This window comes from Microtus pennsylvanicus, chromosome 12 (genome assembly GCF_037038515.1).
Source record: "Microtus pennsylvanicus isolate mMicPen1 chromosome 12, mMicPen1.hap1, whole genome shotgun sequence".
In the NCBI taxonomy this organism is placed as follows: domain Eukaryota; kingdom Metazoa; phylum Chordata; class Mammalia; order Rodentia; family Cricetidae; genus Microtus; species Microtus pennsylvanicus.
This window is the reverse complement of record NC_134590.1, coordinates 7,939,107-8,071,740: the sequence shown is the minus strand read 5'-3', so window position 1 is coordinate 8,071,740 and position 132,634 is coordinate 7,939,107. Positions and strand designations below refer to the sequence as shown.

General features: G+C 42.2%; 2 protein-coding genes across 7 annotated transcripts; one reads left to right on the top strand and one right to left on the bottom strand.

Moving 5' to 3' along the window:
- Positions 1-16,195: 16,195 nt before the first annotated feature.
- On the bottom strand, positions 16,196-77,933 carry Lin54 (lin-54 DREAM MuvB core complex component). 4 transcript variants are annotated; one of them, XM_075943001.1, is made up of 13 exons: positions 75,671-76,022; positions 57,710-58,425; positions 52,754-52,877; positions 45,717-45,859; positions 37,583-37,799; positions 29,703-29,776; positions 29,224-29,421; positions 25,902-25,993; positions 25,241-25,312; positions 23,892-23,994; positions 23,597-23,734; positions 21,705-21,907; positions 16,196-18,428 (listed from the first exon to the last, which is right to left on the bottom strand). In XM_075943001.1, the coding sequence occupies exons 2-13, from the start codon at positions 58,391-58,393 to the stop codon at positions 18,227-18,229; spliced, it is 2,250 nt and encodes a 749-aa protein (XP_075799116.1). In that variant the 5' UTR covers positions 58,394-58,425; positions 75,671-76,022; the 3' UTR covers positions 16,196-18,226. The 4 variants fall into 4 exon arrangements, with proteins under 4 accessions (XP_075799116.1, XP_075799118.1, XP_075799115.1 ...); XM_075943003.1 differs by having other exon boundaries at positions 58,373-58,425; XM_075943000.1 differs by lacking the exon at positions 75,671-76,022 and adding an exon at positions 77,794-77,933 and having other exon boundaries at positions 18,088-18,428.
- Positions 77,934-98,922: 20,989 nt separating this feature from the next.
- On the top strand, positions 98,923-127,803 carry Cops4 (COP9 signalosome subunit 4). Of its 3 annotated transcripts, XM_075943042.1 has the most exons (10): positions 98,923-99,169; positions 107,812-107,891; positions 108,572-108,723; positions 109,982-110,085; positions 113,596-113,749; positions 114,310-114,460; positions 119,204-119,374; positions 121,569-121,684; positions 124,434-124,518; positions 127,306-127,803. In XM_075943042.1, the coding sequence occupies exons 1-10, from the start codon at positions 99,096-99,098 to the stop codon at positions 127,437-127,439; spliced, it is 1,221 nt and encodes a 406-aa protein (XP_075799157.1). In that variant the 5' UTR covers positions 98,923-99,095; the 3' UTR covers positions 127,440-127,803. The 3 variants fall into 3 exon arrangements, with proteins under 3 accessions (XP_075799157.1, XP_075799159.1, XP_075799158.1); XM_075943044.1 differs by lacking the exon at positions 124,434-124,518 and having other exon boundaries at positions 99,027-99,169; positions 127,306-127,513; XM_075943043.1 differs by lacking the exon at positions 107,812-107,891 and having other exon boundaries at positions 99,063-99,169.
- The last annotated feature ends 4,831 nt before the right edge of the window (positions 127,804-132,634 follow it).

The window sequence follows — 132,634 nt, the reverse complement described above, 5'->3', positions numbered from 1 at the left end:
ATGGTAGCCCCCTTCCACCTCCCCACCCCAGCATGAGGACAGGACCTGCGTAACAGGGCAGCAGCCAGCATCTGTAACTCCAGCTTAGAGGGACAGTGATAGGTTCATAGACACTGACTTCCAGGGTGAGTTAAAGGGCAGGCCCACCCGGCGTGGGTGGCACAATCAAACAGGGTGGGATGAAAAGGAGAAACAAGGCACAAACTTGTCTGCAACTCTCCATTTTTATTGAGACAGATTTTCGCTAAGCTGTCACAGCTGGCCATGAAGTTGATAACCTGTCTTAGTTTCCCCAGTAGCCAGCATTACAGTCCTATACTGGCATTGAAGTGATTCTCATGCAGAATCAGAGCTCACAAAGGAGCACCTGCACCTATGAAACTTGCATCATTCACAAGTCTACTTTTAGTGAACTACTTATCAAGCCTTATTCTGGATCAAATGAAAATGAAGCTTTCTGAAAGAAAGTTCATTCCCAGACTCTTTGAGCTGAAAGAATAGAGGTAACCAAACACATGCGCTATGTGGAGTCATAGGCAGTAAAACTCACCCAGGGAGCCATGGCAGAAACGCCTGTTGCACACAGCTCTTTTGGGATCCTGGGATGCAAATAGAGCAAGTCTGACTGGTTCATGTTCCCTGGACAAGGGCTGGACTCTGTGGCATTGCTGTCACATCCTACACACCTAGGCCTGTTCTAGGCCAGTGGTGGCAGTTTAGGAGGTCTCTTCTGGAGCTCCAACCAGCATGAAATCTTTTTTATTTCTTTTCAAATATTTATTTTTAATTACGTATATATGGGGGGGTGCAAAGATTTATTTTTAATTACGTGTATATGGGGGGGTGGACATTGAATATAGGCACCCGTAGAGGCCAGTGCTGTCCTTGTGGGTGCTGGGAACCGAAAGAACTTTGTTAGTTCTTAGCCCTCGGGCCATACCTCCAGCCCTGCATGAAATCTTAATGCTGCCTTCCTGTTGAAGTGTCAGGGGGTGACAGAGCAGTCATGAAGGGGCAGGTAAGAATGGTTGTCAAGAGAACCTAGACAACAGTGAGGATCCCAAGAGAGACATACATAGATCTAATCTACATGGGAAGTAGAAAAAGACAAGATCTCCTGAGTAAATTGGGAGCATGGGGACCATGGGAGGGCTGAAGGGGAAGGGGAGCAGAGAAAAATGTAGAGCTCAATAAAAATTAATTTAAAAAGATAATAACATTAGGGCAAAGTAAAAAAAAAAAGAATGGCTGTCAAGAAGTCCTGGTGTCCTCTTCTAAAGGGCCTACTGGTTATCTATTCTTTGAGGATATTGGCTGGAATCCATATTGAAAATCAGCTGAACCTAAAATTGCTGAATTGAAGAGATGAATAAGAACCTGAAAACACCAAAATAAAACCTATTATTTTATATGCTAACTTAAAGATAAAAATAGATAAGGACCAAATCTAAGATGTCAACAGCCATAAGTGGTCCTGGACAGAAAGGAACCTAGGACGGCCTTGGCCAGACACTTTAAAGCCCACTGAGCATTTCTCTGAAATTCCAAAACATCAAATGTATTCATCAAGATTGGCTGATAAATGAGCAATATCCTTCCTCTATCGGGGTAGGGCCCCGGCAGTTAAGTTGTGAAATTTAACTGTTGCTTTCAAGTGAATTCACTATATCGCTAAAAGTTCTTGGGGTAGAGTATTTCTAAGTCCTAGGGACATTTGGGGCAGTAATAGTGGCGTTCACAAGCCCCCTTCTGTGCCTACATTAAGGTTGAGGTCCCAACAATAAAATAGGTTCAGCTTCCACTCAGATGGGTACCCAAGGGTGCCAGGAAGGATAGGTGCCCGGCCACATGTGTCCTGTGGGTAAAGATGGGTGCCATGCCTATCAAAGGAAGCAGATGGGGTCCTCAGGATTTCAACACAGTGAAGACTGTCTGAGGAATGCTTCCAGTATGTCTGCTCACAGCGGCTAAAGGGAGAATATACAAGGTTTGAGCCCAGATGAGGTTGAGTGGGGTCCTAACCTAGATCCCCACTGAACATGTGGTCTGCATGTTTTTAGGATTGAGCCCGTTTAATTAGTGGGGTTTGGACAAGCTAGGATGCCAGTGAAGACTGCCTGGTTTTCAGGTTTGGAGATTTTCACTGGCCATTCCTGATGTTGACAGCAGGAATCTCAGTGTAGGTCCACGGACAAGATGTGGAGTTAAGAGGGTTTGCCTACAGTTAGTACTCTTTCCAGGTTTAACTGGATTGTCCATAGCTGTCCTGGTCCTGAAAGAAAATCCCTCAGACTTTTGGTTTCTATCTAACTGGCAAGACTGGGGCAGGGTTCATTATGCACCTTTCTGTCAAGCGACCAAGTGTGACCAAAAAGATGACACCTTTGGAAGCTTCCTGCAGTTACTTTAGCACAAATTCTAAAACTGGTTTTGTTGAACTCTAGGGTTTCACAGTTTTGCAAAATAAGGAGTAATTCAGGGGTGCAATGAAGGGAAAACAGGAGTCTTAATGTAAGAGATGGGCATGGTGGCACATGCCTGTATGCCAGCCCATGGGAGGAAGGGGCACAAAAGACCAGTTTGAGGCCAGCCTGGGCTGAGATTCTCTCAAGAAAACAGAAGACAATTTTTATAGCACCCTCCGTGAGTTAAGGAACACACGTAAGCAGCCTATTAATAAAATAATCAGAGACCTAAGACTTAAGTTTGTACTGTGGCATTTTAAGGAAGCTCCAGAAACTAACATCCCAATGAGTCTACAGCAATAGACTGACCCCTGGTGTTAAAAGGGGAAACGTGACCCTAATATCTCCAAACCATATCCATGGTACAACTCTCTAAAGGAGAGGTACATCTTACTGAAGATTCCTGACAAGGGCCAACAGCTAAATGGCAAGAAACCTACAATTTCCCAGCTATTGGATCAGATGTCATGAAATCGTCAGGAAATCACTCTCAGAATGCAGGCTGGAAGGGAAGACATAAAAGATATGACAAGAAGTGACAGGTTTGGAGAGTGTTAGGCACAGCCTCAGTAGGGTAAACAGATCCTGCTTCTCAGTGGCTGCCAAGTCCAGAAAAGCCTAAAAAAGAGGAGCCAATGTGCAGATTTGCCCTGCATGAGCTGCCTGCCAAAGGGTATCAGGAATAACTCTCCCCAGAGACTACTAGTGATGGTAATTGAACAGCTGGGGAACCTTTCAACACCATCAAGGTTGCCCTGACCACAGGCGATGAACTGTTTCCATGACTGAAGGAGAGTCCTAACTCAGAGACAGTAAGTCTGAGTTCCCTTTTTTGGGCCACCCAATGTTGTGGTTTGGAGTAGCAGGCAGTAAAAGAACTCACCAAGTCAGAACAGTTAAAACAATGTTTATTGTATACTACAAATGAAACACAGGCCAGACAGCGGCACAATCGGATCTGCAAGAACAAGCTGGCTTTTATTGCAGCTACCCTCATTTGGCACGACTTCTGAAATGTTTAAACAAGGACACTTCTGACTAGTGACTAGCCCTCTATCGGGAAGCAACAATTCATTTTGATTGGCAGCCATAATATTCCAACATGGCACATCTTACTCTTGGTTTTTCTCTAGAATGCAAAAGATTTCACATTCATAGCCACAAAAAGTTGGGTGGGAGAGATGACTCAGTACTCGCTCTTCCAGAGAGTTCAGCTTACAGCACCCACCCCAGGCAGCTCACCACTCCAACTCCAGCTCTATCTGATCTGAGGGCACTGCAAAATACCATTCCAAATAACTTTCTTTGCAAAAGAAAAAAATTTACAGAGTTCAATTCCTTTGACAATTTTAATTCCTTTCTCATTTCGGAAAAGGGTAAAGTTTTGTACAAAACTATACAAAGCATCCAGATGTTCCATAATCACTTGCATCACGTTTACATTTCACTAAAACAGCATTCTAATGTTCTGATTACTATTTTGATTTTTAAAATTTACATTTTCTTATTGTGTATATGTGATCTGAAGATAACTTTCAGGAGTCCGCTCTCTTCCACCACGTGGGCTCCAGGAATTAGTTCAGGCCATCAGGCTTGTGTGAAGAGCACTTTCTTAGAGCAGGAGAAACGCCCCTTTCTGAACAGGCCCTGCAGAATGAGCGAATAAAGTATTCAACAGGGTCTACAGGCTTTGTCCTGCAACATTTACAGGCTGTTTAGCACAGGTCTTTTTACTTTTCCATCACCAGCAGAAACAAAGGTTTTTTTTTATTTCAAACCAGCTGTTTCACAGATTTTATAGTTTTGGTTTTCTCACCCCCCCCCCCCCTTGTGCCCTCTGAACTCTTCTAAGAGAAGCAATTTTCTTACATATGGAGACAGGAGTGGGACCGGGGAAGGGTTCTTAGTGGAAGGAGCCAGAGCATCAAACACCAAATAGTTTTGCTCTTTCTTGTCCCCCCTTTGCAATTTGTCCCTTTAACTACTAGGCCATGTCTCTGACTACTCCTGACTTGTTTCCATAGAAGTGGCATTCTTCATTTAGGAAGAGACAGAGTTTCCCTTCAACAGTTAGCAGATCTAGCTACTCCCCTCACCCATTTTGTAAAACACCAGCCCATCTGGTCCTGCATGGCCATTAGCAAACTGTCGCTAAGAGATCAAAGAGGACAGTCCCTCTACTACCATCCCAGCAGTGGTTCCTAATCCGATCCCAAAGCTGTGGCCTGGAACTAGTTTTCTTCCACATATAAAGTGTCCAGGTATGGATGACAGGACAGGACAGTTACTAGCCCTTACACAACCCCAGGTTTGCTTACACTGATCACCAGTCAGATGTCCTACCTGCTGGTTGTGTCCCCTCAGTTATTTCTACATATCAGAGAGTCTAGGGAAATCCCAGGTAGCTGAAAGGCTGAGGCAGAATTAGAGATGAAAGCAACCTAATAACATCTTAAAATCCCTTACCTTATATAAATCTTCAAATTATTGAATAAATTTGCAAATGGCACTCTTAAGCAAAACATCCTTTTCTTTCCTACAAAAAAAAACCCACATCAACAGACAAATCAATGCAGAAGTTACACTGTTATTTAAATCATGACTTTGCAAGGTCCTCATATACATTAATCACACAAGTTAGGATGTGAACAGCAGCGGAGAAACCTAATCACTATCTTCTGTGTCTGCCTTTTTCTTAAGCTCTACTTAGAAATGTTTTGTTCTTGTTGCCTGAGCCCTTTAAAATGTAAATACATGGTTTTATAAATAAGTACCAATTATCTAATATAAACATGTCAGAAAAAATTCATAGAATTTCAAATATATTATATTTATTTGGTTCAGACAATCTCCTGTCTCCTAAGTGGTGTTTTCGCATCACCAAGCAAGCCTTATATGGGAAAACACACCTTATCATACCACTTACGCTGTGTTTTAAGTGTGATACATTTTCTTAAGTCTATTTATTATAGGTAAGAGTGGCTTGCATGTGTACCATGTGCATGCCCGGTGCCTGAAGAGATGGCTTTAGATCCCCTGGGATTAGAGTTGCACACAGATGGTTGTAAACTGCCATGTCAGTGCCAAGAGCTGAAACCAGGTCTCCCAAAGAGCAGCTGGTCCATCTCTTCAACCCCTTTAAATGTGTGCAATATTTTTCCACACCGTCGAGAACTAAGATCTTCCTAGCAGATGGGGCCTACCCTGCAGCCCCCATGCGGCTGAGGATAGCTATGAATATAATCCAACTTACTTAAACCGTTAAGAATCACGTGTTTCTTTCGTTTTTAGCAACTCAAGCATCAACCTTGAAGGTGACAACATTATGCCTCAACTTCAAAGTCAAGTCTTATCCATAAGTAAATCACTTCTGTGTCCAAGAGTAGTGTACTTGTGACAGCTGTCTTGGGTTGCAGCCTGACTAGGCCAGGAACAACTAAAACCCAGCAGCTGGGCACACCTGAGCTCTTCTGGGTGGGAAGGCCACACAGAAGCCTTTGCTCCCACCAGCTTGCCCCACCTCTTGCTGGTATCAGAACCTACTTCCAAAGTTTCCCCGCCACACTGGAGCTGCCGAGACACCCAGATTCCTCTCCACTGTTTGCTAGCTAGACCACAGTCCCTGACGTCCTCCAGAACCAACCCTCTTTGATAAATGTCATCACTTCTGTTCCTCGAAGAACCCTGACCGACACAGCGTTCTACAGATGAGGAATATTCTGATTCCCTGACCGTCCACCTTGCTCAGAGCTCACAAAGGGACAAATAAGCCACAAGAAGAACAAGTACCACACTGCACACAGCAGCTTTGAGGGAAAGGTGAACATACTTCAGTAACGTTAAATATTTGTATAACTGAGCCAGGCAGTGGAGGCGCAAGCCTTCAATCCCAGCACTCGGGAGGCAGAGACAGGAGGATCTGAGTTTGAAGCTAACCTGGTCTACAGAGCAAGTTCCAGGACAAGCTCCAGAGTTACAAAGAAACCCTGTCTCTAAAACTAAACAAAAACAACAAACTGTCAGTACTTCAGACAATCAACAGGCCAGTGAGAATACCTACCCTGGGTACCTGACAGAGAATATAATGTCTGTCACTTTAAACCACCGATTTTAACTAAATGGCTCAATTCATATTCAAAAAGGGAAATATAACCTCAGAAGACTTGGGACTATCTAAAATTGGTAACCAGAAACCCCTGATGATCTAATACTTTCTAGAGAAAGATGAGAAGCAGAACACATTGTGACTATCTAAGTTTCAGAACACAGAGCACGGAAGGCGCTAGTGGAACTAGCCAGGAATCCGAAGGACCACAGAGCAGAGGCTCAGCAGGCACAGCACTAAAATCCTCCAAAGTTGGTGGTGCCCCATAGGGCCACTGTGGGAAAAACAGTGCTGTATGAAAGCACAAGCCGCAGCAATGGAAGCACAGAGCTAGCTCAAGTCTCAGCCGGGCTTGCCGGAGATAGTCAAGAGGAGGGGGCTTCCGCTCCTGCCACCCACATAGCAGCTCCACAACTGTTTGCAGCTCAGGGGATCTGATGTCCTCTTAGCCTCCGCAGGCATGCATGCACGCACACAGCACAGCAAGGACATACACGCAGGTGAAACACCTGTCACTAGACAGGTGACCTGAGACCAAGGTCACAGAAGGAAACAAACTCCAGCTGTTCTCTAACCTCCACACATCAGCATGTACTCAGTAAATAAATGGAATAATTTTTACCATTTCAAAAATAGGAAAGTAAGATTTCGCCAAAGCCTCTAGAATTCCAGTTTTACTTCATAATCCATTTCAGGTCAGGGTATATCTCCCAGAATATTTAATACAGAAAACAGATTATTATACCTTTCCTGTGTATTTCATATCACCTTCCAACGCCACACATCTCTTCCAGACACCACCCTTAACACGATCCCTGAAAAAGAGATTTTCTTTTAAATCACTGGACAAAGGGCAATGCCTGTTTCAAGAGCACCTTTAGCAGAGCTTACATATCCTCATTAATTCCTTGGTAATCACAGCGGCTCATTATGTGAACAGCAGTGAAAGGTTTAATCATCGGATATGAAGCTACTAGAGGAAAACAGTAGAGACCAAAACCCTTGATAGAAATCTGCAAGTGCTCTAATAGCTGGAGCAGACACCTCTGAGCCTATGACATAATTACATGTGTTTTGCAATTCCTCATTTGTAATTAGTAATTACAAAAACACAGTCAAAATTCAGATAAGATAAGGAACAGTAGCAGTGTGTCAGGCTATCAGGAACCCCTCACCTGTACTAGAAAATCCACAGCAGCAGGCGTCCAGTTAAGCATTGTAGATGCTAACCTGGCTTTCTGCTCAGCTGAACCACCTCCCTTTTTCGGCATGACTATCCTAGGTTATAATCCTTTGTGGTGATTAGCCCCCACACGCTCATCTATCTGCATGCCTTGCCCTCAGCTGAGCTGTGAGGGAAGATTAAAAGGTTATGTAGCCTTGCTGGAAGAGGTAAGGCAGCAAACTTAGGCTTTTCAAAAGGTCTGTTGGCACATCAGGATGTAAAGCTCTCAGCAATCGCTCAGCACCATGCCTTCCTGCCTGGCTCCCCGAGCTCCAATTAAATGGCTTCTTTCCTAAGAGCTGCAGTGATGGTGGTGTCTCTTCACGACAATGGAAACCCTCTGCTATGGTAGTGTCAGAGTGCTCATCAGTACCTCACGTTCTCTTAATACTTATAACGAATGTATTCAAGTACTAACCATTTCACATAGCTTTCTTCAATTTTAATCTGTGTATTTTATGTTTATGTATAGTCATTTTATCTGTGTGTGTCTATGTACCACCTGCATGCCTGATGCCCAGAGGCCAGCTGTTGGGTCCCCTGGAACCAAAGTTAGAGCTACACGGATGCTGGAAACAAACCTGGGCCCTTTACAAGACCAGCAACTGCTCTTAACCACCGAGCTGTCTCGCCGGTAACATAAGCAGTTATGTCTTATTTTTGAGACAAAGTTTAATTGTGTAGCCCAGACTAGCCTGAAATTCTGCATGTTCTGAAGTCCACTCCAACCTCACCACCACTGGGAAGGGCGGAGTCTCAAGGAGACAACAAGACTCAGAGGAAGCAACACAGGCGGTGTAAAGGTAATAAAGCTATGAGACAGAAAGTAGATTAATAGAAATGGGTTAATTTAAGTTATAAGAGCTAACTAAAAACAAGCCTAAGCCATCACCCGAGATTTCATAATTACTAAGTCTCCTTGTTATTCGTTATCTGTGAGCTGCAGTCCAGCTGGTCCTCCCCTCCCTCCTTTACATGGGTTCTGGAACTGATTCGTGCCACCAGGCCTCCTGTGCCCATGCTCTGACCAGAGCCGTCTTGCTCACCCTGGCTTTTGTTCACTGAGCTACAAATTGAAGCCAAAGTTTTGTGCAGTGCCAGGTGGCCAAAGCTTTCCCTCCGACTACATGAAGATTTCCCCGGCAACAAACATTACGATAGAAGCGCGTGTGCCAAGAAAAGAAACTCATCCTAGTGTGCCTGTGAGACAGGGCCTGTCTGGCTGTGCGCTGCTGGCTGGCCTCAACTTGATTCACCTGCCTCTGCCTCTTCCCATAGGTTTCTTTCTCACAAGCTTCAGGGAAGGAGGCTCACTACTAATGGTAGCCTGGGCTACACAAGGCCCTGCCTTAAAAGGAATAAAGGTGTCTTTAGAGGAAACATAAAACTTTTAAAACTGACCCGAACCTTTATTCCCAGCCTTTTGGGGGACACATTCAGAATATTATCAGAGAACTGTAAAAGTTCTAAAAACAAGTGCAGGTTGGTGGAACAGCCGAAAGCACGCACAAGACCAGGGATTGAATCTCAGACGTGCTGGAAGCTGCTTCTTTGAGGCTATACTTCTGCACTGAACTGTAGATTTAACTGTGAGGTGAAATAACTCACTCAAGAAAACTGACACAAAGCCCTGATCTTAGCTATCAAGTAAATGATACACCACGTCCTCCCCCAGCAGCCGGTGTCCCCAAAGTTCATGGGCTTTCTTTTAAAATTAAAAGAGCCGGGCAATGGTGGCGCTCACCTTTAGTCCCAGCAATTGGAAGGTTGAGGCAGGCGGATCTCTATGAGTTCGAGGCCAGTGTGGCTGGGTGAACAATGCCTCGATGATTTGCTGACTTCAATCAAGAGTAAGTCGGCCGGGAGGAGGGGTTCCAGTTTGACTTGAAAATTAGTATCATTTGAAGGATATAAAGAAATGAAACCTTTACATGCTTCTATAGCTGGCCTACACCATTATTCAGAAAAGAGGTAAAGAATACGCTACAGATCTTGAAAATATAAAACTACACCTTCAGCTGGCCGGTTTTTTCGTTCTGTAAAGTGTAAATAAGAGGAACTTGACTTGTTTTCTTCTACGATCTTCTCAACCCTGAAAGCTATCCACGATGCCCCATTCCCAAACCCGAACAATGCTCTGCCTGCCCCTTCTCTCATGTCTCCGCTGCTGGGCAGCTGCCATCGCACTGAAGGACTCAAGGGCCCACGAGACCTTACCTTCTTTCATGAATTAACTCCCTCATCGAGGCAAAACGTTTTCAGAAAAAGATTCGCTAAATTAAGATTCCGGGACATCCTCGATCAAGCTCCTGTCATGCATTGAGCCAAGTCACACCAAAAGCTCCTGTGTCACCTCCGAATCAGTGAGCTACAAAAGAAGGTACGAGGCAAGGGTTTAAATCTTTTGTCCCAGCTTGGTTTGCAACATTCAGCCGATATCGCGCCCTGTCCCTACCTGTCTCCTGGTGTCGTTCTCCAATCGGTCCTCCGGAGCGCGCACCACCATCGCCAAAGCCAGCTCGGCGTCGGGGCTATTCCCGCCTCTCTACTATCCATTACAGCGCTCGGCGAAAAGGCGATGGCGCCGGATTGCACGGAGCAAGCGAACCCGCCACAGGAACCACAGAGGTCTAACAAAAGAACTTCGGAGCAGGGAGAAGCATGGCCCACCACACGTCTGAGAGGCTCCGGGCCTCTCCGATTGGCTGCTGCGACACGATGTGGCCTGCGATTGGCTAGATGGTCGAGCGCGGCGCCTACGGGAGACAGGATTGGAGGCCCGCGCATCCAAAGGCCGCCCTTCCGGTCCTCCAGCCAAGCACTCGGGCAGAACCGAGTTTACCCCAGCGCGAGGTCTCGCGGGAGCTCCACAGGGCAGGGTGGCCGGAAGTTGCACTGCGGAGGACCAGGGCCCCGGCGAGTCCGCGTGGAACTTCGCGACCGGTCCTCGGGCCTCCGAAGGAAGCGCAGCCACCGAACCACTGCACGGCTGCGGGACTGAAAGGGTGGGGCGGTGGCACTGAGCGTGGCACCGGTGGCTGTGCACAACCGGAAGTGGGGCGGGGCGCGGCAGCATCTAGAGACCTGTCTAGGGCGCAGTGTTGACCGGTCTGAGTGAGGTTCCTCCAAAGACTTTCGTTTGCCGTTTTTTAATTTAAAGTGAGGCTGTAGGCGGCTGGCGTGGATGTGAGCGCCAGTAATCCCAGCCTTTCAGAGGTGTGGTAGGAAATTCCCGAGTTGGGGTCCATAATGTGAACCCCGGTTTCTGAAAGTCATTCATACCTTGTTGAAGGCATACCGAGGAGAAAAGTAGGACCTTTTGTGTTTCTGGATGATGTCCCCCTGTGTAGATCAAGCAGACCCGAAAATATACATGCAGCCCAAGCTGGCCTTAAACATTCCTGCATTGGCTCTCGCAGGCCGAGACCCTACACCGTGTCCCAAACGTGTTGTTTTTTTTTTCTTAAGTCACTGAAGATGACGAATTAGGCAGCCAGAGAGCCCTCAAGTTCCACCTTTACCTACCTCCCAGCATTGGGTGTATGCACAGCACGTTTTTAATATGATCAGCTTACGGTTTCAGTGTCCACGTTTATACTATTCAGGATTCCCTTCCCACAGTAGACGAGTCTTGCCGGTCACTGTAATCCTTCACAGACATACTCAGGCCCATCCCTGGATAATTCTAGATGTGTCAATGTGACAACACAAATGACCATCAAGTCCCAAATGTTATCTTTCTTCTGAACATTTCCCACTTGAATCTGCTTCTGACTCCCCATTTCCCTGGTCCACCCCCCCCCCACACACACACACACACAATCTCAAGCTTCTCCATGCTTGCTAGGAGATATGTGTGTTAGACCAGATCTGTGTGCTGCTTTGGGAAGCAACTTTCTTGGCTCTTACTAAAAATAGCACAAGATAATTTGGCTCTGGACCTATGACATTCCATCCCTCAACAATCTTGGAAATTCAGTCAGCCTTATGGAATGTCTAAGACAGGTGAGGTTCCCCCTACCCCACCACTGCGACTTCAGTTTGTTTGGTTTTGGTGTTTGTTGCTGTTACTGTTGACGTTAAGCTCCCAATATAGCTAAGGATGACCTAGATCTCTTGATCGACGTTTCAGCCTCCTGAGTGCTGGAATTAGATGCTTGGTACCATTATATGCAGGAGCAGAGCATTTCTAACTACCTTGAAATTTCTTGAAAAACCAGATATATTCATTTCCTTACATGCGATCAACTGGCTATTTCCTAGCTTTTATATAAAATCAACACTAGCTTCAACTTATCAAGATCCAAAATAGCCCAGGAGAGTTATACAAATTATGTTATCGTATCCTCCAACCAACTTTGTGTCATTTGGATCTCCTTCTGAGCTCAACTGTTTATTTCTTGTAATTGCCAATTTAGGAATTCAGATGAGACTCGAGAGCAAACTGCTGAGGATAAAGGGGTTCAACAGTGTATAATGAAGTACATACTCAAAGGAGAGTAAACCATGGACCAAGGGACCACTGGCATAAAAGCTCACTCAAGGGGTGAGAATAGACACTGGTGGGAGATTATTTTACCAGCCTACATTTTTAGGAACACTTTTATAAAAAGTCTCTACAACAGATGGTTTATTTTTGTTCCTCCTCAGGTGATTGACAGGCCCACTTCGAGTAACTTTTAAAAGGGGTGGGGACGATGCGTATACCAGGCATAGTGGTGTATGCCTTTTGTCCCAGCATTTAGAAGACAGGCAGGTGGATCTTAAGTTCAAGGCCAGCCTGGTCTACATAGTGAGTTCCAGGATAGCCAGGGCTATGTAGATAGACCCTACTAAATGCTGGTTATGTCAACTTGACACAAAATAGGATCATCAGAGAGGAGGGAGCCTCAACAGAAAAAAATGCCTCCAGAAGACTGTGCTATAGGCAAGCCTGTAGGACATTCTCTTAATTAGTGATTGACATGAGGTTCCAGTCTGTAGTAGGTGGGTTATCCCGTGACTAGTGGACCTAGGTTCCATAGAAAGCAGGCTGAGCAAGCCAATAAACAGCAGTCCTCCATGGCCTCTATATCAGTGCCTGCCTCCAGTTCCTACTCTGCTTGAGTTCCTGTCCTGACTTCCTCCAATGATGAACCACCATGTGCAAGTGTAAGCCAAATAAACCCTTTCCTCCCAACTTTCCCTGGGTCATGGTGTTTCATCAGAGCCTGCAGTTTCGATTCAGTTGTACACGTTGCTAACTGTGAGGGAGAGGTCCATCCTCTGTGACCTCCAGGCCTATGAATTTCTGACCAGCTACAAAACATTTATTATTTATTTTTTATAGGTAAAGACATAAATGATTGTAGAGCTCAAAGGACAGCTAAGAAGTGATGACTCAATTGAGAGATAGCTCAGTGGCCCTGCAAACAATGTCTGGAGTTTGGGTCCCCAAAACTTAAGTAAAACTGGGCAGAGGCTCCCACCCATCTGTAACTCCAGCCGGGGGAGCTGATGAGCTCTTTGGCCCTGTTTTGGGCACTGTTTTTTTCCTTTCCAACTACATGCTAATAACTACATAAATCCTACAGGGACTTGATCATAGTTCTACTCAATCTATAGATAAATTTGAGAACTGGTTTAACACTAAATTGTATAAGACATGACAAACCTTTCCTTTGTTAAATCAATGTTTTCTAATTTTCAGCATATAGACTGTATTGCACACACATATTTCATATTTTTGAAGCTATTATGATAATTTTAAAACTTCCATTTCTTTCTCTTTTTTATTATTTTCTTTTTTCAAGATAGGGTTTCTCTGTGTACCTCTGGTTGTCCTAAAACTCGAGCTGTAGATCAGGCTGGCCTTGAACTCAAAGAGATGCACCTGCCTCTGCCTCCCGAGTGCTGGGATTAAAGTCATGTGCCACCATACCTGTTTAAAACTCCCATTTCATAATGCTTATTTCCAGTTTATAGAAATACAATTGTCTCTTGTATACTTGCTAAATTCAGTAGTAGCTTTCATTAAAGTCGTTGATTGTTCTGTGCAAGCAAGCCCATAATCTAACCACAGGCTTCTTATTCATTTTGTCTGTGGGCCTGCTTCTACCCCTGCCTTATTAAAGAAAGGACCTTCAGGAAGTAATGAATAGTAATGTCTTGTTCCCAGTAGTAACCTTGACTTCGCCATGAGTGTGGGTCACTGTGGCATTCTGTAAATACTCTTTATTTGGTTATTCTTAGTTTGCTTAAGAGTTGTTTTTTGTTATATATGGGTACTCATTTTTCTACATTTTTGGCAAAAAATTTTATGAAATATAATAATTCACGTGCTGTAACACCCATTTGGATTTTTTCCGTATTCACTCACCATCACTTCCTGCGACTTTTAGGATGCATATGTATTAACCCAGTGAACTACACTGATTAAAAAAATACTGGCTCACTCTTAATCTTGGTATGATGTTTTCTTTTTATATACAGTCAGCTTTTATTTCCTTATAGAATTGCAACTTGCAGTGATCTTATAATAACACCCTGAATATACTTAATATTTAGCAATTAAGAATGTCTTAAATGTTACCACAAAGCTTTATCATTTAAGAAGTATTAAAAGCCTTTGCAAGCATTGTTAGTCCTCAAAGTTGCAGGGCAGAGGCAGGCAAAGGTCTGGGGGTCTGAGGCCAGTCGAGTCTACACAGTTGAGCTGCATGTAGGAAAGTGATACCATGTCTCAAAAAAAAAAAAATTCAAATGGTAGATCTTGGAGCCTACCTCAGAGGGTAACATGCTTGCTTAGCATGTAGAAGGCTCTGGTCAATCAAGGCTTTAAAAACCACTTGAAAACAAAAACAAACCAAAGAACCACACACAGCTAGAGCCAGAGAGAGCACTCAGTGATTAGGAGCGCCTACTGCTCTGACGGAAGACTTGAGTTTTGGTGCCACCCCAACTCCAGCTTCAGGGAACCTGACAACGCTGCTCTGGGGCACTCGTACTCATTCACATATTTCACCCCACATTCCCCAGCCACATACACACAAAAATAAATCTTTGAAAACAAAACAAACAAAAAAGCAACCCATACAACACACTGAGTGTGGTGGCACACATGTCACAGACTGGGAGGTGGGAGAGAGGAGGACCAGGGGTTCAGCATAACCCTTACTTGCTGGAGCCTGCCTGAGCTACAATGAGACAATGCCTCAAAATTACCAAATCTACCAAACAAAAAAGCCAGGTGAATGACTCACATCAATAATTTCTCCCAGAATCCTGGAAAGTTGAGGCAGAAAGACTGTCATGAATTTGAGGCCAGCCTAGAATAAATAGGGAGACAGAAGGAAGGAGGGAGGGAGAAGGGAGAAAGGGAGGGAGAGTAAGAGGGAGGGTAGGAGGAAGGGAGGGAGGGAGGAAGGGAGGAAGGAAGGAAGGAAGGGAGGGAGGGAGGGAGGGAGGGAGGGAGGGAGGGAGGGAGGGAGGGAGGGAGGGAGGGAGGGATGATAGGATGGAGGAAGGGAAGAAGGAGGAAGAGGAAGGAGAAGGGAGGAAGGGAGGGAGGGTAGGAGGGAGAGAACCAAAAACCCTCACATATGACCTACAGATAAAGAATTACACAGAAACTAAAGAACTAGAAGGTAAATAGCTTCACAACTGGGGGATGTAGTTCAGTAGCAGAACACTTGACCAACATGCATGAGATCTTAAATTCAATCCCTGACAGAAGCAAGCTAATGAATAAATAATAACAACACTACATACGGTGCTTAGGATAGGGCCGTGGCTGCAGCCCAGGGACAGAGTGCTAGCTTGGCCTACCAAGGCCCAGACTTCATCTCCCACAGTACAGCAACAAACCAGAATGCTTAAGATTTGCCCCAGGTGCAGCTGAAGAGCCTAAGTAGGCTTCAATGATGTGGTGAGTATTCCTTTTCTAATCTGCATTACAGAAAAAAAAAAACTGGAAAACTTCCTGAAGCTATTTTTTATTCACATTTTACGTAAGATTGCAAAATGTCTATTATGAAGTACCAAAAACTGGGGCCGCTAAGCCAACCCATCCTCCTCCCTCAGCCAGGGCTCTGGCTTCAGTGCCTATAATACCAAGCTTCCATCTCCAGGACAATATCTACATGCTGCTTCTACGACCTCAGAGCCACAGAACTAAGGAAGGTGGTGGTGACAGCATCCTGCACCTAACAGAGCAGACGCATTTCTGCCATAGACGTGGGAAATCACAGGCATATTCTCATTTCAGTGCAATTCATGCTAGTGAACTGTGCAAAGATGAGAGCCTTCAAGTTTTTTCACAAGTAATGTCAAATGTACTTGAAAATCAGGTAACTAAAAAGGCTTATTGCATGGTAAATGGTTAAAATTGGTATTATTGAACTGAAGAAAAAATGCAAAACCTTTTTTTCTTACAGAATAGTATAAATGTTTATTTTCTGTATGATTTATTCTTCTGCCCTGTTTTTACAATATAGAAAAGTGTACTTTTTGAATAGCTCTAGTAAATATAATCTTTCTACTTTGGGATGTAATAGGGCTTAAAAATTATATACCGAACCCTCCCCAAGTAATCTTTTAAAATTGGTAAATTAATGTGGCTATTAATTTTGTTCAGGATTTGATGCAAATACCTAATACAAAAGGTTGCTTAGTGAGGACCAGACAGAAAGAAAGGGCTCAATACTTTAGAGAGCTTCTGAAAAGTCAGACTAGTAGCATTTGATTGCACCTTCAAAGTTTTACAAGCAAAACATTCTTAAGCAATGCCATCATACATAATCTACAATCATAATCAAAAATTCACAAACATTTTGTGCACACTGTATATAAATACACATCACAATGGTGCAATTAAAATTAACACACAATATATACAAAATGAACAAAGTTTAGGTTTAAACCAAAAACTTATTGCAGTCTTTTGAAAAATAACTTGATTAGATATTATTTTGTCCTTTTAGACTAATTTACATTTATACAAAGTTTACTTCGACACACTAGACTGAGGTGCTAAGAATGTCTGCATTATCTACATTTAAAGTTACTGCACTATAATTTATAAATCCACAATTTAATGAATAACGGAATCCTCTTTGTATTAATTTCTACTGCCTATATCTTTCATGTTCATATGAACATATATACACACTACATACAACTATAGAGTCCTTGTAGGCAGGGTGATAAGCATATGCTAATAGTGACCGAGGATTAAGGTACCATACAAAATGCCTCAATTCCAACACAGTTTTTCCCATTGTCAAACACTCAAGAGTCCTATTACATTAGGCTCTTAAGATTATACAGTTTTTAATTACTAAAAATTATTTAGGTTATTTTTGCAATTATGAGAACACACACACCTCAGCTTACCAAATCACTGGCTAAAAACAAAGCTGTATTAAACTACCTTTATAAAAAGACAGCTCACTTCAATCGTGAAAGCTGCTAGCAGGCCCACTCCAGTAAATCAGGTAACACACACTGATTCAAACTGAGTTCCAGAGTCTACAGAGAACTGTGTGCATAAAAACTTCATCGTACATAATCTCACAGCTTTGTACCCTTGCTTCCCCATCCAAGTCCATTCTCTACTTGATACTTATTAGTCCTATATTATCTTGACATAAAATGTTTACTTCAATTCACACAATCTCTCATTTTAGTAGTTATCCATAAAGACTTTGACAATTATTACAAAACAAACCACCCCCTTCAAAGGAATGAAGACATCCCAGAACACGTTAGCCACTCCTTATCATAAAGACACTGCCCATCCTCTGAAAATTACTGTCCCTTGATATTTTGTTTTCTTTAAAGAAAATATAAACTTCATAACTGGAAAGTATGATTGGGGTTGTTTCCCCTTCTAATTTCCCAAAGACAAAAGATAGCATGACAGAACCCACCCAAAAAGGCTCATTTTTCCTTAAAAGGATGGTGTTTTTCTAGACAAAATGTTATATGTTTCATTAAGAATCTGGTTATGTGGACAATCTACCTGTGAAGATTCTGGATCTGGAGCCAAAGAATGGAAAATACCCATGCTGCCTTGGCTCTTTCTACTGAACAAAGTCATACAACACCATACATCATAAATGGTATTACAATAATTTATGAATGTACTTTGTCAATAGAATCAGGACAGAACATCTAATTCTTAAGAAACCCAAGCAAATTAAATATATATATATAATACAATAAAGGAAAAAATTTTAAAGAAAAAATTTAGAAGGGACATAGGCAGAATTAACTAAGATTTAAAATGTACCAATTTCTTCATTTAAAATTTCTTCTCATTCAATAGTATAGTTTCTGGTCTCTTAAAACAAAGGCTGAATTAAAACACAGCAATTGTTATCTTCTAGAAAATCAAGTGTCCTGGCACCTTAAATTTTCTGTACAGTTCCATGTCCGTCTTTTGTGCAAGAGTCAGCAGTGCATGGCACAAGGGTCACTTTTTGCTTTTCCTGCAGAGTTGATGACGCTCATCAAACACCGTCCAAATTCCTCAAGTATCATCCGTTCTGCCGCTGCCTTTGATTTCCCCTTCTTGTCTGCCTGCTCTGCCTGGGCAAGAAGGCAATTACACGTGGCTTCAGCTACTTCCTTAGTTACAAACGTAAATGGCAATCTGAAATGATTTTTGAGAGAGAAACACAGATGATCATGAAGTTGATCTTGGTTTCTACTGGCATCTTCATGCTGCACTAGCATAAGGGACATCGGTTTGTGAGTCAAACACAGTCTCAAGAAATTAAGATACACGTTTGGTCTCAGCAAGCACATCTAACAATATTTAGCAGGAAACACGTTTAACCTAAAACATATGATTGACTTCCCAGACGTGTCATCTGGCTAAGTAAATGATGCAGTGTGCACCTACACTGGGTGTCTCACCACTCACATCTTCCCAGAGTGCAAACCCTCCGCAAGAGCTGTTCTGATTTCTGTCCTCTTTCCTGACACACAAAGGGATTCCACAGCCATACCTAGGAACTCAAAGAACTGCTAAAACAAAGTTCTACTACACTCTCTTATGTTAGCTGTTAAAAACAAGGAGCAAAAATGTGTGGCACAGCCGGGCGATGGTGGCGCACGCCTTTAATCCCAGCACTCGGGAGGCAGAGGCAGGTGGATCTCTGTGAGTTCGAGACCAGCCTGGTCTACAGAGCTAGTTCCAGGACAGGCTCCAAAGCCATGGAGAAACCCTGTCTCGAAAAAGCAAAAAAAAAAAAAAAAAAAAAAAAAATGTGTGGCACACACATTACTACCAGCACTTGGGAGACAGAGGCAGGCAGATCTCTTCAAGTTTGAGGCCAGCTTGGTCTACAGAGTGAGTTCCAGGACAGCCAGGACTACTATTATACAGAGAAACTCTGTCTCAAAAAAAACAAAACAAAACAAACTCAGGTATGACATCAACTGAGCATACTGGTGTGAGTTTTCAGTCTCACCTTTCTCTTAGTGTATGTCCATGTGCACTGAGTGTGTGGATGCATGTATGAATGCATGTGCACACAGAGTCGAGAGGAGACAACCTGCATTATTCCTTGGGTAGTCTACCTAGGGTCTTTTGAGGACTCAACTGGCCTGAAACTCACCAAGTAGGTTATGCTTGTTGGTCAATGAGCCGGAGGGATTCTCCTACCTACTTGTTTGTCAGAGTACTGGGTTAGCAGTATACATCACCACGCCAGCCTTGTTTTGTTTTTAGTTTTTCAAAAACAGGGTTTCTCTGTGTAACTCTGGCTGACTTGTAATTCACTCTGTAGACCAGGTTGGCCTGAAACTCAGAAATCCATCTGCCTCTACCTCCGAGTGCTAGGCTTTTAAGGTGTGTGCTACCACCACCCAATAAAATGTCCAGTTTTTTGTTTAAATGTGGGTTCTGGTGATCTAATTCAGGTACATCTTTACTGAGCTATCTTCCCCGCCTTAAGCAATTGTTTTAAAAACATAGCTTTAATTACATGTGCAGTGTGTGTGTGTGTTTGTTTGTTTGTTTGTTTCAGGGGGTTAAACCCAAGACCTCCTCACACATACAAATGCTCTACCACTGAGCTGTATCCCCCCAGCCCTACAGTGTATAACCTTGTGTTTACACTTACATTATGAACATGGGGGGTTTACTGTAGTAATATCTTTAATATCCAGAGATTAGATTTAGTAATCTTTAAGAATCATTAAAATATTATACAGAATCTGTATCATAATCCTAACTAAGGTATCTGTCCCTTTTTAACACACTTAAGTCAAGAAAATTTTGTAAATGCTATTTTCGTTCTAAGAGGCTATCGTGATGGCCAGTGTGACAACCAGAGTTCCGTCCCTGGCACAAGACAGGCATGAAGAGAGAACCCACACCACACAGCTTCCTTTGACCTCCTCAATATCACACTCACACACTGAGTTGTATAAACGCAGAGGTGAGTTGGGTGTGTCAGCACAGTTGTGTAACCCTGGCTGAGCTGGAAGGAGTGTGAATTCAAGGCCAGTACAGGCTGCATAGTAAGATCCTGTCTCTAAAAATTAAAACAAAAGGGGGAAAAAAAACCTAATAACCAAACTACTTTATACCAAAAAAGTTACAAATATTGTACCTTTCTTCAACATAATTCAGCATCTAATAGATATTCTCAATCTTCCTAATGCTAAGACTCTCTAACACAGTTCCACATGTTGTAGAGATTCTCCAACCATAAAATTATTTTCATTGTTACTTCATAATGTAATTTTGCTTCTGTCATAAATTATAATGTAACTATCTAATATTTAGGGTGGTCTTAGGTGAGCCCTGTGAAAAGGCCATTCAAACCTCAAAGAGGTCATGACCTACATGCTGATTGCTACAATAAATCATTTGCAAGGTTCATCCTCTTAATTTCTCAAATTAATCTCTCATACACTGTCTAATATAAGTCTAAGTCCAAATTACTGTGTTAAAAGCAGACCTTGAAAAATACTGCCAACAGAAATTCTTCTTGCAGTTACCAGGAAGCTGAGACCAGAGACACAGGTGTTTTTTTCCACAGACTAATAAGTAACTCAGATAAAAAATACAGGTCTACCTATTTTTATCCTTTATTTTTAAACACTTTGGCATATATTCTTTTCAGGTAATTATGTTATGTACTTTATATACAATACCTTTATTTTTATTTTATTAATAAATTTAATTTTACTTATTTATTGGTTTTTCAAGAAAGGGTTTCTTTGTGTAGCCCTGGCTGTCTTGGAACTTGTTCTGTAGACCAGGCTGAAATCCACCTGTCTCTGCTTCCTGAGTGCTGGGATTAAAAGTTTGTGCCACCATGCTCAGCTGTTTATTTTTTATTTTGTTTTGAGATGGGGTCTTGCTCTACTGCACAGGCTTCCCTGGAACTCTAAATGATTCCTGCCTCAGCTCCTGAGCAGTAAAAGCAGCCAAGATTGTACCTACTGTCTGACTTGGGACAAGCTGCTCTACAACCGAGCTCAGCAGTCCAGAAAAGAAGAAATAAGGGAGTGGACTAGAGAGGGTAATTCAGAGTCCACCAGAGGAGGAAAAGTCAGAACATAGTCTCCCAGTCTAGCCAAGAGCACAAGGAAATGAGGAGCAACACTGGAAAAATGAAACCCTGCTTTCTCAAGAGTTTCTCATATTGCATACTTACCTCAAGTTGGTAGGGAGAAATCCGGTTACTATTCATAGCAAACCAAAGAACTTGTGTGTGTTGTAGAAAGCACAGAATCTGAGAGTGGTTTTCCTTCGACTAACTTAAAAGGTAGGTAAGGTGGAGGGAAAATGGAAAATTCAGATTGGCAAGAGTGTAGAGTCTGAATTTAACCCTGTCTCCCTAAAAAGAAACCTTACTAAAAGCGAACATCTGAGAAAGAGATAAAAAGGCTTTGAGAAGTATTGACTCACTTTCCTCCTCCACTGTTCAGAGCGGGGGTTGGCCTGGTCAGCAAGTCTGAGATTTGAGAGGATAGCTTGGTCTTGGCTGCTGTCTGTTGCTGGACCCTTACTTCAGCTGCATCTGCTAAGTGCATCAAGGTCTTCCGTTCTGGGCTTTCTTCAAAATTCTTACAGCCAATGCATTTACAGATTGAAGAACACATTATTTTTGCCTGAAAGATTTACAAAAGTTTCCAAATCAAAAGCAGAAAATATTATTTGTAAGTAAGTCCGCAGCAGAAAAGTAATAGCATTGTCTTGTCAACTGAGGTGAGCTTAGATGGAGCATGTCTGCTAACAAAGGCTGCGCCTGCAGATAGATCAGGATTAATTGACGACAGTGCTTGTCTCAAGGCCTTGCAGCTCTTTGAGTCTGACTACAGAGTCTCACCCAGATAGGACTAACACTTTCTTCAGAATGAATATAAATAAGATATGAAAGTATTTTTAAAAGGTTGCTAAGAATCCAACCTCAATCGGATACCATTAACACACCAGTGACCTCACAGTTATGCAGAGAAACTCACGGTTTCACATTAAAGGAATTTCATGCCTAAGCTTGATCAGATGAGGCAAAAAAATTGTCATGAATTTGAGGCCAGGCTAGGTTACAAGTGTGATATCTCATCTCCAAAGGAGAAAGGGAGAAAGGAGGCCACACGCAGTTTCTTCTACTGAATCAGATTCCCAAGCCCTTCAATAATCTAAATCCATAAACTAGTATGCTCTCCTGTGTAAAAATATAAAGTATATTTACATGAAAACACAGACTGAAGCTAAGTGTGAAGGCCCACAACTATAATCCTAGCACTTGGAAAACGGGAGCAGGAGGATTAGTAATTCAAGGCCAACCTAGGCCACGTGAGACCCTGTCTCCAACACAAACACACACACTAAATAACTAACCCAGAAAATCCAGACCTTCAGTACACACAGCAACAGGAGCACAGGAGAGGGGACCCATTAGCAGTACTGTTTGCCAAGTGAAAGGATGGGCTTTCTGTCAAAACTGGGGGTGGGGGAAGTTCCTCTCTGAAAATGGCATTTGAAAGAATGAAAATATAGACAATCTAACTATAGGAATGAATCAACACAAAGGGTTAATATCAGGCATGGGGAGATTGTTACATTTAAGCTTTGAAAATAAAAAAAAAAAATAGTAAGTTTATGACCTTGTCTGAAGCAAGAAGCAGGTGATTTTACATGTGATTCTCCAGAACAGCAGGTCCAGGAACAAACCCAGCTGGCCGAGTGTCAAGAAGCAGTGGGAGAGGATCTGGTGACTCAGCAGTGCCTCAACTAGAGCAGTGGTCGGGGCTCCTCCTGCAGAGCAGCCCTCCTAGGGGACTACTGCCAGGCTAGGAGAGACAACCTTTTCCTTCAGGCTTACTCCAGGATCATGTCTAAAGAGCCCATGGAGCTAGGTGGGTAGTATTGTGCCGTGGCCTAGCAGCTCTGCTGTTGTTATTCTGTGGCTATGTTACTATTTTAAGGGAAAAATTAGCACACTAGTATTCTGATTTACACAAGTCCAAGGAATGACCTTTGAGTCATAGACTTGTAGCCCAGCTAATGAAAGTGACCCATATAGAATGATGAGTCTAAGGAATGGTTCTTCTCTCTCTTTCTCTCTCTCTTTTCTGGTTTTTTGAGAGGAGGTTTCTTTGTGTAACAGCCTTGGCTGTCCTTGAACTCTCAGAGATTTGGCTGCCTCTGCCCCCCAGTGCTGGGATTAAAGGCGTGCACCACCACCGCCTAGTAGGAACAGCTTTCTCAAACCCGGCTTGAAAGGTCCCCCTGCACTAACTGTGTCTTTTCAATTGAAGCGGCACGGTGAAATCCTGTCCACAGCCGCGGCTTACCTCGTAGCACTCACAGTAGTTCTTAAGACATCCTGACCGTTTGCAGTTACACCCTTTGCTGTGCCGCCGATCCGACTCCCCCTCTTTGCCTTTTCCTATCTTCGGCTTAAAGGCTTCTGGATTTCTATCAAGGCATGCCTTTTGGAGCAAATCAAACACCAACTGAGATTAAATCATAGATTCAATTTAAATACTTCAAAGGTACAGAATTAATATTTATCTTTATAAATCAACAAAGATCTTTAGAAATGGCACAAAGAGATTTTTCCAAGTTAAATGAGAAAAAAAAAATCACCTTTATTGCTTTTTGTCTTTCATTTTCATGTTCCAAATTGTTGTAACAATTGGTACAATTGCAGTTGTTGCAAAACTCACCATTCGCAAAACAATCACAGTATCTGAAGATAAAAATCAGGTAAGATTAAAAAGTTATTTAAATAAAATAGCAATGATCTGATTATATATGCATACACCTCTCCACCTGTGATAAATGTAGTACATTTTAGGAACATGCTCGGAGCTCCAGAAACAGAGTTAACTAACAGCAGCGCATTCAGACTGCCAATCATGCATCAGAGCTCAAAATCTAAGCAAGTCACCAACTCTGGAATTTTATCCTAAAAACTCAGTCAAACTAACAGATGCCAACACAAGAGCTATGTAATTTGATGTGCCCTGAAGTGAGTTATTTCAAAATCCTGAGAAAAAGGGCCAGCCTTCATTCTTACTACAGACCCCAGAGGCTGGAACAGTGCTGCTTGGAATCCCAATCTCCAAAAGGACTGAGCTTTTCCATGTCAAATATTTTAGTTTAATCCTAATGAGAAAATTAATCATCCAATTAACTTTTTCTAATTGGTTTTTTATGTGTATGAGTGTTTTTGCTGCATGTATGTATGTGCCTGGAGCCCATGGAGGTCAGAAGAGGGCATTGGATGCCCCAGGATGGAAGTTACAGGTGACTGTGAGCAACCACTGGGTGTTGGGAATTGAACCCCAAGTGGTTGTTCTCTGCAAGAACAACTAGTGCTCTTAACTCCTGAGCCAGGTCTCCAGCCCTGCATTCAAGGACTCGCTTGGAGGACCATATTAAGGTCATAAACAAGGTCAAACTTGTTAATAAGACGTAACCTATGTCTCATAATGTTGGGTCCCCAAGCCCTACTGGTGTATAGAGGACTAAAATTAGTTTCTTCTGTTTTTGTTTGTTGTTTTTACAGACAGGGTCTTACACTGTGGTCTAGGCTGTCCTAAACCCACTACCATAGATAGTCCATGATGACCTCAGTGACAGGATTACAGGCATAGGCTACCACGCCTGGATTAATTTCTTCTACACCAACGGAAGGACGGTTTTTAAGGTACAATGTATGTTCAACCATTCACATTTAAGTTTATTTAAATTGTTAAGATTTAATAAAATTTGTCTGTTAGGAATTTTTAACTAGATCTCTCTATCTATCTATCATCTAGCTACCTGTAGGTTCAGGCTGGCCTCAAGCTCACTCTTGTAGCTGAGGACTCTTCTGACTCCATTTCCAAGTGCTAGATTATGTGCTTGTACTAGCATGCCCAATTAGCGGCATTTAATTCTAACAACATTCTTAGGTGTATCAAATAAGCAAAGAGCAACAAACTACTCACAATTTCAGGCACAGGGACTTTGTACAGTTACAGGGTTTTCTGGGCCGACTGGCAGACTCTGATGGTATTATGCTATCCAGACACACACAAAAAAATAATTTCAATTAATTAAAATAATTGCTAAAACTAGAAACAATTTCAATCTATAAATTCCTTCTAAAGTAAAACTAATAGATGCATCCATTTCTGGCACAATTTATATTTTAAAAAATATTATCAGAAGCTGTTGAAGACTACATCATACAAACTGTTCCCTTTAAAAGAACAGAAGTAGAAAACAGCTTCAAAAACTCTTAGGGTTTACTTGTAAAGGCAGGCAGGAAGGAGAGGTTGGTGTGTGGAAGGACGGGCAGCAGGGACAGACTGGCACCCTCTAACTCACTCCACACTGCTCACAAGCTGGTAGAGCAAAGGCAGCAACCAACAGCTAAGCAATGACAGTGAAAAACAACAGTTAACATCATTTTACAATGTTCAGAGGGAGCGGCAGTCCCTCACTGATGGTCTCCAAACTTGTCCATTTGAAGTATTTCAGAACACAGCACTTTAGACAAATACACAGCTTTAAAGGGAAAACCAAATGCAATGTATTTGGAATAAATCTATTTAATGCTGTACTTAAACTGACCTAATTTGATTTATTTATTTTAAAAATACTCACCCATTGAATGGAAGTCTTGCCTGTGTCTGGATACCAGATGTTCCAGTAAAATTAGAGCTGCTTGCTATAGACACATACGAAGACTGCTGTAACTATAAGAAATAAATTCATATAATATTTGCAAAAATGGATAGCACTCTCAGACATAATGAGTAAGAAGCACAGGACAAACAGTGGGCAATTTCATATAAACCTCCTAGTGTGTTTCCAAAGCCCTCAGTCAACACCAGTGAAACAGCATGACTGCTTCTCAGCGCTGGCTGTTACAGAGTGACTGTTTCACAGCACTGACTGTTACAGCGTGACTGCTTCTCAGCGCTGACTGTTACAGAGTGACTGTTCCACAATGCTGACTGTTAACAGCGTGACTGTTTCATGGCGCTGACTGTTACAGAGTGACTGTTTCACAGCGCTGACTGTTACAGAGTGACTGCTTCTCAGCACTGACTGTTACAGAGTGACTGTTTCACAGCGCTGACTGTTACAGAGTGACTGCTTCTCAGCACTGACTGTTACAGAGTGACTGCTTCTCAGCGCTGACTGTTACAGTGTGAATGTTTCACAGCGCTGACTGTTACAGAGTGACTGTTTCACAGCGCTGACTGTTACAGAGTGACTGCTTCTCAGCGCTGACTGTTACAGAGTGACTGTTTCACAGCGCTGACTGTTACAGAGTGACTGTTTCACAGCGCTGACTGTTACAGAATGACTGCTTCTCAGCACTGACTGTTACAGAGTGACTGCTTCTCAGCACTGACTGTTACAGTGTGAATGTTTCACAGCGCTGACTGTTACAGAGTGACTGTTTCACAGCGCTGACTGTTACAGAGTGACTGTTTCACAGCGCTGACTGTTACAGAGTGACTGTTTCACAGCGCTGACTGCTACAGCGTGACTGTTTCACAGCGCTGACTGTTACAGAGTGACTGTTTCACAGCGCTGACTGTTACAGAGTGACTGTTTCACAGCGCTGACTGTTACAGAGTGACTGTTTCACAGCGCTGACTGTTACAGAGTGACTGTTTCACAGCGCTGTTACAGAGTGACTGTTTCACGGCGCTGACTGTTACAGAGTGACTGTTTCACAGCGCTGACTGTTACAGAGTGACTGTTTCACAGCGCTGACTGTTACAGCGTGACTGTTTCACAGCGCTGACTGTTACAGAGTGACTGTTTCACAGCGCTGGCTGTTACAGCGTGACTGTTTCACAGCACTGACTGTTACAGCGTGACTGTTTCACAGCGCTGACTGTTACAGCGTGACTGTTTCACGGCGCTGACTGTTACAGCGTGACTGTTCCACAATGCTGACTGTTAACAGTGTGACTGTTTCACAGCACTGACTGTTACAGCGTGACTGTTTCACAGCGCTGACTGTTACAGCGTGACTGTTTCACGGCGCTGACTGCTACAGCGTGATTGTTTCACAGCGTTGTTACAGTGTGCCCACCTGTAAGAGAGGTGCTGTGTTATTTACCACATTACAAATAGTAAAAAAGGGATTTGCCATACAACAGAGAAGATCAAGCCAGGCAATGGTGGTGCTCACTTTTAATCCCAATACTTGGGACGCAGAGGCAGGAGGATCTCTGTTGAATTCCAGGCCAGCCTGGTCTACAAGAACAAATTCCAGGTCAGCCAGGGCTACACTAAAAAATTCTGTGGTAGTCTAAATATAATTTGTCCACATAAACTCGTAGGGAGTGGTATTATTAGGAGGTATGGCTTTGTTAGAGAAAGTGTGTCACAAAGAGGGTGGGATTTGTTTGTTTGTTTTGTTTTTTGAGACAAGATTTCTCCTTTTAACAGCCTTGCCTGTCCTGGAACTTGCTCTGTGGATCAGGCCAGCCACAAACGCAGATCTACTTCTACTTCCCCAGTGCTGGGATCTGCCACCATTGCCCAGCAGGGGTGGAATTTGAGGTCTTTTTTGCTCAAGCTTCCCTCAGTGTACTTCTTGTTGCCTCTGGATCAAGATGTAGGAATTTCAGTTCTGTCTCCAGCACAGCTGACTGTATGCTACCATGTCCCACCATGACAATAATGGACCGAATCTCTGAACTGTGAGCCACCCAATTAAATGTTTTCCTTTACAAGAGTTGCCATGGTCCTGATGTCTCTTCACAGCAATAGAAACCCTAACAAAGACAAACTCTGTCTCAAAAACAAAATAAACAAAGAAAAGTGTGAGGTATTAAATAGCCAGTTGCTGAGTTCATCTGCTGCCACCAATGCAATAAACCAAATCAAACCAAATTAATAAATCCAGATTTAATAAACAGGGCAATGCAAAGTAGAGCACCCCCAGGAGATTCTCAGGAAGGCAGGAAAAGAGAACACATGGCAGAACTAAGAGCCAGGTTATAAATAGCCGGTAGGCGTGGTCCCATGCATCTCCAGGGGAGGAGCCACCAAAGGCAGACTTCTCTGAGGGGCGGAGTCTGGAATGAGGCACCTTCAGGAAGCTGCTGCTAGGTGTACTGAAGGTGGGGTCTGGAACGTGCCCCACCCCCAGTTCGAGATTCCAAACAAAGAGAGTATGGGAGTTTGGATCCCCAGCACTCACGTAAATGCCCAGCAGCTGTGGTGGCCCAAGTGAGCACACTCATGTGAAGTGCATACTCACCTGCAGACATGTGCCCCTCATACATGCACATGCATACCATATGCACACACAACTCCCGTGTGTGTGTGTGTGTGTGTTAGCTCATGCCCATCCTCCCAGCACTCGGAAGGTGGAGGCATGGTGAATTCCAAGCCAACCTAAGCTGCCTGTCTCAAAGAGTCCCCAAGTAGTGTAACTCACAGCTATTTTAAGCACAAGCCAATGGTGTCGTATTAGTGCATACAGATAAACATTCATGTGGGCACAGGTTCTCCTAAAATTCACTGATTCTGATTTTTAATGTCAACTTTGTTTGTTTTTGTTTTCTCAGACAGGGTTTTTCTGTTAGCAGCTCTAGCTGTACAGGGACTTGCTGTAGAGACCAGGCTGGCCTTGAACTCAAAGAGATTCACCGGACTTAAGGTGTGTGCCACCACCTTCCCAGGGCAACCTTTTAAAAGCCCTTATCTATAGTCTTGTCCTTTTACCAATCTATTCCAAATTACCCAGCTTTTAAATCTTTTATTTATTTTTTTTTTTTGCTTTTACATCTTATTTGTGCTGTATTTCTAAATTCTAAACAAAGAAATAAACTTAAATGTTGGTTACTATTTCATGCTTTGGAGAGAGCTGCTTCTATTAACCTTAGAACACAGTAGAGCTAGACACTGTAATGCCACAGCAGCTCCGAAGCATCGGTCCGTCATGCCCACGTACCTGAGTAACGTACTGAGCTGGAAGCACTGCATAGCCCACGTTCCCTGTCCCTGGAGCAGGGGCCAGCACAGTTCCTGGTGGCAGGTTAGTGAGGTTGGGCTGGATCTGAGGCAGGGGTGTGGCAGGCATGATAAGCCGTTGCTGTGGCTGGCTAGTAGTTACAATTTGTGAAGTTGAATTGATTGGTTTTGGAACCACCTAAACAATAAAAAAGAAAGTTTAAAAATTTGTGACTAGGTGCTTAATTCAGTATAAATCTCTTATACATAATTTTTTGTCTCTGTGTAGCCTGGCTGTCCTGGAACTCATTCTGTAGATCAGGTTAGCATTGAACAGGCAGAGATCCTCCTACCTCTGCCTCCCAAGTGCTGGGATTAAAAGTATGGGCCATTATGTCCAGCTGCTTATAACTCAATCCTAACTTTGAACTTAAAAAGCAAATTGCCCTTTGGGAAACAGAGAAACTGTGTAATACTCACTTGTTTAACGGCCTGAGTTGGGACAAATGGAACCGACATCCGTACGGGGGTTGTATTAACAACCACTGGCTTTGCTTTTTAAAGGGGAAGAGAAAAAGAACAATTTATTTACAGAAAGCACTTAAGAACATTAACCCTTCAAGACATGCTGAAGAAACAGTGTAAAGCGTTTTACTTCAATTCTCATTTTGAGCAATCTTTAATCAAGATAGCTACCTTTCTTTGGAGGCAGAGGCAGGTGGATCTCTGTGAGTTGGAGGCTAGCCTAGTCTATATCATGAGTTATACACCAGCCAGGGTTACACAGAGTGACCTGGTCTCAAACAAAAACAAAACAAACCTTTCAAAATTGCTTACCCTGCCCTACAAATTTAAATCTAAGGAGAGTAATGACCCAGCTAAGGGACCCTCTGCAGGTTCAAAGCGGCTGGAATCCATTCCTTCAGCCTGTGCTCAGAAGGCGCATGCACAAACAAATGATCTGCCATTTCAGCTGAGGACACCATTCTGCACTACTATTCCTCATGTCTGAGTCCAAGCTACAGAAAAGATCATCTTGTACAACTCAATATTTAAAATCGACAGGGCAAAAGGATTAAGAATCTGAGTTCTTGAGCTGACAAGATGGCTCAGCAGGCAAAGACTGAATTCAATCCCTGGGACCCATATGATAGAGCGAAAGAACCAACTACTACAACTCTGACACATATACATGTGCACACAGCACGCACTCATGAACACAAACATACATGCCATGTACACACATGCACACACACACCTATGCACGCATAAGCATATAAGCACACATAACATACAGCAACACTCATATATACACATATGCACACTCATGCATATACACATGCATACATGAGCATACATACACAAATACACTCAAATACATGCACACACACTCGCATGAATGCATACACACACACTAATAATTTTAAAAAGACTAAGTTTTAAAGTCAGAGAACCCAGTGGTTCTGCCACTTTTAACTACATAGTCTCTTTGCCTGCAATTTGAATAGTGAATATCCAGACAGGATATAAGGATCATTAAAGTGGACTAAATTAGTTCCCACCAAATAGCAAGTGCCCAATAAATGTCCATTACCATTGCTATTGCTATTACTATAACCACTGATAAATATAAATGATATTCTGGTCAGTGCTCCCCAGAAACTAAAATATAAAGCATTTGTTCTTAAGATTATATTGTTGAACTGATTAGGTAAGTACCCAAATAAAAGAAAAACTATTATTGTTTTAGATTTATTTTATGTGCATCAGCATTTTATGTCTGTGTAGCACATACATGTCTGGTGTCTGTGGGGATCCAAGTAGTTTGTCAAATTCCATGAAAATGGAGTTACAGACGATTGCTGGAAACTGAACCCAGGTCCTCTGGAAGAGCAGCGTGCACTGCCTTTTCTGTTGAGTCATCTCAGGCCCACAGAAAAGCTGAAATCATGACCATACTTTATAGGAACTAAGCAGGTTATAGCCGAGACTCTGTGTGTGTGTGTGTGTGTGTGTGTGTGTGTGTGTGTGTGTGTGTGCGCGCGCGCGCGTGCGTATAATAACATTTAAAGAAACAGAGCCAATGAATTTGAGAGACAGCAAGGGGGGATGCATGGGAAGGGATGGAGGGAGGAAAAGAAAGCAATAAAATGATGCAATTATATTCAAATTTTAAGAACTAGCTGGGCAGTGGTGGCGCACCCCTTTAATCCCAGCACTCAGGAAGCAGAGGCAGGCAGGCGGATCTCTGTGAGTTGGAGGCCAGCCTGGTCTACAAGAGCTAGTTCCAGGACAGGCACAAGAAAGAAAAAAAAGAAAAGAAAAGAAAGAGGGAGGGAGGGAGGGAGGGAGGGAGGGAGGGAGGGAGGAAAGAAAAAGAAAGAAAGAAAGAAAGAAAGAAAGAAAGAAAGAAAGAAAGAAAGAAAGAGAAAATAAATAAAAAATACTACTAAGAAGATAAACTGATTTGAGATTTCAAAGAAAAGGAAATATCCATTTGTTGGCAGAAAAATGAGAATGCAGACAGAGTGTGAGGAGGACACCATGAGAGCCCAGCCATGAGGCAAGGGTGGAGGAAACACCGGGATGTGTCAGCTGCAAAGCACAGGCAAGCGGTCAGGAAATACAACAGTCTAAGCAGACATTAGGCTTGAAGTAAGACAAACAGAACAGGTTCCTGAGGAACCTTGAACATTAAGGTATTAGGTGTATATTTATCCTGTTTTTTTTTTCTTTTTTGTTTTGTTTGTTTGTTTGTTTTTGAGAGAAGGTTTCTCTACGTAGTTATGGCTATCCTAGACCTTGTTATGTAGACCAGACTGGTATCGAACTCACAAAGATCCTCAAGCCTCTACTTCCCTAGTGCTGGGATTAAAGGCGTGCACTACTATTACCCGAAAAGGGCTCATTTTCTTAAATTTAATTTAATTTAAATGTTTGAGACAGGATCTCACTATACCACTCTGGCTGGCCTGGAACTTGCTATATAGACAAGGCTATATACAAGGCCTTGAACTCACAGAGATCTGCCTACCTCTGCCTACCCCAGTGCTGGGAATTAGAGACATAAGCCATCATGCCCACTCTTAGTCTATATTTTTAATTCTAAAGCCAATGAGAAGCTTCTAGGGAGTACAAGGTACCTAAATATTATTAAAACAGCACAAAGAAAATTTTATTTGGTAGCAGTGTATAAAAAAAAACAATCCAACTCAAATTGCAAGAAACAAGACAAAGCAGGAGAGTGCATTCATGAAGATGTGGTTGGGTACCAGCTCAGGGGAGGGTGACAGAGTGCATGCATGAAGGAGTGGTTGGGTACCAGCTCAGGGGAGGGTGACAGAGTGCATTCATGAAGATGTGGTTGGGTACCAGCTCAGGGGAGGGTGACAGAGTGCATGCATGAAGGAGTGGGTGCCAGCTCAGGGGAGGGTGACAGAGTGCATGCATGAAGGCGTGGTTGGGTACCAGCTCAGGGGAGGGTGACAGAGTGCATGCATGAAGGAGTGGTTGGGTACCAGCTCAGGGGAGGGTGACAGAGTGCATGCCAGAAACCTGGTAGGGGTGAAAGGAAATCACAATCTCCACCCCCAGCACTACGAACAGTAGGTATAAGGGAAGAGAAGGCCAGTCATTGCCAGGATATCTGTTAGAACTAAAACCTTAAGGTGAACTGTCTTGCAGAGGATAAAAACCTGATGTGGAGACGATGGATAAACTCAGGAAACAGGCTGGCAACAGACTAAAGAACTTGGCCCAGAGCCAACTAGGTGTACCGATGAAAACTGCTTACTGCCATTTCCATAGCCTTCAAGGGGGTGGGAGCAGGAAGAGAGGAAGGGTATCTATCACCTGCGGTTTCATTTATGCAAGAGTAAGGCTCAGAGCCTGGTCTCAAGCAAGGACAGTATTGGGAAAACACTGTTCTAAACAAAAAATGAAAAAGCCTTCTTTGTATAAAAAGGCCATCACGATATCAATGCAATTCTTCTTAAATTGTTGGTGGAGACTGGCAGGCTAATAGCTAAAAGGCAGAGACACTAATGGCCCTAAACGACAGCTCTAGAGAGGACACTGATTAGGGAGGACAAACTAGTGGAAGCACAGATGTGCCATCAGTGGGATGAGCGCACAGCTCCGTCTGGGCTGGGAGATGCTGACTCAGTGGGGCTAAGAACTTGCCTCTTAAATATGAACAGCGCAGACCCACAGAAAGCCAGATGCTGTAGAAGGCCCTAATTCCAGCACTCCTGTAGTGAGATGGGAGGTGAGACGGGAATCCCAGAAGCTCAAGGAGCCAGCCAGCCTATTGTACCGAGCAATAAACAACAGAGCTCTCATCAGGTGAGAAATGAAACCAAGGCTGTCTTCTGACCTCCAGATGTGCACTATGACAAACACATGCCTGAACTTACACGTGCGGGCATGCACAAAGATAAAATAAAAGTGAATTTGAAGATGTATGTAAAATATTTCAATAAAGTTATAATACAAAAAGTGCATAGCAGTACATAGTGGTTTGAATAAGAATGACCCCATAGCTCATATATTTGAATGCTTAGCCACCAGAAGGTGGAACTCTTTGAAATAATATAGTCCTTAACTACTTCTCCAACACCATGCCTGCCCTACCTGCTATCATGCTCCCCACCCTGATGATAATGGACTAGCCCTCTCAAACTATAAGCCAGCCCCAATTACATATTTTCCTTTATAACAGTCACCATGGTCATGGTGTCTTGTCACAGTATTTTAGAACAGTGACTAAAACACAGTGCAGTGACATTGGATTTGAAATTTTTTCTGAGTCTGATTCTCTCACTTACACCAAAAGATGAATAAGTTAGAAAGCCATTACAGACTAACACTAGCAACACTGATTGAAAAAGAAGGTCCAAATATACACCTGATCCCTAGTTCCTGCTCTTTGGAGAGAGGAGACGATGGTCACCCTCCTGGGAGCATGGACAGGGGAATTCCCTGGTGCTCAGAAAAATAATACTGAAAGTTTGCAACCTGCCCAGTCACATCAGCATGGGTTGTCCTCACCTCCTTCCCTGCACAAGTATGTGTTATACACATCCCCCTGGGAAACTCTGGCACCCACATTACAGTAATTATCTAATGAACTAGAGCACCTTCTTAGCTCATCTAATAGAACTGGAGCTTCAGCTTGCTATTCCTACAAAAGAATACATAACACAAATATGTAGATCTTTTATGGAAAGGACAAACAGAAAAGAAAACTATAGGTGCACATGAGAGAAACTATATACACATTACATGCATGTGAATGGGCTGGAAGAGGGCGGAGTAAGGTGGAGGAGGCAAAGAAGTTTAGAAGCAGGAGTCAGAGCAGAGACTGTAAGGACAAAAGGACAAGAAATGGAATACAGAAATGCAAAAGACTTGTGGGATGTCCAAGTTCACTCCTCTCCCTTCCTGCACCTTCAGGTCACCAGTTTTACTCTACCAATGAACAGATCACTGCATATGTGTTACACTGGGAATGGAGTCATGCACACTACACACATTGAAACACCCATGAAACACAACTGAGAGTAGCTAGCAAGTGCTTTATATCACCGTGGGATACATGGAGATTGGATCTGTCCCTATGAAGTTTATGTACTGAGAATACAAAATTTGACTCCTTTAGCTCATAATATGGAAGTTTCGTTTTCCTTTCATTAAGAATGTTATGATAGGAGCTGGAGAGATGGCTCGGCAGTGTTGTAGAATATTATTTTAAGGTGCATTACCTTTGTTTACGCTCTGGAACACATGTTTAATAATGCAAAGATGTATTTGATTAAATAAAATTCACCACGGTCAGGAGGCTGAGTCAGCAACTAAATGAAAGGAAGTTGTGGGGAGGAGCCAGATGAAGGATTTTTAAGGAGGGGTGAGGCCAAGTGTGAGTTGAGTTCTTTAGAGGGACAGAGACTTAGGTAAGTTCCCTTGGTAACTTTGAAAGAGTTGGTGCCTGAGGGAACAGAATTTACTCGCTGCAGCTAAGGAACAGCTGCCAGCAGCGGCAGAACTGCAGTTGCTCATTACGATAGCTATAGCTTAATAGTAGGCGTGAGAACATGAGCAAAGAGGTCAAGACCATGATGGGGACACCCACTGAGACAGTCAACCTGAGCTAATGGGAGCTCACCAACTTCAGCTGGACAGAAAGCAAAAAGTATATAGATCCAAACTAGCCCCTCTGAATGTGGGTGACAGTTGTGTGGCTGGGGCAGACTGTGGGGCCACTAGCAGTGGCACCAGGATTTATCCCTATTGCTTGTACTGGCTTTATGGAACATATTCTCTTTGGATGGATTCCTTGCTCAGCTTAGATACAGTAGAGAGGGCCTTGGTCCTTCCTCAAAGCAATGTGCCTTACCTTCTCTGAGGAGTGGATAGGGGGTGGAATGGGGGGTGAAGGAATGAGAGAACGCGACGGAATGGGAACTGGATTGGTATGTAAAATGAAAAAAAAATAGTTTGATTTCTATTTAAAAACAGATAAATAAGAAAACAATTGGCTCCAACGTGGGACACAAAAATGTTACGTGTTTTCTCTTTTGTCGTTTTGGGGGGCCCACCACCCAACTCCCAAATAAATCACACATGGAGACTTATTCTTGCTTATGAATGCCCAGCTTTAGCTTAGCTTGTTTCTTGCCAGCTTTTCTTAAATTATCCCAATCACCTTTTGCCTCTGGGCTTTTTCCTTTCTTACTTCTGTATACATTCCTTCTTACTCCATGACTGGCTGTGTAGCTGGGTGACTCGATGTCCTCTTGTTCTCTTGCCCCTCTTCTTCCTATTTACACTCTCTGCCTGCCAGCCTATCCTGCCTTGCTATCAGCCATTCAGCGCTTTGTTAGACCATCAGGTGTTTTAGACAGGCAAAGAATCACAGCTTCACAGAGTTAAACAAATGCAGCATAAACAAAAGTTAACACACCTTAAAGTAATATTGCCAACACAGTGGTTAAGAGCACTAGCTGCTCTTCCAGAGGTCCTGAGTTCAACTGGTGGCTCACAGCCACCTGTACAGGATTTGATGCCCCTTTCCAGTATGCAGGCATACATATAGCAGAGCACTCATACACAAAAAGTAAAAGAAGAAAAAAGAGGAAGGCTAGATGGGGCCAGTGAGATGGCTTAATGGATAAAGGTGCTTCCTACCAAGCTTGAAGACCCGAGTTTGATCCCTGGGAACCAAAAACCAGAAGGAGAGAACCAGCTTCCACAAGAGAACCTCCACACAAGTGCATGACACTTGACCCACCCCCCTCAAAGGGAACTAAAAACAACTATCTGGTATGTGATTCTTCCATTTATTCCTGCACTTGGTTTTGTGATATTGGGGATCAAGCTAAAAGCCTTCCTTACACAGTAGTTGAGCAATCCACCACTTAACCACTTCATTTTCACATTGTTGAAACATAAAGCAGTTTTCCAAAGAAAAACAGGCTCTAAGCTATAAGCTACACTGAACCTTTCATTCTGCTCAACTTTTTTTTTTTATTTATTTATTATGTATACAATAGTCTATCTGTATGTATGTCTGCAGGCCAGAAGATGGCACCAGACCTCATTATAGATGGTTGTGAGCCACCATGTGGTTGCTGGGAATTGAACTCAGAACCTTTGGAAGAGCAGGCAATGCTCTTAACCACTGAGCCATCTCTCCAGCCCTCTGCTCAACTTTTAAAAAGCAGCCAAATTTTTTGAGAACAGTTACATGTGTATGCATATATATCAGGTTTGTTGGCAGAGTCTTACTGCAGGCTGGCCTTGTAATTGCCTATAAATGAGGACCTTGACCTTCTGCTCCTTCTGCACCCACTCCCAAGCACTGGGTTCACAAGGCGTGCACAGACACACCCAGTCTGTGGTACTGAGGAGCAAACCTATGGCTCTGTGCAAGGAACGCAAGCACCCTACCAACTGATTGGTAGAGTACCAATTATAACCTTAAAGTAAGTACAATTCAAAAAAGATTAAACTGTTACATTCTTATTTATACACTGACTGCTAGTCATTTCAACTGACCCAAGCTTTAGCAAAGAGCTGTATTGTTTAGAAACTAAATAAAGCTATCCCATTGACATAATAGGGGTTTAAGCTGGCAGTAAGATAGCTGATTAAGTAATACTCATGGATCTCTGGTATTACAGCAGCTAACTTCTCAGAGAATGAAGTAGCAGTTACATACAATCATACTCTGACTTTGTTGTCTTCTGTAATCACTGCTCATTCACACTCTCAGAGGAAATGCCAGACTTAAAAAACAGAAGCAATGTTCTTTAATGATGTTAAAAGCATTCATTGCTGTTAAAAGAAACATGGTCACAAACCTTGCTGAAGAGGCTGAGTGTTTACACTGGGATTCTGACTAGCTGGCTGGGCTGAGCTACTGGCTGTTGTGGCTGTAACAAGCCGGACATAATGAAACTTGCTTCCAGGCACTTGGATCTGCTGGACATTGGGCGCAGTTGCCAGAGGAATGATGGTCTTAAACTGTGATGTGCTCATCCCTCCAACAGTGATGGTCTGCACAGCCGACTTCACTGCCTGTCAAATAAGACAGAACAACATGCCTACCATTAATCTGTTAACTTATATAGAATGTGCTCATAAGCTGCAACTACAACTTGTTCAGAAAGAAATGAAAAAAATATTCAGCTGGAGCTGGAGAGAATATGGCTCAGGGATCAGCACTCTCCAGAGAACCAGAGTTTGGTCCCCAGCATCAACTGCAACTCAGTTTCCAGGGATCCGATGCACTCTTCTAGACCCCATGGGCACCTGCACTCATACACACAAAACCACACACACATACACAACTTAAAGTTTTTTTTTAATCTTTAAAAACAGGAGAATAACAAAAGTAGGGAGGAGGTATGGAAGGGAATGGGGAGGGAGAAAGGGAGAAAAAATTATAATCTCAAAAATAAAAGATTTTAAAATAAAAAATGTAAGAATGCACACAATTTTGTTGATATTAGATAAAATTTATGAGAAAGATTTAATTTTTTACTCTCAGAATTAAAAAGGAAATACAGATGTTTTTACCAAATAAACTAACTATATTGTTTTTCATTGAACATATTCTAAAGAAGGACCATTCTGTCCCCATATCAAGTTTAGTTGATTCTGAAAGACTACAACTCCCACCACCCGGCCACACAAACCTATAGTGCCAAATACTGTTCAAAATTATTCCAGTTAATGGTTATCTAGACTCTAGACAAACTAACTGATTTAGGTATAACAAATCTGACTAAAATTTTACAAATCATTTCAATAATTTTCTCTTCCAGACAGTAAGCTGACACTTCCCAGGATGTTAACAAAACTTTGGAAGCAGTCCATTAAAGCAACTAATCTCATGAGATGCCCTGAGTTTACGTGACTCATGTTTAACACGCACTGTCAACACAAGCAAAGGTGAGCTGGTGTACAGGACGGACACTTGGCAATCTCAGCAATGCAGAGGCTGAGGCCAGAGGCGAGTTTGTCAAAGCTGCTGTGGGTGACACAGTCAAACCCTACTAGAAACAATAGATAAATAAAATAAAGATAATTTGATCTCTTGTAATCTATTATTTCCTAAGGTATTACATATCCCAACTTAGTCTACAGAAGTGCTCACCCAGACAACACCATATGGTAAAGAATCTAATTCACTTATTACACTTTTTCTGTCTCGTAGGGACTCAGGGTAGAGCTCGGAAGTAGAATGCTTATTTAGCAATGGAGAGGCTTAAAAACGAGGTGGGGTAACTGAAGAGATGGTTCGGTAGTTATAAGCACTTGCTCTCCTTGCAGAGAAGCTAGCTCACGACCTTCCTTTATAGGGCCAGTTCCAGGGAATCTGCGGGCCTCTTCTGGCTTCTATAGCTACCAGGAATACACACAGTGCACAGACATACAGGAAGGCAAAGCTCTCAGACACATAAAATCTTAAAGACAAAAATTTAGAATTTTTAAATATTAAACTTTTCTTTATCTTAAGCTTGAAGCTACCACTCTTACAAGTCATACATAACTGGTTTTAAACTGAATTCTGACTACATTTTACACCAGTACACAAATCTGTCTACATTTTAAAAATATTATTTTTATTATATTTATTATTATTATATATGTGTGGGTATGATGTGTATGTCTAAGTCCACACAGACACACGTGGATGTGGAAGTCAGAGGTCAGGGGGTACAAGTCAGTTCTCTCCCTGGTGATCAACTCAGGTTGCAGTGCCTGTACAGCCAGCACTTTAACCCATGAAGTCATCTTGCTGGCCCACGTCTGTTTACATTCTGTACGTGCACACATATTTAAAAGTCACTGTAATCTCGAATCAGATCATTTAACCTTTTTTTGTTTTTCTCTCTCCTTTGCCTTCTTTGAGGCTACATATTTTATGAGCTTTGGGAAAGTTGCTCAGTGGTACAGTTCTTACTTGCCTAGCATGCACAGGACCTAGACTTGATCCTGACATGCTTACACATAAACATTAATATGTTAATTTTGCCACATCTACAAACTTACTTTTATTGTCCTATTTTCTCCATGTTTCTTTACCTTTTGCCTCAAGAATTTACTGTCTGTTGGATTTTCTTAAATGTGGGTCTAATGACAGGAAATTCAGGAAGGAAGGATCCTTGTTCTTTTTTTCTTTTTTTTCTTTTTGGTTTTTCGAGACAGGGTTTCTCTGTAGCTTTGGAGCCTGTCCTGGAACTCCCTTTGTAGACCAGGCTGACCTCGAACTCACAGAGACCCGCCTGCCTCTGCCTCCCGAGTGCTGGGATTAAAGGCGTGTGCCACCACCGTTCGGCCTCCTTGTTCTTTTTTTTTTTTTTTTAAAGATTTATTTATTTATTATGTATACAGTATTCTCAGTATTCTGCCTACAGGCCAGAAGAGGGTGCCAGAACTCATTACAGATGGTTGTGAGCCACCATGTGGTTGCTGGGAATTGAACTCAGGACCTTTGGAAGAGCAGGCAGTGCTCTTAACCACTGAGCCATCTCTCCAGCCCGGCCTCCTTGTTCTTAATGTGCATCTAAACTGCTGAATTTTTTTTAAAGATTTATTTATTTATTATGTATACAGCATTCTATCTGGATGTTTGCCTACGGGCCAGAAGAGGGAGCCAGATCTCATTATAGATGGTTGTGAACCATCATGTGGTTGCTGAGAATTGAACTCAGGACCTCTGGAAGAGCAGCCTGCACTCTTAACCACTGAGCCATCTCTCCAGCCCTAAACTGCTGAATTCTTAATCTCAATTTAAAAATTTTTGTTTCAAGATCGTCATATCAGGTCTAGGGACATAGTTCAATGGTCAAAAACTTGCTGAACATATGTGAAGCTCCCAGCAAACTGTCCTCTGACTTCCATGCACACTCCGACACACACATAAGTGCACACACTAAATACACTGCAATAAATATTAAAACGCCAGCCGGGCGGTGGTGGCGCACGCCTTTAATCCCAGCACTAGGGAGGCAGAGGCAGGAAGATCTCTGGGAGTTCGAGGCCAGCCTGGTCTACAAGAGCTAGTGCCAGGACAGGCACCAAAGCTACAGAGAAACCCTGTCTTGAAAAACCAAAAAAAAAAAAAAAAAAGCCGGGCAGTGGTGGCACACGCCTTTAATCCCACACTCAGGATGCAGAGGTAGACGGACCTCTGTGAGTTCGAAGCCAACCTGGCCTCGTCTACTCTTACTAGTTTACTAGTCTCAGAGCAGTTTATCAGGAAAACAACATCAAGGCAAGAGAACTGCCAACTCCACGTTAACCTGGCTGTTAGAGAAAACATGAGGCCAGCCTGGGTTACTTAATAAGATACCATCTAAAAAAAAAAATCATAGTAAAAAGGGAGAGATTACAACTATCATCTAAGGAATACAGGGATCATTAGGAATGACCATGTACAACTCCACAAAAACTGTCAATCAACACAGAATCCTGAATACAAGTAAATTACTATGCTTGGATCCTGAAAAAACAGAAAACCTGAAGAGACCAATAACAAACAAGGAAACTAAATCAGTTTCTCCATCAGTACCAAATCCTTTCTTCCCTGCTCCCGAAGTTAAGGCAGGGTCAGATAGCTTCCCTATAAAATTCAACTAAAACATTTACAGCACAGACCAATTTTGCTTAAATTAGTACAAAAAATAATATAGGAATAATAATGGAATAATAAATATAATAATTATAAAAATAATAAAGGAATTCTTCCAAAGGTATTCTATGTGGCCAGTATTATTCCAACACCAAAAGCAAGTAAGAATACAAATAAAAAAAAACACCTATGGGCAAGTATCTTTGACAAACATAGATGCAAAAATCCTCAACAAAACTACTGAGCAAGGGGTATAGGTCATTAACACAGTGTTTGCCTAGCAAGTGTGAAGCCCTAAGGTAGGTCCCCAGGACAACGAAACAGTAACTACAACACTAACTACAAAACTCCCTAGAAGTATTATCTACAGCACTCAGGCAAAGAAGAGGACTGCCATGGGTTGAATGCTAATCTGGGCAACACAGAGAACTCCAGAACAGCCTGAACCTCAAAGTAAAACAGAAACTACAAAAACATACAAATCAGTAACTGTATTGCAACCAACCATGTTATCATCTCAACAGACACACAAAAAAAGAATGTTATAAACTTAGTAACCCTTTGGAATAGAGATTTCAAGGAATAGAAGGAACGTACTTAAACATATAGGGCCATGTCCAAATTCCAAGAGCTAGATCTGCTATTGATAAGGAAGAACTGGGAACTTTCTTTCTAAGAATCTCAAACAAGAAAATGTTCACTGCCACTATTTTACTCAATGAAGTGCCAAGTAGAACGACAGGGAAGAGAAACACTATACACACTGGAAAAGAGGAAGTCAAATTGTCACTATGGGTAGATGACATGCTCTTTGGCTCACCTAACTAACACTCAGTAACAAATGAAGGGTTTCAGGACACACTGCCAACAGTAGCGACTGTCCGAGACTCAAGTCAGGAAAGCCATCGCATTTACGCTGGCCACTCAAACAACAAACCCCACAATACTGATGCATATATTTAGCCTGAAAAGTGAGAGCGTTCTACAATAAAAACTATAAAGCATTGGTTATATGAAGCTGGAGCATAGTGGTCAGTGATATAACGTGGGCTCAGAACATGTGTGCCTTTGGTTTAATTTCCAGTACCAAAGTATATGTAATGAGCTCACGTTGGGGAGGGGTGTGTGCAGGCACACACAAACTTTTCTTTTTAAAGACATGATCCCAAGCTGGTATCAAACTGAGGCTTGGGTTGACCTCCAGCTTCTAGGCCAGCAGCCTCCACTAAGATTACAGGTGTGTCACCATGCCCCGTTTTATTCTCTACTGCAGACTGAACCCAGGGTTCAAGTACGCTAGGCAAGCACCGCATCCACTGAACACATTCTAAGTCCTGAAAGAAACAGCACACACTGGTCATCTTGCTAAACTGTAATTGCATATGGTTGTAAATGAGAGAACTGTGATATGTTTATTCATCTTAATCCCTTATTTCGTTTTCTTGCTGGGCATTAACTCAGATATGCAGAATTGATCAAGTATCAAAAGTATGTATTACCATTCAACACTGTGCTGGTACATTGAATCTAAGATTTTTCTTCCTTTTCAAATTATGAGTATCGTATTTATGCAGTTTCAAATTTCTTTTTTTTTGTTGTTATCTTTTTTTCAAGACAGGATTTATCTGTGTAGCCTTGATTGCCCTGGAACTCACTTTGTAGATCAGGCTGGCCTCAAACTCACACAGATCCACCTGCCTCTGCATCCCAGTGCTGGGATTAAAGACGTGCACCACCACCGCCTGGCTCAAATTTCTTTTTGCCAAAGTAGAAGATGGGTATCATCAGGGATTTTATGCATCAACTGGAACTGAGACAATTACTCTCTGCTGCTGTTTCTAATTAGTTTTGTGTGTTAAAACACTGGGTTTAGGAAATTGAAATATAACGTATCAAATAACTCTAAAAGAAATACTATGATTTTAGAACAAAAGATACACTACAGGACAGAAAACAGGATGAAATTAGTAAAACTTGTCTACAAAATGAGTTCTAGGACAGCCAGGATGGTTACACAGAGAAACCCTGCCTTGAAAAACAACAACAACAACAACAACAACAAAAAGTAAAACGTAAAAAAGTAGTGGTTCTCAACCTTGGCAATGCTTTGGCCCTTTAATACAGTTCCTCCCGTGGTGAAAACTCCACAAAAGTATTTCATTGCTATTTCACAACTGGAATCATACGACAAATATCTGATATGCAAGATATCTGATGTACAAAACCTGTAGGGGGGTCAAGACCTACAGGTTGAGATTCAATGACTTAAAGCCAGGAGAAATAAATAAAACACAACATTTCATTAACTCAATGTTTGCATGTCTAATAAATACGAAATTTCACGATTACTGAAAAAAACACAACAGAAGAAATTTCTCCTGCAGTGAGAAACAGCTGCAGTTTTCAAGGGAGTTGAGAAAGTACTGGCATCTCGATTTCTACAGTGAGAGCAGTAATTTAGTCTCAGAGACGGAGAAGAGCGTGAGATCTGTCTGAAATGTCTCCCTCTGGCACGCACCACCAGGCTGGACGGGAAGCAGCGGCAGATAAGGACGGCAACTGCCGGAAGCCAGTGAGCTACTTTTCATAATTCCACTCAGTGATCCTCTACTCCCACCCACAACGTGGAATGAAAATATCTAACCTAGCCTACAGATTCTAATCTAAACAGGATATGGAAGGAAGTCAGACATTAGTTTTGGGTTGTTTTATTTTGTTTTTCAAGAGGACCCTTAGGTGCTTCTGAAGCACAGACAAACCCGACTCTGACTGATCTCCCTCAGGATCTACATCTTCTACCGAACTGTCTACTACAACTCAGCAGGTCCCCTTTATAAATACGCAACCTCTTATTATTCAGAACAGTGGTCCTCAGTCTAAGTGCCCATTTGAATCACTCAGGGACAGCTTCAAAATCTTGATATCAAACCAAACTCCAGAGAGAATAAATCAGACACTCTGGGATGAGAATTTCCCGTGATTCTAATGTGCAGACAAGGTGAGGCGCATTGCAAACAGCAGAAGTCCCTGAAGACAGTAATTCTTCCAGCAGAGCTTTCAAAGCCAGGTGTGGTAGCACATGCCAGTAATCCCAGCACGCAGAAGGCTGAGGCAGAAGGAGTACCTTGAGTTCGAGGCCATCCTAGGCTATATAGAAAAACTCTGAAGACAAAATAAAACAAGAATAGCCTACTCTGTATAAATCTTAGTCATACACACACACACACACACACACACACACACACACACCAGTCTGCCTGCAATCATTAAGATTCTGAACACAACTTTCACTGTTTCCATCTAAAGTTCTTTCTTCCTCCACTCCTTAAAATTAAACTCTTACTTGTATTTTAGCCCCAGTGTTCATCATTATGCATGAATAAGCTGATTTCATTTGCACGTGGATGCCTACTTAAATAAGTTGTATGAGGTATCATATTTACATATTATATAGAGCAAACATTCAATTTTTTTTAATTTATGAATAATTGCAAATCAAGGAAGAAGCCAGGGACAAAAGATAATGTCTTTTCAGAGTCATAGGGTGGCATCTCACAGCAAAAAAAAGTTTTCTACCCAAGTGACTTTTAAAATAAACCTGTTTTGTATGTTTTTCTACACTGGTATAATGACATTAATATGTCTTAGCAAAGTTAGATACTTACCACCTTAGAATGAAAACAAATTATGAAAAGCTTTCAAATATTTTGCATAAAATGTAGTTTAGCTTCAAGTATATAGACAATATGCTTGGCAACATCTAATATTCTTTTCTAGTGCAGAACGGTAGCCAGCAACAACTCACGTCTCCATCAAGAAATGGCTGCTCAGCATTTTATAACTGCAAACCCACTACATGTGTTTATTATTATCCAAGAGTAAGTGTGTTAAATACGAACTGAAGAATAACTAAGTGCATCAATACTTCACTAAAAAAACTGTATCTATATTCATATGGGCCATAAAAATCACCAATGATTACTCTGTAACCAAGTGTTTAAAATAAAATCTTTACTAGCAAAAACATATTGCTTGTGGTTGAGGATGATGCTCAGAGAGACACAGAGAGGGGGAATATGAATCCTTCATCACAATGCTTATAATCACACTATGGAGACAGAAGCATGAGGATTTTGAGTCCTAGGCCAGTCACCCAGCACTACAGAGTAGATCCAGTATTAAACAAACAAGCAATAAAAGAAAGAAAACAATTTGATTACTAAATTAATTGTGTATTCACTGAGCGCCTTTTATCTGCTTGGAAATATATGAAAACTAAAGTATTTGGAGTTACTTGAAGACAACAAATGCAGCAACCACAGTATTTGGCATTTGTGGCTGATTTCCTTTTTTACCTTATTTGGTGACTTCAAAGGTGAGATGGCTATCTTATTTGGTGTCTGTGTTGTAGAATTTAAAGTTGATCCAATAACACCACTTTCCGATATAGTTATGGTCTTTGATGGAGTTCCAGGAGTAGACTGTGAAAGAACCCTACCTGCAAATGAGAGGCAGCACACGGGTGACTGTTAGTAACAGGTGAAAACCTTACACAATGATAACCTACATAGACAAGGATTTTAGAGACATTAGTTAGACCCTAAGGGGTATAGTGAACCTAAGAATTTTCAAGAATATGCTCTGAAACATAGCTAAGCTATTTCTATCAGAGTAAGCTTGGGACAATTCAGGACTTTTGCCCCCAGTCTGCTTCAGCTTCTGTACTTCCTTGTTCCACGGCTGTCTTCCTAGCTGTGCTTCCCTGTTCCACGGCTGTCTTCCTAGCTGTGCTTCCCTGTTCCACGGCTGTCTTCCTAGCTGTACTTCCCTGTTCCACGGATGTCTTCCTAGCTGTGCTTCCCTGTTCCACGGATGTCTTCCTAGCTGTACTTCCTTGTTCCACGGCTGTCTTCCTAGCTGTGCTTCCCTGTTCCACGGCTGTCTTCCTAGCTGTGCTTCCCTGTTCCACGGCTGTCTTCCTAGCTGTACTTCCCTGTTCCACGGATGTCTTCCTAGCTGTGCTTCCCTGTTCCACGGCTGTCTTCCTAGTTGTACTTTTCGTGTACTACAGCTGACTTCCTATTTGAACAATTTTTCAGGGAAAATTGAAATCCACAATTTTACTGGGACACAGCTTTGTTGGTAGAGGGCTTGGTTAGCATGTAGGAAGCCATGGATCTCTCCCTAGAACCTGATCAACCAGGAAAGATGGGACACCACTTGGAAGGTAGAGACCTGAAGATCCAGGTTCATTCTCAGCTACACAGCAATAGGCTAACCAGGAATACATCACACTTTGACTCAAAAAACAAAAACAAAACTCATACACACACTTATAAAAACAGCTACCAGGGGCCAGAGAGATGGCTCAGTGATTAAGAGTACTTGCTACTCTTCCAGAGAACCAAAGCCAGAGCCCAACACCCACATCAGGTGGCTCTGGGCTTGGCGGCAAGTGTCTTTACCTTCTCAGCCATCTCGCTGGGCCCTTACTGAGAAAACTTTTTAAAATAAAGTAATCCTTAAAGAACTAAATGGTAAAGGAACAAAAAATTACTATCTCCCGGCAGTAGTTGTATACATCTTTAATCCTAGCACTTGTAAGACAGAAGCAGATGGATCTCTATGAATTCAAGCCCAGCATGGTCTATAGAGCTAGTTCTAATACAGACATGGTTACACAAAGAAACCCTGTCTCAAAAAAAGAAAAGGAAGAAAAAAGAAAATAGCCGGGCAGTGGTGGCGCACGCCTTTAATCCCAGCACTCGGGAGGCAGAGGCAGGCGGATCTCTGTGAGTTCGAGACCAGCCTGGTCTACAGAGCTAGTTCCAGGACAGGCTCCAAAGCCACAGAGAAACCCTGTCTCGAAAAACCAAAAAAAAAAAAAAAAAAAAAAAAAAAGGAAGAAAAAAGAAAAGGAAGAAAAGAGAAAAGGAAGGAAGGAAGGAAGGAAGGAAGGAAGGAAGGAAGGAAGGAAGGAAGGAAGGAGAAAAATACTATTAAGAAAAACCCTAACTGTATTAGGGGAGACCAGTAAAAACCCAGGTATAAAAATAGAGTATAACTAGTGGGCAAGTTATAAGTCAATGTAAAAAAACTAAAACAAAAAAATTTAACTAAAGTTAAGTATATGTCTCCCAGACAGAAATTTAACAGAGAAATAAGAGAACTAACAGATGTTAAGACTCAAATGGACTTAACAGAAATCTACAGAACATTCCATCCAAATATAAAAGGATATTCCTTCTCAGCACCTCACAAAACCTGCTCAAAAACTGACCGCATACTAGATAACAAAGCAAACATCAAGAGATAAAAAAAAAATTGGAATAACCCTCTGTATCTTATTGAATCACCATGGCTTAAAATTAGAATTCAATAGGAACACTAATTCCAGAAAGCCCACAAACGCATGAAAATTAAACAGTGCTCATCAGAATCACCAATGGGTCAAAGAAGAAATAAAGAAATTAAAAACTTCCTAAAATTCAATGAAAATGACCACACAGCATACACAAATTTAGGGATACAATGAAAGCAGTGTTAAGAAAAAAGTTCATAGCACTAAATGCCTACATAAATAAGCTGGAGAAATCCCACACCAATGACTTAACAGAACAAAAAGAATCAAACTCACCCAGAAGGACCAGATGGCAGGAAATAATCAAATTGAGAGCTGTAATCAACAAAACAGAAACAAAGAAAACAATACAAAGAATCAATGAGACAAAGAGTTGATTCTTTGAGAAATATCAATGAAATAGACAAACCTTTATCCAAACAGACCAAAAGGAACAGAAGAGAATATTCAAACTAATAAAATCAGAATGCAAAGGGGGATGTAAGAACAGACTCAAGAGAACCCAGAGAATCATGAGGTCATATTTTGAAAACCTGTACTGCACAAAGTTGGAAAATGGAAATGGACAACTTTCTGGATGAGTATCACTTACCAAAATTAAATCAAGATCAGATAAGCAAATTAAATAGACCTATAACCTCTAAAGAAAGAGAAACAGTCAACAAAAGTCTCCCAACCAAAAAAGCCCAGTACCAGATGGTTTCAGCGCAGAATTCTACAAGATTTTCAAAGAACTAATACCAATACTCCTCAAATTATTCCACACAAAAGAAACAGAAGGAACAATACCAAACTCCTTTTACAAGGCTACAATTACACTGATACCCAAAACAAGAAAGAAAACTACAGATCAATCTCACTCATGAACTTTGACACAAAAATACTCTGTAAAGTACTGGCAAACCATTTCCAAGAACACATCAGAAAAATCATCATCATGACCAAGAAGACTTCATCCCAGAGATGCAGGAATGGTTTAACATACGAAAATCTATCAATGCAATCGACCATATAAACAACTAACTGGGAAAAAAAATCCACATGCTCATCTCATTAGATGCTGAAAAAGCCTTCAATAAAATACAACATACCTTCATGACAAAGGTCTTGGAAAGAGCAGAGGGATATAAGGAACATACCTAAACATAATAAAGTTAACATACAACAAGCCAACCGCCAACATCAAACTAAATGGAGAGAAACTCCCAGCGATCCCATTGAAATCAGGAACAAGACAAGACTGTTCACTCTCTCCATATCTATTCAATATAGTTCTTGAAGTTCTAGCTATAACAATAAGACACTAAAAGGAGATCAAGGGGATACAAACTGGAAAAGAAGTCAAACTCTCACTATTTGCTGATGATAGTTTACATAAGCGAACCCAATAATTCTACGAAGGAACTCCTACAACTCATAAACACCTTCAGTAACGAAGCAGGATACAAGAGTAACTCAAAAAAAAAAGCAGTAGCCCTCATTTATACAGATGATAAATAGGCTAAGAAAGTAATTATAGAAACATCACCCTTCACAATAGCCACAAATAACATAAAATATCTTAGAGTAACTCTAACCAAACAAGTGGAAGACCTGTATGACAAGAACTTTAAATCTTTGAAGAAAGAGACTGATAAAGATATTAGAAAATGGAAAGATCTCACATACTCTTGGGTAGGTAGAATTAACATAGTAAAAATGGCAATCTTACCAAAAGCAACCTACAGATTCAATGCAATGACCATCAAAATCCAGCAAAATTTCTTCAAAGACCTCAAAAGAATGGTACTCAACTTCATATGGAAAAGCAAAATAACCCAGGATAGCCAAAACAATCCTGCACAATAAAAGAACTTTTGGAGGCGTCACAATCCCTGAGTTCAAACTCTACTACAGAGCTACAGTACTGAAAACAGCCTGGTACTGGCATAAAAACAGACAAGAGACTCAATGGAACCAAATAGAAGACCCAGATATCAATTCACACACCTATGAACTCCTAATTTTTACAAAAAAACAAAAAATATCAAATGGAAAAAAGAAAGCATATTTAACAAATGGTGCTGGCATAACTGGATATTATCATGTAGAATGAAAATAGATCCATATCTATCACCAGGCACAAAACTCAAGTTCAAATGGATCAAAACCAACCAAACTGAACCTCACAGAAGAGAAATACACTTGAACGCTTTGGTACAGGAGACCACTTCCTAAATATAACCCCGGCAGCACAGACACCGAGCAACAATTAATAAATGGGACCTCCTGGAACTGAGAAGCTTCTGTAAAGCAAAGAACATGGTCAACAAGACAAAATGGCAGCCTACAGAATGGGAAAAGATCTTCACCAATCCCACATCAGACAGAAAGCTGGTCTCTAAAATATATGAAGAACTCAAGAAACTAGTCATCAAAAAAATATATAATCCAACTTAAAAAAATGGGGTACAGACCTAAACAGACAACTCTCAACAGAGGAATCTAAAATGGCTGAAAGACACTTAGGGAAATGCTCAACATCCTTAGTCATCAGAGAAATACAAATCAAAACAACTCTGAGATTCCATCTTACATCTGTAAGAACAGATAAGATCAATAACTCTAATGACAACTTATGCTGGAGAGGATGTGGGATAAAGGGAACATTCCTGCATTGCTGGTGGGAATGTAAACTGGTACAGCCGCTTTGAACATCAGTATAACAATTTCTCAGAAAATTAAAAAACAACCTTCCTCAAGACCCAGCAATACCACTTTTGAGTATACATCCAAAAGATGCTCAATTGTACCACAAGGACATGTGCTCAACTATGTTCATAGCATCATTATGTTATTATAACCAGGACCTGGAAACAACCTAAATGTCCCTTGACCAAAGAATGGATAAAGAAAATGTGTTACATTTATACAATGGATTACTACACAATGATTAAAAAAAAATGACATCTTGAAATTTGGATCTGTATGGATCTAGAAAACACTGAGTGAGGTAACCAGACCCAGAAAGACAAATATAATATATACTCACTCATAAGTGGCTTTTAGACATAGAAAAAAAAAAACAACCTACAATTCACAATCCCAGAGAACAGAGACAACAAAGAGGACCGTCAGAGAGACATACACAGATCTAATTTACATGGGAAGCAGAAAAAGACAAGATCTCCTGAGTAAATTGGAAGCATGGGGATCATGGGAGAGGGTAGAAGAAGAGGGAGAGGAAAGGAGGGGAGCAGAGAAAAATGTATAGCTCAATAAAAACAGTAAAAAAAAAATAGTTAAGCATATGCCAGGTGTGGTGGTGCACGCCTTTAATCCCTGCACTTGGGAGGTGAGTCTGAGGCCAGCCTGCTCTACATAGTGAGTTCCAGGCCAGCCAGGGCTATATGGTGAGGCCCTCAAATACAAATAAACTGCAATGTAAGGTAAATACACGACAGAAATAATCCATCCTGATGGGAACACATATAAAAACAATTACATGAAGACACCTCATTAAACTTCAATAACGTCTAAGAGTGGCCAAGAGGTGAGAGGAGCAAGGCAGTCACGAGGGTGGCAAAGAAAGCCACTCCAGGCAAGAGAAACATTGCTAAGACCCTCAGTTCCAAGAGAGCATAACCTAGTTGCTATCTCTTAAGATAAGTTAAATAGGTTTGGGCTGATAGGAGGCAAAATAAAAAGGATATAAATAGATCCTAATGGCTAAGAGAAGACTGCATTTAAATAAGTCAAAGCCAAAAATAAATATTTTAAGCATGGATGTGACAAGATCAATTTTTTTTTGAGAAACCAACTATACATAGGTAAATCAATTCAATAAGGACCTCCTCATTTAAAAAGAATCTTTAACATTTTGAAACAACATTAGCTACAATAAAAAATGGTGTAACCTACTACTTATAATACAGGACAACTACTTTTGTAGCTTAAAATGTGATATATAAAAAATGTAGGCACTATATAAAAGAAGGAACTAAGCTGGGCATGGTGTGAATGAATACTCACAACCTCAGTCCTTGAGAGAAAAACTACTGTGAATTCAGAAGCCAGCCTGGGCTACAGAGTTAGCCAGGCTAGCCAGGGCTAAAGAGCAAGATCCTACCCCTTCCTCCACAAAAGACAAAATTATCTCTGCAAACTGAACTTAGCACTAACAGTTCCAGCAACACAACGAGTATCTATCTCTATGCTTTTGTCAGCAATTGCAAGGCAAACCGTGATTAGCTTGTGACATATGATAAATGACCCAAGGACCGAACAATGGCATCCATGGCACTAATTCATGCTGATCAGGGAAAGCTGCACTGTTGGGGATTTTGTCGCTGTCTTGTATTAGTTCTGTATCTCATGAATTGATACCACAAGGTCTTTAGGTATAGCCAACCTTTCTACTAACCGAACCACAATTCCTAACAGAATACTTGAAGGTTAAATAACAAAACTGATATAGTTACTTATGATGACACATTTTAAAGTATATAATATAAAGAATTGGGTCACATTAGAAAGTATTGGTAGATGTAATACAGCTTAAATTCTATTATTATTTAAGTAACTATCATTTGGTAACATGACAATTTTCTGCTCACAAAGAATTGTATGTGGGGGCTGGGTAGGGGGTTCAGCCAGAGGCAGTGGGTTACAATTTCCCATCTTGTGTGTTTATAGATTTTGTCTTGTGTGTATGTATCTGTGTATGTGTTTCTTGTGCTTTCTGTTGTTCTGTTTTTCATTCTGGTTTATTTGCTTTTTGTTAGCCTACTTTTCTAAAGAGAGAGAAAGAAAACTGGAATGAGGAAGAGGGGAACATCTGGGAGGAATTGGGAGGGTTGAGGATTCAGGAGGATTTGGGGAGAACTGTAATCAGAATACAGTGTATGAAAAAATTATTTTTAATAAGAGTATAAAATACTAATAAATAAGCTGATTGCTACACTGAAAACGTTTTAAAGTGGCAGAATGAGCTTCTCTAAATCTAAAAGAAAGACATACACATAGTTTGATAAGACTATAAAGAAATATAACCTGCGATGACTGGTGGTGACACTTGAGTTGTCTGTCCTGTGACCGCTTTACTATTAATTGGTTTTGCAAAGATCAGCTTCGTGATCACTGGACCAGAGGTTGGTGTTCGAGGCTTCTTAGCAATCTGAAACATATAGATAACTATGAAGACATCTGTTTCCATAAAAATCTACGAAGGAAAGTTAGACAAGATTCATACACAGTAGTATATAAAGTCAGGTTATTTACCAAATTTATCTGTGTATTAATGTATAAAACATTTAAAACAAATCAATTCACCAAAGTATTAATATGATCATATCTATAAGCTCATATGTCCTAATTCCTCTAATTTCATGATAAATCCCTAGTCTCTCTGAAACATGCAGATGGTGAACGAAATAGTAAAGTTTAATAATAAAAGTGTTTAATAGTGAAACACTATGCACAATGTTAGTTTCCAAAAAAGCTATTCAATAACAAAAAGATGGAGTTCAAAAAGTACAATACAAACAATGAGGTACCACTGCACACATATGCATGACCACATTCATCTATGATCCAAAATGTAAATTATTACGTATTACAGATTTTCAACTACATTTTCTTTCTTTTCATTTTCTCTTTTTTGCTCATTTTGTTTTTGAGATAGGCATCAGTTCAGGCTGGCCTGGAGCCCACTATGTAGCCCAGGCAGACCTTGAACTCATGGCACTCTCCCTGCCTCAGCCTCCCAAGTACTGAGATTACAGGCATAAACCACCACGTTTAGCAGAGTTTCCGTAGGAGTGAAAGAAGAACTGAACCAGTTCAAGTCAATTACAAAGACAGTTTTGTAGAAGATTTGTAAAAGGCTCTGAAACATAGTTACTAAAATAGTATTTATTGTACTTTAAACTACTGGAAGGGACTATCCATACATTATTTAATTCATCTCCAATATGAAGTTAAAATATGGGCACACTGTTGACCTGAACTAAAATTTGCCACAAGTCAAAAAAGAGAGAGGTACATTTTTTGAGACAGGGAGGGTCATTCTTGTGAAGCTAACTAATGAGACCAGGCTGGCCTCGGACTCCCAGGAGAGATCACAGGTGTGAGGCACTGTGCTCAAGACCAATGTTTTTATACTGAAATTGTCAGGAAAGGCAAAGGCATAGCTGGTAAAAGAAAAGAGCGAAAACTTACCTGGCATCAACTCAAAGTTTAGTGTGTGAGGAACAGTAACTATTTTACCTTTGACAGGCCCTAACGTACTATTTATTACTGGAGGTGACAAAGTGAGTACGCATGACCAACAATAGCAATCCATCAGAAACAATATTGATCACAGTCAGGCATCAGTTCTACGTGTTCAAACTACAAACAGCATGCTATCTTACACTCACAATGTAACTTTCTTGCACTCAGAACTTATTAGTGACACAAATACCTCTGAGAGAAAATCGTATTTTCACAAAAGGAAGTCCATCCATTAGTGTGTAACAATACATCCAGCTTGCAAGCCATGACACAGCTGCGTAAATTCACTGTGCTCTGGGAAGCTGATGTAGTCTTGAGACATGAAGGGAAGCACTCCCCAAGAGCTTACTAAAGCTCTGAAGCAAAGTGGAATCTCACATATATATAGTATCAGTAACCACAGAGGTAGACTGTCTTACAAACACCTAACCTTAGCTATTAAAAGTAAGACTTGAAAGTATCTCCCCGTTTCCTGATTTTCACCATTATATATTATATGCTTACCAAACAGGAAAAAAATCCAAACACTGGAAGCAAATTACATTAATTATTCAAATGAACGATCTCATCTTGCTCTCATGGTTGTATTCTTTTAGTTGTATTCTTTTAGTGGAGCACTGTTCAAAATAACAATTTCCAGATCCATTAAGGAACCATAATTAGTTTTCAAAAAAAGCCCTCACATTGCCTAGGCTGGCCTTGAAGTCCTTATCCTGCCTCTACCCCCAAGCTCAGGGATTACAGACATGCACCACCACACCTGGCTTTATGTTCTGGATATGGAATGCAGGACTTTGTGCATGCTCCTGAAAATGATTCTTGATTTATTAATTATGTATACAGTGTTCTGTCTACATGTATGCCTGTACACCAGAAGAGGGCACCAGATCTCATTACGGATGGTTGTCAGTTACCATGTTGTTGCTGGGAATTGAACTTAGGACCTCTGAAAAAGCAGCCAGTGCTCTTAACTGCTAAGCCATCTCTCCAGGCCCTTGAAAATGATGCTTTATGCTTATTTTACTTACACTTTTGTTCTAAGGTAGCTTAGGAATCAAAGCGAAAGGGGATGCTGCCTGGCCTGGGTTCATTTGCGGGAGTGCTTGCCTGGCATACACAAAGCTCACCAGTGGTTTAGAGCATGTGTTACTCTTGCAGAGGACCTAGCTTCCATTCCCAGCACCCTAAGAAAGGCTCAAAACTATCTGCAACTTCAGTTTCAAAAGATCTGAAGCCTTTTGGGATTTGCAGGAACAAGGTACACACATGGTATATATACATACATACATACATACATACATACATACATTTAAGCAAAACATTCATTCACATAAATAAAAAATTTAAACAAAAGAAAACCTTAAAAATTTTAAGAAATCTTCAATGAATTTATGAAACTAGAAGATTAATACAAAATGAAAAAGGAAGAAAATTTACAAATAAGGTAGAAAAGTAAGCCAAATAACTCATACAAATAGCTCTCAGCATCATGCCGTCCCAGACCTGCTAGCTGCTTACTGTTCTCAAACACGGGGCACTGCAAACACGGGCCAATGGTTAGCTATCTGGAATTGGGTATGTCTACACACCCATCATCATCATGCTACAGGCAATACCGTCACTACTTCTGAACATGAGTCTTCACTCTCACCTGCTGTCCATGCTCAACCACCTCAGTACTCTAACTAAACTCAAAACAATGCTGCAGACTACATGGGGGAAATCAGATTTCTATGCATATAGGCCTTGAAATATACGTATCATGGGGACTAATGTAGAAAACTCTGAGTTTGTAGTTACTTTTTTTTTTTTAAGTGTTTTAGGGTCTCAGAAGTTGCTTCTGAGTTAGAAACATTTGAGTTACCTGAAATTAGCTGGATACTTAGAAAATATTCTAGTATGTTTCCTTGGTTTTCTGCTGTTTATTTCAATTATTTAATTAATTAATTTACTCATCTATTGGTTTTTTGTTTTTGAGTCAGGGTCTCACTTTATCGTCCTTCTCGCTGTCCTGGAACTCATTATGCCGACCAGGCGGTTCTCAGACTCAGAGATCCGCCTGTTTCTACTTCCTGAATGCGGGGATTAAGACATGTTCCTCCACGCCCAGCTCTGTTATACATTCTTTTAAGAAACATAACTTCTAAAACAAATGGAATCAGTCTTTATAAAACCAACAACAATAAAAAGAAGTGAGTGTTAGGCCAGAGTCTTTTACTATCAATACTTAGAAAATTAGAGTAGGAAATTAATGGATAGAAATAAATTACTTATTGAAACCGTACACCGCTCTCATGAACGAAAAAAAATCACTTTGATTTCTATCATTAGTTCTTTGAGACCATGATAGTGATCCACACTGCCAAGGCCAATCAAAACAGGCTTCAATACTAAGGACAGGATACTTAACAGTGATAGGCTAGGCTATCTCATTCAAGAGCGCCTCAGCAAAATAAATAAATAAACTAATTAAAGCATGAGGTAACAAAGATGGAGAACATGAACTATTAAATAACAGCAGAAAGGATACAGCAAATTACAAGACTTGAAAAAGTTTAAGCTTCTTAATGCAAAGTTCCTGAGAATTAACGTCTCTAATTCTTTTCCAACACAGTAACCAAAACTTGAATGTAAATATCAGCTAAGAGGAAACACCTCTCCCAAATTCCTTACACTCCTTCCTTTGCTACTTTGGCTCATACCTTCTTGTCTTTCTTTCTTTTTTCTTTTTTTTTGGTTTTTCAAGACAGGGCTTCCCTGTGTACTCCTGGCTGCCTTGGAACTCACAGAGATCTGCCTGCCTCTACCTCCCAAGTGTAGCCACAGCTGACTACCTCCTGGTTTCTTTTAAAAGACAACCTTCCAAACATGGAATGTACTGTGTTTTCCTTCTCGTAAGTGAATCACTATATTTCTAAATATTTCTAAGCATTCTGCTATCCTAAAGAGGCTTTTCTGGACATTAGAAGAAAAAAAAACCAAAAAACATTTCATGTATGCCCTGGTAATCCGCTATTTGAGGTATTTGAGGGTATTTTTCATACTATTAAGTGCTATTCTGAAGGATCTTCAATGTTTTAAGAACTGTGCAATTCTATATTGCTTTGTTTTGTCTTGTTATATGATCAAGTAGCCATCTTAAGCTAAGGTAAAACTTCAGAGAGGAAGTTACCCCCAGTTCCACAGTCAGCAGGACAGCACGGGGGAGACAAGCCCAGTGCTCTGCTCCATCCTATTCATCCTGTCTTCCTCACACTGAAAACATGACAATGGACAAAAAAGCTCCAAGTAAGATAAACGCTGGTGAGCATCAGCTATTGCTGCACCCAACGGTTCTCAGAGCAGCAAAGTTTAGCCTTTAGTCGTTAATTAACTAATAAAAAAGAAAGGTTGATTACTTGATGGCTCTGCAGTAAGTAAGTAGGGCATCTTTATGCCAGCAAAACAATACTCTTGTAGGCAAACTATCACTATGCATAAAATCTTTAAAAAGCTACAAATAAACCATTCAGAAATTTAACCAAAATTTAGTTTGCTATGAAGTTTTCTGGTAAAAAGTTTCATGAGCATTAGACATACCAAATTTAAAAACAAAACAAATTCATACAATTACTTTAAAACATTCAAAAGAATTCATTAGAAGTTATGCAATTAACAACCCTATAAACACAACTTTGAGTCAGTTTAATTTTTTAACATGCACTTTAAGTAATATGCCCCCTTTGTTGCTTTTACCTGTACTGTTTTTAACTGTTGGGTCTGTAACACAGAGGGCTGAGTTGCAGTATTAATCAGTTGACTTCCTGGGGTCAATGCTGAGACACCAATGACAGGTTTCACCTCTGGCCCCCCTCCAATGGTAACTACTTTAATTTGCTGTGGTGGCAACTTAGCATCTCCTGGCTGGGCCTGAGCTGTAACTTTCTGAGCCTGGGGTAGTTGGCTATGGGGTAGTGCTAAAACAATTGGTGAACCAGATTTGCCCAAAGTTGTTAAAATTAACTTCTGTCCATCTGGTTTAAGGGTCTGATTGCCAAGTTTAAGATCAGATGTCTGTGATACTTTGTTTAGAATAATCTGATTGGCTGATATAGTCACAGGAGTCTGAGCACCAAGTTTTTGAAGGCCACTTGGAAATGCTGGTTTCACTGTGGTATTAGAATCTGCTTTAGGAACTGTGGTATTCACTGCAACTTGGTTAGTGTGGTTACTGTACACTGTGATGGGTTCCGTGGAAATGGGCGTGGCTGTAGAGTCACCAGTAGAATTTATGTTGACAATCTCTTCCAGTTCTGTCTCCATGGGAATTGGGGATGACACAATGACAGCCTCAATACTATCCTCATCCACTAACGTTATAGCCGTGTCCATTATCTCCTCTGGAAGCAAGCTATTCACCTCAGCCGGCACCACCTCCATGGCCGCTCTGCTTCTAGGAAGATGCCCAGGTGCTGGAAGAAAAGAGGGAAAACTGTTACCAGGTTTTAAAGCAGATTTTCAAAAATACATTCAGGAAAAATGTAAATAACAAAACCAACAGTGCTGAAATTAGTAATTAAATGAAGAACATTCTGGATATTTATCTAGATTTCACCATTTTCACAAATCGTAGCTTTTAAGAATCTAGGATATGGAATTATCTGTAAATCTTCAATGGTCTATCTTGGTCCTCCATAGGACACTACTGTTAGAAAAATCCACTAAATGTTAATGGAGTTTCTAGACTATGGGACCCAAGTCTAATCAATTAGCTTCACACTAAGGGAACTTTTCTTTGGAAAGATTTTCAAATCCTCTGCCATTTAAAGTGTCAAAGGGGAACTAGTTAAGAATTTACACATCTAGAAATCTGGCTCAGCAAGTAAGAGCAACTGTTGCTCTTGCAAAGCACAGTGCTCAGTTTCCAGCACTCACATGGTAGCTCCTAACATTCTGGAACTCCAGTTCCTGAGGAGCCAAAGCCCTCTTCTGACTTCCACGGATACCAGGCACACACATGACGCACATATATACATGCAGGCAACACATACATAAGAAATAAAAATAAATATAAAAAGAAGAAAATATATACAGCAGTCGCCATCAAGAGAAAAAAGTAAGTCCAGATTATGGACAAATCAGCTGTAATGCTTTTACCTAAAAATCTTTAGAGTGTCCAATAAAAGAGTGAATTCCGGTACCAGCATGTATTAAAGCAGCCCAGCATGTCTAGACTAGACAGCAGTCAAGTGTTTGCTCAGAGAACTTCAAAACCCTTTAGAACCCCACCAGCAATTCTTCCTCTTCTTGGAGGCATGACATCATCTCACCACTGGCTCAATCCTTCAGCTTCCTGAGTGCTAGCACTGCAGGTGGCATCACCACACCCATCTTATTTTCTTTAAAATACATAACAAGCATTGAAAAATGAAGAGTAGCATATATAGCTGGCAAGGAACATGGTCTGTAATCTCAGCCCTGGGAAGCTGAGTAGGACTGTGGCACGCACGTTCTAGGGCAGCCTGTGTTACACTAAAGAGAAACACATACAAACTACAAACTATATTTAGTAGCCATGGCAAATATTACTGCTGCCAAAATAAGCCATCAGTATAGAGCACTTACTATGGCAAAGATGGCATAAGTTTCCTCCCCAAACCTCTGGTTCGTGTAGCATTACCCTATTTCATAGATTAAAGAATGTAGAAAGGTTAAATAATTGTCCAAGGCAAAAGTGAATGGTAGAGGCAGGATTCAAACTCTGGTTTGTATGATTCCAAAGTTAGTCATTTTAACTGCAAAATTATACTATCATAAACGCTGGTGACTAAAATAAGCCTAAACCTTCACAGTCAACTTCCTGTCCTGAAAGCCCACACTACATGAGTGTTGTCTATCACAACAGCTTTGTATTTTTGCTCACACTAGAACTTCATGTACAGGAAATCGTGTACAGATGTTCCTCAGTGAAAGACGCTGTCCCACAAAAACAATCATAAAATGCTTAAGTCAAATATGCAATCCACCTACCAAACAACTAGATGGCAGAATATCGGACCCCTGGAGAGAATCACAGGCTGCTGTGGGCCACCCCACATGGGTGTTAGAATGAACTGCAGTTCTCGGGAAGAACAACTGGTACTCTTAACCTCAGCCGCTGAGCCCTCTTCCCAGCCCCACCTTAGCATGTGTAAAGCAGTGCTTCTCAACCTGTAGGTCAGGACCCCTTTGAGAGTCAGATTGCCCTTTTACTATGGTCTCAAATCAGGCATCTTGCATATCAGATATGTACATTAATATTCATAACAGAAGCAAAATTACAGTTATAAAGTAGCAACAAAAACAGTTTTATGGTTGCAGGTCACCAAAGCATGAGGAACCGTATTAAAGAGTCACAGCAGCAGGAAGGGTGAGAAGCACTGATGTAAAGGAAGAACGAAACAACTCCGCTGAACTAGTTACTGTGGCAGACACCTGTGTACACACAGTTGCATCGCATGCCCTCCTGACTGCGTGACTGAGACAGTCCGCACTGCTGCTCTCAGCGCCAGCTCTTTCTTCTGACTGTTAAGTATATCCTACTGCACAGCTCTCCCACTTTGTGTATCCATCCACTTAGTACTGGGCACTGGAACTTTCTCAGGCTGAAACTGCTATGGTAACCCTGCTGTAAACATTAAGTTCAAGGTTCATGGCTATGTCTTTCCATTTCTTTTGAGGAAGGAGTCAAACTTTTATGGTTCTGTTGGATGCAGGTACTCAGATTACCTCATTCAGTACGGGTGGAGCATCCAATCTGTAGTAGGATGAAGAGCCTGTGTGACTGTGGGTGGGGCCCTTCGTGGGTGTGGTAGAGACTGTGTGGCTATGGGTGGGGCCCTTTGTTGTGTGTGGTAGGGACTGTATGGCTATGGGAGAGGCCCTTCATTATGTGTGGTTAGGATTGTCACTGAAGCATATGTCACTGGTGTTGGTATTCTGTGAGCCTGTACTGTGAATGCCTGTAAGCCTATCAGTATCCATGGGGTGATTATAGCTTTGGCTGTGTTCAGCACCCAGTTTGTGTGCCATGCCTCACTTCTCCATTTTCCCCAAAGTTTGCAAACTATAATAATTATTTTCATCTATGTATTATTGGGACTGATAGTTTCCCAGCATATATAAAGAACTCATTCAGCTCAATAGGAATCCTAAAAGCTAGCACGCACCCCCCCCCCCCCCCCCGCCAAAAGGTCTTAAGGCTGGTGTTGCTGAAATTATCGGCATGTGTCACCATGTCCCTGCTATTAAGTCACTCAAATGCACTTGCACATATTCTTACACACACACACACACAATTACACATGAAAAGATAGTCACACAGATGATAAAAGGGTTGGGGAAGAAATCAGAGAATCAATACCCTTCACAATAGCCACAAATAGCATAAAATATCTCGGAGTAACTCTAACCAAACAAGTAGAAGACTTGTATGACAAGAACTTTAAATCTTTGAAGAAAAAAAAAGAAGACACCAGAAAGTGGAAGATCTCCCATGCTCTTGGGTGGGTAGATTTAAATTTTTTTTTATTTTTCGAGACAGGGTTTCTCCGTAGCTTTTGGTTCCTGTCCTGGAACTAGCTCTTGTAGACCAGGCTGGCCTCGAACTCACAGAGATCCGCCTGCCTCTGCCTCCCGAGTGCTGGGATTAAAGGCATGCGCCACCATCGCCCGGCGGGTGGGTAGATTTAACATAGTAAAAATGGCAATCTTACCAAAAGCAACCTACAGATTCAACGCAATGCCCAGCAAAATTCTTCAAAGACCTCGAAAGAACAGTACTCAACTTCACATGGAAAAGCAAAAAACCCAGGATAACCTAAACAGTCCTGTACAATAAAAGAACTTCTGGAGGCATCACAATCCCTGACTTCAAACTCTACTACAGAGCTCCAGTACTGAAAACAGCCTGGTATTGGCGTAAGAACAGACAGGAGGACCAATGAAACCGAATAGAAGACCCAGATATCAATCCACACATCTTCAAACACATCATCTTTGATAAAGAAGCAAAAAATATCAAATAGAAAAAAGAAAGTATATTTAACAAGTGGTGCTGGCATAACTAGATATCAACACGTAGAAGAATGAAAATAGATCCATATCTATCACCATGCACAAAACTCAAGTCCAAATGGATCAAAGACCTCAACATAAAGCCAGCCACACTGAACCTTATAGAAGAGAAAGTGGGAAGTACACTTGAACGCATTGGCACAGGAGACCACTTCCTAAATAGAACCCCAACAGCACAGACACTGAGAGAAACAATTAATAAATGGGACCTCCTGAAACTGAAAAGCTTCTATAAAGCAAAGAACACGGTCAACAAGACAAAACGGCATCCTACAAAAGGGGAAAAGATCTTTACTAACCCCGCATCAGACAAAGGTCTGGTCTCCAAAATAAACAAAGAACTCAAGAAACTGGAGACCAAAAGATCACATAATCCAATTAAAAAAAAATGAAGTACAGACCTAAACAAAGAACTCTCAACAGAGGAATTTAAAATAGCTGAAAGACACTTAAGGAAATGTTCAACATCCTTAGTCATCAGAGAAATGCAAATAGAAACAACTCTGAGGTTCCATCTTACACTTGTAAGAATGGCCAAGATCAAAACATTGATGAGAATTTATGCTGGAGAGGTTGTGGGGGAAAGGGAATACTTCTGTGTTGCTGGTGGGAATGCAAGCTGGTACAACCCCTTTGGATGTCAGTGTGGTGATTTCTCAGAAAATTAGGAAACAACCTTCCTCAAGACCCAGTAATACTACTTTTGGGTATATATCCAAAGGATGCTCAATCGTGCCACAAGGACATGTGCTCAACTATGTTCACAGCAGCTTTGTCATAGCCAGAACCTGGAAACAACCTAAATGCCCCTCGATCGAAGAATGGATAAGGAAAATGTGGTACATTTATACAATGGAGTGCTACACAGCAGAAAAAAAATAACAACACCTTGAATTTTCCAGGAAAATGGACAGAGCTATAAAACATTATTTTGAGTGAGGTAACCCAGACACAGAAAGACAATTATCACATGTACGCACTCATAGGTGTTTTTTAAGCATAAAGCAAAGAAAGCCAGCCTACAAACCACAATCCCAGAGAACTTAGACAACAATGCGGACACTAAGAGAGACATACATAGATCTAATCTACATGGGAAGTAGAAAGTAGAAAAAGACAAGATCTCCTGAGTAAACTGGGAGCATGGGGACCTTGGAGGATGATTGGAAGGGGAGGAGAAAAGCAGGAAGGGGAACAGAGAAAAATGTAGAGCTCAATGAATATCAATAAAAAATAAACAAATAAATAGTTGTAATTGAAAAAAAGAAAAGATAGTCACATTGTTATAGCTGTCTGTGGTAGAGTATACACTAGGCACTGTATGCAGGTGATGCTATTACATACATGTAGACAAAACACTCATACACATAAAGATAAATAAATCTATAAAATAAAAACCTAGCAATTCTATATCTAGTTATACATATCTGTGTATGCCACAGATATCTAGCACAGAAGGTCCCCGACTCTGAGTAGTTCAACTGTGTTTTGTTTTTCCTTCTTTACAATGTGCAAACAGAGCACAGACACTTCCATATGAACTCTGATCTTTCTTAGGGCCTGGAACACTCCATCCCAGCCTCCATTCGCCCTTTTCCTTAGGATCATGACATGGATGGAGCTAGGGACTCCACATTTTTTCATAAATAAAGGTTGGCATTTCTTGCAATCCTAAGAACTCATTCTTGCAACCCAATCCAACTCCTGTGATTTTCAATGAGCACAAAACTCCATGTCCTCACTGCCGTCCTGCTGAAGTCCCCACACAACGAGTTCTGAGGGCTCCTCAACTCACAGGATCTGAGTGTGTAGAATGACTAAAACTTGTCGTCCTGTGGGCTTACATTCCTCAGCTAGGGGCATGGAATTCAGTGTGCAGTGACTAAGCACCATCCACTGGGTTGCCATTCCCGTCCAAGCTGCTCTTGTCTAACTCAGACGAAATCATTCACCACCAGACATTCTTTAGCCTAGCCCACAAGGGCCCATTTTTCCCTTCCTTTCCAGGAACCATGGCTCAAACTGAGAAGGAAGATTTTTTTTTAATAGACTATTTACAAGCTAGGAAACAAAGTAACCAGTTACTGCTTCAGAAGCAGAAAACACAAAGTCCTGAGGATGAAATAAAGTTTGTTTTTTAGTAGTAACAGGAAAAGCATGAGAATCATGTGGAGGCCAGTTCCTCTAGACCCTAAGTCCCACAGAGAAGACAAAGAGGTTGCCCAGGCTGGCGCCCAACATACAGAGGGAATTGGCACCCAATTGCTGAAAGAGGGAGACTGTTTTTCTTAAGTTGGACAATAATCAATGCTACCCTTCGCTACAGAGAGGGCTACTGTACCATCCAAAGCCATTTGCTATATAAGCCCCTTTGGATTTTGGACATAACCCAGACTCAGATGCATGCCAGGCAAAATGTTCTGCCTCTGAGCTACATTCCTAGCTCTATTTTATTTTGGACAGGGTTTGGTTAAGTCACTCAGGCTAACCTGAAAGTTGCGCTCCGTCTGCCTCAGCCACCCAATAGCTCAGATCACAGGCATGTACCACCATAAAAAGATTTTTTTAAAGCAAGAGCTCATGCTGGAGCAATGGTAGCACAAGCCTTTAAACCCAGCACTCGGGACAGAGGCAGATTTCTACTTACTTAAGGGAATGAAAACTTGCCTGTTTTCCAGTCTCACTCGCTTATCTGTAGGTTTCTCAGATTTCCTTTATCAAGTTAGCTTCTATTCTGTTTTCTGATTTTTTCAAAAGATCGTTTTACTATTATATTTGTGTGGCGGGCGATGAGGTGAGTGCACAAGTACCATTGTGCAAGTATAGAAGCTCAGAGGACAAAGTGATTCTCTCCTTCCACTATGTGAACAGCAGGAACAGATGTAGATCATTAGCTTGGCCAAAAGCACCATGATCTATGAAGCATCTTGCCTACTCTTTAAAACAAACAAACAAACCTAGGCCTAGAGAAATGGCTCAGCAGTTAAAAAGCATTGGCTGCTGTTTCAGAAGACCGGGAATGGACATCCAGCACCCACATGGCAGCTCACAACCATTTTAACTCTGTTCCATGGGATCTGACGCCCTCTTCTGGACTGAGGGTACTGTACATATGGGTAAATGGCATACACACAGGCGAGACATCTATATATGAAGTAAAAATAATAAATCTATAAAAATTTCAATGACATCAAGAATGGTGGTCGTGTATAATCCAAGGATTTAGGAGAATGAGGCAGACAGACTGTGATTTCAGGGCTAACCTGGTGGTGGCTTGGATGAGCAGTGGCCCCCACAGGCTCATGTATGAACAAGGAATCCCCAGCTGTTGGGCTGTTTGGGAGAAGTTATGGAAACTTTTTTATGTACAGTCTTGCTGGACGAAGTATCTCAGTGGGAGAGCACTCTGAGGGTTAACAGCCTCATAGACTTCCTGCTTGTTCTCAGCACTTCCTCTACATAGAGGAAGTGTCTTCAATTAGCTTCCTGCCCCTAGGCCATGTATTCCTTGTCACAAAGAACTTTGACCTGAAACCGTAAGCTAAAATAAACATTCTTCTTTAAGTTTCTCTTTGGTCATGGTACTGTATCACAGCACCTATGTCCACATCAAGTCACAGTCACAGAAGAAGGGTGAGGGATGGAAACTGAACTCACTGGAACAACACTGGCCTGGGATGTATAAGGCTCAATGTTCAATTTCAGGCGAGCGCACGCGCACACACACACACACACATTTACTTCTGCAAAATGCTTGCTTTTTCTATAACTATCAAAAAAACAGATGGTTTTCTACTTTAGTCTACAAGTTAAACTGACTTTTATTACCAATCCAGTTCTACATTCTCAAACATCACTTCAGTGTATCACACTGTGTATAAACTACTGGATTCTACTCTCAATATTTTACTAAGCATTTTGTCTATATTCACGATAGGTATTAGTCTGTGCTTTCTTTTCTTGTGGCATCTGCCTGGGATTAATGTTAGCTGCCAAAATGAAGTGGAGCTCATTCTCTGTCCAGGGAAAGCTTGCACGGAATTACCCAGTTCCTCCTTACATGTTGCTGAGAATTCATCAGTGGATTCTCATAGCTTATAGGAAGCTTTCTTTTGTGTCAGCTCTAGGGACAAGGTCTCACATACACACGGGCAGGCTTCAAGTGATCCTGCTTCAACTTGTCAAGCCTCTATAGAAAGGAACCACTGTGCCTGGCTTATAAAAAGGGTTTTTCTTAAACCAAAAAATTTAATATCTTTGATAAACTCTTTATGAGTCACTTTGATATTTGATAGTTTGTGTCTTTGAAGGAATTTGTCTATTTCCTTGAAGTTGCCAAATTTATTAGCACTACATAACTGTATTTAATTATATATAATTAAAGCTATCTACAGTATTCTTTCCCTTTAATATCTGTAGGCTCTGTAGGAATGTCCTCTCTCTAGTCCTCCAACCGATGTTTTCTTTCCCCCTTTTCATCATTAATCTGGTTAGAGATGTCAACTGTCATTTTTAACCTAGTCAAATGCTATCTTAAATGATTACCTTTTTCTCTTCCTTCTGAGTGCTTTGGGTGAAATCTGACCTTCTTTGTCCAGCTTCTTAAAATGGCAATAAGGGTCAGGGTTTAGTAAGCCCAGCCTGGCCCACAGTGCAATTCTACATGGCTCTCATCCTAAGGGTGTTCTTGTTATTGTTTGTTACATTTCTAGATGGTTGGGGGAGAAAATACATGAGCAATTTTATACCTGCTATTTGTCCTCCAGAAATGTTTCAAACTGTGGTTCAGATCACTGACACAGCTTTGTTTTGTTTCTTCCCCCAAAGTGGCAAGAAAACATCCCTAAGAAGCAAAGGGATGGTACAGTGCAGACAAGCAGGGGCCCACACTGGCTCCCGCAGCCACAGCTCTAAAGGGCAGGCTGGCTCATTTTCAAGCCTTCTATATAGTCAATAAGCCATTAAGACATAAAAAACCAAATTTAACAAAAACAAACCAAAGAATACCAATGCTACTTTAAATGCATTCCATTAAGGTCAAATTTTACTATCATTTATTCACTTCAAAATATTTTCTAATAGTCCTTGTGATTTCATCTTTGACACACAGATAATAGACAGCATTCAACCTAAACATTTGGAGATTTTCTATGTATCTTATATCAATGTCTAGCTTAACTCTTCTATTGTCTGAAGCAGAAACTCTAGCATTTCCATAATTTGAAATAAGAGACTTGTGCATCAGTTATCATCTATCTTGGTGGATGCTTCACCTTGTGCACTTGAACGCATGTTCTGTAGACTGAAGGTAGTGTTCTAAAATGTTAGGTCAAGTTGACTTTGACTATTATTTGCATAGTCCATATCCTTATTCATGTTTAGTCAGGCGTAGTAGATACTTACTCCTCTAACCCCAGAACCTGAGAGATTGCTGGGTCTCAGGCGAGCAAGGAGAAAAGGAAAGCAACTTACTGAATAAAAACAAACCACTGTTCTGTTGTTCTAACAACCACTGAGAGCCAGTGTTAAAGTTCCTAAATACGGTTGTGGTCCAATCCTTTAAAGTTCTGCTATTAAAACCGTAAGTCCACATTCATCCTGTTAGGGACTTGGGAGCAGCAAAGAATGGTGGTGCATGCTAGAAGTCCCAATACTTGGGAAGCAGGAGGGTTTTGAGGCAATTTCACTGCTAATTTTCTGTCTGACAGACCTATCCAGTGGTAAGATTGTGGCGTTGAAGTCTCCCACTATTAGTGTGGGGGGGTTAATGTAAGATTTAAGCTTTAGAAGTGTTTCTTTTACATATGAGGGTGCTCTTGTATTTGGGGCATAATGTTCAGTATTGAGATTTCCTCTTGATGGATTTTTCCTGTGACTAATATGAAATGTCTTTGTCTCTTTTGATTGATCTTATATTAAGATAGCTACACCAGCTTATTTCTTAGGTCATTTGATTGGAAAATTTTTTCCCAACCCTTTACTCTGAGGCAGTCTTTGAGGTTGAGGTATGTTTTCTGTATGCAGCAGAAGGATGGATTCTGTTTTCATATCCAATCTGTTAGCCTACATCTTTTTATAGGTGAGTTAAGTCCATTTTTATTAAGGGATATTAATGACCAGTGACTGCTAGTTCCTGTTATTTTAGTTTTTGTTGTTAGTGATGTTACTGTGTGTGTTTTTCCCTACTTTGAGATTTGCTGCTGTGAGATCATCTATTGTCTATGTATTTGTGAATGTAGCTAACTTCCTGGGTTAGAGTTTTCCTTCTAGTACTTTGTGTAGCGTTGGATTTGTGGCTAGCTAGGTATTGGTTAAATCTGGTTCTGTTATGGAATATCTTGCTTTGTCCGTCTATGGTGATTGAAAGTTTTACTGGGTATAGTAGTCCAGGCTGGCATTTTGAAGCAATTTCAAAGCTAGCCTGAGTCACATAGCAAGACTGCTTCAGAGTGGGATAAGCAGAGGAGGAAGAGAGAAAGGAAGGGAGGGGAGAGAAGGGGAACATGCAATACGTAGAATATATAGGACTAGAAGCCTGTGTATGCCTTTTTGAGCTGGGAGTTCAAACTTCTAATAAACAATCTAATTGGTGTGGCCAGTCTGTTAGTGATATGGGACTGTGCAAGGTTGTAGAGCCAGGATGGCTCAGAAACCACTCAAGTCTATGGAGCACCTCACATCCTTACATATTTCAATAGGATCAATGCAGGGCCCTTTAGTAACGTGACTCATCGCCCTAGTTTTTCCCTTAGGAATGGAAGCTATGTGCTAGCATATTTGTCTTCATCAATGCTCAAGTCTATTCCAAGGAAAGGGGATTTTCACAGGCCAGGAAATTAAGTAATTTCAGTTTGCTCACCCACACAAGAGTTACCACCAGCCAGTGTATGGAGGGAAGAAACCAGAACATTAAGAGTGATCACCAAGGCCAAGCAGTGGTAGCACACATCTTTAAGCCCAGCACTCGGGAGGCAGAGGCAGGTGAATCCCTGTGAGTTCGAGGCCAGCCTGGTCTACAAGAACTAGTTCCAGGATAGCTAGGACTGTTACACAGGGAAACCCTGTCTCGAAAAACAAAACAAAAACAAAAAAACAAAACAAAGAACGATCCCCAAGCCTCCAGCAGTTTCACAGCTCATCGCAAGAATGTTCTAAGTATCTAAAGGCAAAAATGCACTCCTAAAAGTAATCAATATTTTACTCCCTCACGGTTGAAAGTGGTTGAAAGCTTTAAGTCCAACCAGTCACTCAATTCTAAAAGTCTAGTGATTTCTATCTCTGTTGCAAAGCCCTTTGTTAAGTAGCACCTTCAGCACCATATCCTACACCTGGCTGTTGTCATAGCATCTCCTGCCATCAGGAAGTTTGTGTCTATTTGTCTGTGACTGGATCACCCTCCCATTTCTTTAGAATGTGAGTTACAGGAGGTGGGACTTGTTGGTCTTCCTCACTAAAATCCCTTCCTATCCTAGGGCCAATGGAGCTGGCTAACAACAGCCTCCTGGTAGAAATGTGAAGAATGAATAAACCAGCCATGGAGAGGTACCATAAGGAGCTCTACCATTATTTATACTGAGGGCTGCAAATAGTTGTCTGGGTAAGGTGGGTTTCTCTAATAATCTGGGTCTGTACAGCACTTGAAATAAGAAATCCACACCACTATAAGTCATGTTAAACAAGATGAGAAACTATGTTCAAGTAAACTTTTCAACAATGTTGTCTGAAAATACTTTCTATCTAAAAACCTACAAGGTATCCTTAACTTTCAACTAACTTACAGTTTTCTCAGTAGTTTTGTAACTTTGAGAAAGTTTTGGAAATTCAGCCCTAAAGAGCATAAAGCTCAACAGACAAACAGAACAACTATAGCTGCTTCCCAGGAGAGGTGGCCTCATCTCAACATTATGATGAACAGACAGTTAAAGTACTATTGCAGTAAAAAGTCCACAGCAGAGATTTGGCATTGAAAAAGTAAGCTGTATCTAAAATTTTAAAATAATATATATATGGAAATAAAAGGCTACATTTTTACATTTTCAAATAATTTATTGCCAGGCGGTAGTGGTGCATGCCTTTCATCTCAGCAGTCAGGAGGCAGAGGCAGGCAGAGTTTTTTGAGTTCAAGGTCAGCCTGGTCTACAAGAGCTAGTTCCAGGACAACTAGCTGTTACACAGAGAAACCCTGTCTTGAAAAACCAAAATAATAATAATAATTTATTATAGAGTGTTACCACAGAAACAGCACACCTGAATGCTGAGGCAGGAGTACCATGAGTTCAATACCAGCGTGGATTATATAGGAAGACTTTATTTCAAACAACAAATTATTTATTAGAATTTCACACAGAAGACCTACTTTCCAATCTTGGCTCTACTCAGCGCTTACCATGTTGTCTTAGGGTTTCTATTGCTGCGACAAACACCATGACATAAAGCACGCTGGGTAGGAAAGGGTTTACTTGGCTTACATTTCCAGATCCTAGTCCATTACTGAAGGAAGTCAGAACAGGAACTCGAACAGGGCAAGAACCTGGAGGCAGGAGCTGACGCAGAGGCTATGAAGTGATTACTGGCTTGCTCCAAGTGGCTTGCTCATCCTGCTTTCTTATAGAACCCAGGACCACCAGTTCAGGGATGGCACCACCCACAAGGGGCTGGGTCTTTCCCCACTGATCACTAATTGAGAAATTGCCTTACAGCTGCATCTCATGGGGCATTTCCTCAACTGAGGTTCCTTTCTCTCTGATGACTCCTGCTTGTCAAGATGACACAAAATCAGTCAGTACACAGGTAATCTCACACTCACAAGGTCACTACGAAGACACGTGTGCGCTCTAACTCCACATCCCCTGCTTGCTTCTCTAAGCAGCTTCTCCCTTTAAGTTCTGTTTTTATGCATTTAATATTCCTTCAGAGCTTGCCTCTGCTTCCAGACTGCTGATGCAGTGTGGCTCCTGCTGCCCTGCTTTCCTCACCATGGTGGATTGTCCCCCTTCTGGAGCAGTCTTGTGCCCATAACCACAGCTGCTCTGAGTCACGAAAGACAGCTAGAAACAGGGACTCTTAGTGTAAGCAGTTTGAGATGTGATCCCCAAATACTGGAGGATATGACTGGCGGCTTCAGGGTCCCACCACCTTCACTATCCTGCAATGACAGACTGGAGCCTAGAATAGTGAGTCACAATCAATGGTTTCTTCAGATATCCTAACACAACAACCAGACCCAAAACTAAGACAGATGCTAACCTAAACCGCTTGGATTCCCATGTTCATAGCCTTACTGACACCCAGTAAGGTCATCATTGTGTGTCCTAAATAAATAAAAAATGAAAATAACACTAGTCAATATTTTCCACATAATTTTTTTCAAATGTCTTTTTAAAACTGTTATTATTTTAGATAGGAGTCTCACTGTGTAGCCCCTGTCTAGCCTACAGCTTATTCTTTAGACCAAATTGGTCTCAAACTCACAGAAATCCACTTGTCTTTTTCTCCTGAGTGCTGAATTTAAAGGTGAGCGCCACCAAACCCAGCTAAATACCATCACCTTTAAATTATATTCATTTCTTCAGCCATTGATTGTGTATCTTAATTTCCTGTTTTTATGTTTTTCTCCTTTTGCCCCATAATTTTCTGTATTTCTCAATAAAGCATGCCAAATTGTGATACAGAAAAAAAATAAGACAAACTCTTTTAATCTGGGGCTGGAGTGGCAGCCCAGCTAGCTGATAAAGGTGCTTGCTACCATGCCTAATGACCTGAGTCTGATCCATGGGTCCACATGGTGGAAAGAGAACCAACCCTCTAAGTTGTCCTCTGATCTCCATATATGGGCCACAGCAAATTAATTTTAAATTTTTGACATACCTCCACAGAAATACTAATCTGTCATATAACATGTGAATCATGTGTGAATTACTACTCCATCCCTTTGCAACCAACAGTACCCAAATCTCCAGCTTAAAGTAAACTATGGTGTTTTTTTACTTGACCCCTCTCAGGTACACTACATCTTATGTAATCATACGGGACTTATGCCCCTAGGTATATTTGTAAGGCTGCCATTCTACTCAAAAGCTGTATGCAACTCCAAGTCTACTGCAGTAAGGCCCTTTCAGCCTATAGTTTCAGTTTTACCTCCAATGATTCTTAAACCAAAAGCCCTCTGGGGCAGTAATATTTAAATCGGGTTTTCCCATATTCCTAGCATAGTATAGGGCTCACAGACAAACCCTAATACAGGCTGACTATCCCTTATTCGAAACTCTTGGGAACAGAAGTATTTCATATTCTCAAGTTTCACATTGGGGATATATGTATAGCTTTTCCTCCTAATGTTATTCTACATCAATATCTGAAAAGTTCTAAAATGTAAAAGTTTCTGAATGACCATTTTGGAACAGATTAAGGATGGTCAACCTGTTTGACAAATAAACAGTGAACCCTGTCTCAAAAACAGAAAGAAAGCACCCAAGCAAAACACCTGTATTGTTCCTCTCCAAACAAAGCAGACGCCTGAATTTCTCCAGAGGCAAATGCTTCTTTCAGTCATTCTATCACACTTAAGTTACCAATAGGCAATTTTCCTCACTAAAATGATCTAAAAACTGAGCTTTAGTGCCAGGCAGCTGGTGGCGCACACTTTTAATTCCAACTTGGGAGGGAGAGACAGAGAGATCTCTGTGAGTTCGAGGCCAGCCTGGTCTACAGAGGGTGTTCCAGAACTGCCAGGCTACAGAGGGAAACCCTGTCTCGAAAAATAAGAATAAAACAGAACAGAACAAACAAAAAACAGCACATTGAGCTTTAAAAGGTAATTACTCCCAGTCCACAAAGAAAATTTCAGGACAGCCAGGGCTGTTATATAGAGAAACTCTTCTCAAAAAACTAAAAAAAGAAAAGTAATTACCCTAAGAAATGTTGAGATTGGGAAATAGTCTTCCCTAGGGAAGAGAACACCAGTTTCAGCCAATAACAAAAGGTCAGCACTGAAACATACACATACAAAAAACTTAATTATATAGACTGAGTGGGTTGTACTTATGTATTTAGAAATACACACACATACACACACACCCTCCCCTATTTAACAACAATTAATGAAAAAGATCAAGGAGTATATGGGAGGTTCTGGAGGGAAAAAAGAGAAGGGGGAAATGATGTAATTATATTATAATTTCAAAAAAGAAAAAAATGTTTAAAAGTAATCACAGATAGTTGTAATGGCACATACCTTTAAACCCAGCACTCAGAAGCAGGTGGACCATTTTGAGTTCAAGGCCAGCCTGGTCTACATAGTGACTTCCAGGACAGCCAGGGCTACATAGAGAAACCATCTCCAAAAAAAAAAAAAAAAAAAAAAGGAGGAGGAGGAGAAAGAAAGAAAGGAAAAAAAAGGTAGTTTAAAGTTTTCACAAACCAGGCATGGTGGCTCACCTGTAATCCCAGCACTTGGAAGGCAGAAGGACTGATCTGAGTTAGAGGCTAGTCTGTACCACTATCAATTTCAGGCCAGCCAAGCTACACAAAAGATTATCTAAAAATGGGGAGGGGAAATAATCACTAAGAATCAACAAAAAAGACAACAGAATTGGTAGTTAGAATTAGCCTGAGCATGGACTTAGCAGTTAGGGGCAGTAGGTGCTATTCCAAGAAACCCAGTACCCACATGGAAGCAGTCCATAGCCGTCTGCATCCCCAGCTGCAGAGAGTTCAAGGCCTGTGGACACTGCATGCATGCAGTGCACAGACAGACATGCAGTCAAAACATCCACCCACACAAAAAGTTAGCTTGGGCTACACAGCAAGACACATCATAAAACAGAAAACCAATGACAAAGAGTTTTATGTTATAAAGATTCTTACTTTAAGTAAGCTAGTTGCTGTGGACCAAAAAAATGCAGCATAATTTAATTTAAAAAACAAATTTCTACTGAATAATTCAAGATCAAATCATGTGTGTGTATTTATAATGTTTTCTTCTTTTTAAAAAAGATTCATATTTTATGTTTTGTGTATATGCACATATGCGCAGGTCTCAAGGAGACCAGAAAAGGGCATCAGAGTCCCTAGAACTAGATTTAAAAGGAATGAAGCCCTGTCCCATGGGTGCTGGGAACTCTGGACAAGCACACACTCTCTTAATGGATGAGCTACATTTTCAGCCACAATTTTGGTATTTTTACATTTGTCTACTTGTAGGGAAACACACTTGCCGTGAGTACGTCAGAACAACCTGTGACAGTAGTGTCCTGTCACCATGTGCGACCCGGGGACTGAACTCAGCTTCAGAATTGCTGGCATGGCCGGTGCCTTTACCAGCTGATCCATCTGACTGTCCCCTCAAATTATACTTCTAATGAACAACAATCATTATATCTTCTAAGTACTGTTCTGATATTTACTATAAAACACTCTTTGACTTCTCATTCTTGTAGTGAGTCAAAGTCAAAGTCCAAACTACACACATTCAGACAGAATATTTACCCTGTGTATACACAATATACCATATGCTAACAAACAGTACTATCATATCACTTCATAGACAGCCTGAGAAAGTAAATCTATTGCAACTCACAAATACTAGTAGGCCATTTCTTAAATATTAACCTGTTTACTCTCATAATGCAAGTTCACTGATCCAACCCTTCTACCACTTAAGCTGAAGAAAAAAGGAGGACACCAAACCGGTGTATAAAATTTTGTAAAACCTGTAACAGTTCAGTATCATTCCTACTGTATGCAAGGAGGCTGCCAAAGGACCCTACAGCACAGTCTAACATAGTAGGACCATCAGATGACAAAAGTAAGGTCAATCAAGCCTTCTAACTAAGGAACCAGTGCTCTAGTTACCCGAACCAAGACGCTGCATCTGCACTATAACAGGTGTCAACCATCAGCAATGCGCTCAATGCTTGCATCAAGCCATCTCTGACAGTGAGAGTGAACTCAGAAGAATAGTGCTCCTGAATGGAATTTCACTTGTAGTATACAGTCTATTATAAAATCTTCCATAACTTCCTTCTCTGAATTCATGAAATTAGATGGGGACAAAGAAGAAATTCCCTTTAAGACTGGGCAGAAAATATGATTACGGTATCGATTGTTATTTGCCAAAGTGGCAGGTTCAAAGGTGCCACCCTAAGGATGACAGCGCCATATAAAAATTTTTTTGATTGCTACAACACTGGTCCATATGCTCAAAAACAGGTGAGGATCCACACCCCAACAAGTTAGACTATGCTCTGTCACCAACATTAAATGTGGAAGAAAATGCCAATGCTCTGCCTCCCCAAAGAAGCACAACTCCCTAAACTGCTGAACACCATCAGCCAACCCCCACCAAGTGGTATTTTAAGTATTCTATCAGGAAATCATGATAAATACTAGCGGTTCCTCTAGGCCTCAGCTGCCGCCTTAGGTGTAAGCGAACTCAGCCCTTGATACTCAAAAAAGAAATAATAATGTTGATGTCATTATGAGGCTACTGATTCTTTGCACTCCGGACAAGTCACTCTTGATCCGCGACGCATTTCCTCCCCCAGCTCCCAAATAAAGAGCTCTGCAGACAGAGAACCCCCGGGTAACCCGCTTCTCCTCTACCTCCAGAGGCTGCCGCTTTCTCCACCCTCCGGCTCCGAGGAGCGGGCTCCAGAAGGTCCCGGGCAATTCCGAGCCCGGGCAAGTGCTTGTTTTGCCTGTGCACGGTAGCTCTGTCCAGCTGCTTCCTTTTCCAGTTTGCCCGAAATGGAGCTCTACAGGGTACCCGGGGGCTCAGGAGGGAGCCGGGGTGACGATGTCGCCGCGGCCGCCGCCTCTGGTATGTCAGGGGCCGGGATTGTATTTCGAAAGATCCGCCATTTTCACCTCGTCATCACCATCACAGCTCAGCAGCTTCCCCGACAGCCGAGCCCCGGCAGCCGCCGCCACCACCAGTCACCTCCCCCTTCCTCCTGCTCCCGCCCCGGCCCGCCCTCCCGAGCAGCACACACCCACATATCCGGGGAAACCTCCCGCCCGCCCCGCCAACCTTCAAACGCACACCGGAGGTTCTAGCGCTCACCGGCGAGCCGGGCCAGACCTATCACCCAGGACCAGACACCCAGCTCCCGCGGGCCCCGCAGGAACGCCAAGGGAAGTCGTGAAAACTGCGGGATTCCAAGTCCTAGATACTTGCGAGGAGGGCAAGTCATTCGGAATCTGACACAAGAACAGTAAAGACCCCAAACTCTCATTTCCAGAAAAACACTGGAGATGGTAGACCTTGTTTCGGGTACACTCAGAGTCATTGGACACCTCTAACGTCACTCACCAACTTTGGCATTCTACTCCACCCACAGAATACTTTGACAGTATAGCTATCTCCATGTGCATGCTTGATTCTCATGCACCCTTAATTACAGGCGCTGACCCTACATATAGTGTTTTTGGTTTCTTTTTTTTTTTAATTTTTAAGAATAAAGTTCTGAACTATGTTTCCTCTCCACCTAACTTTGGGCATTTCTGTCCATGAACACCATTACGTCAATCTGTTGTTAGTTTCAAGTTGTACCAGTGCCACTAAATTTAAAATATATTGATTTCAACTGTGGAGACAGGAATGATCAACTTCTAACATACAGAAAACACAGCTCTTGGATCTAAGTTTCCAAATTAAAAACCATCTGCTGCTGATACGCTCGTACAACGCGGTGAGAATACAGCAGCTTGCTTTAGATCAAGATTCTGGAATTACCTATCCACCCTTCCAGTCCCTCTAGTCGTTTAGTTTAATAAGTAGCAGAAAGAGGATATAAGTAATGCTTAATCATATCAGAAAAGAACACATAAGCTGCCAAGACTTCTTAACGGGACCAGCATTCTCCAAAAATCAGCTGTTTAATTTCAGAAAGCCTTAATAATTGCCAGTTCAAAATCCGTATTCTTTATCATTCAGCTACAATATAAGGTCTAAAAGACCTATTAGAAATGAACAAACTGAACCTCAGGATTGTGAATAGGGCTAGCCTACTGTCTTAGAGTTACCTAAGAATAAGGTCGAAACAGAAGCCATTTCCCTACCTCGTTTGAATGACAACTCCATATAAAAGTCAGCAGGCTCGGGCTTAATCTAGTGTTGTCTCCCACCCACTCACAGCGCGTTTTTATATACAGCCCGCTAGAGGCTGAGCGTGTAAGGGGTTCCCAGCTTCTTCATCTTTCAACTTTATTCCCCCACCAACAGCCGGGTTGTTTACCGTTGCTTGGCCAGGCTGAGTCCCAGCCCGCTCCCTTCCCCCGTGCACCGCGGGGACATTATGACATTTGGCTGGTGGGCTTCACGAGGGAAACGGACACACACCCAGAGGAGTCCATACAAAGGGGCGTAGGAAGAACGCGGCGGCGGGCAGCAGCGAAAGGAGGCGCTGGTACGAAATGACACAGCAGCAAAACCGGTTCCCAGAAGCCCGGGGCCGCCGGCGGCTTCCCGGGCCGCGCCGAGAGCCTGTCAACAGCCGCCGGGCCCTTGCTCCCGAGCGCCGAGCGGGCGGCGCCGACCCCGCCGAGTGACAGCCGCGCTCTCGGGCGCCAGCGGCTCGTGGCCGCGCCCCGCCGACCCTCCGCCCGCCGCGGCCCACCGGCCCAGCTGCCCGGGAGCGGGCGGGCGCTCTCCGGCCGTGCGAGCGCCCCGCGGGCCCGGCGCCGATCCCCGCCGCCCAGCCAGGGTCTCCGGAGCTGACACTCACCCGAGCCGGCGGCGCCGCCGCCTCCTCCTCGCGCCGCGCTCCCGGGGCTCCCAGCAGCCGCGGCGGCGGCGGCGCCTCCGAAACACAGACCCGGGTTTGTTCAAAATCACGCGCCCAGCGCCATTCCACCGCCGCATCCCATAATACGCCGGGCGCCCCGCCCCGCTCCGCCCGCCCCTGCGCCGCCCCGCCTCCGCCAGCAGCCTCCGCCCCGCCCCTTCCGCGCGCTGCCCCGCCCCCTGGCAACCCGAGGCGCGTCATCGCGCAAGGCTGGGGAAGCGCTCTCCGGGCCCACGTGACTCCTCCCCGGGCCTCCGTCAAAGGAAAGGCGGGGAACACCCTGTCGGTTCCTGCTTCTGGCTTTGTGACAAGACCAGAGTAGGTGCGGTTTCCAGCACGCCCCCGCTTCGTGATGAGCCTGACTGAGCGGGGAGTCGACGTGCTAATCTTGCCGGGTGTTAGACATGAATTTTGCAAGGGGCGCCAAAAAGCTCCAGAGAGGAGCATGCAGAGTTAAACTTATTTTGAAAGGGAGTTTTTGATGTTTTGTTTTGCAGTACAGTACACATCTTATACAAATGCAATATGGATTCTTTGCATTCATTCGTTGAGTAATATAGTTTAAGATTTGTTACATCCGTTTATGCTGTGGAATATTTGTTTAATGATGCAAATATGTATTGCAGTCCCTTATGTTGCATTTGTTTAACTCTGTAAAGCTGTGTTACTTTGCCTGTCTAAACCATCTGATTGGTCCCAATAAAGAGTTGAACAGCCAGTAGCTAGAGAGGAGAGAGAAATAGACAGGGCTGGCAGGCAGAGAGAATAAATAAGAGGAGGGGGACAGAGAGAGAGAGATGGGGAGAGGAAAAGGAGAGCGAGGAGCGATGTGGGGTTCCCTTTCATATGCTATGAATATGTTTTATTATCATTGCTTAATAAAGAAGCTACTTCGGTCTATAGCAGGGCAGAATATAGCCAAACTGGAAAAGATATAGAGCGAGAGTGTTGTGATCCAGCTGCCCTTACTCCCCCTGACTGACAGAGGAACTTCCTTGTGGTCTGTAATTGACAAGGATGTTTGTGTTCTTTCTGGCCGGTGGGTTTCCACAGAAGGAGTAGAGGTATAAAAGGTTGCTGGGCAAAATAAAGGTTGCTGTTCTTCCACCTGAAAAGAAGCCTCCATGTGTCAATCCCAGCACACACACACACACACACACACACACACACACACACTCTTGGCATCCAGGCTGTGCGGGCTGCAGCAGACAGTAGGCGGAGTCAGGGAAATGCCATGTAGCTGCCGAAGAAGACAGATACCAGAACCTTAACTGGTAAACCACAAGCCTCATGGCAATACACAAAATAATAGAAATAGGATAATTTAATATGCAAGAGTTGGTTAATAAGAAGCCTGAGCTGTGGCTAAAAGGCCACAGAGTGTTTTAATTAATATAGTTTCTGTGTGGTTATTTTGGGTCTGGGCTGCCAGGAAACAAATGAGCAGTCTTCACCTACAAAAGACAATGCCAGGAGCCAGTCACATATCTAGCTACGGAGGAAGAAGACTGGGCATTCATAAGTAAGAATAAGTCTTTGTGTATTTATTTGGGAACTGGGTGGTGGGGCCCAAAGAGTAAAAGAAAAAGATCTACAAATCATCTTTTCTTTCATTTCCTGGGGTATTTGTATGAATCCAAGAAATAAAAAAAGGCCTTGAGAATATTCCTTAAACTACTCTGCCAGACGAGAACTACCCAGATGAAATAATAGAAAACCCAACTGTGTAAATGTACAACTGTGAGGTGCATCACTAAAGAACTATGGAAGACATATGGCTAACACGAGAGTACCTAGTGAACAGAATGGAGACACACGGGTAACATGAGTACTTGGGGAACAGTATGGAGGAGACACACAGGTAACATGAGTACCTAGTGAACAGAATGGAGACACACGGGTAACATGAGTTCCTGGGAACAGCATGGAGGAGACACACGGGTAACGTGAGTACTTGGGGAACAGCATGGAGGAGACACACGGGTAACATGAGTACCTGGGAACAGCATGGAGGAGACACACGGGTAACATGAGTACCTGGGAACAGCATGGAGGAGACACACGGGTAACATGAGTACCTGGGAACAGCATGGAGGAGACACACGGGTAACATGAGTACTTGGGGAACAGCATGGAGGAGACACACGGGTAACGTGAGTACCTGGGAACAGCATGGAGGAGACACACGGGTAACGTGAGTACCTGGGAACAGCATGGAGGAGACACACGGGTAACATGAGTACTTGGGGAACAGCATGGAGGAGACACACGGGTAACATGAGTACCTGGGAACAGCATGGAGGAGACACACGGGTAACATGAGTACCTGGGGAACAGCATGGAGGAGACACACGGGTAACGTGAGTCCCTGGGAACAGCATGGAGGAGACACACGGGTAACATGAGTACCTGGGGAACAGCATGGAGGAGACACACGGGTAACGTGAGTCCCTGGGAACAGCATGGAGGAGACACGGGTAACATGAGTACTTGGGGAACAGCATGGAGGAGACACACGGGTAACATGAGTACCTGGGAACAGCATGGAGGAGACACACGGGTAACGTGAGTACCTGGGAACAGCATGGAGGAGACACACGGGTAACGTGAGTACCTGGGAACAGCATGGAGGAGACACACGGGTAACGTGAGTACCTGGGAACAGCATGGAGGAGACACACGGGTAACATGAGTACCTGGGAACAGCATGGAGGAGACACACGGGTAACGTGAGTACCTGGGAACAGCATGGAGGAGACACACGGGTAACATGAGAACCTAGTGAACAACATGGAGGAGACAAACGGGTAACATGAGAAGATCAAGCAGCTGCCACCATCCATGGTGTCTCAGCATCCTCACTTTCAGTTGTTGGGTTTCTGGGGTTTGTTTTTCTTTTTTTTTTTTTTTTGTTTTTTTGAGACAGGGTTTCTCTGTGGTTTTGGAGCCTGCCTGGAACTAGCTCTTGTAGACCAGGCTGGTCTCGAACTCACAGAGATCCGCCTGCTTCTGCCTCCCGAGTGCTGGGATTAAAGGCGTGTGCCACCACCGCCCGGCTGGGGTTTGTTTTTCCAATTATTTTTCTCTTTGTAGGTTTTGGGGTTTTTTTTTGGTTTTTCGAGACAGGGTTTCTCTGTGGCTTTGGAGCCTGTCCTGGGACTAGCTCTGTAGACCAGGCTAGTCTCCAACTCACAGAGATCCGCCTGCCTCTGCCTCCCGAGTGCTTGTCTCTTTGTAGTTTTTGTGGTTTACTTAAACACAAATAAAACATACACATGAGCCATGTACTCATTTCCTCCACTGCGCAGCCCACCGTTGGGACTGGTGACTTTGGTAGTCAACTGAATTTTCTTTGTACGATGGCTTTGCAATTCTTGGAGGAAACATTATTAGCAATCTTCAATTTCTTGAAAAAGAAAAATCAAAAACACTGGCACTGAGAATTGAATTTGCAGCTTATTAAGTGCTTGGAAAGTATGCTACCACGGAGCTAAACCCCTAAGTCCAACAGATAGCAATTTTGAGGAAAATAGAATAGAAAAAAATAAATATATAGGAATATATAGGTAAGAGGTAGGGTTATTAGAAAACTAAATTATATTACTGAGTACCTATTTTATACCAGATGCAATGCTAGTCCCGAAATATCTGAGTTAATAAAATGCCCTTACCATCGGCAGTTCCAAAAGATAATCCAGAATTTCCTTAGCTTGTGCCTGCCTCTGTCCGAGATGTTTCTAGAGAGGCAGTCAACAGAAAGTTGCTGTCTTCCACCACTTACACATTTTTTAAAAAAACTGACTCTTGATTGTATAGCCCCAGGCTTGCCTTGAATTCATGGCTGTTTAACTGCCTGGGCCTCCCTGGTGCTGGGCTTGCAGGCACGTGCCCCCATGTCCAGCTTCACCATAATACCCTTTTTATGCAACACCTCATAATCCCTTAACATCACATTTTCTGAAGATTTCTGGAAGCTTATGACAGACTCGTTTAGTGGGAAATATTGGTTCGATGTGACATAAAATTAATAATTTTTTTTAATACAGGATTTCTCTGTGTAGCCTTGGCTGTCCTGGAACTTACTCCGTAGACCAGGCTGGCATTGAACTTGCAGAGATCCACAGGCCTCTGCCTTCTGAGTACTGGGATTAAAAGTGTGTGCCACCTCTGCCCAGCTAAAATGAGTCGTGGTTATGTCATTTAAAAACAATATCCTATACCAGGCGGTGGTGGCGGCACACTCCTTTAATCCCAGCACTCAGGAGGCAGAGACAGGTGAATCTCTGTGAATTTGAGGTCAGCCTGGTCTACAGAGAGAGTTCCAGAACAGCCAGAGCTACAGAGTGAAACCTTATATCAAAAAACCAAAAATACATACATACATACATACATACAACATGTGGTCCTCTTTTTTTAATTGCTGCCTTTTTAGCTACAGCTCTCCTAGTCAGCAATTCCTCCGCTACTAGCAGTGTTTAGGCCTCAGGAGCCACGGCCTGAGGAAGTTCTGTTCTCTAAAGCATGGACTCCTTCAAAGCTACAAAGGGAATTTATCTAAATCTCTGTCCCTTGAAAGAATTCAGGATTCAAAGGTTGCGGTAGAATCCTGCTTCCCCGAGAGGCCGAACAGTAAGCAGCTCACCTAGCTCGCCTCCTCGCACCTCCCAAGGAGTTCCCATACTTCTCGCCCCAAACCCTTCTCCACCTGGCTCCTCCCAACAACTTCCTGCCAGCTAGTTGCTGACACAGCCTCCTGAATGCAGGTGAATTTTATTTAATCAACCCCATCTTGACATCATTACAAATGTTCCAGAGCATAAACAAAAGTAACACATCTTAAAATAATATTCTACAACAATAACCATGTATCGGTGGAGAAATAATTGTTATTTGTTTGGGGTTTTTAAGACAAAGTCTTCTTAAATAACCTAGGCTGGCTTTAAATTTGCAAGTTTTCCTGCTTCTGCTTCCCAGGTGCTGGGATTAGAAATTGTGCCACCCTGCCTGCATGCTGAATTATGGTGTTTGATTTCTACCAAAGGGGTTGTGTGGAACTTTCTGAAGAGATGGGAGAATGTTAGCATTTAACTGTGGTGGTGTTTCGGAAGATCTAAAGTTGTGTACAATTAGTATAAAGTAACGTTGATATACAACATGACAGACCATTACCTGGCAGTCTAAGTCAAATAAACACTTTTCTCTCCAAGTTGCTTCCGGTCAGCATTTTATTACAGACCAGAAAGAAAAGTAGTAGAACAGTCAGGTTTTCCAACCCAGGAACCCAGGCCTATGGCAAGGTGCCTCTCTCTTCTCTTTACGTAATCCTGAGGTCTAAGCTATAGGGCATTAGCTGCCATGGGATGCTCTTTTCCTAGTGGTTTATGGGAACAAAAAAGTGAGTGGAACCATGGTGTCTTTTTTTACACCACTCCCAAACAAGTCGCATACTATCACTTCTGCCCAGGACGCCCTGACCAGATGGAGTCATGCAGTCGAAGGCTAACATTAATAGGTTGAAAGAAATACATTCTTTCATGGCAAAGGGCATTAAGTATAATTCTAGTAGAGAGGAGGATCCGGAAGGGCTTCAAGGCAGAACTCTGACGACCTCTGCACAGACTGCCGCTGCGTGGCTGGAGGAGACTGGTACACATTAGCATACAATAATTATGACAGTGCCTCTTCTGGGCCAGAAAAAGGGGCCTTTGAGCCGGGCGGTGGTGGCGCACGCCTTTAATCCCAGCACTCGGAAGGCAGAGGCAGGCGGATCTCTGTGAGTTCGAGACCAGCCTGGTCTACAGAGCTAGTTCCAGGACAGGCTCCAAAACCACAGAGAAACCCTGTCTCGAAAAACAAAAAAACAAAGGGGGCCTTTGAGCCCCATGTAAATAGCTACACACATGAAGGATTGGCCCCTTATCCAATCAAACTGCTAATCTTTATCCCTCTCATATAGAAATTCTGGAGCTGGCATACTGGCCTGGGACCTGCGAACTCAAAGCTGCCGACAAAGCTATCTGCTGCATAACCATAGTTCAGTACTGACAGTAACTAGACTGCTCCCAACTGTAGTTATAGGAAATCCAAGCAAGAGTAGTTCACATATTTCATGACGATCTTGTGCTGTGTAAAGTATTATTTTCTTAGCTAGCTTTTCTAGAATACTCCTGAAGAGAAAAGCTGTCATCGCAGAGGCATCAGCAAGGCCGTGGCCATGTCCACTTGCAGTCATTGCACCAGAGGGGGATAGAAATAGGGGGGTCAGGAGTTAGAGGCCAGCCTGGCTCAAAAAATAAAATAAAATGAAATGAAAGAACCATAGAGAGAAAAGCAAAGCTCAGCTTTTCACTTCATGAGACTACCTTCTGGTGTGGGAGAATGGTCTGTATTCCGTCAATTATATTTTAAATAAACGCTGATTGGCCAGTAGTCAGGCAGGAAGTATAGGCAGGACAACCAGACTGGAAGTAGAGGCGGGTCAATGAGAACAGGAGAATTCGGGGAAGATGAAAGCCCATTTCTCTGCAGTCCTGATCCCACCACAGAAGAAGCAAGATGTGACTGCCTCACTGAAAAAGGTACTGAGCCACATGGCTAGCATAAAGAAGAATAATGGCTAATAATAGGCTATATAAGTTATAAGAGATAATAAGAAGCCTGGGCTAATGGGCCAATCAGTTTATAACTAATGTAGACCTCTGTGTGATTTTGGGAGGGGACTTAACGATTGTGGGAACTGAGCAGAACAGAAAACTCAGCCAACAATCCTCAAAGATTTCGCCTTTGTTCTTGGTAGTTTATGGCTGGCCCCTCCAAACACTAAACTTCACACTCAATGTACATGCATTGGCTACAGACCCAGGGTATTCTTTCATGAGCCTCTTCAAAAGCAACTTAAACATCCTCAGACAATTTCTCTTCCTTTGACACTGGTGAGACTTGACCACGCAGTTCTTCTTGAACCGCTCTCTAGAAAAGGGGACTCCTCAAGAGCAGGCGTCAGCAAAGCAACACTTATAAACCAAGTTCACTTGTTGCTTTTCTGTCGTCCCACAAACTAAGCGTGGCGTTTTCTGTCCTCATTGCGTGAGCACCTGTCTTTATCTGATGAGCCATCTCACCAGCCCCCAAACTACTGTAGAACTTATTTTTATTACTTTCAATTATGTGCACACATATATTTGTGTGCAGGTACGTACAGGTGCCGGGAAAGGCCAAAGATGTCATAGCTCCCTGATTCTGGAGATGCGGGCAGGTATAAGGTACCTGACATGGCTGCTGAGAATGAAACTTAGGTCCAGAACCGTAGGAGCAATACTCAAAAAAAAAAAAAAAAGATTTATTTATTTAGCCAGGTGGTGGTGGCACACACCTTTAATTCCAGCACTCAGGAGGCAGAGAGAGACAGGTGGATCTCTGTGAATTCGAGGCCAGCTGGTCTACAGAAAGAGTTCCAGAAGAGGCTTCAAAGCTACAAAGAAACCTGTCTCAAAAAACGAAACAAAAACAAAGATTTATTTATTATGTATAGTGTTTTGCCTGCATGTACACCTAGACGCCAGAAGAGGGCATTAGGTCTCATTATAGATGGTTGTGAGCCACCCTGTGCTTGCTGGGAATTGAACTCAAGTCCTACTTGAAGAGCAGTCAGTGTTCCTAACCTCTGTGCCATCTCTCCAGTCCCAGTGCTTACTTTTAAGTTCAGAGTCATCTCTTCAGCCCCGCCGAGTAACTCTGATTTTATATCATTATAAATTAGTTTTGTGTGATTTACAGCTTCACATAGATAGACCATTACTGCAGTTTTTCACTTTTTACTGTCTGGCTTCTTTCACTCAGTAAAATATTAAGATTGTTATTGTTGCATATGTTTGTAGTTTATTCGTTTTTAATGCTGAGTGTTTGACTGGATGAATATACTGAACATTGTTTCTTTGTTTTCCTGACAATGAATATTCAGGCTGTTTCCACTTGTCATTATAAATCAAAATGCATTCCTATGAGTATACTTAAGGAAATCCTTATTTTTTTCCTTTGGTGCATATGTCTGCATGTACATGTTTGCATGTGGCAGTAATGGGTCATTCTCAGGTATCATTCCTTAGGAGTAGTACACCTTGATTTTGGGGGAGAGAGCTCTTCACTGGGCTGGGTCTCACCAGTTGGACTAGGCTGCCACCCAGCAAGTCTCATAAATCCTGTCTTAGCCTGTCCAGTGCTGGTATTGCATCCACATCCTGCTGTCCCTGGTTTTTATGTGGTTGCTGTGGGTCTGCTGAGTTCATGCTTCTGTGGCAAGTGCTTTACTGACTGAACCATTGCCTTTGTCCCCCACAAATCTGAATTTCTTCTTCTTCTTCTTCTTCTTCTTCTTCTTCTTCTTCTTCTTCTTCTTCTTCTTCTTCTTCTTCTCCTCTTCCTCCTCCTCCTCCTCCTCTCCTCCTCCTCCTCCTTCTCCTTCTCCACCTCCTCCTCTTCTTCTTCTTCTTCCTCTTCTCCTCCTCCTTTTTTCTCCTCCTACTCCTTCTCCCCACCCCCTCCCCTTTCTTGTTCTTCTTCATTCTTTTTGTTTTTTTTTGAAACAGGATTTATCCTGTAACAACCTTGGTTGTCCTGAAACTTGCTCTGTAGACCAGGCTGGCCTTGAACTCACAGAGTTCAACCTGCTCTGCCTCCCAAGTGCTGGGATTAAAGGCGTGTGCCACCACTGCCAAATCTGGATTTCTAAGAAAAACTTCATTCATATGTTGAAGGAGAATTACTGAATTCTCCTTTATAGCTTGATGTTGGAAGTCCCTGCTGCTTAAGGTTGCAGTCCACCAAGTCCAGAGAGTTCTCTGAGCCTGGCATAAAATAGAAGACTCCTTCCCCTAACAGGAAGTCTATTCTTTGCCTGACCCCATTTGGAGGCTGTCCCTGAGCTTGGATGCCTGATTTGAGTGTGACCTTTGATACAGTTCCCAGGAAAATGCTCTCCTGTTGCCTCCCATACAATAATTAGGTGTTGTGCTCCCATCTGCATGGACGGACCGTGCTACCAAAAGCAAATGAAACATACTAGGCACTTATTAGGTGACGTCCCAGCTGCTGTCGTGTCCTGTACATTCCCCTCACTCTGAAGTTGAGCTGTCTTGCGGAAGCTAATTCCCGGCAGGCTATTTCTGCTGTACTCACAACCTACAAAGCCCTGCATCCCACTGTCCTCGAGGACTGCTGCCCATCAGACCACCAGGAAAGGGGAGACCCCACTCTTGAGACCTGGAAAGGGTTTCTTCTTTTGAGACACGGTCTTAATTTGTAGCCCTGGCTGGCCTGGAACTCCCTTTGCCCATCAGGCTGAGCTTGAACTCAACAGATATGTGTCTGCCTCTGTCTCCCTAGTACTGGGATTAAAAGTGTGTACTACCACATCTGCCTGGAAAAGATTTCATAAAACATAAAGCAGATGTGTATAAGGTGGAAATTAGGTGACGAATACAAGTCACTAAGAAGATAAATCTAAATTGCCCAATATGAGCTGGAGAGATGGCTCAGAAGTTAAGAGAACTGACTGCTGTTCCGGAGGTCCTGAGTTCTATTCCCAGCAACCACATGATGGTCCACACCCATCTATAATGAGATCTGGTGCCCAGAACACTATATACATAATAAATAAATTAAAAAAAATTAAAATAAATAAAAAATTGTCCAATATATGGTTATCTGGAAAAAAGAACAGAAACAGAACGCTGAAAATTAAATGTGAAGAGGCCTAAGTTAGCATCAGTGCAGCCATGGCAGGCTTCAGACTAACACTACTGGACCAGGCCTCACCCTTACAATAATCAGGAAAAGCCATAAACTGTACCCTGTGGGGAACCAATCAGAATCAAGACAAACAAGCACTAGATACTGTAGAACATGAAGAATAGCCTTCTTAACCTGTACATAGGTTGCCAATTTCCTTGCAGCAACACCAGTACCAATCCCTCTTTGAGCAGACTTCTGTTGCCCCACTCCTACCCAATCAGGAGTTCGACCTGCATCTGAATCCCGAATTCCTGTCCCCCATCCTTCTTAAAATCTGTGCCATAGCTGAGCTCAGCGCTCTCCCTAATGCAACCGCTGTGTGGGAACGGATGGAGGGCCCAAGCTCGAGTTTGCAATAAAGGTTCTTTGCTTTTGCATACAAACTCGAACTCCTGGTATGTAGGCCCATGTTTCTATATGGTGTGACAGCCAAGTTCTCAAGCCATGGGTGCTATCCGAAGCAATCACACACCCTCAGACAGGCTGTCGCTACCTAACGAAGGCTCATCATACTGCTTTAGATCACCTGAGAAGAGGTGTGAGTTCCAAGCTAGTTGTGGACTTGACTGCAATCCAGCATCCCCCCCACCCTCCAAAGAGAATGTTAACGAACTTCCACCTTAGTTTACCTTGGGGAATAAAAGGTATTCGAAAAATAAAAGTGGATGAGTCTCAGGAATGAATGAAGCCTGAGACTCCCTTCCGATATTGCTGTGTGAACTGTGTCTCAGTTCTCCCCACGCCTCCACACCGGGCCAGAGAGGGAGAAGTAGTTTATGTTGGGGCGTCGGACCCCAACACTGTCTCTGGGGGCTCATGACAAGGGCATAACAAATGCTTCTAGCAAATGCCCGTCCCTCAAATATAGACTTCTATCTGTCCGTGTTCCGGGCAGGAGGAGTGAGAAAGGACACAGCAAAGCATGCCCTGGGTAAGTCTTCGTACACAGAAGGGCTTTACAAGGTTAGAAATCGGACGGTGCTTCTGCTATGTGAGACAGAGAAGGGGCCAGTGAGAGACAGGACAGCACTGGGGCTGAGTGGCTGTGACTTCTCATCTGAAACCCTGGAAGCTACAAAACCCAAAAAGGCACGAGGGAAAATTCCCTTGACTAGTCAGGGTGACAGACGTGTGGATACGCAAGCCTTCACAAACACGCTTCTCATGGACATCCTGTTGGGGATGGGGAGAGTGAATGCTAAACCAGCTGTGCTGGTCAATTTTATGTCAACTTGACACAAGCTAGAGTCATCTGAAAGGGGAACCTCAACTGAGAAAATACCTCCATTAGATCCAGCTGCAAGGCATTTTTTTTCCCTTTTTCTTTTTCTTTTTTTTTTTTGTTTTTTTTGTTTTTTTTTTTTGAGACAGGGTTTCTCTGTAGCTTTGGAGCTTGGAGCTTATTCTGGAATTCACTCTGTAGACCAGGCTGGCCTCAAACTCAGAGATTCACCTGCCTCTGCCTCCCAAAGCAAGGGATTAAAAGGAGGTGCCACCACTGCCCAGCTGGAATTTTCTTTATTAGTGATTATGGGGGAGGGTTCAGTCCATTATGGGTGTGGCTATCCCTGGGCTGGTATTCCTGGATTCCTTAAGAAGGCAGACTGAGAGCCGGGCAGTGGGAGGCAGAGGCAGGTGGATCTCTGTAAGTTCAAGGGCCAGCCTGGTCTACAAGAGCTAGTTTCAGGACAGCTAAGGCTGTTACATAGAGAAGTCTGTTTCAAATAATGAAGGAAAAAAAAGGAAGGAAGCAGCCGGGCAATGGTGGCGCACGCCTTTAATCCCAGCACTCGGGAGGCAGAGGCAGGCGGATCGCTGTGAGTTCGAGACCAGCCTGGTCTACAGAGCTAGTTCCAGGACAGGCTCCAAAGCCATAGAGAAACCCTGTCTCGGAAAAAAAAAAAAGGAAGGAAGCAATCAAGCAAGCAGACGCAACAAGCCAGTAAGCAGCACCACTCCATGGTCTCTGCAGGTCTCTGCCTCCAGGTTCCTGCCCTGCTTGAGTTTCTGTCCTGACTTCCTTCAAGAGTGATGGGCCACACAGTAACAGGAACCCTAGCTGGGACATGCTGTTAATTACGGAAGTCTAGAGTCCGAGGCCCGAGAATCATGTGAGGCTACCTGGAACCTCCCAGCAAGACCACGTGTTGGGACTAGTTGATTCAAATTGAAACATTACTTCCTGAAGGTAGGCTCCCTAAGACTCACAAAGTAAATGAAACTTTTACAAATCTCAGGAAATAAATAAAACTCTTGGGTCTCAGGAAGCTGCTGAAACTGACAAGATGCCCCAAAGCATTCGCAAGCTTGCCTTGTCTCAGTGGTATAAGTAAGATCCAGAAATAGAGCTTTTTTTTTCCTTTCTTTTTCAGGCATGTGGCCTGAGGAATAAGTTGTCCAGCAGCCTAGGGAAAGAAAAGCTTCCTCCTCTGCCATGCTTCTCTGGCCTCCCCGGGACTGAGCCTGGTGCTTTGCATAACCTAAGTTAGCTCTACCTCCCAGTGTGCAGTCCTCTTCATGAGAAATTACTTAGTAAAACTGTCGCTACCTCAGTGAGGGCCGCTAGACAACCTCCCTCTCAGGGTCGCAGCTTTCCATTAGGAAAGAATTTCCTGGGACTGTGGCTGAGCTCCTATTCAGCAAATTACCACCAGATGAATCTGAAGGAAAGACGAAAAGAGACTAAACTGTCTCTACAATTCTGGATCTTGACCACAATGAACATGTCAGTTGTTCATATAATCCTAAATGTGAAGAAATTTGGAGTAGAGATTTTTCCCCTAGGTATTTTTTTCTTTAAGATTTTTTTTTAAGCAAACAGAAACAAAAATCGACAGAAAACAAGAATAAGCATAAAGAAAACCAAAATAAGCATAAAGAAAACCAAATTAATAAAAATTATTGCCTTTGGCCGGGCGGTGGTGGTGCACGCCTTTCTTTAATCCCAGCACTCGGGAGGCAGAGACAGGCGGATCTCTGTGAATTCGAGGCCAGCCTGGTCTACAAGAGCTAGTTCCAGGACAGGCACCAAAAGCTACAAAGAAACCCTGTCTTGAAAATCCAAAAAAAAAAAAAAAAAATTATTGCCTCATTTAAGACCACTTTTTCAGATGGTTTTTAGGTTACCACCATTAAATGTAGACATTAAGACTACATTGCTGGGGCTGGAGAGATGGTCTAGTGGTTAAGAGTACTGGCTGTTCTTACAGAGGACTCGGGTTCAATTCCCACATGCCAGTTCTGCCAAAGCAGTTAAGTTATGGCATCGCCTGTCGCCAGGTGCCTTTCCGCCCTCAGCCATGTGACATGTGTACCACTTAAACATGCCTGCCAGGCACAGCTTGCTCTCTTGCCTCTTCTTTCCTCTCTTGCTTCTTGCCCCTCCCTTGCCTGCCTTCTTCCTCTTGTTTCTTCCCTGTCTGTCTCTCTGCCTGCCTGCCTCTCTGATGTCCCCACTCTGACATGGCCTTTCACTCTTTCACTCTCTCCCTGTCCCCTCCCCCAATAAATCTCTTTCACTAACTCTTGCACAGGGAGTGTTTGCTTAGTGGCAGACCTTGGCAGGGCCTGACAAAAGGTACCCACTTCACCTTTCTTTTTTTTTTTTTTTTTTAGTCTTTTAAATACAGGCAGGCAAAATACCAATGTACATAAAATACAAATAAATAAAAAGCAAGAATGTATTGCCTATGGTTCAGGAGATAGCTCAGTTAGTCAAGTGCCTGTTGGGTACCTGCGAGGACCTGACTTCTCATCCCTAGTGGCCCCGCCCCTATAAACGCTAAACATGGCAATAAACATGGTGCTGTGTGCAACCCCAGTACTGGCGTGTGGTGGGTGAACACACACACACACAATGTATTGTCTAGCTAGGAACAGTGTCATGTGCATATAATTCCAGCAGTTGGGGAGTGGAGGCTGGAGGATAAAAAGTCCAAGATCATTCTCAACTATATACAAATTCCAGACCAGTCTGGGCCACATGAAATCCTAATTCAAAATTAAAAAAAGAATATATATTGGTGCTAGGGAGATTGCTCAGTGGGTAAGGCACCTGTCATTTGAACATGAGGACCTGAGTTCAAATCCACAGTCCCTTGGGGACAGAGAGAACCTTGGGTTCAGTGACAGGCCCTGTCTCAAAAAGTAAGGTGGAAAGTGACAGAAGGAAGACACCAGCATTGACCTCTAGCCTCCACGTGAGTGTGCACACATGCGTGCACATGCCCTTTCAGTTACAGTCGCATGCATGCATGTGTGATATGTTGCTTCTGATCAGGAATGCCTTAGATGGAACTCTATTGAGAATCTGGCCTCATCCACTACTACACCACTCGCATCTGACCCCAGTGATACCAAAGGTGAGTGTTAAGACACACCAGTGTCCAGATCTGTGTGCCACATTTCCCGAGCCTCCACCGTCAGCTCCTGTGTCTGTCTTTTAAAAAATCGGGTTGGATAGATGGCTCAGTGGTTAAGAGCACTGCCTGCTCTTCCAAATGTCCTGAGTTCAATTCCCAGCAACCACATGGTGGCTCACAACCATCTGTAATGACTGGATGGGTCAATGGCAATTCTAACAGCCCGGATTGAAGTCTTACCTTCTGCTTCAGCCATCACCATCAGAACCCTCAAGGAACAACCAAATGGATAGAAATAAACAGAAAACATTCAATGCAGTGGAACTGTTGCTTTTGACAACAGTGTCCACATTGTTTGACAGAGGTGGCACCTACCCTTAGCAGAAAACTCTTGGAAACCGTAGATTCTGGGAACTCCAAATCTGTGGGTTGTAATGTTGATGTTTGCTGCCCTTACACTATTGTAGAGGAGATCCATATGGTGCAAGAGCTAACCACAGAGAAAACTGTTAAAGAATGGTGGGGATAGAGGGGGAGGGAGAAAGTGTGGATGTGAAAGGAACCAACTAGGGCAGGTTTAACAATTCCGTCGAGAAAGAACACTGGGTGTCAGGGACTGTCTGAAAGCAAACAGAGCTTTCTGAATAGTCAAAGAGATTATAGTAAGAACGAACATAGAAAAGCCCTCAGCTGTTCAATCCCTAGTGAACTTCAACATGCACTTAATTATAGCACTCCTAATTTCATCCAACACCATATCCACCCACTACACACACACACGCACACACACACACACACACACACACACACACACACACACACACACAGGCTTGACCCCAATGAGGTCAAGGAAGTGTGTTTGAGGTAGGACAGTTAAGGCTTGTGCCACACCTTCCTGATTCTACCATCGGAGATTTCAATTACCTGCAGTTAATTATAGTCTGAAAACGTTACAAGGAAAATTCCAGGAACAAATAACGCCTAGTTTTAACCTGAGCACTATTTTGAGTAGTATAATAAATTCCCTGGCCATTCTTTTCAGGGCTGACTACGGAATGAATCATTGCTTCCTCTGCTCCGTGAATCGGCAATGCGGATGCTGCTTCTGCCGGTCACTTAGTGTCCCGGTTGTCAGCTCCACTACCGCTGTCCCTGCACTCAAGTCATCTTTGTTTTACTTACGAATGCTCCCAGCATGCAAAGGGCAACAGTACTGGCCATTCTGATATGCCAAAGAGGGTTTGATTAGGTGAAAAGGTGAGAGTTATCAAGAAGGAACAAAAATTAATCACCCAAAAATTGCTAAGCTCTGTAGTAAATTAGAAACACTGAGAGTGAGACTGTGCTTTTATGATCGCCCTTTTCTATCAGGGCTGTGGCTGTGCGCTCTCCCATGCACGCACATGTGGAGACCAGCGGCCTTCCTACACCCATCTCCACCCAATTTTCACAAAACGAGCCGCCTGCTCTCTCAGCTAGACTGACTGTCCAGCAAGCCCTCAGGACTTACCTGTCATAGACTGACTTTACATGGGTGCTAGGAATCCAGACTCCTGGTACATTAAACTCTTTACACACTGAGCCTTTTCTCCAACCCCTCAATCTGTATTTTAAAACTTACTTTTGAAACATGTCATTTTTATTTCATGTCTTTGTGTGTTTGCTTATGTGAGTTTATATATACCACTTCTGTGTGGGAGCTCGAGGAGGCCAGAAAATGGTACTGGATCCCCTGGAACTGGAGTCACAGGCAGTTATGAGCCACCATGGGTGCTGGGACTCAAACCCAGGTTCTCTGCAAGAGAAGCAAGTGCTGTGAACCACCGAGCCATCTCTCCAGTGTAAACATATCATACAAGAATCACAGAGTCTCATTGCTCACGCTCTTGCCCCTAAAGATTAGACTGTAATTCAAAAATAGAATGACTCACAGTAACATGTATCATCCAGCTATTTATTTCACCTTTAGAGAAATCATGATTAAAGAGATATTTCAAGGAAAAAGTTTCAATTAGCATGCTGGTAAAACTCCTTCAACCTTCTATACTTTCTCAAAAACACAAAACAAAACAAAACCCTCAAAACCAATACTAAATTAGCCTAAAGCAACCTAGGATTTTTCAAATTATATTTTGGTCCTATCTTACAAAGAAAATAACTTTCAAATAGCCGGATCACTTTTCCTTTCCTCTTTTATGACAGGAGCTCAGTCTGTGGCACAAATTAGTCTAGAATTCACTACTGCGGTCAGGATAGTTTTAGCCTTGCGTGAGTGTCCTTGTCTCAGCTGTCTGAATGTTGGGACTGCAGGCATGAGTCACTATGGCAGGCTCACTTTTCCTTGTTTCTTTCCTTTGTTTTCAGTCTCTATGGCTGTACTATACTATAGTCTGTCTCCTAGGAACATTTACTCTATATTGAAAAGTGCCTGAGTGAGGTAAACCAGACCCAGAAAGACAAATATATGTACTCACTCACAAGTGGCTTTTAGACATAAAGCAAAGAAAAACCAAGCTGCAATTCACAATCCCAGAGAACCTAGACAACAAGGAGAACCCTAAGAGAGACATACATGGATCTAAACTACTTGGGAAATAGAAAAAGACAAGATCTCTTGAGTAAATTGGGAGCATGGGGACCATGAGAGAGGGTTGAAGGGGGGAGAGAAAGGGAGGGGAATGGAAAAAAATATATAGTTCAATAAAAACAATTTTTTAAAAAAGTGCCTAATTCCAACTGAAGATCTTTAAATTGTTGTAGTTTTATTTTTGGTAACACTGGGTGTGAAACTTAACTCTCTTTCTCAGGGAAGGAAGCTATTTTACTGCAAAAAGGACACACAGACATTTAGGTGGTCAGATGGACAGGTGGTACTACCAATTTCCTCCATCCCTAATCCCCTGGGTCCATCTCTCTCTTCCTTCTTCCTTCAGTTTGTCCTCGCCTTCATTCTTGTACTAGGAATTTAGTCTAGGACCTTTTACGTGGTCGGCAGGTGCTCTACCACTGAGGTATAAAGTATAGCCACAGTTTTCTGTTTACTTTCTATTTTCAGACAGGCCCTACTAAATTGTCTAGGCATATCTTAAGAGAGGCCTGTGCCAACAGACCTGACCCACCCTTTTGTGGGCCTAAGCCCCCTGAAAAATGTTATGCCGAAATCTGCAGGGTTCCCACAAAAGCCAACAAAGGAGACCGAGTCCCATATGTAAAAGCAAAGAGCCTTAATTTTAATCAAGTTTGCAAACTCGGTCTCTCCGCATGTCCAATGTATTGGAATAACCGGAGAGCCCCGAGCGCAATTAGAATAGGGTTTTTATAGTAGTAGAGTAGGGTGAGGGGTCCCTGAGGTTTAGGGCCCCTGATTAGCTGACATTTGTCTAGGGATGTCCTGTTGAGGTGCCCTGGCAGGTGATCCTATCTACAGCTCTTGGAATGCCAGGCATCTCCTTTGAATGGTCTGCTCTTGGGTGGAGGTCAGGCAATTTTGGCCTGCCAGGCATTGTCTCAGGGTAAACTATTGATACTCCAGACTCCATTTAAATTCAGCCATGGCCAGAGTCCCAGGTAATAATGGTTCGAAGTAAAGAAACTTCCTTTGGGTAACCTGTCCAGACTTAGCTGGCCCCCACAAAAAAATACCTTATTGGAAAGTAAGTTCCCAGTCTCAGTGATGCTAGGAATTCTTGCCAAAAGAACAGAATTGCAATGGTGTGGGTACCCTCTACTTACTTTGTTCCCTTGTTCTGTACCCTTCCCAATAGAGAGAATATGCCACTGATAACACACCAGAATGGTAAAACACTTCTGAGTTTACTATTTGTTGTAAGTCTGTAAGAAATTGTAATCCTAGCTCTGTGAGTTCAAGGTCAGACTGGTCTATGGAGGGAGTTCCAGGACAAAGAAACCCTGTCTCAAAAAAAAAAAAAAAAGAAAAGAAAAGAAAAAATGGGGGGGCGGGGAGTCCGGTGGTTGTGGCGCACTTCTTTACCCCAGCATTTGGGAGGCAGGGACAGGCAGATCTCTGTGAGTTCAAGGCCAGTCTGATCTACAGAGCAAGTACCACAATCCTCATACAAAGTGCAAAATTGTGTATACCTTGATTCCCTTTTGGGAGTGTATTTTACTTGCATATTGATAAAAATATATTCCCCAGCAGCCCAGTAGTGGTGGGTAACAATAAATCAGTCAAGTTGATATAAAGTCCAGGTTTTAATCTGAGCAAAGCATTCCAGGGTGGTCCCAGGGGAAGAGACACAAACCTCGTGGGAGAACCATGTGGCAGGTGGGGGGAGGGGATAGGGGGAGGAGGCACTAGCCTGTAGGCATGGTCTTGAGCATCTCAGGGGGAGGAGCCGCTGATGGTAGGCTTTCTCAGGGGCGGGGTCTGGAATGGGAGGTGGGGCTGGGTGGAGCTTCCCAACACATCTTAAATCAGGCATATATAAGATTAATCATTGCACCATTGGTTGCTCTTTTAGAACTACTCAATATGTTGTGTAAGGACTAAATATAATGTACTATCACTACTTTTAAAAATAACGATTAAAAAAAAAAGGAGTGGACTTATATGACTAAATCGTCTAAAACCTGAAAATATCAAAGGCAGAACAAGTTGTGTTACTTATTGTGAAATGAAGAGAATATGAAGTCTTACATTTATTTTATTGTATTTTTGGAAAGTTTTGTAAGAATACGTGTATAATGAATGCAATCTCATGTAAAAGTAAGATGGACATATAACTTGTCATTCAAATAACTTTTTCCAAAGCAAGGACAGCATCACTAAGAATTACTTTAGGACAATAGATGAAAAAAAGAGCATTGTTCTGAACAAAGTGGGATTTATGACCAATACTTTTAAAAGATACAGAGTGTAACAAAGAAAGGGAACACACATACATAGTCAATCCATAGGGGTGTGTGTGCACATTAAATCTATACTGTATCTTAGGCTTGGGTCTCTCATGTTCCAAGCTGGCCTCCAACTCGCTAAATTCGGGAACATACTTTTGGAATGCTGGTATTACAGCCTGACTTTTTTTCTTTTAAGGGGAATGCGCCAGAAGCAGTCTATTATTATTATTGTTGTTGTTATCAAGAATGCAGTTGAGTTTCTCACAGGTGGGGAAATGCAGACATCAGCACAGTAAAAAGTGGAGTCTTATCCTGGGAGAATCACTTTTTTTTTAAATTGATATTTATTTATTTTTTATTTTTTTGGTTTTTCAAGGCAGGGTTTCTATGTGGTTTTGGAGCCTGTCCTGGAACTAGCTCTTGTAGACCAGGCTGGTCTCGAACTCACAGAGATCCGCCTGCCTCTGCCTCCCAAGTGCTGGGATTAAAGGCGTGCGCCACCACCGCCAGGCTTTAAATTGATATTTATTGAGCTCTACATTTTTCTCTGCTCCCCTCCCTGCCTCTCCTCTCCTCCCCTTCAACCCTCCCCCAAGGTCCCCAAGCTCCCAATTTACTCAGGAGATCTTGTCTTTTTCTACTTCCCATGTAGATTAGATCTATGTAAATCTCTCTTAGTGTCCACATTGTTGTCTAAGTTCTCTGGGATTGTGGTTTGTAGGCTGGCTTTCTTTGCTTTATGCTTAAAAAACACCTATGAGTGAGTACATGTGATAATTGTCTTTCTGGGTCTGGATTACCTCACTCAAAATAATGTTTTATAGCTCTGTCCATTTTCCTGGAAAATTCAAGGTGTTGTTATTTTTTTTCTGCTGTGTAGCACTCCATTGTATAAATGTACCACATTTTCCTTATCCACTCTTCGATCGAGGGGCATTTAGGTTGCTTCCAGGTTCTGGCTATGACAAACAAAGCTGCTGTTGAGCACATGTCCTTGTGGCATGATTGAGCATCCTTTGGATATATACCCAAAAGTGGTATTACTGGATCTTTAGGAAGGTTGTTTCCTAATTTTCTGAGAAATTGCCACACTGACATCCAAAGGGGTTGTACCAGCTTGCATTCCCACCAGCAACACAGAAGTGTTCCCTTTTCCCCACAACCTCTCCAGCATAAATTGTCATCAGTGATTTTGATCTTGGCCATTCTTACAGGTGTAAGATGGAATCTCAGAGTTGTTTTTATTTGCATTTCTCTGACGACTAAGGATGTTGAACATTTCCTTAAGTGTCTTTCAGCCATTTTAAATTCCTCTGTTGAGAGTTCTCTGTTTAGGTCGGTACTCCTTTTTTTTTTATTGGATTATGTGATCTTTTGGTGTCCAATTTGAGTTCTTGTATATTTTGGAGATCAGACCTCTGTCTGATGTGGGATTGGTAAAGATCTTTTCCCATTCTGTAGGCTGTCGTTTTGTCTTGTTGACCTTGTCCTTTGCTTTACAGAAGCTTTTCAGTTTCAGGAGGTCCCATTTATTAATTGTTTCTCTCAATGTCTGTGCTGCTGGGGTTCTATTTAGGAAGTGGTCTCCTGTGCCAATGCGTTCAAGTGTACTTCCCACTTTCTCTTCTATAAGGTTCAGTGTGGCTGGCTTTATGTTGAGATCTTTGATCATTCGGACTTGAGAGGATCACTTTCTTGATCATGGTATAGTCTCTTCCAGGTAAATTTTCTCTCATTCTCTCTCTTTCCCTCCGTGTGTGTGTGTGTGTGTGTGTGTTTTGGAGGTGAGGGGTTGTGTTTTTTTTTTTTTTCAGTGTTGGACTATAGCGAACTGCAAATAAAAACTAAAAACAGCCCATTCTTTACTACAGGTAGTTTCAGAGAGGTCTTGAAGACGGGGCGAACAAATCCTTGCCTGGAACTGACGGAAAACGCTGTAGTTTAGACAAGCCGGGCCCTTACTGAGGTTGCACCAGGTACACGCCTTCAAGTCCTCCAGCCAATCCCAGGTCGGAGCGTGAGAGCCCGGTTTCTCGACAGGGTTGGGCGGGAGTTTCGTGTCACTCAACCCCGTGGGCGGAGCTAGTTCCGGCTTCCGGACCCGGCGCTCTGGCCCATAAAGGCGCGACTCTATGGCCCCTCGGGTTCCCTCTGCCGCTCTCTGGAGGACTACACTCGATTTCTTTTCGGCTGCGCAAGGTCCCGCCTGCTGCCGGGGGCTGAGCTGGAAGAAAGATGGCGGCTGCCGTGCGGCAGGATTTGGCCCAGCTCATGAATTCGAGTGGCTCTCATAAAGATTTGGCGGGCAAGTGAGTATTTCCTAGGAATTCAGAGGCAGGAGGGAAGCCACAAACTGACCTGCCTCGGGATGACGGAGGCTCTCCGGCGTGGGGCCGCGGTGGTAGGCCCGAGGGCTCAGGGGGGCGGGCCTGCAGTCGGCCGTGGCTGTAAATGCTGGGAGCTGCAGACCGTGGAAGGAACAGGGTGCTGGGGTCCTGACCGCCAAGACCCGGCTGACTGCCAGCTTCTTACGTCCTTCATACCGTCCTCTATGGGCTCTTTCGGCTTCTGGAAGCGTGGCTGGAAAGATGACGGCTCCCTCGGCGGTGGCCTCCTTCCTTACTGTGTGCCGGGCGAGCCCAACACACCGGGTTTGACTTGGGTTTGCTGCCTCCTCCGCCCTCGCCTTGGTGAAGATAAATTTCTATCCTGGGCTTTGATGGCAGAGTTACTTTTTGCTTTTGTCTTGTTTTGATTTGATTTTAAGAGAAGACTTTCCAGGAGGATAGGGGCCGAGGAGGTATGGCCGCTGTCACGCCGTGCAGAACTTCTCAAGTTCATAGCTTGTGTGGGTCCTTAGTGTTCCGAATGCTCTCAGCTGTCACCAGCTCTGTAGAACACAGACAGAATGTCCCCGGCCTAGGATGTCTAGAATAGTGATGTTTCCACAGGCCGCTGAGGGATTTTGTGGAAACCGTAGAATGCTTAGGTCCACTCGAAGTCACCGTTTGAGATGTGTCGCTTCCCCCAAGGAGTTGAACAGTTTCAGTCTTTCTTTTTTTTTGTAGATTTCACAGCTTTTTGCTGAGCCTTTTGTTTGTTTGTTTTTTCTGTGTGGCCCTGGCTGTCCTGGAACTCGCTCTGTAGACCATGGTGGCTCCAAACTCAGAGATCCTCCTGCCTCTGCCTCCCGAGTCCTTCTCACGCCCGGCTCTTTTTGCTGAAATTATGTCTCCGATTGGTCTTAATATTTACATGTTGCCTCTGCCTTCCGAGTGCTGGGATTAAAGGCATGTACCACCACCGCCCGGCCCTTTTCCGACTCCTAAAGGGCACCAGTCACACATGTGGTGCCCAGACATATATGTAGGCAAAACACATGCATGAAAGCATGTTGATCTAATTAATGGAATACTCTTGTTCAGGCCTGCACCTTGAAACGGTATATATATGCGTGCTGCGTGGCGATTGTGCTGCCTTTTAAAATGCTGCTAAATTTAGTTATACCCTGGGCTTAACTACTTTATGCTTCATTTTTCTGCTTTAAAAAAAATGGCAGTTTAATGGTGAGACTTAGTCTCATCTGATTTCATAATGAGTGTGTGTCTATGTCCTTATCACACTTAAATAGCTGAATTCAGTCTTGAAATATACAAAACGTCATAGAATTGCTATCGGTAAGCAGTTGGTAAATGCACAGGTCTTATTCCAGGAGTTGGAAATAGTGGGCTATGTCTTCCTTGTTTGTTTGTTTGTTTTTTTAAATCACTTTTTGTTTGTTTGTTTTGTTTTTGTTTTTTCTTTAAATATTTATTTATTTATTATGTATACAATATTCTGTCTGTGTGTATGCCCACAGCCAGAAGAGGGCACAAGACCCCATTACAGATGGTTGTGAGCCACCATGTGGTTGCTGGGAATTGAACTCAGGACCTTTGGAAGAGCAAGCAATGCTCTTAACCTCTGAGCCATCTCTCCAGCCCTGTTTTTTCTACATGTATTAATATTAGATTTAGATGAACGTAAAACTAGCGTGTGTATTCTCTCATATTTCCTTTGCATTTTTACTATATTTCAGAAAATGTAAGGCTATTAGTTATCAGATAAGGTATAGTTCTTTGAACTGGAAAGAATTCTGGAACTTCGGCTTACTATTTTCCTCTAGCTCTGAATTGGAGATGAAAAGTAGTATGTCTCCGATGGGTTGTTTCTTTTGTCTGTTGCTGCTAAAAAGATCCGTGGTTAGTGGTGTAAAAGTGCTTTCCCCCTCAGGATTCTGGGTGTTGCTTGCCTGGTTCAGTTACGCAGTTAACTTGGCTGACAGTTGGGTTAGGACTGGACTGGTGTAGATGTGTGGCTATTGGCCGGGTCGTCTCATTCCATAGCTTAGCATTGGCTTCCACTCAGTGTTGTAACTGGCTGAGAATGGAAGCTGCAGGGCTTAAGGCTGGTCTGAGAAGTCTCCCATCAACTGTGTGATCCTGATGAAAGCAAGTAACAAAACCAGCCCAGATTCAAGGGAAGGAAGTGGAATGCACCACCAACTCGTTAGCAGCAAGGTGATCTGTAAGGGAATGGACAGGGGTGCTGTGAATCCTGGAAGCTGTTACTGTGGCAGTTTACTACATGAGTTTATTGTTCAGAGGAAATGAAATAATTGACTTGATAAGTGGTAACTCACCGCACTACTAGTTAGCCCCTCCCTCAGTATTGCTTTCCTTCTTGTCTTACGATTTAGTTTACTTTTATTTATGAGTATGTTAGAGTGAATGCCATCTGAGTGCAGGTGCCCATGGGTGCCGAAGAGGGAGTCATCCCCTAGACTTGGAGTCACGGGTGGTCATGAGCCACCTGACGTGGGTGCTGGGAATTGAATTCGGATCCACTGGAGGAACAGTAAACACTCTTGACAGCTGAGCCGTCTCTCCAGCCCTCAGTGCTGCTTTCTGAGAATATTCTTGGCGTTGCCCCTGAGTATTTACCCAGTACTATCTGGGTAAGAATGTTAGGATGTTTGCCCTCATAACAAAACAGCTCTGCCAGGCACAGAACGTAGGAAACACATGTTGTCTATTCATTTCAGGATTTTATATTGGGAACTGAGAAACAAAAGCTTCTACATTAAGGAAGTATGAAATACAAGATTTCTAATACTGATACCCTCTGTTCTCATACAGTATGTTGTTCAAGAAATGTTGATTACATCAGTAAATAGCCAGAAGGGGACATAACTTCTATGTGAACCCAGGTGTGTCTCAAAAGCTCACTTTTAACCAATCAGACTATATTGCTTTTCTTGTTAATTAGAAATGCTTTCTGACAATTGAATTAGCAGTTATCCAAATTTAGTATAAGAAACTGGCAGTCTATGCCGGGCGATGGTGGCGCACGCCTTTAATCCCAGCACTTGGGAGGCAGAGGCAGGCGGATCTCTGTGAGTTCGAGACCAGCCTGGTCTACAGAGCTAGTTCCAGGACAGGCTCCAAAGCCACAGAGAAACCCTGTCTCGAAAAACAAAAAAAAAAAAAACAACAAAAAAAAAAGAAACTGGCAGTCTAAAAAGCATTTTTTTGTTGTTACAGATATAGGCTGCTTTTTCTTTTCATATAAATACATTTTTATTCCCTCTTACAAAGCTTTAGAAAAGGGGACTGGAGCAATGGCTCACCTGTTAAGTGCACTTACTGTTCTTGCAGAGGACCTGGGTTCAGTTCCCAGTATCCACATGTTGTCTCACAACCCTTTATAACTCCAGTTCCAGGGGATCCTTTTCCGACTTTTTTTGTTTGTTTGTTTTTTTTGAGACAGGGTTTCTCTGTAGCTTTGGAGCCTGTCCTGGAACTAGCGAATTAGCTCTTGTAGACCAGGCTGGCCTCGAACTCGCAGAGATCCGCCTGCCTCTGCCTTCCGAGTGCTGGGATTAAAGGCATGTACCACCACCGCCCGGCCCTTTTCCGACTTCTAAAGGGCACCAGTCACGCATGTGGTGCCCAGACATATATGTAGGCAAAACACATGCATGAAAGTAAATTAATTGCTTTGCAAGAAAAACTTTAGAAGCCACAGGTAGTGGTGCACTCCTTTGGTTCCAGTGCCTGGGGTCTGGAAGCAGGCTGATCTCTGCGAGTTCTAGGACAGTCAGGGCTATATAAAGAGACCCTATCTCAGAACATCCAAAAGTCAAAAATAGAGGACAGAGAAGGACTGGAGAGGGAGTGTATGAAGGTAAGTGTTGTGATAACCTGTCTTAACTCAGTTGGCTAACCTACTTGGCCTTCAACATTTGATTTAGATGTGACTTCCAAGACTCTTGCTTACATACTCACGCCCATCCCCACGCCAGACCTGGTTTAGTTGGTCTGCTAGTGCCCAGCAATAGCTTACTTTTATTTGGGCATAGATTAGATTGTTTATCTGTTCATTTGTTCTCTGCCCTAACCAGAATATAGTTTTTTTTTAAGTGTTACTTTTTTTTTTGAGGTCAAATATCAGGACATGGGTTATAGGTCTTGATTGAGTCAATCCTATGAAAATATGACCTTTACAACTTACCTACTAGAGTGCCGGAGGTATCCAGAGGAGGCTGGGAGCTATTTGCAAATTAAACATTTTTGTTTGTTTGTTTTAAGATTTTATTTATTATGTATACAATACAGTGTTCTGCCTCCATGTATGACTGCTTGCCAGAATAGGGCACCAGACCTCATTACAGATGGTTGTGAGCCACCATGTGGTTGCTGGAATTGAACTCAGGACCTCTGGAAGAGCAGTCAGTGTCCTTAACCTCTGAGCCATCTCTCCAGTCCTGTTTGTTCGTTCTTTTGAGACGGTTTCTTTTAGCTCAGGCTGACCTCGAACTCCTTCCTGATTCTTTTGCCTCAGGCTCCCCAAAGCTGGGTTTACAAATGTGCCCTGCCAGGACCAGTTAACATTTATAAGAAGTTGTTAGTAACAGAAGACCTCTTAGTTGCCTTTGCTTACTGAGAAGACTTTGAGAAGAGAAAAATAAGATTGCACGGTAGACTCTGTATCAGAGTGGAAAGACAGAGCATATGCACGAGTGTCTGCAGGGGCAGAGGGACAGTAACCTCAAAGGCCTCTTCTAACTCAAGGTTTCTGCTTCTCCGCTACTCGTCCAGGACAGTTTTACTGATTCCCATGTCCAGAATAAATGTTGTTTGTGTGCAAACACTACGTAGCAAATAGATAATGTTATTAGCATTATATATGGAGGAAAAAATCCCAGAAAATACACTTTTTATTTTTTTCAAAGTAAACAGCTTAATTTAGAAAAAATGGGAAAGAACTTCTGAGAATGGGAGGGACTCCAAGGGGAGGAATACTCATACAAAAAGGAACTCTGAAGTCACATGTAGTCAAACCAGTATTTAGCCCATGTTTATGAACTCCTAACTCAAATATAGTCAGTCACCTAGTGACTTAAAACAGTCATTTGCATGTCTCTACAGTGAGCTGCAGGCCAGGTGTGTAGGCAGAGACTACTTGTTTGTTTCTGGGCTGCCCAGACCCAAATAATCACACAGAAACTATATTAATTACAGCACTGTTTGACCTATTAGCTCAGGCTTCTTATTAACTAGCTCTTACATCTTAACCCATTTCTATTCATTTGTGTATCGCCATGAGACTGTGGCTTACTGGGTAAGGTTCTGTTCTGGCCTCTTTCTCCTTCAGCAGCTATATGGCTTCTCTTTGACTCCACCTACTCTTTCTCTATATCTCTGTTCAGATTTCCTGCCTAGCTTTACTCTGCTAAGCCATTGGCTGAAACAGCTTTATTCATTAATCAATAAAAGCAGCACATACACAGAAGGACATCCCACGTCTCAGGTGCACTGCGTATACAGTGAGATGCGGGCCAGGTCTACAGTGAGTTGCGGGCTTGGTTCACTGCATCTACAGTGAGCTGCGGGCTGGGTGACTGCTCTGCTTTTGTGCGTTGGTTGGCTATTATGTGACAACAGGGTTCCTGTGCATGGTGAAGATGCAGTAGCCATGGAGGCCTTGAACTCACAATTCTACCGCTGCTCCTGCCTCCAAGTGCTGGGGTTATAGGCATGTCGTCACACCTAGTTTAAGCAGGACATTTCTAATGTAATTCAGTCAGTTTAAAACTTTTATTTGTAGGCATGGAGAGATGGCTCAGGGGATAAGAGCACTGGATGTTCTTCCAGAGCACCCAGCACCCACATGGCAGTTTACAGTTACCAGTGCAATTAAATACATTAAAAATAAACTTCTATTTGCTTTTGGATGCTTTCCTATTGCTAGTAAATGGCTCAGTAGTTAAGAACACTAATTGCTCTTTCTGAAGACCCAGGTTCATTTCCTAGTACATGTCTACAGGGTGACTAGCAGCCATCTGTAACTCCGGTTCCAGGTCTGATTCCCTCTTCTGGCTTCTGCGGGTACTGCATGCTTGCTGTGCACAAACATCTATATAGGCAAAACACCCGTACACAAAGTAAAAGTAAATAAATCTTAATTTTGTTTGTTGGTTGGTTTTTTTGGAGACAGGATTTCTCAGTGTAGCCCTGGTTGTCCTGGAACTTGACTTTTTAGGCCAAGCTGGTCTTGACCGCATGTAGATCTGCCTGGCTTTGCCCCCCAAGTACTAGAACTAAAGGCCTGGGCTACCACACCTGGCATCAAAAAAAAAAATTAACTTTAGGTTAGGCTTCAAATTTATCTTTAAGTATTCATCTGTGAATATTAGCTGGTATAAAATACTCTAGAAGAATGTAAATGTAAGACTTAGCTATAACCTTGATTTAATAAAATATAATCAAATTTGAAAATAAATCAATCAAAAACTAAGTGATAAATCATTAAGCATTACCTATCTGAAAATGTGTCCAGATCAATAAATATTTAAATGTAGGCATAGAAAAATTTTAAATTGTATATATGTGTGTGAGTGTGTGTGAACCTAGAATGAAATACTTCATAGTTTCCAACACCAGTCCAGTCCCTTCCGGAGTCAGATTTGGTAATCTGTGAAGTAGCACTTGTCTCTAAAGGCTTACCGTTGTCCGTCCTTCGTACACTGCTAACACATCTGCTTCCAGCGTTGTAACTTTGCAACATTGCATGACCAGGGCTGGGGATTTTGGATGAGTTGGGAACAAAACTGGATGGTAGCTTTGAAAATGGTCCCTACAAAATATGTCACCAGTCTGAATGAAATCGTGTCCTTTTTATGCAAGTTTTTCTTCTAAGATTTATTCTGACCCACCTTCTGTACTTAAAATGTTACTAGGTTTGTAAATACATTTGACTAGCCAGGTGTGTCTACAGTTCAAACGCGGGGGAAACTGAGAAAGGAGGATTTCTCTGAGGTTAGCCAGCGCAATGCTGAGTCCCTGGCCAACTTGGACTATAAAAGGAGATCCTAGCTCAGAAAACAAAAAATGTTTTTAACTAATACTTTTTAAAAGTAATGTGTAAGATGCCAGGCAGTTTGGCACATGCCTTTAATCCCAGCACTCGGGGCAGAGGCAGGTGGATCTGTGAGTTTGAGGCCAGCCTGATCTACAAAGAGATTTCCAGTACAGCCAGGGCTATACGGAGGAAACCCTGTCTAAAAAAAAAAAAAAAAGAAAGAAAAGAAAAGAAAAAAAAAGAAAAAGAAAAAAGACACTTGAAAGAAAATTGGTACTTTATTTTGGCAGTGAGCCTAGCCTTTAATAGCTGAACTATCTCTCCAGCCCCAAAATTAGCATTTTAGTTCTAATTCCAGTTAGAACTTTTCAAGAAAAATGCACATTAGATTCAGTTGTATGGAGTTAGTAACATAGAGTTATATGAGTTTACTTCTCTTCTGATGAGTTTGAAAATTAAAAAAAAGTTTGGTACCCAGTATTAAAAACTATAAGTAGCACCGAGAACTATGGGTTTAGTGTTTAAAAATTGTTAGGATTTTGGTCGGGTTGTAGTGCCTCCAACACTTGGGAGGCAGAGCCAGGCAGAAGAGTGAGTTTCAGGACAGCCAGGGCTAAAAGAATTAACCCTGTCTTGAACCCCCCCTCCTAACTGTTATGATCACATTTGTTTATTACCTTGTGTGTACGTGTGGTCTGAGAACAAATTCTGGCAGTCAGTTCTCTCCTTCCAGTGTGGGTCTCAGGGATGGAACTCAGGTGTCATGTAGAGCTGGTAGACAGCACTTTTATCCGTTGAGCTGTTTCACCAGTTCCAAGGCTTAGTGTTTCTCGTGATGGGCTGGAAGCTAAAACATAGAGGTGTTTTTTTCAGTGTGCTGTAAAGAAAACTGCCAACTAGAGATTAATGGAAGAAAGTAGGGCAAATTGAGAAGACTGAGTAAATGTCATAAGTAGTGGTAGAAATGAATAAATAGGCCAGGGAATGTTGGCACACCCAGAATCCTAGCATTTGGGAGGTAGAAACAGGAGGATCAAGGGTTCCTAGTTATCTGGGCTACATAGAGAATTCAAGGATGGCTTGGACCCACATTACAGTGAAACTCTGACTCAAAAAATCAGAAACAGACAATAAGAGGGATAAATAAACTTAAGAATTTAATTATTTGACAATATATGTCTGTTCATTTTTGTTGCTGCTATAAAGTACCTGGAAACAACTTCGGAGAAAGGGTTTATTTCAGCTCCCAGTTCCTGGTGACATGTCCAAGGCAGCAGGAGCTTGAAGCTGCTGCACATTACAGCCTAGAGTGAGAGAAATTAAGTGTTTGGAGATTGTGCTCAGCCTTCTTTCCCAGTTCCTGTAGTTCAGGATTCCATACTTAGGGAATAGTGCCGCCAACAGTGGGTAGGTCTTCACCCTTTAATTACTATAGTCCATCTCCAGCAGGAGTGTCCATAGGCCCATCCTAGACTCATCGAGACTCTTCCTTAGTAATGCTAGATCATTAGAACTAAACATTCATTATTTGTATTTGATACCGTTTTAGATATCGTCAGATTCTGGAAAAAGCCATTCAATTATCTGGGACAGAACAACTAGAAGCTTTGAAAGCGTTTGTGGAAGCGAGTGAGTAGAATGGACTGTCCTGCCCGCCCTGTATTGTGAGTGGGTCTCCAGAGCTTCGTCAGCCTGCTCTAACAACCGTAGTAAATGTGCTTTGAGGTGTCTTATTCCAGACTTCAACCACTTACAGATTGGTGATTTTGCGAATGAATTGTCTTCAAAATTGAAACCCCAGTTAAGGTTTTGTACAGGGTTCTGTGCTTTCCCTTTGTACAGAATAAAGAGGAGAAGGAAAAGTGTAAAGTTTTCAAGAAATAAATTTTCCTCAGTCTTTTCCGTTTCTTAGAAAAGTTACTGTGTTTTTTTTCTGCCTTCTTGTAGTAGATATATAATCAGTAAAATCCAGCATAAAGAAGCTAATTATGTAGCATGAGATGAGAAATCTCTGAGTAATATATTGAAAACTGCCCTTTGTGGAGTTTTGGTTTTAGTTTTGGTTTTTCAAGACAGGATTTCTCTGTAGCTTTGGAGCCTGTCCTGGCACTAGCTCTTGTAGACCAGTCTGGCTTTGAACTCACAGAGAACCCTGTCTCTGCCTTCCAAGTGCCAGGATTAAGGGCATGCACCACCACCACCCAGTTCCTCATGGAGTTTTTAAATGGTAATTTTAAGTAAAATTTAATTGATTAATGGAAATTTATGATTATTTATGTTTCATATTTCTCATCTTATTTTTTAACAAGTGGTGAATGAGAATGTCAGTCTTGTGATCTCACGGCAACTGCTGACAGATTTCTGCACACACCTCCCTAACCTGCCAGATAGCACAGCAAAGGAGATCTATCATTTCACCTTGGAGAAGATCCAGCCTCGAGTCATTTCCTTTGAGGAACAGGTATAAATCTAGACTTGTAGATTTTGTTGTTTTGTTTTAAAGTTCCTAATTTCCAGTAATTTTTTTTTGAAAAAAAATTTATACAATATATAAGGATTATGTTTTCTTTTTGCCCAATTGCTCCCAGATGTGCCCCACGTCCCTACCCATCCAACTTTTTGTTCTTTTTGTCTTAAAACAAAACAAAATGTAAAAGCCTCCAAGAAACTGAAACAAGAAACAAAAATCTATAAAGCCACAGAAACAAAAATCAAAACAAACAAGCAAAAGATCAATAAGACAAAAAATGCCAGGTGCTGGAGAGATGGCTCAGCAGTTAAGAGCTAACTGTTCTTCCAAAGGGCTTTGGGGTCAATTCTCAGCATCCATATGGCAGCTCACAACTGTAATTCCAGGATCCAATACCCTTACCTAGACCCACATGCAGGCAAAACACCAAATGCACATAAGATAAAGATAAACTAAATGCTCCAAAAAAAGCAAAATTGAAACAGAAAGTCCACAGACATACCACTGAGTGGGGTATGGGGCCTGATGGACCTGAGTGATTGGTTTTCCCTTTGCCGCAGGGCATTAGTGGAGGACCACGCATCTGCTCCACCTCTTGGTGCTGGAGTCCTGTCTGGTTTGAACCTATGCAGCCTGTGCCATTGCCTCGGTCTCTGTGACTTCATATGTGCACCAGACGTGTTGAGTTAGAACAGCAGGTTTTGATCTTAATAATTTTTATGATCTTTTGTTATTAACTCCTTAAAGGAGATAATTCCTCAGTTTTATATTTTATATAAATAACAGCATTTACAATGTAAAATCAAATAAGGTTTTTGTTTAGTTTTATCTGTTATGATGTGGTGTGTGGGTGTGTAAACATGCCGCTGGGCACAGTCGGGGTCAGAGGACAGCTCTGCAGAGTTAGTCCTGATCTTCGGCCTGCATGTGCATTCTGAGGAGCGAACTCAGATTACAGGCTTTTATTGCATTGTTCCTTAGTAAGATTATTTATAAGTTAAGATTAAAAATATAGGGAAACTCCAATATCATGTATTCAGAAACACAAAAGCAAAATTTAATACTGGAAACAAAATGTTGCCAAAAATACACATTATAGAAATGTGTCGTTTCAGTTCAGTGTTTTGATATTCTGTGAATGGAAGCCTTATAAAAAAAAGTGATGATTTACATAAACCCGTGATTTTCTTACCAGCTTAACCCATTGGTGAGAGCACTGTTAGAGTAACATCTGTCTCTGTCATTCTAGGTTGCTTCCATAAGACAGCATCTTGCGTCTATTTATGAGAAAGAAGAAGATTGGAGAAATGCAGCCCAAGTGTTGGTGGGGATTCCTCTGGAGACAGGACAAAAGTATAGTAAATAGTGGATTTGGATAGACGTGTATAAGCGCTCACTAACTCTTTCCTACTCCTGCTGTAGAGATACAATATGTAGAGCATGGTAGATGATAGTAAGTGCTTCTCAGAGTGACTGCGAGCTGTCTGAGGGCAGAGGATAACAAGTTACCTTGTGTCGTTGACACAAAGGCCTTAAGATAGCAGCATACTTGTAGTGATTTCTTTAGAATAAGAATGCCAGCGTGGGTGGAGTGAACATGGAGAAAGACAAGAGAATGAAGTCAGTACTAGGGATCAGATCCGAGGGGTTCTTGAAGCCCTTGTAAGGACTTTGAAAGAAAAATGATAGGGACAGGTATGGTGGCTCACACCTTTAACCCCAGCACTCAAGAGGCTTAGGCAGGCAGATCTCTGTGAGTTTGAGGCCACCCTGGTCTACTCAGTGAGTTACAGGCTAGCCAGGGCTTCATTGTAAGACCCTCAGCCGGGCGGTGGTGGCACATGCCTTTAATCCCAGCACTCGGGAGGCAGAGGCAGGCGGATCTTTGTGAGTTGGAGACCAGCCTGGTCTACAAGAGCTAGTTCCAGGACAGGCTCCAAAGCTACAGAGAAACCCTGTCTCGAAAAACCAAAAAAAAAAAAAAAAAAAAAAAAAAGACCCTCCAAAAATAAATAAATAAATAAAAAAAGAAGAGAGTGAGCCATTGGATGATTTTGAGCCAAAAAGTGACATAATCTGACATGTGACCCACTGACTGCTGGGTGGAGAATAAACCGTTGGCAGCGGTAGTAGAAGTAGAACTGTTAATTAGGAAGCTTATGCATGCCCACAGCTGAGGAAGAGGTCCTAAGAAATGCTATAGTCTGGAGATTTCCTGTGGTTTTGCTTAATTTCCCATGTGGTGTATACAAAACAGTCAAGTCCTGATTTTTTGGGGGGTTTTTTTTTGTTTGTTTGTTTTTTTGTTTGTTTTTTTGAGACAGGGTTTCTCTGTGGTTTTGGAGCCTGTCCTGGAACTAGCTCTTGTAGACCAGGCTGGTCTAGAACTCACAGAGATCCGCCTGCCTCTGCCTCCGGAGTGCTGGAATTAAAGGCGTGCGCCACCACCGCCTGGCCTAATTTTGTTTTCACCTGAGCAGTTGGAAATACGGAGTTGCCATGCGCTCTAGGGCGTATATTTTAAGGAGATTTCAAGTGTACATTTTGCATTGTGATAATCAGGTTAAGACATCTAGTAGTGAGTAAAATATTTTAGTCTGGAGGTAGTAGAGCACACTTGGATACAAGTAGACGTTTGGGAGCCAGTGTCTACTGGTCTGGTTTGATGCCTTTCCAAGGGAGGGAGAGGACCGTGAGTACTGAGGCCTGGAGCACTCCCATCTCAAGAGGCAGTTGGCTGGAGGGCATTGCAGCAAGTGAGAAGGATTGTCCATTGAGGGTGTGCTCCTCCCTAGAAGCCGTGTGAGGGAAAGAGCAGGATTCAGACACATGCTGCTGCTGAGTGGACGGACCAGTGGCTGGTGGTCAGCACTCGGCAGGTGTGGGAGACACCAGGCATTGTGAAACCTACGAGAGCCGGAGCCTGGCTGGAAAAGGGAATGTAGACAGCTCTTTGGTAGGCTTTTCAACCCGACAATAATTCCTGTAGGAGACCACAGTGAAAGTTAGAGTTTTTTTTTTTTTTTTGGTTTTTCTAGACAGGGTTTCTCTGTAGCTTTGGAGCCTGTCCTGGAATTCCCTTTGTATGTTATGAGCCATTGGAAAGCAAAGATTTGATATTAACTCCAGGAATGGTGGCACACACCTTTAATCCCAGCACTCCAGATATAGAGGCAAGCGGGTCTCTCTGAGTTCCAGGACAGCCAGGGAGGGATACACAGAGAGAACTTGTCTCAAAAAACAAAGATGTTGAGGATTTGGCAAAGGATTCTCACAGTAGTGTTAAAAAGAAAGGAATCTAGTAGGAGGGGGCATTTTGTCTAGGAGCTGTCCTGGGCAAGGTTAGCAACTTCTGGCTCTTTGTCGGGGCATCAACACTGCCGTGCCTCTTTGTAACAATCAGAAATGCCAGCTGTCCCCTGTGGGCAGACGTGTTCCAGGGATGTGAGGAACATAGAACACACAGGCTGTGTGTTCTGGTGATAGGGTGGAGTTCGTGCAAGTACTCTGATTGCTTCTCTCAGAAAGCTGAATGTAATGGTGGGAGCTGTGAGAGAGAGGACGGGAATATAGCTGGATAAATGGAGCTGTGAGAGAGAGGTGGGGGGGGGGGGACAGGAATATAACTGGATAAATGGGAGCTTCTTTCTTTAAAGAGTTACTCAGTCTGACTTCTAAAGTAATGAATAGATCACCTGATAGAAAATTGAAAAATTGAAGAAGCTTAACGTGTTATAGCAAGCAATTCATATAAATTTGAGTTGTGAGTGGGAAAACAAACTATTGATAATAAATAAGCTAAACAAGCAATTTTAATTCATAGTCATCCTTCCCATGAGCTATCCCTCCCCCACAACAAACCAAGTAAAGAATTAATTTCAGAGGGGAGCCAAGTCAATTCTAAGTTTTTTTTTCCTTGTCACAAGTTATTATTGCTTCTTTGCCTGCAAATAGAAATGGTTACTTTTCTCTGAGAATTAATCTTTAATTATGAGTTTTGAATTATGTGAGGTTTCCAGTTCTTCATTCCTGGAATAGAATATAAGCAATGAGGAAGAAAGAAATTGAAAGTCTTCTCTTCGCACTATTCTAAGTGAGATTACATGTTGTTGTATGTATGAAAGTGTATTTCATATTTTAATGATGTTTAATATACTATTGAATTCCACAGTTTGTATTTTTGACATAGGGTCTTGCTATATAGCTTTGTCTTGGTATGTAGACCAGGCTGGCCTCGAACTCACAGAGTTCTCCCTGCCTCTGCTTCCCGAGTGCTGGGGTGGAAGGTATGCATCACCATGCCCAGCCATAGCTCACTTTTTAACTTAAAAAAAAAATAGATGGTGTCTGTAAGCACCTCTTAATAATTATCATTACATTTTCTACCTTTTTACACACCACACTTCATTCCTATAAATACTATACAGGGATTTCCATTTTTTCCTAACGTAAGTAATTATGAGTAACTTTACAAATTAGTTTCCTTGTAATAAATACATAGACAATCCTTATTGTCTTTTTAGGATTTGGTATCTGGAGGTAAAGTGTAGTGGATTAAGGGCATATAAATTTAAAGAGTTCAAAGGATAATTGCTAGATTGTTCTCTAGGCAGGCTGAGCCTGGATATAGTTCCGCTAGTGGTATCTGATAAGCTGAAACTCGGCACTTGTGTCTTTGTGATCTTCGTGTTATGAGATACCTGAGGATCAGAAGCAGCTGTAATATGACCAGTGAGAATAAAATTTTAAAAGATCAGGGAATCTTAGCTTTTTTCTATAACAAAATATAGTAAGAATTTTATTATTTGTTAAAAGTTTTCTTGAAAAAATACTCAGCCTGTTTGTTTGTTTTATTTATCCTAGACAGTACAATGTAGACTACAAGCTGGAGACTTACCTGAAGATTGCTAGACTGTACCTGGAGGATGATGATCCTGTTCAGGCTGAGGCTTACATAAATCGAGCATCTCTGCTTCAGAACGAATCCACTAATGAACAGTTACAAATACATTATAAGGTAACAAATGAGTAGTTTGGAATTAATTTTATATCGATGAATTACATACCAAGATGTTTCATAACATTTATTGATGTTTATATATTTTGGAACTTCTCTTTGCTTCTTTTCTCTGTGTACTGGCTGGTTTTGTGTCAACTTGAGTCATCAGAGAGGAAGGAGCCTCAGCTAAGGAAATGCCTCCATAAGATCCAGCTGTAGAGCATTTTCTCAATTAGTGATCAATGGGGAAGGATCCAGCCCTTTGTGGGTGGTGCCATCCCTAGGCTGGTGGACCTGGGTTCTATAAGAAAGCAGGCTGAGCAGGCCACAGGGAAGCATGTCAGTAAGCAGCACCCTCCATGGCCTCTGCTTCAGCTCCTGCCTCCAGGTCCCTGCCCTGTTTAGTTCCTGTTCTGACTTCCTACAGTGATGAATGTTGATGTGGAAGTGGAAGCCAAGCAAACCCTTTCCTCCCCAGCTTGTTTTTTGGTCATGGTGTTTTGTCACAGCAGTAGAAAGCCTGACTATGATATTTTGTCTTTCCAGTTTACCCTAATTGGAGTGTTTCCCCTGTGCAGGTATGTTATGCACGTGTCCTTGATTACAGAAGAAAATTTATTGAAGCTGCCCAAAGGTACAATGAACTCTCTTACAAGACAATAGTCCATGAGAGTGAAAGACTAGAGGCCTTGAAGCATGCTTTGCACTGCACCATCTTAGCATCAGCAGGTAAGCTGTGATTGGTGCTTGTGTGGCATTGTTTGTACTCTGTGCAGTAATGTTATGAGGTAACTGTTGGAATAGTTAACAAGGGACTGTCTTCTGGGGGGTGTCTTTGTACAATTAAGGTGAGTTTAAACACGTAAACAAAAATAAAAATAAAATTATCTTAAAAAAATTTAAAGTGAATGTAATTAATTAGCCTGTTAACCACATGCTAAGAATAGTTAAGAGGTAACAGAGTTTATTTCTAAAATTTCACCAAAGAAAAAAAAAGGTTCCTAAATTAAATGAGAACTACAGAGGAGGAAACAAAGATTAAAGTCTAGAGATTGGCTAAGGTGACTCCTCCATTAGATAGAGGTGCTTGTTGCCTGATGACCACATGATGGAGAGTCAATGGTTAGTTATAGTTTTCCTTAATTATGATAAAAGGTAAGATATTGTAACTGTAATTCTTGCTTGATAACTGTTTTGTTATATGTAATCTTACTATGTTAAAGTGAAAGCCTTTCTTTTTTGTTTAAACAGAAAAAGGGGAAATGATGGAGAGTCTTCTGTTTTGTGTTAATTTCATTGGTTAAATAAAGAAACTGCCTTGGCCCTTTAATAGGACAGAAAATTAGGTAGGCAGAGTAAACAGAACAGAATGCTGGGAGAAAGAAGCCGAGTCAGGCAGTCGCCATGATTCTCCCACTCCAGGCAGATGCAGGTTAAGAATCTCCCTGGTAGGCCACCAGCTTGTGGTGCTACACAGATTATTAGAAATGGGTTAATCAAGATGTGAAAATTAGCCAATAAGAGGCTAGAGCTAATGGGCCAAGCAGTGTTTAAAAGAATACAGTTTCCGTGTAATTATTTCAGGGCATAAGCTATCCAGACTGCCGGGAGCTGGGGCGGCCTGCCGCTCCTTACTACAATCACATGGTGGAAGGAGAGGACGTTGTCCTCTGCTCTCCACTGGTGTACCATGGCATGTGTCTTCTCTGTGTCCACAAAATAAGTGTGATGCAGTCTTTAAAAAGATCTAAAGTGTTCTACTGTTCTTTTTTCAACCTCTGAGCTTCAGGTTTAGACCTAGCAATCATTCCTTTCCTCAGTACATACAAGACTTTTACTAAATTGTAGTATGTAAATTTAGTACAGCTTTTAAATAGAAAAGACCATTGTGAATGCTAATTCTAAGCCATGGCTTTTCTAATCATTCTGAAATCTTCCAAGGACTGTAATAAGTTGAGAGCCTGTGACATATTTAGAACTACCATTTAATATCCTCTTTGGTTTTGACACAGGGTCTCTTTATTTAGTTCTGGATATCCTAGAACTCCCTATAAAGACCAGGCTAGCCTTGAACTCACTGACATCCAGAGTACTAGGATTAAGGGTTAAGCTACCACTTACTTTTTCTTGCAACTAAGTATCGGTGATTATTACGTTATTATATAGATTCACCATGATTTTCTATTGTTTTACTTTATCATTCAGACATATCCAAGCCGTAGCCCATAGGCTGTATGCAGCCAAGGATAGCTGTGACTATGATCCAACATGAAATTATGAACTAACCTAAAATATGAGGGTTTCTTGTTGTTGTTTGAAACTCAATTGCATGGTTCTCCAGTGTGAACTTTGTAGTTGATAACATCATTTCACAGTGTCAGAAGGTGGAACACACCTGTATGCAGCAGTGATTGTGCACAGGGGACAGTTTATGGCTAGGTTAAACTCCTAAGTTCAAAGGTACACATTTTAGCCTTTTGACAGAAAGTTTGCATGTGCCAGATAACACACTACAAACAGATTCTCATGAGTACCTGACTGTCCACAGGTATTAACAATTGTTTTCACTATTTGCCCATCTAGTAGATGAAAAATGACATTGCAATTTGGCATTAATTCATACTTTATTTATACCGAATATTTAAAGCATCTTTTCACATGTATTTATGAAGCCATTGTTGAGCTGGGCAGTGGTGGAGCCTGCCTGTAATCTCAGCACTCAGGAGGCAGAGGCAGGTGGAGCTCTGAATTCAAGGCCAACCTGGTCTACAGAGTGAGTTCTAGGACAGCAAGAAAAAGTCATTTTTGGTAACCTTGCATTCTCTCATTCTCTCTCACTCTCTTTTTTAAATTTTGAGACAGGGTTTCTCTGGGTAGCCCTGGCTGTCATATAACTCCCTTTGTAGACTAGGCTGGCCTTGTTTGTTGGGGATCTTCCTGATCAAAGGTGTGTACCAGCACACCCAGCTCTCTCCATGTGCATTGGCCTTTTTTTTTTTGAGTTGTAAAAACTCTTAACATATAAAAGAAAATTGATAGTTTTTTTCCCCAATTTATTGCCTATTTTGGACTTTGTGGAACTTTGCCATGTATAACGTTTATTATTATTTGTATGTATGTGTGTATACATACAGAGAGAGACACACTGCAAAGGAACCCTAGTGCCTCATACCTGCTAATCTCACAGAATTATTCTGCAGTTGTCCTGCAGTTGTCAAATGTCTAGGTTAGTAGAGCACAGCTAGATTGTTCTAGGTACTCCTTACTGCTGCAGTCACGGTTTGGTAGCCATTTTAGATGAAGTGCATGAAGAAAACTTAGGTTAACAGGTATGTCATCTAACAGGGAGGCACATTTTAATGACTTTTTAAGGAAATTGTGGGTTTTCTCTTTTGATACTACATTTAACCTGGTAAGGGCTGTAATATCATTGCTGTGTGGAGTCTGAAACAGCACCAGTGAGCTTTTGTCCGGCGTTGTTAAATTTTGGTCTGCCTTGCACTTGCTTTTTTCTTTTTTGTTTCCTTTGTTTCGAGGAAGCGTCTCCCTACTTAGACCAGGGACCTTAAACTTGCCCCATCTTCTAGCTCCTGAGTGTGGAGATTGCAGGCATTGCAGGCATGAGCCTCACCCACCCTTTTTGTCTCACACTTTGAAGGCGTTTATCCTGGCAGAATTTTCTATTATCATTTACTAGATGTGTAAAATACTGGCTCCCTGAATTATATAAAACTTCCAAATATTGACACACTTTAGTGAACATTATAAAAATTACATTTTAATATATTGTTATTGATCTTATCAGAAAAACTTTCAACTATAATAAGGTATCAAACTCACAGAAACAAGGATAGGTTTTAAACTGCAATCTGACACTCAAATTTTCAGATACCACTGCTTGTTTTATTATAGTTATAGGTTCTCTTTGCTCATTTTTGTTTTGGGAAGTATTTTGTGGTGCTGGGATTCAGCCTGGGGCCTTCCACATGGTAGACAAGTGCTCTTACTGAGCTGTGTTCCCCCCGCCCCACTCCCTACCCCTAGTCCTATATGTTCATTTTTTAAAAAGGGCCAAGGTCTAGCAAGATGGCCCCAAACTGCAAGCCTATGACTAAGTTCAATTCCCACCTAGGGAAGGAACCAACTAATGATGTTCATCCTTCGACCTCCACATTTGTGTGCTGTGGCATAAAACTAGCTAGGACAATACCACAATTTAGGCACTGGATGTACCCACTGCCGCTAGGTGTCCTTGTATTTCTGTTCATTTGGTGGTTTGGTCATCAGTCATATAAAGGTTCTTAAATGTGTACATTGAAACTGTATTGTTTCTTAGCAGAGAAGTATTAGTTGTTGCTGTTGTTTTTGAGACAAGATTTTAATGTTCAGCTTGGCTGGCCTAGGATTTGCTGTGTAGTTCAGGCTGGTTCTGGGGTTACAGAAGGGTGTTCCATGCTGGGCATATACATTTTTTTATTAACTAAATAATGCATGTTTGTTATATAAGTATAAATATGCAAGAAAAAATAGAAGTCACTTGGGCTTATAACCCCATGGAACACTTAGATCTCTATCCTGGTCTATTATGTGAATATTTAGTTATCCTCATTTATCTGTGGTTCTTTGTTAGTGAACATACCTAGTTATTAAAATTTATTTTTAACCCAAACTCTCAGCTCTTTTTTTTTAAATTATTTCCATATATGTGCAGAGTAAGTAGCAAAATCTGAGTTGTCCAATTCCAGTTCCCAGCTGAGAGTGATCTTTTTATAGCTTAGCTTCTAAACTGTAAGCAAGCAGCTTCTTGTGGACTACCTGGTGTTTCATTCTCTGTGGTTTTGTGCCCTTTAGTGATGATTTGATGATTTTGCTATTTAAAATGGTCCCCTAACATACCGCTGAATGTTCTCTAGTGTTTTGGACTGTGTGTGTGTGTGTGTGTGTGTGTGTGTGTGTGTGTGTGTGTGTGTGTGTGTGTTGGTGGGAACTGGAGGTGACCTGACTCCCAGCAATCTTCTTACCTCAGCCTCCCAAGGGTTGGGACTACAGGCGTGCACTACCATGTCCTCTAGTGCTCATAGACGTATCCAGCAGTCTGATGTGAAGATTTGTGTGACAAAATCATGTTGTGTAAACTTCATTTTGGCAGAATACAGTGCCAGCTCTGAGTTCAAGGCTGATGAGTTAACTAACAGTATATGTTAAGTAAGATTCTAAGCAGAAGCATTTGAAACAAAGTTGCAAATTGATGAAGGTTGACAAAAAATTGAGTAGGGGCTTAGAAGATTCCAATTCTGTATTTCCTGTACACACTGCAGCTGAGCATTATCTGTCTTTCTAGAACATTCCATAGATTATACACATATATATTAGTGGGGATTGCATTTTAGTGGGCAAAAATGGGATCATAGAATGTGATCTTTTTGTCATTGAAGAAACAGAGACTATTTGACACGCCTATGTTTCCTCTAGGACAGCAGCGTTCTCGGATGCTGGCTACTCTTTTTAAGGATGAACGGTGCCAGCAACTTGCTGCATATGGAATCCTAGAGAAAATGTACCTGGATAGAATCATCAGAGGGAACCAGCTTCAAGAGTTTGCTGCAATGCTGATGCCTCACCAAAAAGCAACTACAGCCGATGGTAATGATCACGGTTCACATGTATGTGGTGGTGAATGTTAGGTGTAGACTAGAAAGTGCGTTAGATTAGTATTTTCAAGTAATACTTCCTGATAAATAAAAAGAGGACTGTTGACAAATGGTGACTGTTGGACACGGACATAAGTTTGTGGTGTCTTCTGAAACAGTCCCTGTTAGAAAGCATTTTGTGAAATAATGCTTTTTCTTTTCTATCTTTCTTTTTTTGAAACTTGTGAAAACTGAAAAATTATAGAAAATACCTATGGCCCCTGGATTTTAAAAATCTTAAGCCACTGGTGAATAACATTAAGTAACAGATTGTAATAGAGCGTAATTATGTATTCTTGATTAAGGGCAAAATTTAGCTCAGTGCTTGCCTAAGGTCCATTAGAATTTGCTAATCAGAATAGATTTCCTTTTGTAGATTTTGGTTAAATGATGTGTTTGCTTAAATCAGAATGTCTTTGCCAGGAATTTTTAAAAATATTTTCTTTGTAAAATAGTTTTTTGTACGTTTGTCTACAGATGTTTTAAAGTACTTGCTATAGTTACCACGATAGTAAATATACAGATGTAAACATGGAGAAACATTCAAACATGTTTCAGCTGAATTAGTTTCAGCCTGCCTGTGAGCTAGATCCACTGCCCTGGACTCACGGTTGCCCTGTACTGAAGAGAAATGAGTTGCAGGGGTCATTTGTCCTGGGGCTAGCTGAAAGGTGACATTCTAACTGCTGGGAGCTGAGCCCTGTCTCAAAAAACCAAACAAACTAACAAAAAAAAGAGGATGCGTTGTCCTTCCCAGGACCTGCAGTAGTCCCTAGCACCCACATCTCACGCTGCCCTGTAATTCTGCCACAAAGAATATGATGCCCCCGAATACACACATTTAAAGATAAAAATAAACATTAGAAAATTAAGATGAGGGATTTTAAGAGGCTCTCGGAGCACGCTGCATGATTGTTGTGCTGCTGTTTGATAAGAGTGTGTGCTTGAAGCAGGGAAGGGAAAGCTGATGGAACCCCAGTGCAAAGGGCTGAATCCATTCCTGGTAATTATCCACAGCTGCTTGCTGTACTATTACTTCCCTTGACATAGCACCCGACAGAAGCAGCTGAAGACAGGAGGGATTTACTCTGACCCAGTGTGGGAATACAGACCACCACAGCATGCGAGGTGGCTAGTCACATTGTGTCTACAGTAAAGATGCAGAGAGAACACACAAGTGCTCCTGCTGGCTTCCCCTTTTAATTCAGTCCAGGACCCCCCAGGTCCTTAGCTCCTCAGTTAAATCTATCTGGAAACTGTGGGACCCTCACCCCTTATTCTCAAAGGGGCAAGAAGAAATTTCCTAGCAGAATGTTTTCCCAGGAGGGATAGTGGTCTTCCCCTCTCCCACCCAGGAGATTCTGAGCACAAGGTCACTTAGCTCAGCCCCGCTAGCCACCAGGTACAGGCTGATAAAGATGGCCTAACTCAAGAACAGTGGCCTTACTCTAAAAACAAGGAAAAAGCTGACTTAACAAAATGGGAGGGAGCAAGAGCCCTTGTACCCATGCCAAAGCATCTTCAAAGATTCTCTTTGTAGTTATGCTTTTAAGAGCTTACCCCACAGAGGAGATACAACTCCTCTCTACCTTGTTGTAACGGGGATGGAGATGAGTTCCAAACATGTTTGTATTATGCTGATTAAATCTTGCTTATTACATCTGGGCCTCTCTGGTGGTCTCTTCTCTGGCACAACAGAAACACTCTTACAGACACAGCCAGAGATGTTTTTCCATATGTGATTGGCTGTTGAAGATTAGCCATCACACTGACTTTCTAAGTACTGTAATTTATTGTATATAAACTAAAATGGCAAATGTTCCCTGGCATATTGGTGATTGCTGTTAATCTTATCACTTTGGAGGTAGAGGCAGGCAGATTTCAGAGTTTGAAACTATCCTGGTCTACAGAGTGAGTTCCTGGATAGTGAGGATTACACAGAAACCCTGTCATGAAAAACTGTAATAATAATAATAATAATAACAATAATATTTTATCAAATGTAAGGTTTAATAATGTATTGTTCAGAGGAGTAACACTGATTTTAGTGATTTATTACATGCCTAGAAATAAAAAAATAAAGGTATATCTTTTTAAAGTATAAAACTAGTTTCAAACATTTAATGAGTTTATGTTTTTTATTTAAGGTTCCAGCATCTTGGACAGAGCTGTTATTGAGCATAATTTGTTGTCAGCAAGCAAATTATATAACAATATCACCTTTGAAGAACTTGGAGCTCTTTTAGAGATCCCTGCAGCTAAGGTATTTTATTAATTCAGTACTTTATAACAGGGCATTGAAACCCAAAACTATTGAAGTAATGGAAAAATACATAATTGATAGTGCTCGCCAGCACAGCAGAAGCTACGTGTTTAAAGCCTCTGGTAAGTACAAGAGACTGTGTTTTATGATAGGAATGGACGTCTCAGAGAAGCCCTAAGTTATACTCTTTCCATAGGGTTTCTTTGTTTGGTGTCTTAGGTCTCTGAAGTGTTAGATGGAGATTGGTGTATCTTTGTTTCTCTGCCCTAGATTGACTTTGACCCCAAGATGTTCTATTTTCTGAATTTGACTTAATTTAAGGAGTTGACTGACCTATGAGGGAATCTTATTTCATTTTTTTAGATTTGGTTGGTCATACACAAATTCCTGCACAGTGATAATTGTAATTAGAGTGTTACTATTAATGAAATACCATCTTAATTTCAAATAATACTGAGAGTAAAGTCATGCAGTTTATCTGATTGTGAGGTTTTGATTTTCTTTTTTCTTTTTCTTTTGAGACAGGATCTCATGCAGCCTAGACTGGTCTCAGACTCAGTAGGAGGCTGAAGCTAAGGATGACCTTAGACTCTGGATCCTCCTGCCTCTTCCTCCCAAGTACTGAGATTACAGGTGTGTGTATATCAGGCTTCATTTAGGATTTTCTAAGAATTCTTTGCTTGGACAAGTTTAATTAATTACATTCATGTGGGAACTGAGACAACAGTTGCCATTTAAGAAATGTTTTCTTCAGCCTGGTCTACAGAGGTAGTTCCAGGACAGGCTCCAAAGCCACAGAGAAACCCTGTCTCGAAAAACCAAAATAAATAAATAAATAAAAATAAAAAATGTTTTCTTAGCCAAGAATGGTATCTCACACCTATAATCTCAGCACTTTAGAGACTGAGGTAGCAGATGGCTGCAGAGTAAGACAAAGATGCTTTCTTCTCAGGGTTGGTGGTACAGTTGCTTGTGGAGACTAAGGGAAGTGGATACATTGTTAGTAATAGATTATAATCCGTCAATATGATGATGTAGTATTGATCGTGAGGATGTCATTGTAAAAGATGAGCAAATCAGGGCCTGAAGAGATGGCACAGAAGTTAAGAGCACTACCTTATCTTGCAGAGGACCTGGGTTTGATTCCCAGAACCTATACAGAGGCTCACAAGCATCTGTAACTCCAGTTCCAGGGTCCTGTCCTGGCTTCCTGCAGCAGGCATGCATGTGGTGCACAGACATTCTTGCAGGCAAGACAACCATACACCTTTAAACAAAATGACTGGTCACAATCTAGTTTGCTCATGTGGACTAAACATTAACTGTGGCAGTAGGAGTTGGATTTAGAACGTTTTGCTTTTGCCCCTCTAATTATCTTTTAAATTTTTCTTCATTTCCTTTTTTAATATGGACATCTGTTTCTTTGGTTCTCGGGCTTTTTAAAAAATAGTATTTTCTTCAGTGTGGGGCTGGGTGTGGGACATGTTGTGATCAGAGGACTCAGGAGGACAGGGCAAGAAGGCAGTAGCTTTTTCTGGCTACATGGAGACGCGGTCTCAGAAAGGAAACAACAAAATGTTTTGTAGTAGATACACTGAAATTGATATAGGGGGAAAAAGTTTTTGTGTTCCCTCAGAATTGAAGGCAATGTTGTTACTATTTATACATTTACTTTAAGATATTTAGTTATTTTATGTGTATTATTTTTTAAAAAATTATTATTTTTATTTATATATGTGTGTGTGTGTGTCCATGTGAGAGTATGCTCTGTGTGTGTGTGTGCCCAAGAAAGCCAGAAGAGGACTTCAGATACCCTGGAGTTAGAATTATAGTCAGTTGTGAGCCACCTAATGTGAGTGCTAGGAACCGAACTCAGGTCCTCTGTAAGAGGGTGTACGCTCTTCACCATTGAGCCCTCTCCCCAGCCCCCGGTGTGTGAGTGTTTATCTGCATGTGTGTCTGCACCACATGTGTGCTGGTGCTTGTAGACACCAGAAGAGGGTGTTGGGTCCCCGGGACTGGGGTTAGGACTGCTGTGACTGCCATGTGCTCTGGGGAGGCAGCCAGTGCGCTCCACCACTCGGCTCATGCCAGGCATTGCAGGGCAGCCAGTGGGCAAAGGCGGTAGCAGAACTACACACCTGCGGCTTTTAAATTCTTTTAAGATTTGAATCTCAGTGTAATTTTGAGACTTATTTTGTATTCTGTGCTTAGAGTGTCTGCTTAGCCTACACAAGGCTCTGGAGTTAGTCCTCACCTGCAAAACTGGACTGATGTACCCTCCTGTAATCCTAGCGCTTGGGTAGTGGAGGCAGGAAGATCAGAAGCCCAAGTTCTTCCTCAGCTGCATAACAACTTGAGGTCAGCCTGGGACTTGTGACTCTTCATCCAAAAAAAGAAAAAGAAGAAAAGAAAATTGGTTATTTTGATTTTAAGTAGAGGGAAAAAGTTGGTAAAAAAAAAAATGGCTATATTCTTGCCCAACAAAAGTCTGACAAGTCTGTATTCTCACCACTTGAGAGGCCAGAGGATCCGGAGTTCTAGTCAGCCAGGCTATATATATAGTGAGACCTTGTTTCCAAAAGAGACAACTCCCAGCAAAGTGGGACCCATTCAACTTAAGCAGTGGGTTAAGAAACTAGAAATACATGTTCCTCAGCAAATGACAGGCAAGGCTTTCACTTGATTATATGTGAATGGTTGTTAAATATGATAAACTGAGAGATTGTTTTGTTTTTGTTTTTAATAGGCAGAAAAGATAGCATCACAAATGATAACAGAAGGACGGATGAATGGATTTATTGACCAGATTGATGGGATAGTTCATTTTGAAAGTAAGAAGTTTTATGCATTCTCATCATAGTGAACTGTTGTATGTTTATGATTAAGATATGTTGAATTGTTTCTTTTGACCCAGAATTGTATTATTATGAGCGTATTTCCAACAGAAATAATTTAAAAGTTTTAAAGGTTATATTTATGAATTATTTATCTCAACGTTTCTAAGCTAACAAAAAGATGAACTGATATTGTTACCAGTTTAGTTAGTCCCCTGACCTTTGTTGAACTCAAACCATGGGTAGGGCACGTGGAATGACAATTGCATTTCCTGCTCAGAAACTCCGAGAACTAATGTAGAGGCAGGCAGATAAGTGGACGACTTGACTTCCCACATAGAGAAACCCTGCTCCCCACCTCAAAAAAGTCCCCCCTCCCTAGTTGCCATCTTTGTCCTCATGTCTCAGTTTGAATCAACAAAGGTGATTTTCCAATCCCTGCACATAAGGTACAATTTTAAATCATGTGCTCCTGTGTCACTCAGAGTTTCTCTGTAGAAAATCTTATTTTAAACTATGGCACTATCTGAATATCTGCATGTGCTCATAAACTAGGCTCCCTGGGTAGTTAGTAGGTCTGTCTTACTTTCCATGGCATACCTAGCTGCAGTGTTCTTCTGCTCCTGGGGAATAAGGGATAAATACATGTCATGAGTACTAGGGCAAAGGCGTCATGTTTATATCAGGTTGAACCAGGGAGACGGCTGTAGGTAAGTGCTTACAGTGAGCCCCAGCACCCAGATAGAGAGAAGCATGGCAGCTGTGCACCTGTAATCCAGTGCTGGCAGGGGCAGGGGTCAGAGGTGGGAGGACCCTGGAGTCTTGATGGCTAGTCACAGCAATCTAGCTACATCAGCTCCTGTCTCACAAAGGTAGAGACACTATTGAGATTGTTGGGGGGTAAGGAGTTTGCTGTGAAAGTCTGGAGAACAGCTCCACAAAGTGTAACCTCTGGAGCATCTTCCCTGCCCCCAGACATCATGCACTTGTGTGTGAGAGCGTGCATACACACACACAATTTTCTTAAATTGAGCAAGAGAATCTTTTTTTAAGATTTGGTTTTTTATTTTATTTTATTTTATTTTTTCATGTGAATGGGTGTTTTGCCTGTGTACCCTGTGTGTCTGCTGTCAGTGGAGGCCAGAAGAGGGCAGCCCTTGGAACGTGAGCTGCAGCCTGAGTGCTAGGATTCAAACCCAGGCTCTCTGAGACAAACCACTGAGCCATCTTCATGGCCCCACATAAACTTAAAGATTGGAATAGAGAGCAATAGATGACATCCTCCATGTGAACATGCCTGTGGACATGTCCTCATTCATGCCTCACACACAAACAAAATCTAAATAAAGCTAATAAAATAGGGAGTTTTTTAGTTGTTCAGATAAAAATGATAAACATGTGTGCTGGGCGAAGGTGGTGCACGCCTTTAATCCCAGCACTCAGGAGGAAGAGACAGGTGGATCTCTGTGTGTTCAAGGTCAGCCTGGTCTACAAGAGCTAGTTCTAGGATGGGCTTCAAAGCCACAGAAAAACCCTGTCTTGGGAAAAAACAAAAACAAACCCACGTGTTCAGAACAGACTAAACCTAGAATGACAAGGGAAGCTCAAGTCTCTGCATTACCACACCATCCCTTGGGCCTGAGGTAGCTGATCATCTCTGCCAGGCTGTGTGTCTTTATAGATGTCAGTGCAGATTTGTAAGAAATAGAGTTTTCTAGAAGATAGGAGTATGGGACCGTATTTTAAACTGCAGTTGCCTTTTAATTCATTGTACTGTAGACACACTTTCAAATCAATAAGCAGCAGTCTGATTTGTTTATGGCCAAATAAAAAATGGAGTTCACTTTTCACCACTCATTCTGTAGACAAGGCTGGCCCCGAACACAGACCTGCCTGTGTCTGCCTCGCGATTGCTGGGATTAAAGTGTGTGCCACTATACCAAGCCTAATTATTATTATTATTTTAAGAAAGGCTCTCTTTATCTCTGTCTACCTATCTCGGAACTCACTATGTTGATCAGGCTGGCCTTGAATTAAACGGATCCACCTGGCTTATGCCAGCTTTTGCATGTATATATGCCAGAAGAGGGTGCTGATCCCCTAGAACTGGAGTTGGGAAGCACCATGTGAGTTCTGGAAGAGCAGCCTCTTAACAGCAGAGCCATCTCCAGCCCCCAGGCTGTGCCTTTAAAATGCTCTTTTAAATGAGACTTCTTCCTGGCTCTCATTTCTGAGTATATATTACTCATTTTTAAAAGAAGTTGTAGATTCAAGATAGTGTTTTGTGTAGATTTTACTTTTATGTTCCTTTTCCCTGGTGTTTTAGGTGAGGTAGGCACATTCTTGTATGTAAATCCAGTGCTCTCCCAGTAGATGGCGGCATCTCCCACCTGTAAACTCCGGTGAACTCTTCAGTGATGTTCTGAGGCTGTTTTGTGGCTGTGGTCGTCTTGATGACTGTTCAGTGGGGGAGTTTGTTCTCAAGGGCATTTTATTATGTTTTATATTTGTTGTTAGTGATTTGAGTTTTGTTTTGTTTTTTGAGACAGTGTCACTTTGTAGACCAGGCCAGCCTTAAACTCATGGAGATCCTACTTACTTCTGCCTTCTGAGTGCTGGAGTTAAAAATGTGCCACCATGCCTGGCCTAATTTGGGTTCTTAACTATTGCGTAATTAATATTTTTGGAATAAACTTTTTTTTAAAATTAGAACTGTTGTAATTTATCTTTTAACTTGGATTTGTACGTAATTGCTATTTTTTTCCCATTGTTATCTGTTTTTAGCACGAGAAGCCCTGCCAACATGGGACAAACAGATCCAGTCACTTTGTTTCCAAGTAAACAACCTTCTGGAGAAGATCAGTCAGACAGCCCCGGAGTGGACGGCTCAGGCCATGGAGGCCCAGATGGCCCAGTGAGGCCTTGCGGAGCTCTGTGCACGCCGCCTCGCTGCCACTGTGCGGTGACTCCCCTGCCCCTCCAGAGCATTCGCATCATGACCTTCACATTTCAGTCCTTTTATGCTGGGTCCCATTACAGAAGATGCTGGAGCAGGAAGGGCAGCGCTAAAACATAGTTCCCATACGCTGAGTCTGTGTACTAAGCCAGCTCAGATACTTTGAAAACTTGTTCTCTAAACAGAAGTGGAAGCGCTGTGATGAAGAAGTTTGGAATTTGTGATCTTTGTAGTTATGTAAAACTGAAATGCTTTGTGCCTCTCCAAATGTGGCTATTCTAATAAACAGAGCAATGAACCAAATAAAGGTAGTACTTTGTTTTTAATTAGTTGAAAAGTGTTTTATTCCTTTTCCTTGAATTTAGAAAATGTTAGCTTATATGTTATGCTACAAGTACAATAATTAGTTATGTATAGCGCCTGCCCCAAGCCTCCTGAGTCACGAAGTTGAGGGAGTAAGGCGAGTGCTTGGAGCTGCACACGGGAGGAGCTGGGGTCATGTCATCTGTGGTGACTGGAGAAGGCAGGCAGGGCTTTAAAAGGGTGTGGACCATGACTGGAGGTTTCTCATCCCACCTGGTCCTACAGCTGCTTTTAAAATAACTACCTAGAGGCTTAATATTAATTACAAACTATTTGGTCTATTAGCTCAGACTTATCATTAACTCTTACAGTTTAACTCATTTCTGTTTGTCTGTATTTTACCATGAACCACGTTGACTCGTTACCTCACATCTTGTATCTGCGGCAGCTGCCAGCATCTCCCAGGTTCCACCTTCTTTCTCCTCTATTCAGTTTGACTTTCCTGCCTAGCTGTATTTTACCCTGCCATAGGCCAGAGCAGGATAGTATTCATCAACCAGTAAAAGTAGTTCATGTTTACATACAGAAGGGCATTCCACATCTGTACATGACTTCTTACTTAACCCCAACAATTAAATACCTTAAAGGCAACCCACCACTTACAGAACAAAAACCAGCCAGGTCGTTAGAAATCAGTGTCTTATTGAAATACTCTCTTTGCTTTGAAACATCCTGGGGAACAACAGTAGCTTATTTTTAAATAATACCCAAATTCGTTTCCGTAAGGCACCCTTGACCATTAAGGGAAGTTACTTTGCAGGGCTTTGTTTGACCTAGAGAACTGATGCACAAGTCCACACTCCTTTCAATCTTCTGTTTCCTGCAATTGTAGAAACAGGTATTTCCGCAGGTCAAGGCCCAGGGACCCAGGCATGGGGCCAGAAAGATGGCTCTGCCAGGAAAAGCAGTTGCCATACAGGCCTGCTGACCTGAGTTCAACCCCTGGAGCCCACATGGAAAGATGATAGTGTGCTTCTCTAGTCCAAACACTATGAGGAGATGGGAGAATTTGCCCAAATCTGAAAAGCCAGCTAGCCTGGGGTATGCAGTGTAACACCCCAAGGGAGACCCTGCGGCATAGGGTGGAAGTCAAGAACCAGCTCAGAAGTTTTGTCTTCTAGGGCTGGAGATATGACTCAGTGGGTCTTCCAGAGGACCCAGGTTCAAATCCTGGCACCTTCTTGGAGGTTCACAACCATCTGTAACTCCAGTTATGGGGATTCCATCTTCCTCTTCAGGCCTCTGAAGGTACCGGATATGTAGGTGAGGCACAGACATGCAAGCAAAACACTCATACACATGAAAAATTCTAAAAACTGTAAAGTTGTTTTCCACATGTGAATCATGGCACGTATGTGACCCTGTTCACACATACATCATACATAAACAGACATAGAGTGCTTCCCAAATATTCCCATATTGTCAAGGATCCATTGACGAGAGTGCAAGACAGACCAAGAGAAGGAATTAGGAGGGATCCTTCTCAAAAAAAAAAAAATGAGAAAGTCAAGGAAATGGTAGCCTCTTCCAGTCACAGCTATAGGGAATAGTTGGTCCATTTCCTGCTCAGATGGGCATGAAACCTCTTACCAACAGCTTGGCCCCTCAGGCATCACGTCTGACTTTCAGCCAAAACATTAGCAAACTTGCTAAAAGACCCAAGCCACTGTGAGAGACACGGCAGGCATCAGAACAAGACTGATATATGATGAGGAGGGGTTGGAATTGCCAGACTCAGAATTGACAGCAACCATGATCAACCTGCTAAGGGCTCTAATAGGAAAAGTTGACAACACAAGAAGAGAGGGGAGGTAAACAGGTTGAACTGATGATTGAAGTGCAAGAAATAAGCACAGAGAAGGAAATGAATACCCACTGTTGAGTTCCTCGTTAGGCTGGAGACGGCCAAGAGAAGGAAAAGAGAGCCCCAAACCATAGAAACTGAAGACACCCGTGGTAAAAAGCTTCCCAAACTCAAAATGTAAAGGGGCAAAGTGGAACTAGAATATCTAAGAACGGTGGGGAAATTACGAAAGTTCACATGTAAAGAATACCAGAAGAAGAAAGGAGGAGAATACCTAACAGTGTTCCAAAGTGATGCAGGAAGTTCAGAAATGGAAGCGTCAGGTGTGGAAACATGCCTGTCTCAGCACTTGGGAGCCTGGCATGGGAGGGTTTCAAGTTTGAGGCTAGCTCTTGCCTCAAAAGATAAAACAATAGAAGCATTAAGTAGGCGTTGCGGGGATAGCTCAGTGGTAAGGCCATGCACAGCATGCAGGCGGCCTGGGTTCACTCTTCAGTTCCAAAACAAATGGCGCACGCCTTTAATCCCAGCACTCAGGAGGCAGAGGCAGGCGGATCTCTGTGAGTTCGAGACCAGCCTGGTCTACAGAGCTAGTTCCAGGACAGGCTCCAAAGCCACAGAGAAACCCTGTCTTGAAAAGCCAAAAAAAAAAAAAAAAAAAAAAAAAAAGAAAAAAGAAAAAGAAAAGAAAAAAATATCCTATGTCGTGGTGGCTGATACCTTTAACCCTGCACTCCGGAGGCAGGGGGTCTCTGCGAGTTTGAGGTCATGCAGAACTACATAAAAAGACGCTGTCTCAAACAAAACAACTCCTGATTACAAACTGGGGAAAGTATTAACTGTTTTTAACACCGGGATATATATCACATTTGAATGACAGCAACCAAAGACAGGGAATATTGAAAAAGACAAAACACCTCACCTGTAGAGGAAACAGGAATAAGAACCACATGGGCTTTCTTTTCAGAAATCACTCAAGAACAGCAGAAATATTTAAGGTATTAAAAGAAAAACCCAGCATAGACTTTTACGCAACAAAATTATACTTTAAAAATGAAGAGTCAAGACTTTGGGGGGGGGGGAGGTAGGGGCAGGGGATCTGTCATATCAGAAATATCCAAAGAAATTCTTCTAAGAGAAATAAAAAGACATGGTATGGGTTTAAAAAAGCAATCCAAATCCTCAGATCTACATAAAAAAGGAAGGAGATCAGAGTGAGTCGCTGAACGCTGAAAAGGTTACGTGGGCACGTGTTGTAGGAATTCCTACAGCCGGTAGCCTTTAAGTTACCCGCCCACTTGGGCGTGGCTTCTTATACTATATATGCCGACGTAAAGCGCACGTCCTGTTTCTTTCCCGGCTGCCGGATTCGGTGGCTGTTCCCCATTCCAGCAGAGGACTGTGATCTGTGAATCTACCCCTAAATAAATAACCCTCTATCATACTCAGTTCTGAGCCAGTGTGGGATTTCTTTTAAGTATCCTTCAGGCACATGTCAGAAACCCCAACACTAGGAAAACCGAGGCAGGAGGATCAAAAGTTTGGGGCTAGCTTGTTAGACCATAAGCCAAAATCATTCATTAAAAAAAAAAAAGACTCTGGGGATGGAACTCAATGGAACTCTTGTCTAGATCATCCAATTCTCAGCACCACATAAACATGGGATATGGTGACACACTCCTGTAACCCCTGCACCTGGGAGCCTTAAGGTTCAAGATCATCTTCAGCTGTTTAGTGAGGAGGAGGCCAGCTAGGCTACATGACAACCAGTATCAAAAAGTGTTCTTTTCCTTAAAATGTCATGTAGGACAGAGATACCTATCAGATCAAGTAGTGAGTCAGACCCAACACCAGAAATATAACAGCTACTAAACCAAGTGGCATTAACCCAGGTATGCCTGGCTCCAATCAGCGGGTGCAGAAAAAGCAACTGATATACTCTAACTCATTGATGGGTAAGAGTCAGGAAGAGAGGTGGACCACCTCAACTTGGTAATACATTGATAACAAATAAATAGCGGATTGCATATTTAGTAGCAAGAGACTATCCATCTCCACATATGACTGGGAACTAGGCAAACATGTCTACTCTTTTTAAAAATTTTTTTTCATTGGTTTTATTGAGCTCTACATTTTCTCTGCTCCCCTCCCTGCCTCTCCTCTCCTCCCCTTCAACCCTCCCCCAAGGTCCCCAAGCTCCCAATTTACTCAGGAGATCTTGTCTTTTTCTACTTCCCATGTAGATTAGATCCATGTATGTCTCTCTTAGGGTCCTCATTGTTGTCTAGGTTCTCTGGGATTGTGACTTGTAGGCTGGTTTCCTTTGCCTTATGTTTAAAAACCACTTACGAGTGAGTACATATGATATTTGTCTTTCTGGGTCTGGGCTATCTCACTCAAAATGATGTTTTCTAGATTCATCCATTTGCCTGCAAATTTCAAGATATCGTTATTTTTTCTGCTGTGTAGTACTCTATTGTGTAAATGTACCACATTTTCCTTATCCATTCTTCGGTCAATGGCCATTTGGGTTGTTTCCAGGTTCTGGCTATGACAAACAAAGCTGCTGTGAACATAGTTGAGAACATGTCCTTGTGGCATGATTGAGCATCCTTCGGATATATACCCAAAAGTGGTATTACTGGGTCTTGAGGAAGGTTGTTTTCTAATTTTCTGAGAAATCACCACACTGATGTCCAAAGGGGCTGTACCAGCTTGCATTTCCACGAGCAATGCAGAAGTGTTCCCTTTCCCCCACAACCTCTCCAGCATAAGTTGTCATCAGTGATTTTGATCTTGGCCATTCTTTTTGTTTTGTTTTGTTTTGTTTTTCGAGACAGGGTTTCTCTGTGGCTTTGGAGCCTGTCCTGGAACTAGCTCTTGTAGACCAGGCTAGGCTGGTCTCGAACTCACAGAGATCCGCCTGCCTCTGCCTCCCGAGTGCTGGGATTAAAGGCGTGCGCCACCACCACCCGGCAATCTTGGCCATT

Bases quoted from the DNA above. Each gene is read 5' to 3' on its own strand.
- Cops4 (XM_075943042.1), top strand. From the start codon at position 99,096: ATGGCGGCTGCCGTGCGGCAGGATTTGGCCCAGCTCATGAATTCGAGT. The intron at 114,461-119,203 runs GTAAGCTGTGAT...TGTTTCCTCTAG, and splicing joins CACCATCTTAGCATCAGCAG to GACAGCAGCGTTCTCGGATG. The intron at 124,519-127,305 runs GTAAGAAGTTTT...ATCTGTTTTTAG, and splicing joins TGGGATAGTTCATTTTGAAA to CACGAGAAGCCCTGCCAACA.
- Lin54 (XM_075943000.1), bottom strand. From the start codon at position 58,393: ATGGAGGTGGTGCCGGCTGAGGTGAATAGCTTGCTTCCAGAGGAGATA. The intron at 52,878-57,709 runs GTAAAAGCAACA...TATATGTTTCAG, and splicing joins AACAGTTAAAAACAGTACAG to ATTGCTAAGAAGCCTCGAAC. The intron at 29,777-37,582 runs GTTTGTGACCAT...CCCTTTAAAAAG, and splicing joins CACTCAGCCTCTTCAGCAAG to CAAAGCCAGTGGTTGTTAAT.